The 121,896-nt window shown below is 40.7% G+C and overlaps 1 protein-coding gene and 1 long non-coding RNA gene across 3 annotated transcripts; one reads left to right on the top strand and one right to left on the bottom strand.

Annotated features, from left to right (window-relative positions):
* Positions 1-997: 997 nt before the first annotated feature.
* Positions 998-91,169, top strand: LOC307058218. Of its 2 annotated transcripts, XR_013811089.1 has the most exons (4): positions 998-1,279; positions 47,369-47,418; positions 70,022-70,159; positions 90,790-91,169. It is a non-coding gene; the product is annotated as an uncharacterized lncRNA (long non-coding RNA). The 2 variants fall into 2 exon arrangements; XR_013811088.1 differs by lacking the exon at positions 47,369-47,418.
* Positions 48,026-67,091, bottom strand: RALA (RAS like proto-oncogene A; the record flags this gene model as incomplete). Its single annotated transcript, XM_079711349.1, has 4 exons — positions 48,026-48,172; positions 60,204-60,378; positions 64,311-64,519; positions 66,978-67,091. 4 exons carry the CDS (start codon positions 67,089-67,091, stop codon positions 48,050-48,052), a joined length of 621 nt encoding a protein of 206 aa, XP_079567475.1. The 3' UTR covers positions 48,026-48,049.
* Positions 91,170-121,896: the final 30,727 nt, after the last annotated feature.

Genomic DNA, 121,896 nt, shown 5'->3' with positions numbered 1-121,896 from the left:
CACAGAGGCCAGGCTGGACATTCCTACAGTGCAGGCATCTACTCGCTGGTATTTGCATGTGTGGGTGGGGTGAGGGATGGTATCTTTTGGACCCAAAAGGCCAGGGGGCTATTCCTTACATGGCCATAGGACCTGGTTCAGCCCAGCTTGGGGAGTGTCCCTGGAAGGAGGTCAGTCCTCCTCCTTTCCTTTGTTCAGTGTGTATTAAGGGCCATCTTTGAGCGAAGCCCTGTTGCAAGGACTGGGGATACAGTAATGAATAAGACAAGGTTCCAGCCCTCCAGGAGTTTGGATTGTCAGATGCGTTAGAACCTCAGTTCTAGACTCTATACCTCAGCCTCTGCTCTGAAGGTGGTCATTTGTGCTGAACTCAGTGAATGTCCAGATGTAGCCCTATACCTCAGTTTTATTGGGGTCTAATTGACAAAGTTGTAAGCTTTTTAAAAGTGTACATCATGGTGATTTGCTACATGTGAAATTATGTTTGCATTGTGAAATGATTCCCCCCATTGGGTTAATTAAAACATCCATCACTTTAAACATGTCTTTTTTTGGTGAGAACATTTCAGTTCTATTCTCTTAGCAAATTTCAGTTATACAATAGTGTTTTCAACTATAGTAACCAAGTTTTAAGTTAGACCCTCAGACTGTAATAGGGAAGAACCTTTGTATTCTATATATTACAAGTTAATCACTAAAAGGATGTTGCCTATAAGCTTAAAGTATACATAATGGCCTACCTCTGGGACCCCTGCCTCCCAGGTAATGAGCATTAAGCTAAAATAACTTTGATTAGCTCGCAGTAAACATCCTGATCACGCCCACCTGAGAATGGCTGCAGGCTGGAAGAAATTAACACAGCCCCTACGGAGGCTGACGGGAACCAGGAAGTGTTCGACTTTACTCCCTCCCCCTTTACTATAAGAGAAGCCTGCATTCTGACTTGGAACGTGAGTTCACCATCTTCTCCAGCTGCTGGCTTTCCAAGTAAGGTTCCTGTTCTTTGTCCCAACAACTTGCCTCTCAATTTATTGGCCTGTTGTGCGGCAAGCAATATGAGCTTGAACTAGGTAACAAATTTTGGGGATCCAGCCAAGAGCCTTGATGCTCGTGGCTAGCTAGTCCAGTTGGGGAATTTTCAGTTAAGGCCCTAGCAGCTGCTGGGACCACTTGTTCTGAGGATCTTCCCTTCAAAATTCCCCGAAGTGGCACTTGCTGCCCCAGCGCTTGGCAGTTGGAGCAAGAAACGTTTGGAAGCTGGTGGGCTCCATGTAATAGGGTAAGTCACTTTGCTGTGTACAGCAAGTAACTTTATTTCCTCTCTGTTTGGGGCTTTTTCTCTGGAGTAAGCCAATTTGTTTGGGGTAGCCCTGTTGGAGAGGGGAAATAGTTGTTGATCTTTTATCCGATTTGGGAACCAGTTAGTTTGTTTCTTTGGATGCTAGCATTTGTGTGTGAAGTTTGTGTTTTGTTTGTCTTGAATTTCTGTCTTTAAAAGTGGGAAATGTTTCAACTATCCCTAAAGAAAATCCTCTGAGGTGCAGTTTGGATATGGGATCTGATTACAGCTATGAACCCATGGATGAGGGGAAGATGATATTTTATTGTAACAATGTGTGGCCACAGTACCTGTTAGGATCTCCACAAGGGCTTTTTTTTTTTTTTGTGGTACGCGGGCCTCACCGCTGTGGCCTCTCCCGTTGCGGAGCACAGGCTCCGGACGCGCAGGCTCAGCGGCCATGGCTCACGGGCCCAGCCGCTCCGCGGCATGTGGGATCTTCCCGGGCCGGGGCACGAACCCGCGTCCCCTGCATCAGCAGGCGGACTCTCAACCACTGCGCCACCAGGGAAGCCCCCCATTATGTTTCTTTTTTTGTTTTGTTTTTGCGGTACGCGGGCCTCTCACTGCTGTGGCCCCTCCCGCTGCGGAGCACAGGCTCCGGACGCGCAGGCTCAGCGGCCATGGCTCACGGGCCCAGGCGCTCCGCAGCGTGTGGGATCTTCCCGGAGCGGGTCACGAACCTGTGTGCCCTGCATCGGCAGGCGGACTCTCAACCAGTGCGCCACTAGGGAAGCCCTCCACAAGGGCTTTAGGCAGGGTTATCTTGGGACCCTGTGCACCACGGACTGCTACCCTTACTGTGTTAATTATGCAATTTATGGTCTCCTGTGTCGTTGGTATATGTAAAACCCCAAGACCAAACTTGAGCGTTTATTTAGGATTTTTTGTTTGTCCTTGGGGTTTTTCATTTCATTTTGTTTGGTACTGTTTGTCCATTTACAGCCAAAATCAGTTTTGTGATTTTAAAACTTTTACTTAAATCAAATGGAGGAGAGGAACAGGGAAACAAACAAAAACAAAAAATGCGTCTGTTCTTGTCTAAGAGCGGGATGTTCTCAGGAAGAAGAGGTTCCACTTTGTTCCTTAAAATCACCAAAAGCTACAAATAGAAGTGTCTTTTCCATACATGTTAGTAAAAAGTGTTTAGTCATCCAGACAGGTGATCTTGATTTGTCCCATCTGCCAGAAACCCAATTTGAATCCAATCTCTTTTGTAACTAATGGGTTTTACCTTGTTGCACCTGATTCATGGCTGAAATTTTGGAATGGGAACTGTGAGGTCCCTGTGTTTGTATCGGTATGTGTGTTATAGATGTGTGGCATTGCCAGAATGAATTTGTAGAAGAGCTCTATTTAACTGGCTTAAAAGAAATTAGGTGCTTATATAAATACTTAAATATAAAAAAAACTGGCCAGAATGGATTTTGGGTTCAGGAAATATTCAGTATTGAATTAATATCTGGTATTAAAGTTACATTAAGCTTGTTGCTTTGATTAATACTTTAAAGTGATCAACATTAAGTATAATACTTGTACCTAGGTTTACTAGAAATCAAATAAGACCTTATTATTCCTGTTAATAAAGTTTGTCAGCAAGAAAAATAACAATATGACAAAGCTTTTAATTAAATAAAATAGAGGCAAATGAGGTAACAGTTTTAGGTGAACTCTATAGGAATAATTATGTTTTGGGAACATCTGTCTAAAATAACCTCTAGGTTTTCGTAACTTGAAATGAAGCTAAGTTAAAGGAAGAGAATTCATTAACTATCTGAGTCATTTCAAATAGGATAAAATATTAGAATATTAATTGCTGAGCAGGTCTAAGTTTACTTACCTTTGCCTTCTTAGGAGAGGAAGACTAAAGCATAAGTTTGTCAATCAAAAAATGCTAGTATGCCAGTGAATTACTTGCTTCTTGGTTTTCACTAGAGATTAAGGTTTTTCTCTTCTTTTTTTTTTTTCCTTTTTCGGTAAGCGGGCCTCTCACTGTTGTGGCCTCTCCCGTTGCAGAGCGCAGGCTCAGCGGCCATGGCTCACGGGCCCAGGCGCTCCGCGGCATGTGGGATCTTCCCGGACCGGGGCACGAACCCGCGTCCCCTGCATCGGCAGGCAGACTCTCAACCACTGCGCCCCCAGGGAAGCCCGAGATTAAGGTTTTAAGTTTAAAAATTATAAGTGAAAGATTTCAGTATGCAAAGATGTAAGATGTGTGTTTTCAACAAAGAAGGTATGAGAAATGAAAATGCATTTTGTTAAAGGGAAAAAGGTGGTTTTGTCCTACAGCTGATTGTTTCTGAATGGAAAAGAAAGTGAGAGATTGATTAATATGGATACAAAAAGTTGTGGAAGGTTTGTGGAGGAGGAATGCTGAAAGAGTTTTGTGCATGGTCAGGATTGGCTAAGATAAGATCGAACTTAATTAAGTAAATGAATGTTAAAGGTAAAAGGGTACAAAACCTGAATTCGATTCTCTAAGAGGGCAAAGTTTTCTTCAGATATTGACCTGCTTTTGGTAATTGTGAGTTCCTTTGTTTAAGTGATCTGTATTTGCCATTGAGATCTTTTATTATCACTGATTAAAACTTTTGGATATGTTTGACAAAATTCCAAAGACCAAATTCTAAATGAATTCATTTCACCTCTAGCTAACTTTGAGGTTTTCTAAAGGGTCCCTGGAGCACCTCAAATTATTTGTTTTCTCTCCATCTCAGAGGAATATTAAACTAATTAGGTTTATTTGGTATGTTAAATTACATGGGAAACATTGTCAAATAAGTGGCGATAAAACTCCTTAGATTGTATCATATAAGAAAATGTTACTAATATACATGTTCTAGAAATTATATGGAACTCCTAAAATTCTGGTATATTCTGGTAAATGATATCAGTCATAATCTTAAATTGTATGTCACAGCAGTAACCAAGTTTCTTTTCAATTGCATTGTAATCCCGATTGGTTGACGCTAAAGCAAAAAGGCAACCTTAATGGTTAGAGATGATCAATTGCTATTTATGATTTTACAGTGGCTTTTTTTTTTTTTTTTTTTTTTTGCGGTACGCGGGACTCTCACTGCTGTGGCCTCTCCCGCTGAGGAGCACAGGCTCCGGACTCGCAGGCTCAACGGCCATGGCTCACGGGCCCAGCCGCTCCGCGGCATGTGGGATCTTCCTGGACCGGGGCCCGAACCCGTGTCTCCTGCATCGGCAGGGGGACCCTCAACCACTGCGCCACCAGGGAGGCCCTTACAGTGGCTTTTGAATGAGTCTAGCTATTTTGTGAAGAAGTGGGAAAGACTGATGAAATCCTTTATGTGCAAGCATTTGTGGTATTACATCAGGGAAAATAAAAGGAAGGGAATCAGAATGAGGATATGTTGCTTCAAACCTTAACTCCTCCAGCTGAGCTAGCTGTCCCAGCCACTCTGGCTGATAGGCCAATATATCCACCCCTTCCACCACCCTCCTTTCCTTTCCAACCCCAATTCCTGACACTGGGGCTCAGGACTTCCCCTCCTTCTAGGGATCAATTAGAAAATCCTGTGTTAGTTTCTGGGGCACAGGGACTTGGTCTGGTATCACCATCTAAGGTCCAACAGGGCAGCCAATTTGGGCCAAGAGCTGCTCCCAGGGCGGGGCAATTGCCACTGCTGTTATTGTGTATAGGGGGCTAAATGCAAATGACCAGCCAGCTGGGTTTCTCAGACTTGTTTAATTGCAACGATCGATCACAACCCTCCTTTATAGCAAGGATTGTCTACACCTGAAGCCCACTTGGCAGGACCCACAGCTGGACCAAACTGGGACCCCAGAGAGGGAGGAATGCCCTTGTTAGAGCAGAACTTATTAGTGCATCTTGGCAGGGCTTTGAAAAGGGGAACCAAAGTAGCAAAAACAAAACAAAACAAGAACAAATGAAGACCTCTCTGAATTTTGGGGATTTATCAGGCCTACAGACATCATCTTAATGCAGATCTTGAAGCCCCTGAGAATATGAGAATGGTAAATTTGACCTTTTTGAGGGGGCAAAGTGCCTCAGATATCAGGAGAAAGTTGCAAAAATTAGATGGTACATTTGGAATAAACCCTTCTTGATTGGTAGGTGTTGCTTTTAAAGTGTTCGACAGGGAACAACAACAGAAGAAAGAAGCTGCAAAAATGAAACGAAACGCCACTTGTTGGCAGTGGCATTGGATCCCCAGAAGGTGAATAAGCCAAAGAGAGGTAAGCCACCATTGGGGAAGAAAAATGTGCTTACTGTAATGGGGAAGAACGCTGGAAAACAGGTGGCCCTAGGCGAGAACAGAAGAAGAAAAACAAGATGAGAGCCTCTCATGTGGCAGAAAGAGAGGAACACTGATGAATGAGGAGGCCCAGGGGCTCCCTTGGACTTTGGGTGCTTAATTCCCCACAAGAGCCCCAGGTAAAATTGATAGTGGGGAATCAGCTGATTAACTTTCTGATAGAGCTCACCCCGAAGATTTTCACCAGGACAGCTTGACATCAGAGTTGCTCCAGAACATGCTTTCAGCCTACAGATGGTGCTCATGAAAAGCCCAGGAAAGGAAACAGAGCTCTTCCGCGTCCACACCCCTATCCCCCTCCCCACCCACACCAGGCCTATGAAAAGGTAAGACCAGAAGTGTGTGCCAGTGGCACCCCAGGGAAGGCCAAAAACACACGGCCAATACGAATCCCATTAAAAAGGGATGATGGAGGGCTTCCCTGGTGGCGCAGTGGTTGAGAGTCCGCCTGCGGATGCAGGGGACACGGGTTCGTGCCCCGGTCCGGGAGGATCCCACATGCCGCGGAGCGGCTGGGCCCGTGAGCCATGGCCGCTGAGCCTGCGCGTCCGGAGCCTGTGCTCTGCAACGGGAGAGGCCACAACAGTGAGAGGCCCCGTACCACAAAAAAAAAAAAAAAAAGGGATGATGGGACACCTAATCTAAAACAATATCCTCTGAGGCAAGAGCATCACATCTCCCACAGACAGACCTGTCAAAATACCAGCCAGTGTATTCAGAAAAGGACAAAAAGTGGGGTTTCACTTGGATCACACCTAACCTGGCTGGAAATGCAGTGCACAGTTGTTCTCGATCCCTGAAGTACTCTGGACCCTGTGCTGCAGCACATTCATGATAGTACCCATTACAGGAGATTTGCCACCTTACAAGGGATTCAAAAAAATATATAGGGGGGCCTAACCTACAAAAAGCCATCCAGCAAGTCACTCAGAATTGCATGATTTGTGCTAAAAATAACCCAAAGACTGCTGTCAGACCTCCCCAGATGGGGACTCAACACAGAGGAACCTACCCCACTGAGGACGGGAAAACAGACTTTACTCAAATGCCTTGAGCTGCAAGAAATTTCAGATAACCTGCTAGTGTCTGGACACTTTTTTAGGATGGGTGGAAGCATATCCCACCTGCACAGAAAGTCTCTGATGGTTAAAGCTCTCCTTAGGGAAATGATCCCCTGATTTAGATTAAGGCCTGGAGACCACAATCAACAGGGTAAACTAAAGAAAATGAGTCGTACATTAAAAAACATTGCTTATGTCAAGAGGTTAATTTAACTTGGGATAAGGCCTTGCCAGTTGCCCTGCTATTGATTGGTGGCTCCCAGAAGCAGGCTCAAATTTAGCCCCATTGAGATATTGTATGGTACGCCATTCCAGGTGTCTGCTCAGGCAAGAGAATCTGTAAATGCTCTAAAAGACCTAGCAGTTGCCAATGACGTTAAAACTTGGGGCTCTGTACTAACCTCTGTTCGTGATTTTGCCTCCAACAAGTTAGCCTATGCAACTGAAGGAGATGGGAATTTCGTTGCAGCTGGAGAAGGGTCAGCCAATCTGTTTCCAAGTAAATAGCAAAGGAATTGAGTATATGTATTGGGACCTGGAACCAAAACCCCAAGTTCAATTACAAATTGGACCACACAGTGCTAAGGGGTTCCATCAGGTTCAAGTAGCTGTAGATAAAACAGGACTGACTAAAGGTTTTGAGCATACTTGCCTCCAGAAGTAGCCAGAGCGGTCTTCCTCCCTTTTCCCATAAGACTGTGGAATGGACATTGACAGTGGGGAACTGTAATAGGGAAGAACCTTTGTGTTGTATTACAAGTTAGTCACTGAAAGGATGTTGCCTATAAGCTTAAATTACACATAATAGCCTGTCTCTGGGAACCTTGCCTCCCAGGTAATGAGCATTAAGCTAAACTACCTTCATTTAGCTCACAGAAAACATCCTAAGCAAGCCCACCTGTGAATGCCTGCAGGAAGGAAGAAATGAACAGTCCCCTCTGGGGACTAACTGGAACCAGGAAATGTCTGACTTTCCTCCCTCCCATTTTAGTATAAAAGAAGCCTGAGTTCTAAGTTGGGACATGAGTCCACCATCTTCTCTCTCTGCTGGCTTTCCAAATGAAGTAGCTACTCCTTGCCCCAACACCTCCTCTCTCGATTTATTGGCCTGTCATGCAGCGAGCAGTACAAGATTGGACTTGGTAACAAGACTTTATTCACCTTACAGCTGGAAGTTTGTTCTGTTTACCCACCCCGACCTATTTCCCCCACACCCCAGCCCCTAGCAACCACTTTTCTACTCTGTTTCTATGAGTTTGACTTTTTTAAAGATTCCACATAAAAGTGATTCCTTGATTCCATGTGGTATTAGTCTTTCTCTGTCTGGCTTATTTCACGAAGAAGGTATCCTTTCTTGATGCATCCTGACTGCATCCTGAAAACAGCCCCTCGGGGCTGTGCAGGGGCTGCCTCTCCAGGCTCCTGGGTGGTATCCATCCCCCACCCTCCCCTCAGTATGTTCTGTTCCCTCTGGTCTCAGACCAGAGGATTCACCCAGGAAGACTGGGTTCAAGGAGCCCTCCTGAGCTGCCGTCCCTGGAAGCAGTCAGTGGGGCAAGGCCCTGGGACACGATAATGAGATTCAAGGGGCTTGGGGGTGATCAGGGGAAAAAAATATGACCACGAGGGAAGCAGTTGTACTGGAACAAGTGTGCACATGCGGAGAAGTTCATCACAGACCATGAGAGGCTTTTGGTGAGTGGGCCACCCTCCAGAAGTGGAGGAGAACAAGGGGATTCCCAGGGACTTGGGACTGGGAGGGAGGGGTCGTACATGGCTCCGAGCGTGGTGAGGAGTGTCCGTGGTGAGGAGTGTCCGGTCAGAGACTCCAAAGGTCACTTGGGGGCTTCTAACTACCACGCTCTATCTTATCTACAGCTGGCAGACCGTGAAGGAGCCGCGTCTTGCAGGGTATGCAAAGTAGGCAGCCTCTAAATGGCTAGAAATCTGCTGGTTTGGGCTCTGTTTAAAATAACGAGATGTGTAAAATTTTGAGTTTCTGACTGGCAGGCTTTGGGCAGGTCTCAGTCCGCAGTGAAGAAATACACCTGGCGACCACGACACAGGCTGTCTTTGGCCCATTTATGTAACACATGTACTGAAGGAGGAGAGAAATGGTTTCCTGATGGCCTTGCCTTAGGCACAACCTTGACACAGGCTCCTCTCAGATAGGAAATGAGGGCATCTCATTATGGGTAATTTCCACCCTCGGAGGACTACCAAGCCTGCTGTTCAAGGTCCTTCATGGTCTGGTCTCTGCTGGCTCTTAAAGTGGCTGCTAAGTGTTTAATGGCTCACTGGGTCGATAGTCTCCTTAAAATACAAATTTCTTCCTGCTGCTATCCCACTTGAAAACCTTAATGCCCCCTATTGTCCCCTTTGTCCTACAAACTGGGTGGCTTAAAACAACAGAAATGTATTGTCTTACAGTTCTGGAGGCTAGAAGTCTAAAATCAAGGTGTCAGAAGACTGCTCTCTCTCTGCGGACTGGAACGGAGGAATCCTTCCTTGCCTCTTCTGCCTTCTGATTTTTGCCGACAATCCTTGGGTTCCTTGGCTTGTGCAGGCATCACTTCAGTCTCTGCCGCTCTCACCACATGGCTGACCTCTCCCTGTGTGTCTGTGTCTCTTCCCTTCGTATAGGGCACCGGTCATATCAGATCAGGGTCCACCCTTACCGACCTCATCTTAACCTGATTACATCCGCAAAGGAAGTCGCATTCACAGGTACGGGGGTTAGGACTTCAACCTATAGTTTTGAGGAACTCAACTCAACCCATAATACCAAGTGGCTAACTTCTGGTTAAACATATGTGGTGGAAATATACAGGAGCTTCCGTAGACCTTTCTTAGGAAAGAGCGTGTGGGTTCCTTTGCTCTTTCTCTGTCCCCTCCTCCATCCTGCTGCCCAGGACTTGGACTCGGATGTTGAGGCCACACAAGGCGATGCGACAACACAGAGGGGCTTGGGTTCTTCATCGTGTGGAGCAAGTTTCCAGTCCCGGACACTCAACCCGGACTTTAAGGACAAATCCGGGATTTCCCTGGTGGTCCAGTGGTTAGGACTCTGAGCTTCCACTGCTGGGGCCCGGGTTCGGTCCCTCGTTGGGGAACTAAGATCTGATAACCATGGAGCATGGCCAAACAAAAAGAGAGAGAGAGAGAAATCAATGCCTCAGTCTATTGAGGGTTTCTATCCCTTGTGGCGAACACAGTTCTGATCAACACACTTGGTGCTCTCCTGGACTTGTGGCTTCTCCATGAGGTTTGGTTTCCCCTTGGAGTTACCAAGGGGAAGTGAACACCGGTCCTTCTGCTTTTACATCTTCAAACTAACTTGGGGATTCTGTCACATGCTCCCTTTCTCAGGGACACTCACCTGCACCTGATCTCTTTTTTTTCTCCTTTCCTCAATCAGAGGGCCTTAATCTCTTCTAGGTCAGGAAAAAAGTATTGTCTTACATTCATCCAAAGCTATTCATCCAAAGCTACTTCCTGCTCTGAGTCCACTGGGGCTTTGACTTTTGAGATTCAAAACCGTTATTTCATTATGTTGTCTTAAAGATGTAGCTTAAAAATCAGAAACCTAAAAGACACTTTTGTGTTGCTGTAGCCCTCTGTTTCTGGGGCTGTGAGCCCAGAATGCTGTAGCTGAGGCCCCATTAGGGGAAGGATCACAAGGGACCAGGGATGTCCAGGAATGAAGACACGTGTTCGAATTTATTAGCTGTGACCCAGCCATGTGAGCATTTACCTAGATAAGGTGCCCGAAAATGCCAGTACTGGAAAAAGTCTTAAAGGAATCTCCCCCCAAAGAAGAGTTCTATGTTCAAAAAGTTTGAGAAACACTCACAACTTTTTTTTCAATTGAAGTATAGTTAATTTACAATGTTGTGTTAGTTTCAAGTGTACAGCAGTGATCCAGCTGTGTGTGTGTGTCTATATATATTCTTATACTTTCCATTATAGGTTATTACAAGAGATTGAGTATAGTTCCCTGTGCTGTACAGTAGGTCCTTGTTGTTTATCTATTTTACATATAGCAGTGTGTATATGTTAATCCCAAACTCCTAATTTGTCCCTCCTCCTTTCCCCTTTGGTAACCATAAGTTTGTTTTCTATGTCTGTGAGTCTGTTTCTGTTTTGCAAATAAGTTCATTTGTATTATTTTTTTAGATTCCACATATAAGTGATGTCATATGGTATTTGCCTTTCTCTGTTTGACTTCACTTAGGATGATAATCTCTAGGTCCATCCATGTTGCTGCAAATATCATTTTTCATTCTCTTTTATGGCTGAGTAATATGCCACTGTGTGTATTTACATAGCACATCTTCTTTATCCATCCATCTGTTGATGGACATTTAGGTTGCTTCCATGTCTTGGCTAATGTAGATAGTGCTGCTATGAACATTGGGGTACATATATCTTTTCAAATTAGGGTTTTCATCTTTTCTGGATATGTGTCTAGGAGTGGGATTGCTGGATCATATGACAACTCTAGTTTTAGTTTTTTAAGGAACCTCCATACTGTTCTCCATAGTGGCTGCACCAATTTACATTCCTACCAACAGTGTAGGAGGGTTCCCTTTTCTCCACACCCTCTCCATTTATTGTTTGTAGATTTTTTGATGATGGCCATCTTGACCAGTGTGGGGTGATACCTCATTGTTGTTTTGATTTCCATTTCTCTAATAATTAGTGGTGTTGAGCATCTTTTCATGTGCCTCTTGGCCATCTGTATGTCTTTGGAGAAATGTCTATTTAGATCTTCTGCCCATTTTTTTGAGTGGGTGGTTTGGTTTTTTGATATTGAGCTGCATGAGCTGTTTGTATACTTTGGAGATTAATCCCTTGTCGGTTGCTCCGTTTGCAAATATTTTCTCCCATTCTTAGAGTTGTCTTTTCATTTTGTGTATGGTTTCCTTTGCTGTGCAAAAGCTTTTAAGTGTCATTAGGTCCCATTTGTTTATTTTTGTTTTTATTTCCATTTCTCTAGGAGGTGGGTCAAAAAAGATCTTGCTGCGATTTATGCCAAAAAGTGTTCTATGTTTTCCTCTAAGTGTCCAGTCTTACATTTAGCTCTTTAATCCATTTTGAGTTTATTTTTGTGTATGGTGCTTTTACATGTAGCTGTCCAGTTTTCCCAGCACCACTTATTTTTATTTTTTACTTTTTTTGTGTGTGTGTGGTACACGGGCCTCTCACTGTTGTGGCCTCTCCCGTTGCGGAGCACAGGCTCCAGACACGCACGGTCAGCGGCCATGGCTCACGGGCCCAGCCGCTCCGCGGCATGTGGGATCCTCCCGGACCGGGGCACGAACCTGTGTCCCCTGCATCCGCAGGCGGACTCTCAACCACTGCGCCACCAGGGAAGCCCCCCAGCACCACTTATTGATGGCCATTCTGACCAGTGTGAGGTGGTACCTCATTGTAGTTTTGATTTGCGTTTGTCTAATAATTAGTGATATTGAGCATCTTTTCATGTGCCTATTGGCAATCTGTACGTCTTCTTTGGAGAAATGTCTATTTAGGTATTCTGCCCGTTTTTTGATTGGGTTATTTGGTTTTTTGATGTTGAGCTGTATGAGCTGTTTGTATATTTTGGACATTAATCCCATGTCAGTTGCTTCATTTGCAAATATTTTCTCCCATTCTGAGGGTTGGCTTTTCATTTTGTTTATGGTTTTCTTTTTTTTTTTCTTTTTTTACATCTTTATTGGAGTATAATTTCTTTACAATGGTGTGTTAGTTTCTGCTTTATAACAAAGTGAATCAGTTATACATATACATATGTTCCCATATCTCTTCCCTCTTGCGTCTCCCTCCCACCCTCCCTATCCCACCCCTCTAGGTGGCCACAAAGCACCGAGTTGATCTCCCTGTGCTATGTGGCTGCTTCCCACTAGCTATCTATTTTACGTTTGGTAGTGTATATATGTCCAGGCCACTCTCTCACTTTGTCCCAGCTTACCCTCCCCCCCCATATCCTCAAGTCCATTCTCTAGTAGGTCTGTGTCTTTATTTCTGTCTTACCCCTAGGTTCTTCATGACATTTTTTTTCTTAGATTCCATATATATGTGTTAGCATACAGTATTTGTCTTTCTCTTTCTGACTTACTTCACTCTGTATGACAGACTCTAGGTCCATCCACCTCACTACAAATAACTCAATTTCGTTTCGTTTTATGGCTGAGTAATATTCCATCGTACATATGGGCCAAATCTTCTTTATCCATTCATCCGACGATGGGCACTTAGGTTGTTTCCATCTCCTGGCTGTTGTAAACAGAGCTGCAATGAACATTTTGGTACATGACTCTTTTTGAATTATGGTTTTCTCAGGGTATATGCCTAGTAGTGGGATTGCTGGGTCATATGGTAGTTCTATTTTTAGTTTTTTAAGGAACCTCCATACTGTTCTCCATAGTGGCTGTGTCAATTTACATTCCCACCAACATTGCAAGAGTGTTCCCTTTTCTTCACACCCTCTCCAACATTTATGGTTTCTAGATTTTTTGATGATGGCCATTCTGACCGGTGTGAGATGATATCTCATTGTAGTTTTGATTTGCATTTTTCTAATGATTAATGATGTTGAGCATTCTTTCATGTGCTTGTTGGCACTCTATATCTTCTTTGGAGAAATGTCTATTTAGGTCTTCTGCCCATTTTTGGATTGGGTTGTTTTTTTGCTGTTGAGCTGAATGAGCTGCTTGTAAATTTTGGAGATTAATCCTTTGTCAGTTGCTTCATTTGCAAATATTTTCTCCCATTCTGAGGGTTGTCTTTTGGTCTTTTTTATGGTTTCCTTTGCTGTGCAAAAGCTTTGAAGTTTTATTAGGTCCCATTTGTTTATTTTTGTTTTTATTTCCATTTCTCTAGGAGGTGGGTCAAAAAGGATCTTGCTGTGATTTATGTCATAGATTGTTCTGCCTATGTTTTCCTCTAAGACTTTGATAGTCTCTGGCCTTACATTTAGGTCTTTAATCCATTTTGAGCTTATTTTTGTGTATGGTGTTAGGGAGTGATCTAATCTCATACTTTTACATGTCCCTGTCCAGTTTTCCCAGCACCACTTATTGAAGAGGCTGTCCTTTCTCCACTGTACATTCCTGCCTCCTTTATCAAAGATAAGTTGACCATATGCGCATGGGTTTATCTCTGGGCTTTCTATCCTGTTCCATTGATCTATATTTCTGTTTTTGTGCCATATTTCTTGATTACTGTAGCTTTGTAGTATAGTCTGAAGTCACAGAGTCTGATTCCTGCCGCTCCGTTTTTCATTCTCAAGATTGCTTTGGCTATTAGGGGTCTTTTGTGTTTCCATACAAATTGTGAAATTTTTTGTTCTGTGAAAAATGCCAGTGGTAGTTTGATAGGGATTGCATTGAATCTGTAGATTGCTTTGGGTAGTAGAGTCATTTTCACAATGTTGATTCTTTCAATCCAGGAAAATGGTATATCTCAGCATCTATTTGTATCATCTTTAATTTCTTTCCTCAGTGTCCTATAATTTTCTGCATGCAGGTCTTTTGTCTCCTTAGGTAGGTTTATTCCTAGATATTTTATTCTTTGTGTTGCAGTGGTAAATGGGAGTGTTTTCTTGATTTCACTTTCAGATTTTTCATCATTAGTGTACAGGAATGCCAGAGATTTCTGTGCATTAATTTTGTATCCTGCTACTTTGCCAGATTCGTTGATTAGCTCTAGTAGTTTTCTGGTAGCATCTTTAGGATTCTCTATGTATAGTATCATGTCATCTGCAAAAAGTGACAGCTTTACTTCTTCTTTTCTCATTTGGATTCCTTTTATTTCCTTTTCTTCTCTGATTGCTGTGGCTAAAACTTCCAAAACTATGTTGAATAAGAGTGGTGAGAGTGGGCAACCTTGTCTTGTTCCTGATCTTAGTGGAAATGGTTTCAGTTTTCCACCATTGTGGACGATGTTGGCTGTGGGTTTCTCATATATGGCCTTTATTATGTTGAGGAAAGTTCCCTCTATGCCTACTTTCTGCAGGGTTTTTATTATAAATGGGTGTTGAATTTTGTCGAAAGCTTTCTCTGCATCTATTGAGATGATCATATGGTTTTTCTCCTTCAATTTGTTAATATGGTGTATCACGTTGATTGATTTGCGTATATTGAAGAATCCTTGCATTCCTGGAATAAACCCCACTTGATCATGGTGTATGATCCTTTTAATGTGCTGTTGGATTCTGTTTGCTAGTATTTTGTTGAGGATTTTTGCATCTATGTTCATCAGTGATATTGGCCTGTAGTTTTCTTTCTTTGTGACATCCTTGTCTGGTTTTGGTATCAAGGTGATGGTGGCCTCGTAGAATGAGTTTGGGAGTGTTCCTCCCTCTGCTATATTTTGGAAGAGTTTGAGAAGGATAGGTGTTACTCTTCTCTAAATGTTTGATAGAATTCGCCTGTGAAGCCATCTGGTCCTGGGCTTTTGTTTGTTTGAAGATTTTTAATCACGGTTTGAATTTCAGTGCTTGTGATTGGTCTGTTCATATTTTCTATTTCTTCCTGAGTCAGTCTTGGCAGGTTGTGCATTTCTAAGAATTTGTCCATTTCTTCCAGGTTGTCCATTTTATTGGCATAGAGTTACTTGTAGTAATCTCTCATGATCTTTTGTATTTCTGCAGTGTCAGTTGTTACTTCTCCTTTTTCATTTCTAATTCTATTGATTTGAGTCTTCTCCGTTTTTTTCATGATGAGTCTGGCCAATGGTTTATCAATTTTGTTTATCTTCTTAAAGAACTAGCTTTTAGTTTTATTGATCTTTGCCATCATTTCCTTCATTTATTTCTGATCTGATCTTTATGATTTCTTTCCTTCTGCTAACTTTGGGGTTTTTTTGTTCTTCTTTCTCTAATTGCTTTAGGTGCAAGGCTATGTTGTTTATTTGAGATGTTTCCTGTTTCTTAAGGTAGGATTGTATGGCTATAAACTTCCCGCTTAGAACTGCTTTTGCTGCATCCCATAGGTTTTGGGTCATCGTGTCTCCATTGTCATTTGTTTCTAGGTATTTTTTTATTTCCTCTTTGATTTCTTCAGTGATCACTTCGTTATTGAGTAGTGTATTGTTTAGCCTCCATGTGTTTGTATTTTTTACAGATCATTTCCTGTAATTGATATCTAGTCTCATAGTGTTGTGGTCGGAAAAGATACTTGATACAGTTTCAATTTTCTTAAATTTACCAAGGCTTGATTTGTGACCCAAGATAAGATCTATCCTGGAGAATGTTCCATGAGCACTTGAGAAAAATGTGTATTCTGTTGTTTTTGGATGGAATGTCCTATAAATATCAGTTAAGTCCATCTTGTTTAATGTGTCATTTAAAGCTTTTGTTTCCTTATTTATTTTCATTTTGGCTGATCTGTCCATTGGTGAAAGTGGGGTGTTAAAGTCCCCTACTATGAATGTGTTACTGTCGATTTCCCCTTTTATGGCTGTTAGTATTTGCCTTATGTATTGAGGTGCTCCTATGTTGGGTGCATAAATATGTACAATTGTTATATCTTCTTCTTGGATCGATCCCTTGATCATTATGTAGTGTCCTTCTTTGTCTCTTGTAATAGCCTTTATTTTAAAGTCTATTTTGTCTGATATGAGAATTGCTACTCCAGCTTTCTTTTGGTTTCCATTTGCATGGAATATCTTTTTCCATCCCCTCACTTTCAGTCTGTATGTGTCTGTAGGTCTGAAGTGGGTCTCTTGTAGACAGCATATATATGGGTCTTGTTTTTGTATCCATTCAGCCAATCTGTGTCTTTTGGTGGGAGCAGTTAATCCATTTACATTTAAGGTAATTATTGATATGTATGTTCCTATTCCCATTTTCTTTATTGTTTTGGGTTTGTCATTGTAGTTCTTTTCCTTCTCTGTGTTTCTTGCCTAGAGAATTTCCTTTAGCATTTGTTGTAAAGCTGGTTTGGTGGTGCTGAACTCTCTCAGCTTTTGCTTGTCTGTAAACGTTTTAATTTCTCCATCAAATCTGAATGAGATCCTTGCTGGGTAGAGTAATCTTGGTTGCAGGTTTTTCTCCTTCATCACTTTAAATATGTCCTGCCAGTCTCTTCTGGCTTGCAGAGTTTCTGCTGAAAGATCAGCTGTTAACCTTATGGGGATTCCCTAGTTTGTTATTTGTTGTTTTTCCCTTGCTGCTTTTAATATGTTTTCTTTGTATTTAATTTTTGACAGTTTGATTAATATGTGTCTTGGCGTATTTCTCCTTGGATTTATCCTGTATGGGACTCTCTGTGCTTGCTGGACTTGATTAACTATTTCCTTTCCCATATTAGGGAAGTTTTCAAGTATAATCTCTTCAAATATTTTCTCAGTCCCTTTCTTTTTCTCTTCTTCTTCTGGAACCCCTATGATTCAAATGTTGCTGCATTTAATGTTGTCCCAGAGGTCTCTGAGACTGTCCTCAGTTCTTTTCATTCTTTTTTCTTTATTCGCTCTGCAGTAGTTACTTCCACTATTTTATCTTCCACGTCACTTATATGGTCTTCTGTCTCAGTTATTCTGCTGTTGATCCCTTCTAGAGTATTTTTAATTTCATTTATTGTGTTGTTCATCATTACTTGTTTCATCTTTAGTTCTTCTAGGTCCTTGTTAAATGTTTCTTGCATTTTGTCTATTCTATTTCCAAGATTTTGGATCATTTTTACTGTCATTATCCTGAATTCTTTTTCAGGTAGACTGCCTATTTCCTCTTCATTTGTTAGGTCTGGTGGGTTTTTATCTTGCTCCTTCATCTGCTGTGTATTTTTCTGTCTTCTCATTTTGCTTATCTTACTGTGTTTGGGGTCTCCTTTTCACAGGCTACAGGATCGTAATTCCCGTTGCTTTTGGTGTCTGTCCCCAGTGGTAAAGTTGGTTCAGTGGGTTGTGTAGGCTTCCTGGTGGAGGAGACTGGTGCCTGTGTTCTGGTGGATGAGGCTGGATCTTGTCTTTCTGGTGGGCAGGTCCCCGTCTGGTGGTGTGTTTTGGGGTGTCTGTGGACTTATTATGATTTTAGGCAGCCTCTCTGCTAATGGTTGGGGTTGTGTTCTTGTGTTGCTAGTTGTTTGGCATAGGGTGTCCAGCACTGTAGCTTGCTGGTCGTTGAGTGAAGCTGGGTGTTGGTGTTGAGACGGAGATCTCTGGGAGATTTTCGCCATTTGATATTACGTGGAGCTGGGAGGTCTCTTGTGGACCAGTGTCCTGAAGTTGGCTCTCCCACCTCAGAGGCACAGCACTGACTCCTGGCTGCAGCACCAAGAGCCTTTCATCCACACAGCTCAGAATAAAAGGGAGAAAAAGTAGAAAGAAAGAAAGAAAGAGGATAAAATATAATAATATAAAGTAAGATAAAATAAAGTTATTAAAATAAAAAATAATTATTATGAAAAAATTTTTTTAATTAAAAAAAAAAAGGATGGACAGAACCCTAGGAAAAATGGTGAAAGCAAAGCTGTACAGACAAAGTCTCACACAGAAGCATACACATACACACTCACAAAAAGAGGAAAAGGGGAAAAAATAATAAATCTTGCTCTCAAAGTCCACCTCCTTAATTTGGGATGATTCGTTGTCTATTCAGGTATTCCACAGATGCAGGGTACATCAAGTTGGTTGTGGAGATTTAATCTGCTGCTCCTGAGGCTGCTGGGAGAGACTTCCCTTTCTCTTCTTTGCACAGATTCCGGGGTTCAGCTTTGGATTTGGCCCCTCCTCTGCGTGTAGTTCGCTCAGACAGGATGGGGTTAAAGGAGCCACTGATTCGGGGGCTCTGGCTCACTCAGGCCGGGGTGAGGGAGGGGTACGGAGACGGGGCGCGCCTGCGGCGGCAGAAGCCAGCATGACGTTGCACCAGCCTGAGGCACGCAGTGCGTTCTCTTGGGGAAGTTGTCCCTGGGTCACGGGACCCGGGCTGTGGCGGGCTGCACAGGCTCCCCGGAAGGGGGGCGTGGACAGTGACCTGTGCTCGTACACAGGTTTCTTGGCGGCGGCAGCAGCAGCAGCCTTAGCGTCTCATGCCCGTCTCTGGGGACCACGCTGATAGCCGCAGCTCGCGCCCGTCTCTGGAGCTCCTTTAAGCAGCGGTGCTCTTAATCCCCTCTCCGTGCACACCAGGAAACAAAGAGGGAAGAAAAAGTCTCTTGCCTCTTCGGCAGGTCCAGACTTTTCCCCGGAATCCTATGGTTTTCTTTTCTGTGCAAAAGCTTTTATTTTTGTTTTTATTTCCATTCCTCTAGGAGACAGATACAAAAAATTATTGCTGTGTACACTCAGAACTTTTAATATGCACTGTGCAGTAGATAGGGTGCAGTATCTGCTAAATGAATCTTGTATCTTTCTCCCCAGAACCCTTTACAAACACATTGAAGCACACGAGGGTCTGTCTTCTAAAACGCATCTCTACATGAGTATATGCGTGTGTGTTGCTGCAGAGTGTTCAGGAGGAAACACCAGCTGATACAAATGGTGGCCTCTGGGGAGCCAGGGTGGGAATTAGACTTTCTTTTCACGGGACAGCTTTTGGTGTTTTAGGCTTATGTTTACTATGTGCATGTGTTAAGATAGATACAATAAATTTGTGGAAGCTTAGATGAGCCCAAAGCTGGATGTGCAATTGACATCATATTTAACTGAATCTTTCTTAGGAATGACAGCTGCCACCCTCCCCTTGAGAGCCAGAGTAAGAAATAGCCCTCAGAAACTCATCATCCAGCCTGACATAAGAGTAACATTGAGGACGCTATAAAATAGAAAAGCAAAAGCAAAAACGAACACCCAAAACTGATTCAACTGCTTTAGTGTGGAACTGGATCTGCCACATTTTTAAAAGCTCTGATGTGCAGCCAGAGTTGAGACCCACGGGGACTGAGTGATATTTAAGACGTGCTCCTTTGCGAACCATTCCCGTGTTGGGCAGGGCACTTGGCATGGGGAATCCAAAAGTGAGTAACACTCAGTCTCTAACTTCCAATGGCTCCTGGAGCTGTAAGTTGCTTTTGATCTTAGAAAAGAATTTTCCAGAAAGAACCTTCTCCCAATCCCCTTAGCTTCACTGCTTGTACTGGGGCTGGGTTTGCCCAGAGAGAGCTGAGCTGAGTGTATCAAGTCAGCCTCGGAAGATAAAGAGCTTTGGGTCACCTGGAACCCTAAGGGCAGCCTGGCCCGTCCAGGCACTTCTGAGAGCCTCTGCATTCTAGATCCCATTCTCAGGCCTAAGAACTAAAGAACTATACAAGCCCTGGCTTGTATAACAGCCAGATCCAGATTTGGCTGTAGAAAAAAGCTTTCCAGTTGCCAGCCCGCTACAATTTTTAGCATCCCAGACGCAGGTTCACCCAGTCCTTTTTAATTTTTTAAATTAATTTAATGTAATTTAATTTTTATTGAAGTATAGTTGATTTACAATGTTACGTTAGTTTCTGATGTACAGCAAAGAATCTATGTATTTTTTGTATTCTTTTTCATTATGGTTTATTACAGGGTATTGAATATAGTTCCCTCTGTTATACAGTAGGACCTTGTTTTTATCCATTTTATATGTAGTGGTCTGTATCTGTGAATCCCAAATTCCTAATTTATCCCTCCCCCAGCCCCTTTCCCATTTGGTAACCATAAGTTTCTTTTCTATGTCTATAAGTCTGTTTTTCTTTTGTAAATAACTTCATTTGTATCATATTTTAGATTCTGCATTATCAGTGGTATCACATGCTGTTTATTTTTCTCTGACTTACTTCACTTAGTATGATAATCTCTAGGTCCATCCATGTTGCTACAAATGGCATTATTTCATTCTTTTTTTTTTTTTTTACTTCTTTATTGGAGTATAATCGCCCCACAATGGTGTGTTAGTTTCTGCTCTACAACAAAGCCAATCAGCCATAAACATACACATGTTCCCACATCTCCTCCCTCCCGCGTCTCCCTCCCTCCCACCCTCTCCATCCCACCCCTCCAGGTGGCCACAAAGCACCGAGCCGACCTCCCTGCGCCACGCGGCCGCCTCCCACCAGCTATCCACTTCATGCCTGGTAGTGTATATATGTCCACGCCACCCTCCCACCCCGTCACAGCCTCCCCATCCCCCTCCCCACATCTCCAAGTCCATCCTCTAGTGGGTCTGCGTCCCTATTCTTGTCTTACCCCTAGGTTCTTCATGACATTTTTTCCCCTTAAATTCCATATATATGTGTTAGCATACGGTATTTGTCTTTCTCTTTCTGACTTCACTCTGTATGACAGACTCTAGGTCCATCCACCTCACTACAGATAGCTCAATTTCATTCTTTTTTATGGCAGAGTAGTATTCCATTGTAGCAATATACCACATCTTCTTTATCCACTCATCTGTCAATGGATAATTTAGGTTGTTTCCATGTCTTGGCTATTGTAAATAGTGCTTCTATGAACATTAGGGTGCATGTATCTTTTTGAATTATGGTTTTGTCCAGATATATGCCCAAGAGTGGGATTGCTAGATCATATGACAACTCTATTTTTTGTTTTTTAGGGAATCTTCATACTGTTCTCCATAGTGGCTGTACCAATTCTCATACCCACCAACAGTGTAGGAGGGTTCCCTTTTCTCCATACCCTCTCTAGCATATTTTAATTGTGAATTTTTAAATAATACCCAGTCTTTTTTTAAACTCTGGCAATGGAAAAATCATTTCATGGGTGAAAGCATTCCAGTTTTGGACAACTCTAATTCTATCTTAAAATGTTTATCTTGAAATAATTGCAGGCTTGTAGGAAACTGCAAAACTAGTCCAAAGAGCCTCCTGTACCCTTCACCTATCTTCCCCCAGTAGTGACATCTTACATGGGTGTAGTACAGTATCAAAGCCAGGTTACCATGCTGGACTACAGGTCTTAATCAGTTTTTATCACTTAAAAACAAAACCAAACCAAACACTGCATTCATTTTTGTGTGTGTATATTCTATGCAGCTTGATCACCTGTAGAAACTCCCATCACCATCACCACAATTAAGATACAAAACTGTTCCATTGCTGAAAAAAACTCCCTCCTCCTGCCTTTTTGTATTCACGCCCACCCCTTCCTGGAAACCACTAATCCATTCTCCATCTCTAGATGGAAAATGTTATATAAATGGAATCATACAGTATGCAATCTTTATTTTAAAGATAACACCTTTATTGACATATATTCACATACCATGCAACTCATCCATTTACAGTGTTCAGTTCAGTGGTTTTTAATACATTAAAAGAGTTGCACAGCCATCACCACAGTCAATTTTAGAAACTTTTCATCACACCCAAAAGAAACCTTATACCCATTAGCAGTTACTCCCTATTTTTCCCAAACCCCCAGCCCCCCAACCACTAATCGACTTTCTGTCTCTATAGATTTGCTTATTTGGGACATTTCATATAAATGGAATCATATAATGTGTGGCCTTTTGCAACTGACTTCTTAGCATAATAGTTTCAAGGTTCATCCATGTTGTAGCAACTGCAGGACAAGCTTAAACTGGTCCCACTCTGTCAGTAACAAGATACTGAGTTGTTTTTCAGACAACAGAGCAAAACCATAAATCATGCAAAGCATGCACAGAAGAGACAATTTTTACCTCAACACCTGGAACCAAAGTCCTCCCCCACCACCCCCCAGAACTAAACTGTGGGGACATGACTGGAACTTGAACACTGGAACCCTTTCGGAAATGAAGCATCCATTGCCCAAGAAGATCCAGTGCCAAAGTCTCCTACCATATCTTCCCATAAATGCCAAGTTCCAAAGCCCTCCAGTCGAAACCTGCCCTGCCAGCGCTTCTGCTTACCAATCCCTCCTCCCCTAACTTATAAAAGTTTGACTGAATCCCAGATTGAGGAGACAAATTTGAACCATGGCTCCTGTCTCCTTGCAGGTTGATGTTGCAATAAAGCCTTTTCTTTCCTCAAAAGCCACTGCCACACTATTGGCCTCTACGCACATAGACGGCAAGCCTTTTGCTCAGTAACATTGTAGCATGTACTTCATTCTTTTTAATTGCTGAATAATATTCCCTGTATGGATATAGCACTTCGTTTATCTAGCCATCACTTGATGGACATTGGGTTGTTTCCACTTTCTGGCTGTGATGAGTAATGCTGCTGTGAACATTTATGTACAAGTTTTTGCATGGATGTATGTTTCCAGTACTCTTAGGTATACACCTAAGAGTGAAATTGTTGGATCATAGGATCACTGTATGTTGGACCTTTTCAAGAACTGCCAAACTGTTTTCCAAAGCAGCTATACTATTTTACATTTTCACTAGCAGTGTGTGAAGATTCTAATTTTTCCACATCCTCACCAATACTTATTATCTGTCGTTTGGATTATAGCCATCCTAGTGGGTGTGAAGTAGAATCTCACTGTGGTTTTGATTTGAATTTCCCTAATGACTAAAGATATGGAGCATTGTTTTTTGGGTTTTTTGACTTTTATAAAGTCTTTAATTTTATTTCCATCAGAAGTATATGAGATTTCTAGATTCGATATAACCTTGCCAAGCCTGCATATTATATATGCATATATATGTATATATGTATATGTATATATATATTTTTTAGTATAGTTAACTTACAGTGTTGTGTTAGTTTCTGGTGTACAGCAAAGTGATCCAGTTATATAATTTTATTACAAGATATTGAATATAGTTCCCTGTGCTATACAATAGGACCCTGTTGTTCATCCATACTATATATGTAATAGTTTGCATCTGCTAATCCCAAACTCCCAATCCATCCCTCCCCCACCCAACCCCTTGGCAACCACAAGTCCATTCTCTACATCTGTGAGTCTGTTTCTGTTTCGTAGATGTTTATTTATTTATTTATTTATTTGCTTGCTTGCTTGCTGCACTGGTGGCTGGTAGGATCTTAGTTCCCTGACCAGGGATCGAACCTCAGCCCATGGCAGTGGAAGCGTAGAGTCTTAACCACTGGACCACCAGGGAGTTTTGTGTCATATTTTATTTTTTAATTTAGTTTTTAATGATTATTTATTTATTTTCTTATTAGTCATCCATTTTATGCACATCAGTGTATACATGTCAATCCCAATCTCCCAATTCATCCCACCACCACCACCACCCCCTGCCGCTTTCCCCCCTTGGTGTCCATACGTTTGTTCTCTACATCTGTGTCTCTATTTCTGCCTTGCAAACTTGTTCATTTGTACCATTTTCTAGGTTCCACATATATGCGTTAATATACGATATTTGTTTTTCTCTTTCTGACTTACTTCACTCTGTATGACTGTCTCTATATCCATCCATGTCTCTAGAAATGACCCAATTTCGTTCCTTTTTATGGCTGAGTAATATTCCATTGTATATTTGTACCACATCATCTTTATCCATTCATCTGTCGATGGGCATTTAGTTTGCTTCCATGACCAGGCTATTGTAAATACTGCTGCAATGAACATTGGGGTGCATGTGTCTTTTTGAATTATGGTTTTCTCTGGGTATATGCCCAGTAGTGGGATTGCTGGATCATATGGTAATTCTATTTTTAGTTCTTTAAGGAACCTCCATACTGTTCTCCATAGTAGCTGTATCAGTTTACATTCCCACCAACAGTGCAAGAGGGTTCCCTTTTCTCCACACCCTCTCCAGCATTTGTTGTTTGTAGATTTTCTGATGATGCCCATTCTAACTGGTGTGAGGTGATACCTCATTGTGGTTTTGATTTGCATTTCTCTAATAATTAGTGATGTTGAGCAGCTTTTTATATGCCTCTTGGCCATCTATATGTCTTCTTTGGAGAAGTGTCTATTTAGATCTTCTGCCAATTTTTGGATTGGGTTGTTTGTTTTTTGTTTTTTTTGCAGTACACGGGCCTCTCACTGTTGTAGCCTCTCCCGTAGCGGAGCACAGGCTCTGGACGTGCAGGCTCAGTGGCCATGGCTCCCGGGCCTAGCTGCTCCGCGGCATGTGGGATCTTCCTGGACCAGGGTATGAACCCATGTCCCCTGCATCGGCAGGCAGACTCTCAACCACTGCGCCACCAGGGAAGTCCTGTTTGTTTTTTTAATATTGAGCAGCATAAGCTGTTTGTATATTTTGGAGATTAATCCTTTGTCTGATGATACATTTGCAAATATTTTCTCCCATTCCGGGGGTTGTCTTTTTGTCTTGTTTATGGTTTCCTTTGCTGTGCAAAAGCTTTGAAGTTTCATTAGGTCCCATTTGTTTATTTTTGTTTTTTATTTCCATTACTCTAGGAGGTGGATCAAAAAATATCTTGCTGTGATTTATGTCAAAGAGTGTTCTTCCTACGTTTTCCTCTAAGAGTTTATAGTGCCTGGTCTTACATTTAGTTCTCTAATACATTTAGAGTTTATTTTTGTGTATGGTGTTAGGGAATGTTCTAATTTCATTCTTTTACATGTAGCTGTCCAGTTTTCCCAGCACCATTTATTGAAGAGACTGTCTTTTCTCCATTGTATATCCTTGCCTCCTTTGTCATAGATTAATTAACCATAGGTGTGTGGGTTTATCTCTGGGCTTTCTATCCTGTTACATTCATCTATATTTCTGTTTTTGTGCCAGTATCATATTGTCTTGATTACTGTAACTTTGTAGTATAGTCTGAAGTCAGGGAGTCTGATTCTTCCAGCTCCGTTTTTTTCCCTCAAGACTGCTTTGGCTATTTGGGGTCTTTTGTGTCTCCATACAAATTTTAAGATTTTTTGTTCTAGTTCTGTAAAAAATGCCATTGGTAATTTGATAGGGATTGCATTGAATCTGTAGATTGCTTTGGGTAGTATAGTCATTTTCACAATATTCATTCTTCCAATCCAAGAACATGGTATATCTCTCCATCTGTTGGTATCATCTTTAATTTCTTTCATCAGTGTCTTATAGTTTTCTGCATACAGGTCTTTCCTCTCCCTAGGTAGGTTTATTCCTAGATATTTTATTCTTTTTTTTGCAATGGTAAATGGGACTGTTTCCTTAATTTCTCTTTCAGATTTTTCATCATTAGTGTATAGGAATGCAAGAGATTTCTGTGCATTAATTTTGTATCCTGCAACTTTACCAAATACATTGATTAGCTCTAGTAGTTTTTTGGTGGCATCTTTAGGATTCTCTATGTCAAACAGTGACAGTTTTACTTCTTTTCCAATTCCTTTTATATCTTTTTCTTCTCTGATTGCCATGGCTAGGACTTCCAAAAGTATGTTGAATGATAGTGGTGAGAGTGGACATCCTTTTCTTGTTCCTGATCTTAGAGGAAATGCTTTCAGTTTTTCACCATTGAGAATGATGTTTGCTGTGGGTTTATATTATATGGCCTTTATTTTGTTGAAGTAGGTTCCCTCTATGCCCACTTTCTGGAGAGTTTTTATCATAAATTGGTATTGAATTTTGTCAGAAGCTTTTTCTGCATCTACTGAGATGATCATATGGTTTTTATTCTTCAGTTTGTTAATATGGTGTATCACATTGATTGATTTGCATATATTGAAGAATTCTTGCATCTCTGGGATAAATCCCACTTGATCATGGTGTATGATCCTTTTAATGTGTTGTTGGATTCTGTTTGCTAGTATTTTGTTGAGGATTTTTTCATCTATATTCATCAGTGATATTGGTCTGTAATTTTATTTTTTTGTAGTATCTTTGTCTGGTTTTGGTATTAGGGTGATGGTGGCCTCATAGAATGAGTTTGGGAGTGTTCCTTCCTCTGCAATTGTTTGGAAGAGTTTGAGAAGGATGGGTGTTAGCTTTTCTCTAAATGTTTGATAGAATTCACCTGTGAAGCCATCTGGTCCTGGACTTCTGTTTGTTGGAAGATTTTTAATCACAGTTTCAATTTCATTACTTGTCATTGGTCTGTTCACATTTTCTATTTCTTCCTGGTTCAGTCTTGGAAGGTTATACCTTTCTAAGAATTTGTCCATTTCTTCCAGGTTTTCCATTTTATTGGCATAGAGTTGCTTGTAGTAGTCTCTTAGGATGCTTTGTATTTCTGCGGTGTCTGTTGTAACTTCTCCTTTTTCGTTGCTAATTTTATTGATTTGAGTCCTCTCCCTCTTTCTCATGATGAGTCTGGCTAATGGTTTAAGAATTTTGTTTATCTTCTCAAAGAACCAGCTTTTAGTTTTATTGATCTTTGCTCTTGTTTTCCTTGTTTCTATTTCATTTATTTCTGCTCTGATCTTTGATTTCTTTCCTACTGCTAACTTTGGGTTTTGTTTGTTCTTCTTTCTCTGGTTCCTTTAGGTGTACGTTTAGACTGTTTATTTGAGATTTTTCTTGTTTCTTGAGGTAGGCTTGTATAGCAATAAACTTCCCTCTTAGAACTGCTTTTGCTGTATCCCATAGGTTTTAGATCATCGTGTTTTCATTGTCATTTGTCTCTAGATATTTTTTGATTTCCTCTTTGATTTCTTTAGTGATCTCTTGGTTATTTAGTAATGTACTGTTTAGCCTCCATGTGTTTGTGTTTTTTATGTTTCTTTCCCTGTAATTGATTTCTAATCTCATAGCATTGTGCTCAGAAAAGATGTTTGATATAACTTCAATTTTCTTAAATTTACTGAGGCTTGATTTGTGACCCAAGATGTGATCTATCCTGGAGAATGTTCCATGCACACTTGAGAAGAAAGTGTAATCTGCTTTTTTTTGGATGGAATGTCCTATAAATATAAGTTAAATCTATCTGGTCTATTGTGTCATTTAAAGCTTGTGTTTCCTTATTAATTTTCTGTTTGCATGATCTGTACACTGGTGTAAGTAAGGTGTTAATGTCCCCCACTATTATTTTGTTACTGTCGATTTCCTCTTTTAGCTCTGTTAGCAGTTGCCTTATGTATTGAGGTGCTCCTGTGTTGGATGCATATGTATTTATAATTGTTATATCTTCTTCTTGGATTGATCCCTTGATCTTTACTTAGTGTCCTTCCTTGTTTCTTGTAACATTCTTTATTTTAAAGTCTATTTTATCTAAGTATTGCTACTCCAGCTTTCTTTTGATTTCTAGTTGCATGGAATATCTTTTTCCATCCCCTCACTTTCAGTTTGTATGTGTCCCTAGGTCTGAAGTGGGTCTCTTGTCGACAGCGTATATATGGGTCTTGTTTTTGTATCCATTCAGCAAGCCTGTGTCTTTTGGTTGGAGCATTTAATCCATTAACATTTAAGGTAATTATTGATATGTATGTTCCTATTACTATTTTCTTAATTGTTTTGGGTTTGTTTTTGTAGGTTCTTTTCTTCTCTTGTGTTTCTTAGAGAAGTTCCTTTAGCATTTGTTGTAGAGCTGGTTTGGTGGTGCTGAATTCTCTTAGCTTTTGCATGTCTGTAAAGCTTTTGATTTCTCCATTGAATCTGAATGAGATCCTTGCCGGGTAGAGTAATCTTGGTTGTAGGTTCTTCCCTTTCATCACTTTAAGTATATCATGCCACTCCCTTCTGACCTGTAGAGTTTCTGCTGAGAAATCAGCTGTTAACCTTATGGGAGTTCCCTTGTATGTTATTTGTCATTTTTCCCTTGCTGCGTTCAATAATTTTTCTTTGTCTTTAATTTTTGCCAATTTTATTACTGTGTGTCTCGGTTTGTTTCTCCTTGCATTTATCCTGTATGGGACTTGCTGTGCTTCCTGGACTTGGGTGGCTATTCCCTTTCCCATGTTAGGGAAGTTTTCGAATATAATCTCTTCAAATATTTTCTCTGGTCCTTTCTCTCTTCTCCTTCTGGGACCCCTATAATGTGAATGTTGTTGCGTTTAACGTTGTCCCAGAGGTCTCTTAGGCTGTCTTCATTTCTTTTAATTCTTTTTTCTTTTTTCTGTTCTGTGGCAGTGAATTCCTCCATTCTGTCTTCCAGGTCACTTATCCGTTCTTCTGCCTCAGTTATTCTGCTATTGATTCCTTCTAGTTTATCTTTCATTTCAGTTATTGTATTGTTTATCTGTTTGTTTCTTCTTTAATTCTTCTAGGTCTTTGTTAAACATTTCTTGCATCTTCTCGATCTTTGCCTGCATTCTTTTTTCGAGGTCCTGGATTATCTTCACTATTATTATTCTGAATTCTTTTTCTGGAAGATTGCCTATCTCCATTTCATTTGGTTGTTTTTCTGGGGTTTTATCTTCTTTCATCTGGTATATAGTCCTCTGCCTTTTCATCTTGTCTATCTTTCTGTGAATGTGTGTTTTGTTCCACAGGCTGCAGGATTGTAATTCTTCTTGCTTCTGCTGTCTGCCCTCTGGTGGATGAGGCTATCTAAGAGGCTTGTGGAAGTTTCCTGATGGGAGGGACTGGTGGAGGGTAGAGCTGGCTGTTTCTCTGGTTGTCAGAGCTCAGTAAACTTTAATCCACTTGTCTGCTGATGGGTGGGGCTTGGTTCCCTCCCTGTTAGTTGTTTGGCCTGAGGCAACCCAACACTGGAGCCTACCTGGGCTCTTTGGTGGGGCTAATGGCAGACTCTGGGAAGGCTCACGACCAGGAGTACTTCCCAGAACTTCTGCTGCCAGTGTCCTTGTTCCTTGATGAGCCACAGCTTCCCCGTGCCTCTGCAGGAGACCCTCCAACACTAGCAGGTAGGTCTGGTTCAGTCTCCCGTGGGGTCACTGTGGCTTCCCCTGGGTCCCAATGCACACACTACTTTATGTGGGCCTCCAAGAATGGAGTCTCTGTTTCCCCAGTGCTACTGAAGTCCTGCAATCAAATCCCGCTAGATTTCAAAGTCTGATTCTCTAGGAAATCCTCCTCCCGTTGCCAGGCCCCGAGGTTGGGAAGCCTGACAGGTGGCTCGGAACCTTCACTCCAGTGGGAGGACTTCTGTGGTATAAGTGTTCTCCAGTTTGTGAGTCACCCACCCAGCAGTTATGGGATTTGATTTTATTGTGATGGCGCCCCATCTACCGTCTCATTGTGGCTTCTCCTTTGTCTTTGCATGTGGGGTATGTTTTTTGGTGAGTTCCAATGTCTTCCTGTCAATGATTGTTCAGCAGTTAGTTGTGATTCCGGTGTTCTTGAAAGAGGGAGTCAGAGCATGTCCTTCTCTGCTATCTTGAACCAATCTCTGTGTGTGTCATATTTTAGATTGCATATATGAGTGATATCATATGTATTTGTCTTTCTCTTTCTGACTTCACTTAGTATGACAATTTTCAGGTCCATCCATGTTGCTGCAAATGGCATTATTTCATTTTTTTTATGGCTGAGTAATACTCCATTGTATATACATATACCACATCTTGTTTACCATTCATCTGTCCAGGGACATTTAGGTTGTTTCCATGTCTTAGATATTGTAAATAGTGCTGCTATGAACGTTGGGGGGCATGTATCTTTTTGAATTATAGTTTTTTCTGGAGATATGCTCAGGAGTGGGATTGCTGGATCATATGGCAACTCTATTTTTAGTTTTCCCTGAGGCCCCTCTGTACTGTTTTCCACAGTGGCTGCACCAATTTACATTCCCACCAACAATGTAGGAGGGTTCCCTTTTTTCCACACCCTCTCCAGCATTAGATGTTTGTAGACTTTTTTTTTTTTACATCCTTATTGGAGTATAATTGCTTTACAATGGTGTGTTAGTTTCTGTTTTATAATAAAGTGAATCAGTTATACCTATACATATGTTCCCATATCTCTTCCCTCTTTCGTCTCCCTCCCTCCCACCCTCCCACCCTCCCTATCCCACCCCTCCAGGTGGTCACAAAGCACCAAGCTGATCTCCCTGTGCTATGCGGCTGCTTCCCACTAGCAATCTACCTTAAGTTTGGTAGTGTATATATGTCCATGCCTCTCTCTCACTTTGTCACAGCTTACCCTTCCCCCTCCCCATATCCTCAAATCCATTCTCTAGTAGGTCTGTGTCTTTATTCCTGTCTGACCCTGAGGTTCTTCATGACATTTTTTTTCTTAGATTCCGTATATATGTGTTAGCATACGGCATTTGTCTTTCTCTTTCTGACTTACTTCACTCTGTATGACAGACTCTAGGTCTATCCACCTTGTTACAAATAGCTCAATTTCGTTTCTTTTTATGGTTGAGTAATATTCCATTGTATATATATGCCACATCTTATTTATTCATTCATCCGATGATGGACAGTTAGGTTGTTTCCATCTCTGGGCTATTGTAAAGAGAGCTGCAGTGAACATTTTGGTACATGACTCTTTTTGAATTATGGTTTTCTCAGGGTATATGCCCAGTAGTGGGATTGCTGGGTCGTATGGTAGTTCTATTTGTAGTTTTTTAAGGAACTGCCATACTGTTCTCCATAGTGGCTGTACCAATTCACATTCCCACCAGCCGTGCAAGAGTGTTCCCTTTTCTCCACACCCTCTCCAGCATTTATTGTTTCTAGATTTTTTGATGATGGCCATTCTGACTGGTGTGAGATGACATCTCATTGTAGTTTTGATTTGCATTTCTCTAATGATTAATGATGTTGAGCATTCTTTCACGTGTTTGTTGCTACTCTGTATATCTTCTTTGGAGAAATGTCTATTTAGGTCTTCTGCCCATTTTTGGATTGGGTTGTTTGTTTTTTTGTTATTGAGCTGCATAAGCTGCTTGTAAATTTTGGAGATTAATCCTTTGTAAGTTGCTTCATTTGCAAATATTTTCTCCCATTCTGAGGGTCGTCTTTTGGTCTTCTTTATGGTATCCTTTGCTGTGCAAAAGCTTTGAACTTTCATAGGTCCCATTTGTTTATTTTTGTTTTTATTTCCATTTCTCTAGGAGGTGGGTCAAAAAGGATCTTGCTGCGATTTATGTCATAGAGTGTTCTGCCTATGTTTTACTCTAAGAGTTTGATACTTTCTGGCCTTACATTTAGGTCTTTAATCCATTTTAAGCTTATTTTTGTGAATAGTGTTAGGGAGTGATCTAATCTCATACTTTTACATGTACCTGTCCAGTTTTCCCTGCACCACTTATTGAAGAGGCTGTCCTTTATCCACTGTACATTCCTGCCTCCTTTATCAAAGATAAGGTGACCATATGTGCGTGGGTTTATCTCTGGGCTTTCTATCCTATTCCATCGATCTATATTCCTGTTTTTGTGCCAGTACCATACTGTCTTGATTACTGTAGCTTTGTAGTATAGTCTGAAGTCAGGGAGCCTGATTCCTCCAGCTCCGTTTTTCGTTCTCAATATTGCTTTGGCTATTCGGGGTCTTTTGTTTTTCCATACAAATTGTGAGATTTTTTGTTCTTGTTCTGTGAAAAATGCCAGTGGTAGTTTGATAGCAATTGCATTGAATCTGTAGATTGCTTTGGGTAGTAGAGTTATTTTCACAATATTGATTCTTCCAATCCAGGAACATGGTATATTTCTCCATCTATTTGTATCATCTTTAGTTTCTTTCATCAGTGTCTTATAATTTTCTGCATACAGGTCTTTTGTCTCCTTAGGTAGGTTTATTCCTAGATATTTTATTCTTTTTTTTCAGTGGTAAATGGGAGTGTTTTCTTGATTTCACTTTCAGATTTTTCATCATTAGTGTACAGGAGTGCCAGATATTTCTGTGCATTAATTTTGTATCCTGCTGCTTTACCAAATTGATTGATTAGCTCTAGTAGTTTTCTGGTAGCATCTTTAGGATTCTCTATGTATAGTATCATGTCATCTGCAAACAGTGACAGGTTTACTTCTTCTTTTCCGACTTGGATTCCTTTTATTTCCTTTTCTTCTCTGATTGCTGTGGCAAAACTTCCAATACTATGTTGAATAAGTGTGATAAGAGTGGGCAACCTTGTTTTATTCCTGATCTTAGTGGAAATGGTTTCAGTTTTTCACCATTGAGGACAGTGTTTGCTGTGGGTTTCTCATATATGGCCTTTATTATGTTGAGGAAAGTTCCCTCTATGACTGCTTTCTGGAGGGTTTTTATCATAAATGGGTGTTGAATTTTGTCAAAAGCTTTCTGTGCATCTATTGAGATGATCATATGGTTTTTCTCCTTCAATTTGTTAATATGGTGTATCACGTTGATTGATTTGTGTATATTGAAGAATCCTTGCATTCCTGGAATAAACCCCACTTGATCATGGTGTATGATCCTTTTAATGTGCTGTTGGATTCTGTTTGCTAGTATTCTTTTGAGGATTTTTGCATCTATGTTCATCAGTGATATTGGCTTGTAGTTTTCTTTCTTTGTGACATCCTTGTCTGGTTTTGGTATCAAGGTGATGGTGGCCTCGTAGAATGAGTTTGGGAGTGTTCCTCCCTCTGCTATATTTTGGAAGAGTTTCAGAAGGATAGGTGTTAGCTCTTCTCTAAATGTTTGATAGAATTGTTTAGCCTCCATGTGTTTGTATTTTTTACAGATCTTTTCCTGTAATTGATATCTAATAGTATAGCGTTGTGGTCGGAAAAGATACTTGATACAATTTCAATTTTCTTAAATTTACCAAGGCTTGATTTGTGACCCAAGATATGATCTATCCTGGAGAATGTTCCATGAGCACTTGAGAAAAATGTGTATTCTGTTGTTTTTGGATGGAATGTCCTATAAATATCAATTAAGTCCACCTTGTTTAATGTATCATTTAAAACTTGTGTTTCCTTATTTATTTTCATTTTGGCTGATCTGTTCATTGGTGAAAGTGGGGTGTTAAAGTCCCCTACTATGAATGTGTTACTGTTGATTTCCCCTTTTATGGCTGTTATTATTTGCCTTATGTATTGAGGTGCTCCTATGTTGGGTGCATAAATATTTACAATTGTTATATCTTCTTCTTGGATCAATCCCTTGATCATTATGTAGTGTCCTTCTTTGTCTCTTGTAATAGTCTTTACTTTAAAGTCTGTATTATCTGATACGAGAATTGCTACTCCAGCTTTCTTTTGGTTTCCATTTGCATGGAATATGTTTTTCCATCCCCTTACTTTCGGTCTGTGTGTGTCTCTAGGTCTGAAGTGGGTCTCTTGTAGACAGTATATATATGGGTCCTGTGTTTGTGTCCATTCAGCCAATCTGTGTCTTTTGGTGGGAGCATTTAATCCATTTACATTTAAGGCAGTTATCGATATGTATGTTCCTATTCCCATTTTCTTAATTGTTTTGGGTTCGTTATAGTAGGTCTTTTCCTTCTCTTGTGTTTCTTGCCTAGAAAAATTCCTTTACCATTTGTTGTAAAGCTGGTCTGGTGGTGCTGAACTCTCTCGGCTTTTGCTTGTCTGTAAATGTTTTAATTTCTCCATCAAATCTGAATGAGATCCTTGCTGGGTAGAGTAATATTGGTTGCGGGTTTTTCTCCTTCATCACTTTAATTATGTCCTGCCACTCCCTTCTGGCTTGTAGAGTTTCTGCTGAGAGATCAGCTGTTAACCTGATGGGGATTCCCTTGTGTGTTATTTGTTTCTTTTCCCTTGCTGCTTTTAATATGATTTCTTTGTGTTTAATTTTTGATAGTTTGATTAATATGTGTCTTGGCATATTTCTCCTTGGATTTATCCTGTATGGGACTCTCTGTGCTTCCTGGACTTGATTAACTATTTCCTTTCCCATATTAGGGAAGTTTTCAACTATAATCTCTTCAAATATTTTCTCAGCCCCTTTCTTTTTCTCCTCTTCTTCTGGAACCCCTATGATTCGAATGTTGGTGCGTTCAGGTCTCTGAGGATGTCCTCTGTTCTTTTCATTCTTTTTTCTTTATTCTGCTCTGCAGTATTACTTCCACTATTTTATCTTCCACCTCACTTATCCGTTCTTCTGCCTCAGTTATTCTGCTATTGATCCCATCTAGAGTATTTTTAATTTCATTTATTGTGTTCTTCACCGTTGCTTCTTTCATCTTTAGTTCTTCTAGGTCCTTGTTAAATGTTTCTTGCATTTTGTCTATTCTATTTCCAAGATTTTGGATCTTGGAAATAGAATCTTGGATCATCTTTACTATCATTATTCTGAATTCTTTTTCAGGTAGACTGCCTATTTCCTCTTCATTTGTTAGGTCTGGTGGGTTTTTATTTTGCTCCTTCACCTGCTGTGTGTTTTTCTGTCTTCTCATTTTGCTTATCTTACTGTGTTTGGGGTCTCCTTAATGCATGCTGCAGGTTCGTAGTTCCTGTTGTTTTTGGTGTCTGTCCCCACTGGCTAAGGTTGGTTCAGTGGGTTGTGTAGGCTTCCTGGTGGAGGGGACTAGTGCCTGTGTTGTGGTGGATGAGGCTGGATCTTGTCTTTCTGGTGGGCAGGTACACGTCTGGTGGTGTGTTTTGGGGTGTCTGTGGACTTATTATGATTTTAGGTAGCCTCTCTGCTAATGGATGGGGTTGTGTTCCTGTCTTGCTAGTTGTTTGGCATAGGGTGTCCAGCACTGTAGCTTGCCGGTCGTTGAGTGAAGCAGGGTGTTGGTGTTGAGATGGAGATCTCTGGGAGATTTTCGCTGTTTGATATTACGTGGAGCTGGGAGGTCTCCTGTGGACCCGTGTCCTGAAGTTGGTTCTCCCACCTCAGAGGCACAGCACTGACTCCTGGCTGCAGCACCAAGAGCCTTTCATCCACATGGCTCATAAAAAAAGAGGAAAAGGGGAAAAAATCATAAATCTTGCTCTCAGAGTCCACCTCCTCAATTTGGGATGATTCGTTTTCTATTCATGTATTCCACAGATGCAGGGTACATCAAGTTGATTGTGGAGATTTAATCCGCTGCTTCTGAGGCTGTTGGGAGAGATTTCCCTTTCCCTTCTTTGTTCTCTCAGCTCCCAGGGCTCAGCTTTGGATTTGGCCCCGCCTCTGCGTGTAGGTCGCCGGAGGGCGGAGGGCGTCTGTTCTTCGCTCAGACAGGATGGGGTTAAAGGAGCAGCCGCTTCGGGGACTCTGGCTCACTCAGGCCGGGGGGAGGGAGGGGTACGGATGCGGGGCGAGCCTGCGGCAGCAGAGGCCGGCGTGACGTTGCACCAGCCTGAGGCGCGCCGTGCGTTTTCTCGGGGATGTTGTCCCTGGATCCCGGGACCCTGGCAGTGGCGGGCTGCACAGGCTCCCGGAAGGGGGGTGTGGATAGTGACCTGCGCTCACACATAGGCTTATTGGGGGTGGTAGCAGCGGCCTTAGCGTCTCATGCCCGTCTCTGGGGTCCGCGCTTTTAGCAGCGGCTCGCGCCCGTCTCTGGAGCTCCTTTAAGCAGCGCTCTTAATCCCGGCTCCTTGCGCACCAGGAAACAAAGAGGGAAGAAAAAGTCTCTTGCCTCTTCGGCAGCTCCAGACTTTTTCCCGGACTCCCTCCTGGCTAGCCGTGGCGCACTAACCCCTTCAGGCTGTGTTCACGCCGCCAACCCCAGTCCTCTCCCTGTGCTCCGGCTCCGATCGACGCCCTGAGCCTCAGCTCCCAGCCCCGCCTGCCCCGGCGGCCGAGCAGACAAGCCTCTCGAGCTGCTGAGTGTTGGTCGGCCCCGATCCTCTGTGCGGGAATCTCTCCACTTTGCCCTCCGCACCCCTGTTGCTGTGCTCTCCTCCGCTACTCCGAAGCTCTCCCCCTCCGCCACCCGCAGTCTCCGCCCACGAAGGGGCTTCTAGTGTGTGGAAACCTTTCCTCCTTCACGGCTCCCTCCCACTGGTGCAGGTCCCGTCCCTATCCTTTTGTCTCTGTTTTTTGTTTTTTCTTTGGCCCTACCCAGGCACGTGGGGAGTTTCTTGCCTTTTGGGAGGTCTGAGATCTGCCAGCGTTCAGTAGGTGTTCTGTAGGAGTTGTTCCACGTGTAGATGTATTTCTGGTGTATCTGTGGGGAGGAAGGTGATCTCCGCGTCTTACTCTTCCGCCATCTTGCCCTCTGATCTGGAACTATGATTTAAACCTTGTGGAATTTGGCTGCCCTGCTGCCTTGCAAACTTCGTGTTGTGTGTGAAGACGGACGTTTGTAGACTTTCTAATGATGGCCATTCTGACTGTTGTGAAGCGGTACCTCATTGTAGTTTTGAGTTGCATTTCTCTGTTAATTTGTGATGTTGAGCATCTTTTCATGTGACTATTAGGCCATCTGTTGTCTTCTTTGGAGAAATGTCTGTTAGGTCTTATGCCCTTTTTTTTTTGATTGGGTTAATTGTTTTTTTGGTATTGAGCTACATGAGCTATTTGTATATTTTGGAGCTTAATTCCTTGTTGGTTGCTTCATTTGCAAATATTTTCTCCCTGTGTGTAGGTTGTCTTTTCACTTTCTTTATGGTTTCCTTTGCTGTGCAAAAGCTTATAAATTTGTCCCATTTGTTTATTTTTGCTTTTTAAAAAAATCTTTATTTTATATTGGAGTATATAGTTAACTGATTTATAATGTGTTAGTTTCAGATGCACAGCAAATTGATTCAGCCATACATATACATATGTATGCTTAAAGGACACATAGATTGAAAGAGAGGAGATGGAAAAAGGTATTTCATGCAGATGGAAATGACAAAGTGGGGGTAGCAATACTCATATCAGACAAAATAGACTTTAAAACAAAGACCACAAAGAAAGATAAGGAAGGACAATGAAACAGAGAAGGAGTCCCTTATAGGCAGCACACTGTAGGCTCTTGTTTTTCATCCCATCTGCCACTCTGCCTTTTGACCAGAGCATGTAGTCCATTGACATTTAAGGTAATTATTGATAGATACGTATTTATTGCCACTTTAAACCTGTTTTCCAGTTGATTTTGTATTTCTTCTTCCTTTCTTTTTCATTTTGTTTCTCCTGTTGTGGCTTGATAGTTTTCTTTTGTATTATGCTTGTGTTGTTTTTGATTTTTGTGAATCTACTGTATGTTTTTGATTGTGGTTACCATGTTTCTCAAGTATGTTAATCCCTTCCTATGGCTACTTGCTGTAGACTGATAGTCATGTAGGCTCAAACACATTCTAAAAAAACCAAAATCTACATTTTCTTACTCTCTTCCCCAAAGTTTTATGATTTTGATGTCCTCTTTAACATCTTCATGTTTATCCTTTTGCTGTTCATTGTGGTTATCGTTGCTTTCACAAAAATATTTTTATTTTTATTTTTTTAAATTTGTGTACTGTCTTATTTGAGTGATTTAGTTTCCAATTGTGATTTTCTCTTTCCCATAGATTCTTGCTTCTTTTCTATTTAGAGAAGACCTTTCAATATTTATTTTAGGGTAGGTTTAGTACTGCTGTATTTCTTTAGTTTTTGCTTGTCTGAGAAATTCTTTTTCTCTCTCCTATTCTAAATTATATTCTTGCTGTGTAGAGTATCCTAGATTGCATATTTTTCCCTTTTAGGACTTTGAATATGTCTTACCACTTCCTTCTGGCCTGCAACGTTTCTGTAAAGAAATCAACTTATGTCCTTATGAGGGCTCCCTTGTAATTAACTCTTCTTCTCTTGCTGCCTTTAGAATCCTCTCTTTAACTTTTACCATTTTAATTACAGTATGCCTTGGTGTAGGTCTGTTTGGGTCCATCTTGTTTGGGACCCTCTGTCCTTCCTGTGCTTGGACATCTGTTTCTTTCTTTCTTTTTTTTTTTTTTTGCGGTACGCGGGCCTCTCACTGTTGTGGCCTCTCCCGTTGCGGAGCACAGGCTCCAGATGCGCAGGCTCAGCGGCCATGGCTCACGGGCCCAGCCGCTCCGCGGCATGTGGGATCTTCCCGGACCGGGGCAAGAACCCGTGTCCCCTGCATCGGCAGGCGGACTCCCAACCACTGCGCCACCAGGGAAGCCCTGTTTCTTTCTTTAGGTTTGGGAAGTTTTCAGCCATAATTTCTTCAAATACATTTTTGATCCCCTTTTGTCTTTCTTCTCTTTCTGGGCCCCCTATTATACATAGATTGACATGCTTTATATTATCCCATAGGACTCTTATATTGCTTTCATTTTTATTCATTTGTCTTTCTTTCAGCTGTTCTGATTGGTTTATTTCCATTATTTTATCTTCCAGATCACTTATTTATTCTTCTGTATTATTCAATCTTCTATTCATTGCCTTTAGCATAGCTTTTGTCTTGGCAAATGAGTTTTCTAATTTTTCTTGGCTGTTCTTTATATTTTCTAGCTCCTACAGTAACCTGCATTTCTACTGGTAACCTTTCTTAATTACTTCAGTATTTTCATTATCTCCTTTTTGAACTCGGTATGTATTAGACTGAATAGTTCTGTTTCATTATTCTTTCAGGAGAATTCTCTTGATCTTTTAGTTGGGAGTGGTTTCTCTGCTTCTTCATTTTACTTATTTTTCTTACTCTATGAATTTAGGAGAAACAGTGATCTACTGTGGTCTTAAAGTGCTGCTTATATGTGGGAGTGTCCCTGTGTGGGCTCCATGAGTCTAATATTTTTGTTGTGAGGGCTGTTTTTAGTAGGGGTGTCTGCTGCATCTTTCCTCCGTGTGTGCTGGCCATTATCCCCTTGATAGGGGGTTTGACTGGTGTTGTGATGACCACAGCCTGCACTGGCTATTGAGCAAGGCCTCCTCTTTGCTCTGTGGTTGTCACAGCCCTGTCGGGGGCAGGATCTGCTTCCCAGCTGTTGGAGTAGAAGCCTCCACATCTGTTTCTGAGCTTCGGTTTGAGGCAGGAAGGATTGGAGTGCTCCTGCTGGGACAGGAGCCCCAAGGATTCCTCTGCTGGAGATTTCCACCCAGGAGTATTTTCTGTGCTGTCACCTGACACCTGTTGTGTGGACTTACACAGGACACTGTTGTTCGCACTGCCCTTGGCCTCACCTCTACTGTGGGGATACAGGCAGTTGGCCTGGGTGTCCCTCAGGTGCTGTGTTCCCAAAGCCACCAGCGCTGATCTGTAGGCACAGACCCACTGAAGTCAGGTATCAGGACCACAGGAGTCACGCACCTGGATTTGCTGTGGGAGCTGTGGAAACAGCCCAGCACCCAACCCAGCCTCCAAGTGTGTGTGCCCACAGTGCCCACAGCTGCTAAGGCCAGACCCGTCCCAGCCGAGGGAGCACCCATAGTCCACTTGAATGCCCCACAGGCACTGAGCTTACAAAGCTGCTGGTGGTGGCATAAATCCATGGATGGCATGCTGTGGGGAGAGGGCTCAGATTTCAGCCCCGCTTCCTAAGTCATGCGGCCCCTCAGCTCTGATTTCAGCCCCGCCTCCACGTGTGGGCCAGCCCCTGGTGCTTGAGTGATCCCAAAGCTCGTAGAGGTGGCACCATGCCAGCTGAGAGCACGCTGAGACATAGGCTGCTATGGAGGGCCCCGCCCCTCCCTTCGTGTGCCCCTTAACAACGGTGCTTTGCTTCTGTGGTGGGCCTGGTCTTCTTCCACCTAAGCCACCAGTTGTGGCCTGTGCCATGCTCTAGCCCCTTCAGGCCGTCTCCATGCAGTCAACCCTGTCCTCTCCCTGGGTCTGTCCTCTGAAGCCAGAGTTTCTGCCTCCCGCCCCTGTATGTACCAGCTGATGTGAGTCTCAGGCTGGGGAGTGCAGAGAGGTGGCCGGGCCCTCTGTGCAGGTCTCGCTTTCCTCTGCCTGCCCCAAACCGGCTGTTGCACTCTCCTCCCAGCCTCAGAAGCTCCCTTTCTGTCCTGGCTGATTTCCCTTCCAGTGAAGGGCCTTCCCAGGGTGCAGGAACATTTCCTCTTTCACACCTCCCTCCCAGGGGTGCAGATCCTGTTCTGATTCCTTTTCTTTTCTTTTTCTTTCATCCCACCCCTTATGTGGAGATTGCTTGCACTTTTGGGTGTCTGAGATATGTTGCCAGTGTTAAATAGCTATTCTGTGAGAATTGTTCCACGTGTAGATGTGTTGGTTTTTTTCTAATTTTTTTTTAATTTTTAAAAATATTTTTATTTATTTTTGGCTGCATTGGGTCTTCATTGCTGTGCACGGGCTTTTCTGTAGTTGCAGTGAGCAGGGGCTACTCTTTGTAGCCCTTCTCATTGCAGTGGCTTCTCTGGTTGTGGAGCACAGGCTGTAGGTGCACAGGCTTCAGTAGTTGTGGCTCATGGGCTCTAGAGGGCAGGCTCAGTAGTTGTGGTACATGGGCTTAGTTGCTCCACAACATGTGGGGTCATCCTGGACCAGGGCTCGAACCCGTGTCCCCTGCACTGGCAGCTGCATTCTTTTTTTTTTTTTTTTTTTGCGGTACGCGGGCCTCTCACTGTTGTGGCCTCTCCCGTTGCGGAGCACAGGCTCCGGATGCGCAGGCTCAGCGGCCATGGCTCACGGGCCCAGCCGCTCCGCGGCATATGGGATCCTCCCAGACCGGGGCACGAACCCGTATCCCCTGCATCGGCAGGCGGACTCTCAACCACTGCGCCACCAGGGAGGCCCCTGGCAGCTGCATTCTTAACCACTGCGCCATCTACAGGGAAGTCCCTGTAGATGTGTTTTTGATGTATTTGTGGGAGGAGGTGAGCTCCACGTCCTTCTAGTCCACCATATTGATTCTGTCTCTGAGCATCTTTTCATGTGCTTATTGGCTATTTGCATTTTTTTTTTTAAGGAAAAAATGTTTTTGGATCTTTTATCCATTTTAAATTGGGTTTTTTGTCTTTTATTGTTGAATTTTTAAAAATATAGCCTAGATGCAAGTTCCTTATCAGATATATTATTTGCAAATATTTTCTTCCATTCTGTGGGTTGTATTTATGTTTTCTTGATGGTATTCTTTGAAGCACAAAAGTTTAAAATTTTGATGAAGTTCAATTTTGTTTTCTTTTTTATTTTTGGTGTGTTATAGTGTAGAAGGCTTTGCCTAATCTAAGGTTATAAAGATTTACTTCTCTTTTCTTCTAAGAATTTTGTAGTTTAGTTCTCACATTTTAGGTCAGTGATCCATTTTGAGTTAATTTTTGTGTATGGTATGAAGAAGGAATACAATTTCATTCCCTTATTTGTGGCTATCCAGTTGTCCCAGGACCATTTTGTTGAAAAACTATTCTTTCCCATTGAATTGCCTTGGCACCCTTGTTCAAGAGGGACTGACTATAAATATGAGGATTTGTTTTTTGGACTGTCAATTCTATTCTGTTATCTATTTGTCTGTTCTTATGCCAGTACCACAGACTTGATTACTCTAGCTTTGTAGTAAGTTTTGAAATCAGGACTTTTTTTTTTCAAGACTGTTTTGGCTATTCTGAATCCCTTGAATTTGTATATAAATCTAAATTTTTTTCTTTATTTTCTTTATTTTTTTGGCTGTGTCAGGTCTTCGTTGCTGTGCACAACCTTCTCTCTATTGGTGGCGTGAGGGCTCTCTCTCTAGTTGTGGTGCACGGGCTCCAGGGCACGTGGGCTCTGTAGTTGCGGCACACGGGCTCCAGGGCACGTGGGCTCTGTAGTTGCGGCACACGGGCTCCAGGGCACGTGGGTTCTGTAGTTGTGGCGCATGGGCTCCAGGGCACATGGGCTCTGTAGTTTGCGGCACATGGGCTCTCTCATTGAGGCGTGCGAGTTCAGTAGTTGTGGCGTGCTGGCTTAGTTGACCCACGGCATGTGGGATCTTATTTCTCCGACCAGGGATCGAACCTGCGTCTCCTGCATTGGAAGGTGGATTCTTTACTACTGGACCACCAGGGAAGTCCCTGTCATCTGTTAATCTTCTTTGGTGAAGTGTCTGTTAGGGTCTTTGGCTCATTTTTAAAATTGGCTTATTTTCTTTTTGTTGAGATTGCAGAGTTCTTTGCATATTTTGGATAACAGTCCTCTAACAGGTGTGTCTTTTGCAAATATTTTCTCTTGGAGGACGATTTGTCTTCTAACTCTCTTGATAGTGTATTTAATTTGCATTTCCCTAATGGCTAATGATGATGAACATCTTTTCTTGTGTTTATTTGCCATTTAGTGAAATATCTGTTTATGTCTTTTGTCCATTTTCTAATTTTCTTTTTGTTTAATATTGAGTTTTGAGAGTTCTCTGTATATTCTAGTTATATGGCCTTTTCTGGCTACATGTAATCATATATTTAAGAAAATTAATTTCAATTATATGCATAATACATGATTGCATTCTTCATTTAAAAATGAAGATAAAGTTTAAACCCTCAAATCCTTTCCCTTTTCACCATCCTCTCATGGGTAACCATTATTACGTATTTCAGGTACATCCATCCAGATTAAAAATAGCTTTCTTAAGATAAACTCAGAGCATGTATATGGTGTTGTTTGTATATGGGTTTTGCCAAAAGTTGTAATGTTTGTATCGTGGTGCAAGATGCATTTTTGACCCAAGAATATTGTAGAGATCTCTCTGTGCTGATAAATATCTCTAGTCTATTCCTTTGAATTGCTGTATAGCATTGATTGTCTGACTATGTTAGGTTTATTCAGCCATTCCTCAGTTCCTAGACATTTAGGTAGTTCTCTCAGTGTTCCTTAGTAAATAATGCTACAGTGAACCACCTTGTGCATGACTCTGGGCACATGTGCAATTGTTTTCTCAGAGAGAGAGAGAAAAAGGGAATTTTGTGAATATTGAGGTATGTGCTTTTTGTATTTGAGTAGATCCTGCCATATTGCCCCCCCCAGAATGTGTTTTTCCCCCCACCTTGGCCAACAACCACTTATCTTTTGACTATAAGACCCACCCACTACTTTGTATCCCAACTGTCTACCAACTGCAAAGAGGAGGGATATCTGAGGTGGGCCTTGAACAGGAGTGGGATTTAGACATGTTGCTGGTGAGAGTCACACTTATTGAGTGCCTTCTATGTCACAGGGTGTGTACCCAACATGCTTTTGGTCCATCTCTACTTATTAGGAACTGTCATTGCCTGGAGGACACTAAGGAGGCATGGAGAGTAAGTTCAAAGTGAATTCTAAGGTCTGACTTCTAGCGTCCAAGAAAACCATCTAAGTAGCTTTCCACCGAATTGGCGTCCTTCACAAAGATCAGTCCATAAACAGCAAACAGATTTGGCATGTGATGGTGCAACACTCAGGGCGACAGCCTGCAATTCCTTGCGCTTCCTCCGTAGAGAAGCCCTCTCCCAGCAAAGGCCCAGAAGTTAGCTCTCATACCTGCTCCTTTCTCTTCCAATTCAATAAGGCTTGACTCCTACTTTTTTGGCTGTTGCGAACATTTTGCCCTTAGGAGCATTTCCTAACTGCTAGGAGCTTGTGAGCACCTAAATGCTTCAGCTGTTTGCTTTCCTTGGGGCTTTTGATAAAAGTGATCTTGTTTTTCTATCAGATTAGTTGTGCAAGTTATCACAGGTCTCAGGGCCTCTCTTCAACAGATTTTTTTTGGCCGCGTGGCTGGAGGGATCTTAGTTCCCCGACCAGGGATCGAACCCATGCCCTCAGCAGTGAAGCGTGGAGTCCTAACCACTGGACTGTCATGGCTTCTCTTAAACAGACGTTAGATGCTCTCTGGGCCCCTCTCTCTCCCCATAAATGGTGCTTCTGTAAGGACTGAGAATACAGACTGCTGAATGTCCCTCCCCGCCCACCTCCTGTCTATAGGCAGTTGTCCACAACAGCTGCACTCAGGGCTGCTTGAGCAAAGGACTGGGAAATTATTTTGCCGTTAAAGACATACGGGATGAAGGTTTCTGGCCTGCCAAAGAATGCTGCCTCTTTACTGATGTTATGGAAAAAGCACTGTAAGGCTGACTCCAGAGCTGAGCTCTGCACAGGGTTTTCCTTCCCACACTTGATCTTTCTCTTAGCAACCACGCTGTAAGTGCAAGAGGCCTCTTCTGTTCATAGCAACCTCTGCAAACTCTCTGAAGGCAATCATTGACTAGGTGGCTGCAGCCTTGGGGGAATCCTGGATGTTTCCCGCAATAGTACGGGCCACTGAAAAATTAATTCTAGTCTCCACCCTACTCCTCTGTGCAGTGATTCAGAGCATGGACTCGGGAGCCAGACTTCTTTGCTTCCAATCCCAGTTAATAATTTTACCAGTTTTGTGGCCCTGGGCAGGTTATTCAACAGCTCTATGCCTCAGTTTTTCCATCTGCAAAATGGGGGCTAAGGACAGCACCTACCTCACAGGGTTAATATCAGGTTAAAAAATACAGGGAATTCCCTGGCAGTCCAGTGGTTAGGGCTGTGTGCTTCCACTACAGGGGGCCCAGGTTTGATCCCTGGTCAGGGAACTAAGATCCTGCAGGCCGTGCACGGCGCATACAGAATACACTGTGTTTGCTGTTATATGAATTTACAAACTTAACAAATAGGGGGTCTAGCCCCATGGAAGGAGACCTAGACATCTCTTAATTCTTTAAAAACTTCTTTTCCTTTCCTTATGCATGGCACACACAGGTACTTTCTTCAGTGTGAATGTCTGTACTTGTCCCAAACTCATGTCTGTCCTTCCATCTGTTGCATTCCCAGCAGTGCCCACAGTAGGTGGTCCATAAAAACCTATCAAACACTAAGGGCATGAAGGAAGACCTTCACTGACCTGCCACTCTTCACTTCCAAAGTAATTTGCTAAAGGGGACTTTGGTTCTCCATTAGCTTCAGGTGCAATTCAGACTCCTTAGCCCATGCCAACCCTTAGGACTTCATGAGCTATCTTCCCCTCCTGTGTGGGCAGCCAGGTGAATCTACTCTAACACTGGATTAAATAAAAAGGATTACTCTGAAAACTTTAGAGGACGTTTTGGTAGATAGTTTTACTCTCAGGGCAGTTAGATGAGGTTGCCGAATTTTTTTACATCCTTGTCACAGAATTTTGAAAATGACATTACGATTCACTTTGAGACAACTTAATCTAAGCTTTGTTTGGTACCTAACATCTAACATCATGCCCATTATTGGTGTTAAAAATGGGTCCATGGGCTTCCCTGGTGGCGCAGTGGTTGAGAGTCTGCCTGCCGATGCAGGGGACACGGGTTCGTGCCCCGGTCCGGGAAGATCCCACATGCCGCAGAGCGGCTGGGCCCGTGAGCCATGGCCGCTGAGCCTGCGCATCCGGAGCCTGTGCTCCGCAGTGGGAGGGACCACAACAGTGAGAGGCCTGCGTACCGCAAAAAAAAAAAAAAAAAAAAAAAAAAGGTCCACACAGTGAGATTAAAATGATGCCATTTATAACTTAAATGTGTTCATTCTGGCACTGCTTATGAGTTAAGTAGGAACTTAAAATGAATTTTGAGGGGTTGTGTTCAGTATTGGGCCAGATCGTTTCTAACCCACAGGCTATGTGATGATTAATAGGCCACAATGGCCCAGCAGACATCAAATGAGAGAGAATGGCCTGAAGTGTGATGAAATGGTAAGGGGGTGGTTTCTCCTGCCACAATTTGGAAATTCAAGCATCCCTGGAGCTCATTCTGATTTAGAAAATGAATATAAAGCTGCCACCTACCCACTCCAGAGTGGAGTAGTATTCTAACAGTAGTGTATACATTTGTGACTTTTGTGACAGCAGAAGAGTGTCTTCCGTGCAATTCTGCACATGGGGCTCCTCCATTTCTGAGCCTCGATTAAACCTGAGTACTGATGATCCTGACTGAGGAAATCTGGCACAGAATTCTTCTCACACAGAAGTCCCTAAACTAATGGCTCAAAAGATTTAGTTGTAGTCGTCTCTGGTAAGGATGCCCAGGTTGGTAAATCTGAATTTTACCTGTTATATTGTAAACATCAAGTAACACCACAAACATTTAAAAAAAGAAAGTTTATTGGTCTTTAAATGGCTCAAATTGCAAATAAACCGATCGGGTAGTGGCATCAGCCTAAGACATGTGAGGCATCTTTGTCATTTGGCTTCATAGCACCTCAGTACCCAGGAGAGGAAAGGTCTCAAAGCAAAGTCACAATGTTAGTGGTTAGGACCCCTGGTTAAATGAGACTGCAACAAGTACACACGGAGATCGCTGGGCCCACGGGGCCGCGCTTACATTGGTAACTTTAATTCTGCACATGGCACAGCCTATGAAAAATATGAAAGATGTACATCTCAAACCCTTTAAGGACAAATATTTAATATGACAAGCCGGATGTAATATCTAAAGAGTTCAGTTCCTAAATAGCCTATTTTTGTTAACTTTACGTACACATCTGTCACCTGGAATGCCTGAACACATCTTTGACTTGCTGAAATGAGGACTGAGCAAAAAGAAACAAAAACTTTGTTGAATCAAACTGTCCTAGTCCCATTACAAAGAAAAGAAAAATCTGACAGTGGTAAATTTCCCGTTGAAATTATGGCCCTCCAGCGGGCACCCCATACAGTGGGGACACAGCCTACTGTTTGGTGCCAGACACGTTTTCTGCACTGTCCTCGGGTTTGGTTGTTCGATGTTAACTTTAGGAAAACGTAGAACCAGTGCTCTTCATTACGAACACAGCCTACAAATAATCCCAGTAACTCCCAGACAAGCTGTAACCTCGGGGAATACAAATTTAGAAGTTAACAGATGGCGAGCACGACTTTTCCAAAGTGTTCTAGTGCAAAACGCATTAGCACTGTCCACGCTTTTCCTGTGCCCCGCTCCAAGGAGATCAGAATCTTCACACGTGCTCACCACTTGCAGAAAGGGATTTCCAGGGACCAGCATCTTAAAGAAAGAGGGTTCACTGAGACATAACTGGTACTGAATGCTCATAGTCTAAACTTATTTTACAAGTAGACGCTGGCCCTTCACTTTAAACTACCTTACACTTAATTAAAAGCAATCAAGAAGCTCTGGAACCTTACTTTCAAGAACCAGAGTATGGCACACAGTTTAAATTTGGACAGACTCCTACCAGTAATTTCTCGAGAATCTTCTATACAAACGTTGTCCTCCATCCTGACATCTATTCTCTCACCAGGACACATGGGCAGTGGGCCCACAGCACAGTGAGGACACACCCAGAATGATGTAAGTGGGTATCTTTAGGTTTCTAAATTAAGGCATATTAAAAAATTTCCATGTACAAGTTTACACCACTTTTCTAAGTTAATCACCGGGTAATTAATGCAGGTTCACAGATGAATTACTCTCAATTGAACTATATGCAACAATCATGCCAGTAACTTTTTCTTCTATATTTTGCATAACAATGGTTAAAAAAAGTGGTACAGTGTAACTAGCATGTTCACAATTGTCATTTGTCAAGGCAGTAGAATACCAAGACAGTTTAAAATGATATAAACTTTCAGCTTTTATACTAAACCAGAGGAAGTAGCCTTTCCTCCCGTTGCCCACCCCCTCTCACCTCCTGAATGGTTCAAGAAAGACTGCCATCAAAACACAAGTGCCCACGCTACATTCAGGACTGTGATACATGTAGGCAATTATGAAATACGTTGAACTTTGCTTCTTGGTGAAGCCACACTAATTTCTTTTTTAAGTGAATTTGACTTTCAGTGCAGTTCCGATTCATGCTTTTAGAGATACATAACAATTTCCAAAATGTTAAAGTAATTTCAGTCAATTGAGCCTTCAGTGGCAAAGCTTATAAATTATATTTCTTAGTATGGTCAAGATAAGAAAGGAGTTTGGGCTTTGATTATAAAATGCAGCATCTTTCTCTTATTCTCTTGGCTAAACTTTTCCTCTTCTTTTTCCCATTCTTTTCTTTGCTGTCTTCCATCTTTCTGGCTCGAATTTCCCTCATTAAATCAAAAAATACCTGGAAAGAAAAAATAGGATAAATAAACCAAGTAGATCATATGTGCCTGGAATTTCTCTGAATCACAACAGTAAACCTTGGGAATATTATATGAATATTTAGGAGCTCTTGTTTGGGGAGTACTGAGAGAGGAAAGCACCCAACTAAAGGCTGCTTCTCCAAGTATATTGAGAAAATGGGAAAAATGAATTTGGTAAAATGTGTTTACATAATATAACCTAATCTTTCCGTCTGAATTTTCAAGGTAAAAATGAAAAAAGCACTACAAGTGAGGCTAGCTCCAAAGATATAAAACTCAATGGATTACATTTGAGTAATTTATAATTAGTAAATGTATTTTATCAATTAAATTTTAAAGTAATTTGTGTTTAATAAAATTTACATTTAATAACCTGGTTTTCTTCAGCCCTGTTTTAAAAAACAGCTGTGGGAAATGACTGCTTCCTTTATCGTTCTGATACCAGACACTAGAAAACAATTTTGTTTGTTGTACTATATTTGAGGATTTACCAATTCTTGTTTGATGTCTAGAAATTGGCAAATAATGGGAGATATTAGCATAATAATTTTAAAATTACTACTGTAACAATTCAAAAGTTCAATATCAATAACAAATGTCTGAGTACACACTGAAGGGCCTAGAAGGATGTGGACTCACACTGTACACAAGTAGTGATGAGTGGATGAATAACTTTTATATGTCACACTTTTGCATTCTGGATTTAAAAAATGATTACTTCTAGAATAAAACTTGATAAGACTAAAAACAAATTCAAGAAAACTGAAATCATATCAAGCATCTTTTCTGACCACAATGCTTAGAAATCAAGTACAAGAAAAAAACTTTAAAATAACAGAAACACGTGGAGGCTAAACAATATGCTACTAAAACAACCAATGGATCACTGAAGAAATCAAAGAGGAAAGCAAAAAATGCCTAAAGACAAAAAAAAGAAAAGCATGACAATCCAAAATATATGGGACACAGCAAAAGCAGTTCTAAGAGGGAAGTTTATAGCAATACAAAATATATCTTGTATACAAAATATAGAAAAATCTCAAACAACCTAATCTTACACTTAAAGCAACTAGAGAAAGAAAAACAAAACCCAGTTAGTAGAAGGAAAGAAAAAAAGATCAAATGAAATAGAAACAAAAAAAACAACAGAAAAGATCAATGAAACTAAAAGTTGGTTCTTTGAAAAGATAAACAAAATTGATAAACCTTTAGCCAGACTCATCAAGAAAAAGAGGGTTCAAATCAATAAAATTAGAGATGAAAAAGGAGAGGTTACAACTGATACCACAGAAATACAAAGGATTGTAAGAGACTACTACAAGCAACTATATGCCGGTAAAATGGACAACCTAGAAAAAATGGACAAATGCCTAGAAAGGTACAATCTCCCAAGACTGAACCAGGAAAAAGCAGAAAATATGAACAGACCAATCACAAGTACTGAAATGGAAACTGATGAAAAAACTCCCAACAAAAAAGTACAGGACCAGATGGCTTCACAGGCAAATTCTATCAAACATTTAGAGAAGAGTTAACTCCTATCCTTCTGAAAGCACTCCAAAAAATTGCAGAGGAAGGAACACTCCCAAACTCATTCTATGAGGCCACTATCACCCTGATATCAAAACCAGACAAAGATATCACCAAAAAAATTACAGGCCAATATCACTGATGAACATAGATGAAAAAAATCCTCAACAAAATACTCAGAAAACTAAATCCAACAATACCTTAAAAAGTATCATATACCATAATCAAGGGGGATTTATCCCAGGGATGCAACGATTCTACAGTATCTGAAAATCAAAACAGAAATACAAATGAATGGAACAGGATAGAAAGCCCAGAAATAAACCCACACACCTGTGGTCAATCTATGACAAAGGAGGCAAGACTATACAATAGAGAAGACAGTCTCTTCAATAAATGGTGAAACTGCACAGCTACATGTAAAAGAAAAATTAAAACATTCTTTATCACCATACACAAAAATAAACTCAAAATGGATTAAAGACCTAAATGCAAGACCGGATACTATACAACTCCTAGAGGAAAACCTAGACAGAACACTCTGACATAAATCACAGCATTATCTTTTTCCATCCATCTCCTAGAGTAATGGAAATAAAAACAAAAATAAACAAATGGGGCCAGATTAAACTTAAAAGCTTCTGCACAGCAAAAGAAACCATAAACAAAATGAAAAGACAACCCACAGAATGGGAGAGAATAATTGCAAACCATGTGACCAACAGGGGATTAATCTCTAAAATTTAAAAACAGCTCATGTGACTCAATATCAAAAAAAAAAAACCACCCCAATGAAAAAATGGGCAGAAGACCTAAATAGACATTTCTCCAAAGAAGACATACAGATGGCTAAAAAGCACATGAAAAGATGCTCAACACTGCTAATTATTAGAGAAATGGAAATCAAAACTACACTGAGGTATCACCTCACACCGGTCAGAATGGCCATCATCAAAAAATCTACAAACAACAAATACTAGAGAGGGTGTGGAGATAGGGAACTCTCCTACACTGTTGGTGGGAATGTAAATTGGTGCAGCTACTATGGAGAACAGTATGGTGGTTCCTTAAGAAACTACAAATAGAACTACCATATGACCCAGCAATCCCACTCCTGGGCATATATCCAGAGAAAAACATGGTTCGAAAGGATACATGCGCCCCAATGTTCATTGCAGCACTGTTTACAATACCCAAGACATGGAAGCAACCTAAATGTCCATCAACAGATGAATGGATAAAGATTTGGTACATATATACAATGGAATATTACTCAGCCATTAAGAAGAATGAAATAGTGCCATTTGCAGCAACATGCATGGACCTGGAGATTATTATACTAAGTCAGACAGAGAAAGACAAATATCACATGATATTGCTTAATGTGGAATCTAAAAAAATGATACAAATGAACTTATTTGCAAAAGAAACAGACTCACAGACTTAGAGGATGAACTTATGGTTTACCAGTGGGGGAGGGATAGATTGGGAGTTTGGGATTGACATGTACACACTGCTACATTTAAAACAGATAAACAACAAGGACCTCTTTATAGCACAGGGAACTCTGCTCAATACTCTATGATAAGCTAAATGGGAAAGGAATTGGAAAAATAGATGCATGCATATATATAACTAAAGCACTTTGCTGTACACCTGACACTAACACAACATAGTTAATCAACTATACTCCAATATAAAATAAAAGTTAAAAGAAAAAAAACAAGGACTATCAGACTAATGGGTTGAGTTAAAAGGATGCAGGACCAACAGAAAAGGACACGAATAATTAAAGAAGGGGAAGGCTGAGCATAAAAGCTCAGAAAGAAGGCGATGTGGGCTTCCCTGGTGGCGCAGTGGTTGAGAGTCCGCCTGCCGATGCAGGGGACGCGGGTTTGTGCCCTGGGAAGATCCCACATGCCGCGGAGCGGCTGGGCCTGTGAGCCATGGCCGCTGAGTCTGCGCGTCCGGAGCCTGTGCTCCGCAACGGGAGAGGCCACAACAGTGAGAGGCCCGCGTACCGCCAAAAAAAAAAAAAAGAAAAAGAAAAAGAATGCAATGTACTGAAACACGTGGGTGACAGTTCAAACCCCATGAATTCTTGCCCCACTTGCTGCAGCTTGACAGCCTGGAGGCTGGGGATTTTGGAACACCTCTGATTCAAGTCCACAGCTGACCAGCCGGGGCAGGAAGCCTCCAAACTAACTACGTGTGATTAGCAGAAAACTCCCAGTACTGCTTTCTGATGTGAATACATCACTGCAGAATGGATATTAGAAGATGTGATTTCTAATTTTAGATGAGTATCTGCAATAAACTGCAAACGAATCCCTATTGGAAACCACCAAGGTCATCTTAACTAGCAAACCCAATGGAAAACTTTTAAACTTTACATCAGCTAACTTAATGAATTAAGGTAAAGGAGACCTTGTTTCAACTGCCAAGTGGAAGGAAATAAGTAATTTGGAGTAAGAATGAAGAATTGGTTTTGATAAACTCAGACAAATGATAATCCCAAAAGTACAGAGCTTCTTCCAACTTTTTAAAAATACACTTTCAAAATTTCTTCTCGCCCTCACTTCCTCCCACCCTCTTTCCTCCTTTCCCCTTCTTTCTCTTCCCCCCATTTTCCCCCCTAGCACGTACAGAATTTGACTCTTCTAATTCCAGAGTAGAGATCACAGAAAATCCCTGTTCTCACGTAAATGAAAGTGAAACGAAACTAGACAGACACAGACTCAAAATGCTTAGCTCAGAATACTTACAGTTGAAAAAAATATAAAAATTATTAGAAATGACAAACATCTCTCTTAAAGCATCACAGGCCGTTAGCTTTAATTGTAAACCTTTGCCTTCACCAGTTTCTTCATTTTAAGTACTTAACAGCCCCTAGTTCACAACACAGACAATACTAAATTTTCAAAAGGATTAAAGATCTACTATAAAGGCCAACACAAAAAGGAAGCAAAAATTATACATTAAGTGTTTGTTTTAATTTAGTTATTTTTTACTTTTATTTTTGGCTGCGTTGGGTCTTCGTTGCTTGTGCGGGCTTTTCTCTAGTTGCAGCGAGCGGGGGCTACTCTTCATTGCAGTGCACGGGCTTCTCATTGCGGTGGCTTCTCGTTGTGGAGCATGGGCTCTAGGTGTGCGATCTTCAATAGTTGTGGCACACGGGCTCAGTAGTTGTGGCTCACAGTCCCTAGAGCACAGGCTCAGTAGCTGTGGCGCACAGGCTTAGCTGCTCTGCGGCATGTGGGATCTTCCCGGTCCAGGGCTTGAACCTGTGTCCCCTGCATTGGCAGGTGGATTCTTAACCACTGCATCACCAGGGAAGCCCTAGGTAAGTGTTTTTTAAGTTTAGGATGGGAGAGCTTTTCTAATGAAGCCACAGAACCCAGAAGTCTCAAAGGAAAAACACTGACAAATTCGACAACATAATCTTTAATGTTTTTTCCGTGGCAAAAGGTAAAAATCGGGCTTCCCTGGTGGCGCAGTGGTTGAGAGTCCGCCTGCCAATGCAGGGGACACAGGTTCGTGCCCTGGTCTGGGAAGATCCCACATGCCGCGGAGCGGCTGGGCCCGTGAGCCATGGCCGCCGAGCCTGCGCGTCCGGAGCCTGTGCTCCGCAGCGGGAGAGGCCACAGCAGTGAGAGGCCCGCGTACCGCAAAAATAAATAAATAAACTTCATCAAAAGGTAAAAATCAGCAAAGTTAAAGACATGGTATGGGGACTTGCCTGGTGGCACAGTGGTTAAGAATCTGCCTGACAATGCAGGGGACACGGGTTCGAGCCCTGGTCCAGGAAGATCCCACATGCCGCAGGGCAACTAAGCCTATGTGCCACAAATACTGAGCCTGCGCGCCACAACTACTGAGCCCACACTCTGCAACAAGAGAAGCCACCGCAGTGAGAAGCCTGCGTACCAAAACGAACAGTGGCCCCTGCTCGCTGCAACTAGAGAAAGCCCAGGTGCAGCAACAAAGACCCAACGCAGCCTAAAGAAATAAATAAGACATGGTATGGAGCAAATCAATCAGTGTGCTATACCACATCAACAAATGGAAGAATAAGAACCATATGACCAACTCAATAGATGCAGAAAAAACTTTTGATAAAATTCAGCACCCATTTATGATAAAAACTCTCCAGGAACTGGGCACAGAGGGAACATACCTCAACATAATAAAGGCTGTATATGACAAACCCACAGCTAACATCATACTCAACGGTGAAAAGCTGAAAGCATTTTCTCTAAGATCAGGAAAAAGACAAGGACGTCCCCTCACCACTTTTATTCAACATAGTTTTGGAAGACCTAGCCACGGCAATCAGACAAGAAAGAGAAAAGGGATCCAAATAGGAAAAGAAGAATTAAAACAACTGTCATTGTTTGCAGATGACATGATACTATACATAGAAGATCCTGAAGATGTTACCAGAAAACTGCAAGAGCTCATCAATGAATTCGGTAAAGTTGCAGGATACAAAATTAATACACAGAAATCTGTTGCATTTCTATACACTAACAACGAAAGATCAGAAAGAGAAAGAAACAATCCCATTTACCATCGCATCAAAAAGAATAAAATACCTAGGAATACAACTACCTAAGGAGGCAAAAGACCTGTACTCCAAAAACTATAAGATGCTGATAAAAGAAAACTGAAGACAACACAAACAGATGTAAAGATCTAACGTGTTTTGGGCTCAGAAGAATCAGTATTGTCAAAATGACTACACACTACCCAAGGCAATCTACAGATTCAGTGCAATCTCTATCAAATCACCAATGGCATTTTTCACAGAACTAGAACAAAAAATTTTTTAATTTGTATGGAAACACAAAAGACCCTGATAGTCAAAGCAATCTTGAGGAAGAAAAATGGAACTGGAGGAATCAGGCTTCCTGACTTCAGACTATACTACAAAACTTCAGTAATCAAAACAGAAATATAGATCAATGAAACAGGATAGAAAGCCCAGAGATAAATTGACCATAGGTGCGTGGGTTTATCCACAACAAAGGAGGCAAGACTATACAATGGAGAAAAGACAGTCTCTTCAATAAGTGGTGCTGGGAAAACTGGACAGCTACATGTAAAAGAATACAATTAGAACATTCTTTATCACCATACACAAAAATAAACTCAAAACTGATTAAAGATCTAAATGTAAGACTGGATACTATACAACTCCTAGAGGATAAACCTAGACAGAACACTCTTTGACATAAATTGCAGCAATATCTTTTTGGATCTGTCTCCTAGAGTAATGGAAATAAAAACAAAAATAAACAAATGGGACCTAATGAAACTCAAAAACTTTTGCACAGCAAAAGAAACCATAAGCAAGATGAAAAGACAACCCACAGAATGGGAGAAAATAACTGCAAACCATGTACCAACAGGGGATTAATCTCTAAAATTTACAAACAGTTCATGTGACTCAGTATCAAAAACAAACCCAATGAAAAAATGGGCGGAAGATCTAAATACACATTTCTCCAAAGAAGACATACAGATGGCCAATGGGCACATAAAAAGATGCTCAACACCACTAATTATTAGAGAAATGCAAATCAAAACTACAATGAGGTATCACCTCAAATGGCCATCATCAAAAAGTCTACAAACAATAAATGCTGGAGAGGGTGTGGAGAAAAGGGAACCCTCCTACATTGTTGGTGGGAATGTAAATTGGTGCAGCCACTATGGAGAACAGTATGGAGGTTCCTTAAACTAAAAACAGAGTTACCATATGATCCTGTAATCCTACTCCTGGGTATATATCTGGAGAAAACCATAATTCAAAAAGATCTGTGCACCCCAATGTTCATCACAGCACTATTTACAATAGCCAAGTCATGGAAGCAACCTAAATGTTCACTGACAGAGGAGTGGATAAAGAAGATGTGATATATATGTGTACACACACACACACGTTACTCAGCCATAAAAAGAATGAAGGAATGCCATGTGCAGCAACAGGGATGGAACTAGAGATTATCATACTAAGTGAAGTAATAAGCCAGACAGAGAAACATAAATATCATATAATATCGCTTATATGTGGAATCTAAAAAAAAAAAAAAAGATAGAAATGAACTTATTTCCAAAAAAGAAGGAGACTCACAGACATAGAAAACAAACTTATGGTTACCAAAGGGGAAGGGGTGAGAGACAGATAAATTAGGAGATTGGGATTAACATATACACATTACTATATATAAAATAGATAACCAGGAACAGTGCTTAGAGCTTTCTGAGATGCTCTACGCAGTTATAATCCTCAAATTTGGCTCGAATAAAAATTTCTATTTCTTTTGTAGGGGAAAAAAAAAAGACAACTAACGAGGACCTGCTGTATAGCACAGGGAACTATACTCAATATTTTGTAATAACCTTAAGGGAGAAGAATCTGGAAAAGAATATACATGTGTATAACTGAATCGTTCTGCTGTACATCTGAAACTAACATGATATTGTAAATCAACTATACATTCAAAAAAAAAAGATAAAAAACAGATATGGTATGCATTAGGAGACACTGTCCACAACGGATATAGTGGACAAAGGGTTAATGTCCTTAATATAAAGCAGGCTTATGAATCTAAAAGATAAACCCCCCATTAGATCAATGGGCAGAAGAAAGTAATTTCAGCGTTCACAGAAGATCTACAAACGGCCAGTGACTCAACTACAAGATGCCCAGCCTCAGTAGTAATCAGGAAACACAAAAGAAATGATTTCCCCGTCTCGTTGGCGACATTTAAAGGCTCCTTTAATTGGTACTGGCAAGTAGTGGGGAAAGGGTTTTCTCACACTCTTGGTGGGAGCGTAAGGCGGCCTCTCTGGAGGGTGACGTCATTAAAATTTAAAATGCACCCTTGCTTTTAGTCTTGTGTGGATGCACGTTCACACAGTTCACTGTATTATGTTTGTAATAGCCCTGCAGACGATCTAAATGTCACTGATAGGTTTTTTTCATAATTCAGCCATTTTCCTAACTATGGAACATTTTGTAGATTTTAAAAACAATGTGGTACGTCTATATGCAACGACATGGAAAGAACTACGAGATCTATTTACTGTGAAATTTAAAAAGCAAACCACAGACATACACTATACACACACACACACACACACAAATCCTATTTATACAGGTGGAAAACAAGCAAATACAACCTTTCCCTTAGGTTCTTTTTTTTTTCCCCCCCTTAGATTCTGTATGCCTGTCTTTAAATGCAGGTAAATGTCTGGAAAGATACACACATGTTAGCAGTGGTTACCTACAGGTAAAGTAGGTGAGTGGAATCTGGGTGGAGTGACAGACTCACTTTTCCTCCTTATACTTTTTCCTCTGCATCACGAATTTTTCTTTACACAATGAGCATACGTTCATGTATTACTTGTATAAAGAAAAAAATTAAAAACATTTTCAGAAACAAGACACTACATTTCTAACAAAATTCTTTCCCCAACATAAAATTGGCTCTCTTGACATTATAAATCATACTTTCATTTTGACATCTACTTACCTCATTTCTTTCCATTTCCCCCAAGTTGTTCCTTAAAATTAAGAGCAACCTTGGAGTTGCGATTTCAAGAGCCAGAGCATTTAGCTAGAAGGGTACTGCGAGGTCATCAGGTGACCTGGCACCCAGTGAGGACCCAAGCAGGTTTCCCAGATGGTCCTCTAGCCTCTGAGACAGGCCAGGCCTCAGCTCAACAGTTCTGATGGTCATGAAGCTTTTTCACATGGTAGTTTTAAAATCTGCTTCTTTGAAACTTCTACCCAGTGGTCTATTTGGAATCCTGATAAGGATAAGGCATGGGCGTTTAAAGTCCTGTGGGAGCTAGTATTTGTTTTCTGTGACAACACAAGATACCTAATAGAAGGAGACAGTGTTAACACTTAATCCTGGAAAGTCTGATCAGACTTCTGGTAGTGGATGGCACACAACATGGGAGATGCCACAGGTATTCCAACCATTGTTTTAAGTAAAATAGAGAGGGAAGAACACTGGCTCCAGAGCTGGCCACACCCAGAGCCAGCAGGTGCCACTACAGGGACATGGTGACCTTGAGCCAGGTATGTAATCTCTCCACACCTCAGTTTCCTCATCTAAAAAGGCGTCATGAGAGGAGTATCTATGCTTCATAGGGTTAAAGATGAAACAGTGAGCGCTCACCACAGCGCCTGGCTGTCGCAAGCACTCAAGAGTATTAGCTCTTATAACTATGTATTACATCATTGCCTCAGCAAACAAACCCAAAAAACAAAAAAATATAATCCAAACGTAACCAAATTTAAGAAACTGAAGAGTTGCTTGCAAGTTACTTTTCCTTAGCCACTGAGGTACTTTATCTGGTAGCCACTCTTCAGGACACAGCAGTGAAAAATGCATCTGTCTGTGACTTAGTTCTCTGGTGGCAACCACAGGTACTAGAAGCTTACATACTCCCCTGATATATACATACATGTGCGCTTGAGTGTGTTTCAAACACAGATGGCAGCAAACTACAGATGCTGTTCTGTACTTTGCTTTTTCATTTACTGATGTTGAAGATCATTCCATATCAGCACATTTAGCTCTACCTTCATTTCTTTCAGCAGTTGTACAGTATTCCATTATATGAACGCACCATAATTTAAAGCAGTCTGTTATTGGACACTTGGATATTTCCTGTCTTTTCCTTCTACAAATAATGCTTCAATGACTACTGCTGAACGTACACTTGTGCATGGATGTATAATTTTCTCTGTATAATAAATTTTTAGAACTTGAATTGTTGGGGTCCTAATTTTGATTGATAGATAATTGCCAAACTGCCCTCCGTGAACATATGAGAGTTCCTTTTTTTCCCATACTCCTGTCAACAGTATTATTATCAACCTTCTTGCCCTTTTCCAATTGACAGGTAAAAAAAATATGTCATTATATTTTAAAATTGCACTTCCCTTTTTATAAGTAAGACTCATAAGCCTCTTTGCAAGTTTAAACGCGATTTGCATTTCTTTTCTGTGACAGGGCTATCTGTTTTTCGACCATTTTCCCACTGGGTTGTTGGTCTTTTTCTTACTGTCCGGTGATATCTCTAATAATGCGCACTACCGTATTTTCCCAGGGCCTCTGATGCCCGCAGGTGACACTACAGGACTGCTTCAAGCCTCAGAGCTTGGACAGTTATTGCTCCCCACTCCCTAGATCACGAAGGTTTGTTCTATAACCTGCTCAAGACATCAAACAAAGTATACATATGCTATGACAATCTTCATTGGTGCCTTTCAAAACCCCAAACATGCTGAACCTTAAACTGTATTTCATCAGTACTTTAAAAAACATTTGCCATAACTTTAGAGGAAACTGGTCTACTCAGTAGAAATCTTACAGCAATTTGTACAGATGTCTTGGACTTACAGGAATCTGACCGTGTGACTAAAAAAAAAAAATTAATCAGTTTAAGACAGTAATAACACTGGCTTAAAACCTACAGTAAACAGGCAGAAAGAATCTCTAAATTTTTAACATCATGATTTCTGGACCAGGGCTGCAAATCTACAGGCACAGCAGACGAGCTCACAAGCACCTGCGGCCACCTAGGGCAGTTACTCCAAGTGTGCCGCAGCACTGCCCGTTTGCACATCCGGGAGCTCGCTAGAGAGGCAAATTCTCAGGTCCCACCCCAGACCAAGCGAATCAAAATCTCTGGGGAAGACCCAGGAATCTGTGTTTATCAGGCTCTACAGGCAATCCTCCTGCACGTTAGTTTTTGAGAGGCACTCAGTACAGCCTAGATACGTGGGGGCTGAAAAGGCCCGCCTGGAGGGCTCTCAGAGCCTGTGCTGCCCCAGCGCAACCGGCAGGCTTCCTAAATACTGAGGATGGCGTCCCGCAGCAGGATGAAAGGAACCTGGGAAGGCTTCTAGAAACGAGGTAAGGGTGTTCTTCACCTGGTCTCCAGGAAGGGCCAATCTGAACACAGTGTGAAGATGAGGGGAGAGGGTACAGGAGGGGGAGAACAGAGGCTGAGGGTAGGGAAGGCAGCTGTGGTGACAGAGATTTCAAAATCCTCTCCCCCGGGTCTGGGAGAACTTAAGTGAGGCTGGGCAGGTATCAGCTCAGAGGACTTACATAGTTCCTTCTAGATTCTCCAGCCAATCAGGATAAGGAGAGGAAAAAAAAAAAAAAAAAGCAGGGATTCAGGTCAGGAATCTGTCAGTGCTTTAAAAAAAAAAAAAAAAAAAAAGTACATCTAGCTGCAGTGTCTCATGTTTTAGTGCCTCTCGGGAACCTATAAAGACAAAGTGAAGTAAGAAATTCCTAACACGTTGTACTTGAGCATTCAGGGCCGATAAAAAATCAACACGTATTAAACCTCAATTTGAAAGTCTCACAGAATCTCTAGACTAACAGAGCCAAGTTAAAGCACATCAACCTGTTTTTAACATGACGTAGCAGCAGAGCCACCTCTTACCTTGTCAACATTAGCGCGCGTCTTAGCAGATGTTTCCACGTAGTTAACATTCCACTGATCAGCTCTGGTTTTTGCCTCTTCTACAGAAACCTGCCTTTTATCTTCCAAATCTGATTTGTTTCCAACAAGCAGAAATGGAACATTCTCATCTTCTTTTACTCTTAAAATCTGCTCCCTGGATAAGAGAAAATGAGCAAGAAATATTAATGTTATCTCTACATGTTAAAATAACAAAACATGCAATTAGCAGTTATTTATGTTTCTATACAATAACAATTAGCTCACTTATTACACAGTAGGAAACAAGCAGCACTTCTTCCTTTTTCTACCATCAATGAGTTGAGCTCCACATTCACTTCATTCGGAAAAATACACCAAAGAAGAGTATAAGTATGGCAGTAGACGTACGAAGTGAATATCAAATGCAACTTCCTCCGAAATGCTTTTTTTAAAATAAACTTTTTATATTAGAATGATTTCAGATTTACAGAGAAGTTGTGAAGATAGGACAGAGAGTTCCCATATACCCCACATCCAGTTTCCCCTACTGTTAACATTAACATGGTACATTTATCACAATGTATAAACCACTGTTGATACAAGTATACCTTGTTTACTGCAATCTGCTTTACTGTGCTTTGTAGATACTACTTTTTTTTTTTTTTTTAAACAGACTGAAGGTTTGTAGTCACCCTGCATCAAGCAAGTCTATCAGCGCTATTTTTCCAACAGCATTTGCTCGCTTTATGTCACATTCTGGCAATTCTTGCAACATTTCAAACTTTTCCTTTATTATTATATTTGTTATGGTGATCAGTGGTTTCTGATGTGACGATTGTAATCATTATTGGCATTTTTGCTTAAAGTGATGCTCCCTTTAAATAGAGTTTGAGAGGCTACTACAGAATTTTAGAATAGGAAAGCACCTTTACAAACTGGTCCAACTTCATTCTTATCAGAAGGAAAGTGAGAATGAAAAAACATAACAGAGCTTTCTAATATTTCTATCAAACACTTACTAAGCACTACAAGTTATATGCCAGCAACTGTGCCAAATAGGGGTACTAGGGACACTGAAATGGATAAGAAGAGTTTTTACCATATCAGGAAAAACACATATAAATCAATCTCATGTAAGAGTGGGGCGAGTGTGCTGTTGCAGCTGTGGTAAGCATACTGCACACACACATGAGGAAACAACGGATCCTGCCTGGGTGACAGGAGGCCCAGGAAGGCTAAAGGGAGGAGCTGACAATCGCAGAAATGCAAATCAAAACTGCAATGAGGTACCACCTCTCACTGCTTAGAATGGCCATCATTAAAAAAGTCTATAACAAACGCTGGAGAAGGCACCAACTTACACTCCCACTGTTGGTGGGAGTGTAAGTTGGTGCAGCCACTGTGGAGAACAGTATGGAGGCTCCTTAGAAAACTAAAAAGAGAACTACCCTATGATCCAGCAATCCCACTCCTGGGCATGTATCTGGACAAAACTCTAATTCAAAAAGTTACATGCACTCCTACGTTCACAGCAGCACTATTCACAATAGCCAAGACACGGAAGCAACCTAAGTGTCCATCGACAGATGAATGGATGAAGATGTGGTATATAGAGAGACATATATAGATATATATACACACAACAGAATACTACTCAGCCATAAAAAAGAATGAAAACTAAAAAGAGAACTACCCTATGATCCAGCAATCCCACTCCTGGGCATGTATCTGGACAAAACTCTAATTCAAAAAGTTACATGCACTCCTACGTTCACAGCAGCACTATTCACAATAGCCAAGACACGGAAGCAACCTAAGTGTCCATCGACAGATGAATGGATGAAGATGTGGTATATAGAGAGACATATATAGATATATATACACACAACAGAATACTACTCAGCCATAAAAAAGAATGAAATAATGCCATTTGCAGCAACATGGATGCAACCAGAGATTATCATACTAAGTGAAGTCAGAAACAGATAAATACCATATGATATCGCTTATATGTGGAATCTAAAATGTGACACAAATGAACTTATCTACGAAACAGACCCACAGACATAGAGAACAGACTTGTGGTTGCCAAGGGGGAGGGGGTTGGGATTGGCAGATGTAAGCTTTTATATATAGAACAGATAAACAACAAGGTCCCACTGAATAGCACAGAGATCTATACTCAATATCCTATACTCAATAAACCATAATGGAAAAGAATATGAAAAAATAATGTATATATATGTATAACTGAATCACTTCACTGTACAGCAGAAATTAACATTGTAAATCAACTATACTTCAATAAAAAAAATTAAAAAGAGGAGCTGACATTGTGCTATACTTTGCAGGTCAGACCGTGGGGAGGGCCTACTGTAACCATTCAGACGATCTCAAAAATGGCTTTCCTATTGCTGGTCAGTTAGTAGGAACACTTTTTATTTATGGTAGGGGTGACACACTGGAGGTACAACAGATGAGTAATGAATGATTCACTTATTTTCTGTAACAGCAACAGCCCAAGATTCTTTCTCTTGGCATAAAAATACCTCACTCCCTTGAGATACCACTTTGGCTTTGGTGACTATGGTGACAAAATGTATTCCATTACTTAGTACAGAACCTGCTACATAATAAGCACTCAAAATATTTTTTGAATGAATGAATAATCACTGACATTTACGTAACTTTCAACACGTCTCCCAGGATTACAAAACTCCCTTTGCACTTTACCACATACAAAACTCCTTCCTTACAGAAGCCAACAAACTTAATGTTACAAATAAATTTATATTTTAAGTTTCTCAATGACATACGTTTTTTTGCAAAGGAGGTGCTTTTAGAATCTTTTAAGTTCTTGAGAGTTTCACGTATACATAAAAAGGAATGCTTTGTGTAACCCTTGCTTCGGTTTCTTGCTCAACCACCAGCAATGACCTCTTTCCTCATCTGTGGAAATCCTTCTTATCCTTCAGGGTTATCTGTCTCTTGAAGGCCTCCCAGCTCCTCTCCTCTGCTGGATCCTCTGTAACCATCACTGGCCACATCTCCTACTTTGTCGCTAACTTGCACTTGGTTTCATGACTTACGCAACTCAGCTGCATGAATCTTGAGAACAGAGGATATATCACATGCTGCCTTGGTGTGCCCCACGCCAAAGCAGAGAACGCAGAAATAAAAATATATAAGTAAAGAATGCTTGTGATTAAGCATGCCGTCTTTTTTTTTTTTTTTTTTTTTTTTTTTTTAGCGGTACGTGGGCCTCTCACTGTTGTGGCCTCTCCCGTTGCGGAGCACAGGCTCCGGACGCGCAGGCTCAGCAGCCATGGCTCACGGGCCCAGCTGCTCCACGGCATGTGGGATCTTCCCGGACCGGGGCACGAACCCGTGTCCCCTGCATCGGCAGGCGGACTGTCAACCACTGCGCCACCAGGGAAGCCCTAAGCATGCCATCTTTACGAGACGACTCAAGAACTTACTTATGCTGTATTTCTCTCAAGTATGGAGAGAACCCCTCTCCCCTTTACCAGCCCCCCGACCCCCCTGCCCAAAGCCAAATGGAGGACAGATTTTGATTACACAAAAAGTAAATAAGATGTAAAAAAAATACTGTATAACAAAACCTAGTGTGCCAGTCTATGGTGGTATTATTTCTACTAAAAGTTCACTCCGTGCTGTCAGTGAGGTGGATGGCAATGTGCCTCCTGGGCATGACACAGGTGCTGAGACACCAGTGACTAACACAGAGTGTTACAATCTGGGCCAGAGATCCATTACGCAATACAAGCGTCTACTCTTATGGCAGCAGTAGTACTGTACTTCAAAGGGAACTACTTCAGAAATGCATGAGGAGAGTCTGGGTGCGGATGCTGCCACAAACTCAGGCTCCAGTGCAGCTGGCACTGGCAGAGCTGGCCGTGAGATTACGCAGGGCACGCCGAGGATGTGAGCACAAGCACGCAGCGGACAGCGTCACACTGATGTCAGAGAGGGAATAAACACGACTAGACGCCGAGGGAAAGGCGATCGGGTAAGAGCCTCTAGGCGTCTGTTCGTTTCTGGGGAGCAAGCTGTTCCACGGTGTAACGGCACGACTAACTGACATACCTGAAGTCGGCTGTGGCCGCGAAGGACTCCATTTCCGTAATGGAGAAGACACAGAGAAAGCCCTCGCCACTCCGGAAGTAGTTGTCCCTGATGGCGGCGTAGTCCTCCTGCCCGGCTGTGTCCAAGATGTCGATCTGCACTTCCTCCCCGTCCAGCACCACCTTCTTCCGGTAGCTGTCGGCCTTGGTAGGCTCGTAGTCCTCCACGAACTGCAAGAGGTGAAAAGCACATCCCCTTGAGGATTATCCTTCCTTTTCAGAGCTTCTTATTGTGAAATATAGATCCACGTGAAGTTGCCAAAATAGTGCTGAGAGGTCACATGTAGCCGTCATTCAGTTTTCCCCAATGGTAAACACTACATTCATTGAAATTTCCATTTCAGGCAATTCGGTGGCTTCCTCTTTTCCAAAAAGTGGGGACTGAACGGGTCTAGGCCGCTGACGGCTCGAAAACCGTTCCTTTTTTCTTACTTAGAACACTACACCTGCAAAAACTACTACACAGATATTTTATCAAATGTTTAAGAACCCTTTCTGACTCTAAATATAAATTTTCATGTCAGAATTGTAGAAATAACTTGAAAGTAAGTTAATATTTAGGTAAGCATTGAAAGCACAGTTAAATCTTTTTTCTCCAAAATGAATCGTGTCAAGAAAGTGGCTTATACTACCCTGTAAAATGCCAAATCTTGAACTTTGAAATTTCTCCCCCAAACTTCCAATTTCTTAAAATAGTACAATTAAACAACTTTACAGTTGTACTTCTATCTTTTACCCCCTAAATCTCACCTCAATATTTTTGATCAGTGTATCATTGTTGGCATATGGGTATGTATACACACATACTTCAGTGGGTTTTTTATTAGTTCCTATAAATATTTTCATTATCTGATATTTTCTTATTTATATGCTCAATGTCTAAATCCCCCTATTAGAATTTAACCCCTGGGGGCAGGGACCTTGATTAGTCTACTCATCACTATATCTCCAAAGCCTGGAATATGCCTGGTACATGGAAGACACTCAACAAATAATTATTTAAAAATCAAGCACAGTGTATTTGTAACTGTAAAAGCTATAGAACATTCTATGGCAATTACATGCTAATATTTTACAAATATTAAATATTTATAAATATTTATGAATATTAATAGAAATATTCAGATAGCATATCTGATAATATTATGAATATTAAATATTTATAAATATTAAATGAAAGCATAACCATTCCTCAAATGTCAGACATGAACATTCTTACTTTTGACCTCCTATTGTCAAGAAGGGGACTGATTTAAGGATCAGTTTAAAGAAAAGCAGCTATTAAGGTGAATAGCATGAAAAACAGAACTGAACAGATAAATTAGCAATTTCATTTAAAGTACCATTTCAATTTCCCCCTCTCTAAATTGTTTATCATAAGCAACACAACTGATGGATTTAAGAGTTGTGTGTGTGTGAAAGAAATGCTGATGAGCAGGCAATGGAAAGAGACCTTAGGTGGTAAAAGTCTGCAGGATTTTTTTCTTAGAAGACTAGGTTTAATACTTAGTTACTCATCAGAGATCACTCTTCTTGGGCAGGTTGGGAAACCTCTCTGAGGTTCTGTTTCCTCATCTGTAAGATGGGGAAACCACTGCCTACCACACAGGATTTTTTTGAGGATTAAGAAAGAGTAACCATAAATCTTCTATTTGGGAGGAAGAAGAATTGAGGATCAATGCTTAAATTTGATTACCAACTCTTAAATCATTTAGCCTTATTAATAGTCCTCTAGGGAAAGAATGTATTGCTGTATATAGGCTGAGACCTTACCTCTGGGACAATAAAGTCTGATACAAATACATGCACAGAAATCTGTAACCTGTCTAGTAATTTTACTTTAGGGACAAAGCCTTTTCCTGCTTAGTGCTGAGTGTGGTGCCATGCCAGTACACAATAACTGACTTTTTCACCAAAGTTATTAAAGGACAACTTATGTATATCAACGTCAAGTTTCAATTAGGTACTATATCCACCAGTTCTATTAATTCAAGGTGGGACTCACCATTAAAACACTAAAAATAAAAAAGCCAGTTAGATTGCTCAAAAATAGGTACTGTTTCCAGGTTTTTTTTAAAAAAATTAATTAAATTTTGGCTGCACTGGGTCTTTGCTGCTGCACGCGGACTTTCTCTAGTTGCGGTGAGTGAGGGCTACTCTTCATTGTGATGCACGGGCTTCTCACTGCGGTGGCTTCTCTTGTTGCAAAGCACGGGCTCTGGGTGCATGGGCTTCAGTACTTGTGGCACGTGGGTCAGTAGTTGTTGCTCGCGGGCTCTAGAGCGCAGGCTCAGTAGTTGTGGCACGCGGGCCCAGTTGCTCCGCGGCATGTGGGATCTTCCTGGACCAGGGCTCAAACCTGCGTCCCCTGCACTGGCGGGCAGATTCTTAACCACTGCGCCACCAGGGAAGTCCCTGTTTTGTTTTTTAAAAGCATAAAGATTTTAAGGACCTTGAGTTCGTGACTTGTTAAATCAAGTTGTATACAAATGTTGACTCTGAACAGAAAAAAAATGATCAGTAGCTTTCAAGAATTCAAGGAATCCATCTAAAACAGCACCAAAACTAAGCTAGAGAAATATTCTCTGAAAGCCCAAACTTTGATATCCACGATAAGATCAGCACTTACCTCATCATACATGAACTGCAGGGTCAGAGCAGACTTGCCCACACCACCACTGCCCACCATGATGACTTTGTGTAAGGCCAAAGAATTCTGACCCTTTGGCTTATTTGCAGCCATGTTGTGTCCCAGAGTTTTCACCAAAGGATTAAGAAGAATCTGAAAAGAATGAAAGAACAAGTAATGCTCAATACATTCTTCTGCAGAATTCCAGTGTAGGAAAGAGAGATGATGTCCTTAGGCATCAAGGCATTAATTTTCATTCTGCAGTGATTTTAAACAGATGGCAAATGAAGTATGCTTATTTGGGGGAAGAGCCACTTATCAGAGAACACCGTGGCAATAAGACAAGTATATGACTCAAGGGCATTTCTCTTATAGTAGTTTTCAGTAATGAGCTTGCTGACCGAAAGTGAAAATTTCCCAGTGCAACCACACGCTGACAATAATGGAGTATTAGTTGTATTAAAATATGGTCACACAGATTACAAAGCAGGCTGAACGATCACTTTGTTTTCATATTAACCTCTATTGGCAATAATTAAAGAGATGTTTCTTCTAATTTCAGTAAGAAACAACTGATGAAAGAAAGAAAGAAAGGGGGGGGAGAGGAAGGAAGAGAAGAGAAGAGAAGAGACAAGACGAGAAGAGAGGAGGGAGGGAAGAAGAAAAGGAAGGATGGAAGGAAGAAAGGAAAAACCCATCCCGACTACTTGCTGGTAGAAATATAAACAGAACCGAATACCGTATACCCCATCTCCCAAGTATCGCAGTACTGGAGCATCTGTATATTTTGGGGTGGAAGGCTAATCTAACGTAAACACTTGAATCTACTGTGCCCTCACTTTCGTTCACTACATTTATGTGCTCAGCGTGGAAAGACCAGGTTCCCCCAGAGTTCGTAGGGGTGATGCGTGCTAATGGCACCCGGTTACCTTTGGCCGTGGTACCAGGCCTCAGAAAAAGAGGCGGGAGGTCACAGCAAACACTGTGTCTGTGTGGAGGCCCAGGAGAGGAGACTTGTTTTTCGAGGCTCAAGGGGGCTGCACCTTCCTTCTCAGCATCTCTGACCTGTCTCAGTCACTGCACACCTTTCTCAAGCTGCAACTTACAGAACACCCCCGCCCTGCCTACTTCTGTATCTCAGGCCATCTCTCCCAGCCTGCCGCATCAGCCCACGCTGGGCTCCCTTGATTTTTCATACGCTCTTCTCTGCCTCTTGGCCTTGACCATGCAGTTTCCTCCATTTGGCATGTTCTTAATTTGGCTAACTCCTCTCAGTGTTGGGGTTTCAGCCTTACCTGAAACACTCAACCTAAATTAGGCTCTCCCCTGCCCTGTGCTCACACAGTACGGGATACTTTTCTTTCATAACCATTATCACAAGTCGGAATTGCCTGAGAGTGTTAGTTGTTTAATACAGGTCTTCTTCCTAATATACCAGAAGCAACTTGAGTACAGGCGCCATGTCTATTGGTTTAATTCATGCTTAATGTAACTAATACGCCTTGGCAAAAATCAGCCATTCAGTACGTGTGTGTGGAATGAACAAATAAACGTTCGAGTCTGACTTAACCTTGGGAATGCTTTAGAGTGTACTGGTGTAAGGCAGCTATTGCTACTAGAGGCTCCATCACAAGCTTATTAGGCAAGGACAGTCTGCTGCACTGGCTGTGCAGGGCACCCAAGAGCTGGGCACTGCTCAGGCCGCCCCAGAAGTCATGCCCATAAGCCTATTTGCCCAATACAAAAAAGTCGTAAGAAAAAAAAAAATCCCATAGTCTTGCTATCCATTTAACAACACGAATACATTATACTTTGTTTGAGACAGCGTCAATCTGCATGGAGCATAACTGAGATCACACCATATATGTGACTTTTGATCCTGTTATTCTTACATTATATCAAACATTGCAGTAGAGGCAGCTTAAACTGTGCAGCATATGGTAAAGAATCCACATTTGGAGGCTAGATGTTCAATTTAATTCAATAAACAAGGATTGAGCCCCTCTTTTTCCTGGATACCAAGGAGATGATCATTGGATTCTGATGATTACCACTGCTGAGAAACAGCGAAAAGTAATAGTGTACTTCAGACAAGTAACTAAAAGTCAAAAAGATACCTCGTCTACGCGTTTACGGAGCATGCTGTTGCTGGCGTCCCTAAGTAAGGCAGGAAATGACTTCTTTCTCACCATTATGACCCTTACTTGTTGGCAGCTGTAATCACTTCACGGCTACGCAACTACTGTTATATTTTTAAAACAGTTAATACCATATCAATTAATACTCTAAGAGTTCAGTGTGTGCGTTTTTAAAGCAAAACATTTAGCAGTTACACCAACTGGGTTAAAACACTTTCCCTTCCAGAACAATTTACAATATAGTCTGTGACTTAGAAAAGGCAGAGATTCCCAGAGACGTTTTTCCAAAGTGCAGCCTTTCTTCAGTAACCATTAGCTGCACATCCCATACTTTCAAGAGGCTATCCAGGAAAAGAAGCCCCCGCCAAGGAGACACCCTCTGCCCCATTGCAAAAACTTGGCTTTCCATAACTTAGGTCCCAATTCCTAGTCTAGATGTTGGAACTTAAGACAACATACATGTAAATAAGAAAATTCCATTAGTGCTAAGTGCAATGAAGAAACTAAGGGGCACTGGGATAAAAAGGGGGGAGGGGCTACTTCAACCAGATGGTCAAGGGCGACTCCTTTGAAGAGGCAGCATTTGAGCTGAGACCTGAATTTTATAAAGGAACCAGCCAGCTCTGAGGGAAGAACGTTCTAGACACAGGGAAGAGCAAGTGCAGAGGCCTAAGATGGGAAACGGTTTGCCACGTTCTAGGGGCCAGAGGAAGGCCAGAGTGGACGGAGCCTACGATTATCAGGGAGCATTAACAGGAGGTGAGGTTGAGAAGCAGGAGACGCCAAATCAGAAAAAGCCTTGAAGGCCGTGGAAAGGTGTTCGAGTTTTATTATCATTGTAATGGGAAGCCTCTGGAGAGTGTGTAAGCAGGACTGTGACATAATTTCATTTATGTTTTTAAAAAGATTACCATGGCCAGTGTGTGCAGAATGAATGGCAGAGGTGCAAGAGCTGAAAGCAAAGGAGTCCATCCCATAGTCCGTGACTAGGTTTGGCAGATGGAGGCTGCCAGTGACCTTGGGAAGAGTCACCTCACCAACGAGGTAGGAACCATAGCCTGAATGGGGTGGGCTGAGGAGAAAACAGAAGGTGTAGAAATGGACTTGACTCTGAAGACGAACGGAGAAATGGGGTCATAGATGGACACGGTTTTTTGTTTGGGTTGCTTTTTAATTATTCTTAAGGGATGTTTATATGATAATCATCTAAAAGAGGCAGAAATTAATGATGAAGAAGAGAAGGTGCCTCTAGGAGTAGACCAGGGAAGTAGAGACCCAGGGCACACAGGAGCAGGGACAGCTCTTTCTTTGTAAAGCAAAGAACAAGGTACAGGCGCAGGCTGCAGACAGATCTAGCTACTTCTTTATTTAACTGCATCTATTATTTCCTCCATGAAATATGATTCACACAGCAGTTTAGTGAGGAGTTGGAATTCAAAAGCACGCCTGTCTAGATAGATCAGTGGAACAGGATATACAGAAATAGATCCAAATACATACTATAGTTTAGTGTGTAATAAACGTGGCATTTCAAATGGAGGGTCGAGGAGGGAAGCATAGAGGATAATTCAGTAAATGGTTCTGGGACAACTGGTGAGCTATCTGGGAAAAAATTAAGTTGGACCCATTCTCCTCACGCCAATACAAATTGTAAATTTATAAAATAAATTTATATAAATCTTTGAAAGTGGTTCAAAGATTTAAATGATAAAATGAAATCACAAAAGCACCAGAAAAAAAAAACCCGACAAAATTTTTGTTTTATAATCTTAGAATGGGAAAGGCATAAAGTACTATCTAAAACTCAAGTCATAAAATAACTTTGATAAATTTTACTACTCAAAACAATTTCTACATGGCAAAATCTTCTACAAGCAAAATAAAAAGATAAACTGAGGAAAAATATTTGTGATTTATTTCAAAGAGAAGAGGTAATTTCCCTATATAAAAAGTTACTATAAATAAAATCAACAACTCTAAGAAAATGGGCAAAAAATACCAACAGTCACAGAAAAGGAAATACAAAGGGCTCTAATATGCTCAACCTTGCTGATAAGAGAAATACAAATAATATTAGATTGGATCTCAACTGTTTTACCCATCAGATTGTTATCAGTATGTTTGCAAGGACCAGCAAACTATAGCCCCCTTGGCCTGCTTTTTGTATGGCCTGTGGCTAGGAACCGTTTTGTGTTTTTGAAGGGTTGTAAACAAAACAAAACAAAAGGTTTACCAAGAATAATATGAAACAGAGAATGTACGCGGCCCACAAGTCTAAATAATGTTTTCTTTCCACCCTCTACAGAAAAAGCTTGTCCCTCCCTGGTAGACAAACAGGCACATTCCTTCACTGCAGTGGAAGTGTAAATTGGAAACATGGACTAATTAGCGACCATAAAAAAACAGATGCTCTTTTACCCATTGATACGGAAGGAACTAAAACATACTGTTTTTTAAAATTAATTAATTAATTGGCTGCATTGGGTCTTCGTTGCTGCATGCGGGCTTTGTCTACTTGTGGTGAGCGGGGGCTACTCTTCGTTGAGGTGCAAGAGCTTCTCATTGCGGTGGCTTCTCTTGTTGCAGAGCACGGGCTCTAGGTGCGCAGGCTTCAGTAGTTGTGGCTCACGGGCTCTAGAGCACAGGCTCAGTAGTTGTGGCGCAGGGGCTTAGTTGCTCCGTGGCATGTGGGATCTTCCCAGACCAGGGCTCGAACCCGTGTCCCCTGCACTGGCAGACGGATTCCTAACCACTGCGCCACCACATATTGTTAAAGTGGAAAAAGTAAGATATAGAGCAATGTAACTTGTATGTTATGAACTGCATAAAAAGATGAGAAAAAAGGGATTTAGAGGTTTATTTGTTTATATACCAGAAACGATATAAAAAATGGTAACACAGGGTTGCCTGTGAGGATGGAAACTAAGTCACTGGTGGACAGAAGTGGGATAATGGCTTTTTGCTAACTACCAGTTTGATTTTTGTATAATGTGGACATATAACTTGTTTTTAAAATTAAAATTAGTCATAAAATAAATAACATTACCCTGTTTATTTCCTGCACTCACTTGGTAAAAATACAATTAACTACTTTCCTGGCACCTTATACAAACTAGGAATTGGAGGACTGAACCTGAATTTTAACTGAAATACTTCTCCATGTATGTGTATGCAATTGTGTTCTCCTCCTTCAAGTAACGAGATAGGGATCCTTGAACTTCCAATTGTTTGGTTTGTAGGGTTCCTCAATTATTTTCTATCTTCTGCTGTTCAAACAAATATTTTTAAATTACACAATGGCCTCCTCCCCACTCCCCCCACCTTTTGGGTAACATGACATCCCTGTGACTGACTCATTTTATAGCTGGAAGTGTGTGTGCACCTTCTGACCCCTTCACCCATTCTGCTGCCTCACCCCCATCCTGGCAACCACCAGTCTGTTCTCTGTATCTATAAGCTTGGTTTTCTTTCCTTGTTTTTTTAGACTCCACATATAAGTGAAATCGTATGGTATTTATCTTTCTCTGTCTGACTTATTTCTCTTAGGATAATGCCCTCAAGGTCCATCCATGTCACAAAGGGCAAGATGTCATTTTTTTAGTGGCTGAATAATATTCCATTGTACATATATGCCATTATCATGCTGATGGACACTTAGGTTGTCTCCATGTCTTGGCCACTATAAATAATGCTACAGTGACATGGGGGTACATATATCTTTTTGAGTTAGTGTGGATCATATGGGAGTTCTATTTTTAAAAAGCGATGTCCTAGAACAATACTATAAAATCTATTTGGTTATGGGTGGGCTTCAAGTTTTCAACCTTACTGCTTTCCTCTGCTTCACCCAGAAGCTAGACACCTACACCATGCTCACCATGTTGATTTAAGTTATGAATTACCTGATTTTTCCTCCCTCTCCCCCTCCCATCCTCCATTAACAAATATACTATGCCTTATTATGTAAGGCACAGTTCTAGGCACTGGGGATATGGAGTTGAATTCCATAGGCCTAGGTCCCTGCTCTCATGTTTAGTTAACAGGTACCCATACTGTATTGTTTCCTGTTGCCGCTATAACAAACACTATAAATTTATAGGGGCTTGAAACAACACAAAATTTATCATGCTGTTGTCAGAAGTCCAAAATGAATCTTAAGAGGCTAAAATCAAGGTGTCAGCAGGGTGGGTTCCTTCTGGACACTCCAGAGGGGAATCTGTTCCCTACTTCTCCCACTTCTAGAGACTGGCTTTCCTTGGCCCCTGGCTGCATCACTACCATCTCTGCTTCCGTAGTCAAACCTCTCTCTGCCTCCCTCTTATAAGGAGACTTGTGATGAGGAGACTTGTGATTACATTTAAGGCCCACAAGGATAATCCTGAAAATCATCCTCACACCTGCAAAGCCCCTTTTGCCATAGGAAGTAACATTCAAACATGCAGGGGACATGGGTTCATGCCCCGGTCTGGGAGGACCCCCCTTGCCGGGGAGTGGCTGGGCCCGTGAGCCACGGCCGCTGAGCCTGCGCGTCCAGAGCCTGTGCTCCGCAACGGGAGAGGCCGCAACAGTGAGAGGCCCGCGTACCGCAAAAAAAAAAAAAAAAAAAAAAGATTATGGGGATGAGGACATGGATATCTTGTCGTCGGGTCATTAATCAGCCTACCACGCACAGGAGGAAGTGGGTCAAGGAGCTTCAGACCACAAATTTCCAACCCAAACTCTAGGCTCTCTATTTTAAATTTTATGAAAATTTCTAAGAAGTGCTCAATCTAGTTCTCCAATACTTAATAAGGAAAACTCTACCAAGTAAGATCTCAAACACTCCCTGTCCACTAAAAACAATAAACCCAATGATCTTTGTACTTCCAAAGTTCATTATTACCTTTTTTAGACTTTCATAATAAAGACACTTACTATTAGGCTTTAGTTTAATAAAACTATTAGCTGGCAGAAGTTCCTACTGAGAGATTCCTTGTTAATAAAGAGATTAAATGGAGCATGCCTCTCCCCTCCAATCTGAATAGCGCATTAAAGGCTATCATCACTAAAGTTCAGTTCCTATCAAAGCATTATAAACCACTACTAAGCACAAGCAGGTAGAGGCCACAGTAGTGACTCATCCTTCAAAATGAAAAATAGTTCATATGAGGCCTCCCTGGTGGCGCAGTGGTTGAGAGTCCGCCTGCTGATGCAGGGGATACGGGTTCGTGCCCCGGTCTGGGAGGATCCCATATGCCGCGGAGCGGCTGGGCCCGTGAGCCATGGCCGCTGAGCCTGCGCATCCAGAGCCTGTGCTCCGCAACGGGAGAGGCCACAACAGTGAGAGGCCCGCGTACCGCAAAAAAAAAAAAAAAAAAAAAAAAAATAGTTCATATGGACAACTCACAAATGACACTCCCTTATCTGCATTAAGAATACCTGCTCAATAAAGGAATTTAGTATAAAATGAACAATTTTAGAAGAGTTAGAATATACCTGACCAAGAAAGATACACAATTCTATTCTGAAAGGGATTTGAGACTATTTCAGTTTATTACTAGGCACAGATACAGATAATATCACTGGCGTATTTTTCCAACCATTTAAAGAACAGGTATTATTAATACTATTTAATGTTTTGCAACATAGAGAAAGCCTCCAAATTCCTTTTTGAGAGCTAGCTTAACATTGATGCAAAGTTCCTAACAAAGAGAGACTAAAGGAAAAACAGACTGACTGACCTATCATATAAATATGGTACAAAAATTCTAAATAAAAAATGTTAGAATCCAGCACATTAAAAGAATAAACCAAAGTGACCAGGTGGGATTCAACCAGATATGCAAGAATGTCTTTATATTTTAGGAAGTCAATGTAATTCTTCATATTAATAGAAGAGAAAAATCATAGATTATCTCTACATGATCTGGAATGATATTTGATAAAATTCAAAGTCCACTGCTTATACCAATAATGATTTCATACTTAGGCCAAAGGAATCAACTGAAAAATTACTATAAACAAGAGATTTCAAAGATAATGGTTATATAATTAATATATTATATAAAAAATAAATTTCTTTTCAAATAACCAGTTAGAATATATAATGGAAGGAAGGACTCAATTTACAACGAGACTCACAAAGAATACATAATTAAGAATAAAATTAACACAAACTGTAATATATTCATGAAGACAATTCAATCATGATATTTAGGTAACAGAAAGGGTGACTTTATGAAGATACATGAAGGTAGATCCTGTTCTTGGGACAAGAAGATTGTATACTGGTAAAGGCACAAAACTCTGATAATAAGAAAGACTATTAATTTCTAATATATGAAAATCTCTTCACATAAAAAAATTTTTGACCACTGAGTCAAAAGACAAAGGACTTGACCTTGGAGTCATCTGATCTATCGCCTAGTTTTCTTTACCCTTAAATTTGTGAAGATAATTTCTGATGTTGAAAACTGGCTTTAACTTTTTCTTTAAAGGCAGGTTGAGTTATATACAATAAAATCACCCTTTTCATGAGTTTTGATAAATGTACACAGTCATAACACCACCACAATCAAGACACAGAATAGTTCCATCACCTCCAAAGGCTTCCCCGCACCTCTTTGCAGTCTCCTCCCATCACCACATCCCATGGCAGCCACTGATCTGATTTCAGTTCCTATTGTTTTGCCTTTTCCAGGAGGTTATATAAATGGATCATATTGTACATAGCCTTTGTGCCTGTTTCTTTTCACCTAGCTAAGGCTTTTGAGATATATTCATATAGTTACATGTATCAGTGGCATGTGCTTTTTTTTTTTTTTTCCCACTGTTTGATAGTATTCTGTTGTCTGGAAGTAGCATAATATGTTTATCCATTCACATTTATTTGGGGTGTTTCCATTTTTACAATTTTATAAATAAAGAAGCTATAAAGAGTCGTGTACCGGTCTTTGTATATACATATATACATATATATATATATATATGTTTTCATTTCTCTTGGATAAATACCTAGGGTGAGACTGCTAAACTGTATGATAAGTGTGTGTTGAAATGTTTTTCGAAGTGGCTATACCTTTCTGTATTTCCACAATGAATGAGATTACCAGTCGCTCCACATCCTGGTACAGTCACAGCCAGTCTTTTCATGCTAAGTGGTCTATTGGATGTGTAGTGGTATTATGCTGTGGTTTTAATTTGCATTTTCCTAATGACTAATCATGTTGGGCATCTTTTAGTGTGGTTATTTACCATCTATGTGTCTTGGAGTTCAAATCTTTTACCCATTTTTAAAAATTGGGTTTTTAAAAGTGAGTTTTAAGAGTTCTTTAGGTATTCTGGAATCAAATCCTTTATCAGAGACATACCTTGAAAATATTCTCCCCCAGTCCGTGGCTTATCTGTTCATTTTCTTAACAAGGTTTTTGAAGAGTAGAAGCTTTTGATTTTGATGAAGTGCAATTTATCAATTTTTTCTTTATGTTTCAATGCTTTTGGGGTCCTAATCTTTGACAAATTTTAAATGATGAAGAAGCTACTGTAATTTGAATATTTATAAACAAAACCTTACTATTTAGTTATTAATTATTAAAAATAGAAAATGGAAGGAAGCCCAGGTGAAACATAACTTGTAACTGACACCCTGAACTCTTAGAAGGTCCTCCTTTATTTCAAGATATGCAATCAGCTCAAAAGGAGCAACAGTCAAAGCCAGAAGGTCCCTGAGGCAATGTTTTACTTCTAAAATGTAATAACTTAATATTTTCCAATTACCGAGACTTCACTGAATAAGGACAACATAAAATTATAACAAAGACTGAGCTAAAGAAAATAATGTTCTGTTTTAAGGGTACAATAGTTGAAAGCTGCTTAAAGATGGCTTAACAATTTGCCTGGTCTGCATAATAAAATTTATTTATATGACTTGCCAGACATGTTGTCAGACATCAAAGCACAGACTCTTAAAATCATGGGAAGGCTCAAATTACTTTACCTCTTTGGGTCTCGACTTGTTTGTAAAACTAAGTTTAAGACGAATAATTTAGCACATGGAAGATGTCTAAATACACATAGTAAGTACGGGTAATGTAAACATTCAGGCATCTTTTTAGAAGACCCTACCTTTATATGCAGCGTATATGCAGTCCCCAGTCAGTACAAAATTATTGATATTACCAGCAGCACAAAAGTAAAGCCCTCACCACAGTTAAAACTAACAAAACATTTCTAGAACTCAGGAGGAAGTCATGACTAAGCTGAGACTTGAAAGACAAAGCATTTTAGCAGACCAGGTGAACCTGGGGGTGTTGGTGAGAGATGAAGGTGTAAGAAGTAAAAAGGGCCAGAAACAGACGTTTACATGACAGCAATTGAGGTTTTTTTTTTTTTTTTTATCCTTAGAGCAAAGAGAATTACCAGGAGTTTTTAAGTGAGAGATTATGACTCAGAAGGCAGGAAGAGCAGCCGCAGGCTACAGGGCAGTGGTGACTAGGGAGAAGATGGGGATGGATTTGAGACATTAAGAAAAAAGCATCAACCAAAGCTGGGGACAGATTAGATATGAGGGGTGAAGGGACAATTCAAGCCAAAGCACCCAACTTCCTGGCTTGAGTGGATATGGGTTAGGAAAGGAAGAGGAACAAGCAGCATTTTTAGGAGGGGTGGTGGTGAAAAGAGTTGGTGCAAGGAAATGATGGAAATCTACACCGATTTTTTAATGGATCAAAATATTTTAAAAGAAGAATCTAAGTATAAGCAGTTTTCTTACCCCAGTCACAGAGGTTCTGCTACCACACTATGACTTGATTTCAGCAATGTTGAGAAATAAGCAACAGGGCGGAACCTAAAAGGTGGAAGATAAAAAGACCGATAAACTACTATTTATAGCTATTTTAACATTTTTCTTTGAACCACTAAATGTGCTTTTAAAATAAGATTACCAATAGAAAAATATTTAAGTTATTAATTATAAAGAATATACATTTTGCTTCTGTATTCCTGTGCTAACTATGGCAAGACACATAACAATAATCTTTTGAATTTTGAAACATGTCTTTTACCTATTTGAAAATTCAATACATGTTATTTACTGAACATACCAGCTACAAAATTGGATGAAGAAGTAATATTCAAGCCTGAATTTAACAGAACTACTAAAAAAGTGTGATTTATATAATTTATACCTGCTTTAGAGTCTACTGCATCCAAGCTATAAATTGGGTGTTTAAATACTGTTATTTTGAGTTTCTCTTATTGATATATTATAAATCTGATATTGCCTGTGAAAACTCTGCTGATTTAAGAAGCAGAACCAGAAAAACATAATTGAATTAACCATGCCTGGGGCTTCCTTGGTGGCTCAGTGGTTAAGAATCCACCTGCCAATGCAGGGGACACGGGTTCGGGCCCTGGTCCGGGAAGATCCCACATGCCACGGAGCAACTAAGCCCGTGCGCCACAACTGCTGATCCTGCGCTCTAGAGCCCACGAGCCACAACTACTGAGCCTGCGCTCTAGAGCCCATGAGCCACAACTACTGAGCCCACGTGCCTAGAGCCCATGCTCTGCAACAAGAGAAGCCACTGCAACGAAAAGCCCGCGCACCGCAAAGACGACCCAACACAGCCAAAAATAAATAAATAAAATAAATAAAAATTTAAAAAAAACCCATGCCTGAATGATCCAACTTAAAAATGAACAGGGCATTTGATTAACTGAATAAGACATATCAAACTAATATTAGAAGAAATACTGACAAAAAGTTTAACAGAAAGTCATTAGCAAATGAAATATTGTAAAAGAATCTAAGTATGGCCTCTGGTTTACATGAAGACATCTGTTAAATCCCACTTTGGGAGGGACTTCCGGGAAAGATGGCAGGAAGAGTAAGACGCAGAGATCACCTTCCTCCCCAAAGATACATCAGAAATACATCTACACGTGGAACAACTCCTACTGAACGCTGGCAGAAGACCTCAGATCCCCCAAAAGGCAAGAAACTCCCCACATACCTGGGTAGGGCAAAAGAAAAAAGAATAAACAGAGACAAAAGAATAGGGGCGGGACCTGCACCAGTGAGAGGGAGCCGTGAAGGAGGAACAGTTTCCACACACGAGGAGCCCCTTTGCGGGCGGAGACTGTGGGTGGCCGAGGGCGGGAGCTTCAGAGCCAAGGAGGAGAGCACAGCAACAGGGGTGCGGAGGGCAAAGCGGAGAGATTCCCGCACGGAGGACCGGTGCCGACCAGCACTCACCAGCCCGAGAGGCTTGTCTGCTCGGCCGCCGAGGCGGGCGGGGCTGGGAGCTGAGGCTCGGGCTTCGGTCGGAGCGCAGGGAGAGGACTGGGGTTGGCGGCGTGAACACAGCCTAAAGGGGGCCAGTGCGTCACGGCTAGCCGGGAGGGAGTCCAGGAAAAAGTCTGGGCCTGCCGAAGAGGCAAGAGACTTTTTCTTCCCTCTTTGTTTCCTGGTGCGCGAGGAGAGGGGATTCAGAGCGCTGCTTAAAGGAGCTCCACAGACGGGCGCGAGCCGCGGTGAAAAGCACGGACCCCAGAGACAGGCGTAGTACGCTGGGGCTGCTGCTGCCGCCGCCAAGAGGCCTCTGTGCGAGCGCAGGTCACTGTCCACACCCCCCTTCCGGGGAGCCTGTGCAGCCCGCCACTGCCAGGGTCCCGGGATCCAGGGACGGCTTCCCTAGGAGAGCACACGACATGCCTCGGGCTGGTGCAACGTCATGTTGGCCTCTGCCGCCACAGGCTCGCCCCGCACTCCGTACCCCTCCCTCCCCCCGGCCTGAGTGAGCCAGAGCCCCCAAAGCGGCTGCTCCTTTAACTCCATCCCGACTGAGCGAAGAACAGACGCCCTCAGGCAACCTACACGCAGAGGCGGGGCCAAATCCAAAGCTGAACCCCGGGAGCAGTGAGAACGAAGAAGTGAAAGGGAAATCTCTCCCAGCAGCCTCGGGAGCAGCAGATTAAATCTCCACAATCAACTTGATGTACCCTGCATCTGTGGAATACATGAATAGACAAGGAATCATCCCAAGTTGAGAAGGTGGACTTTGAGAGCAAGATTTGATTTTTTCCCCTTTTCCTCTTTTTGTGAGTGTGTATGTGTATGCTTCTGTGTGAGATTCTGTCTGTACAACTTTGCTTCCACCATTTGTCCTAGGGTTCTATCTGTCCGTTTTTAAAATTTATTTTCTTACTAATTATTTATTTTAATAACTTTATTTTATTTTATCTTACTTTATTTTACTTTACTTTATCTTCTTTCCTCCCTCCCTTCCTTCCCTCCCTCCCTCCTTTAGACAACGAATCATCCCAAATTGAGGTGGACTTTGAGAGCAAGATTTATGATTTTTTCCCCTTTCCCTCTTTTTGTGAGTGTGTATGTGTATGCTTCTGTGTGACATTTTGTCTGTATAGCTTTGCTTCCACCATATGTCCCAGGGTTCTACCCATCCGTTTTTTTTCTTAATAATTATTTTTTATTTTAATAACTTCATTATATTTTATCATACCTTACTTTATTGTACTTTATCATCTTTCTTTTTTCTTCCTTCCCTCCTCCCTCCTTTCTTTTCTTTCTTTCTTTCATTCATTCTTTCTTTCTTTTCTTCTACTAATTCTTTCTTTCTACATTTTCTCCTTTTTATTCTGAGCCGTGTGGATGAAAGGCTATTGGTGTTGCAGCCAGGAGTCAGTGCTGTGCCTCTGAGGTGGGAGAGCCAACTTCAGGACGCTGGTCCACAAGAGACCTCCCAGCTCCACGTAATATCAAACAGCAAATATCTCCCAGAGATCTCCATCTCAACACCAACACCCAGCTTCACTCAATGACCAGCAAGTTACAGTGCTGGACACCCAATGCCAAACAACGAGCAAGACAGATACACAACCCCACCCATTTGCAGAGAGGCTGCCTAAAATCATAATAAGTCCACAGACACCCAAAACACACCACCAGACGTGGACCTGACCACCAGAAAGACAAGATCCAGCCTCATCCAGCAGAACACAGGCCCCTCCATCAGGAAGCCTACACAACCCACTGAACCAATTTTAGCCAATGGGGACAGACACCAAAAACAATGGGAACTACAAACCTGCAGCCTGCAAAAAGGAGACCCCAAACACAGTAAGATAAGCAAAATGAGAAGACAGAAAAACACACAGCAGTTGAAGGAGCAAGATAAAAACCCACCAGACCTAACAAATGAAGAGGAAATAGGCAGTCTACCTGAAAAAGAATTCAGAATAATGATAGTAAAGATGATCCAAAATCTTGGAAATAGAATAGACAAAATGCAAGAAACATTTAACAAGGACCTAGAAGAACTAAAGATGAAACAATCAACGATGAACAACACAATAAATGAAATTAAAAATACTCTAGATGGGATCAATAGCAGAATAACTGAGGCAGAAGAATGGATAAGTGACGTGGAAGATAAAATAGTGGAAATAACTATTGCAGAGAAGAAAGAAAAAAGAATGAAAAGAACTGAGGACAGTCTCAGAGACCTCTGGGACAACATTAAACGCACCAACATTCGAATCATAGGGGTTCCAGAAGAAAGAGAGAAAAAGAAAGGGACTGAGAAAATATTTGAAGAGATTATAAGAGAAAGCTTCCCTAAATTGGGAAAGGAAATAGTTAATCAAGTCCAGGAGGCACAGAGAGTCCCATACAGAATAAATCCAAGGAGAAATACGCCAAGACACATACTAATCAAACTGTCAAAAATTAAATACAAAGATGACATATTAAAAGCAGCAAGGGAAAAACAACAAATAACACACAAGGGAATCCCCATAAGGTTAACAGCTGATCTTGCAGCAGAAACTCTGCAAGCCAGAAGGGACTGGCAAGACATATTTAAAGTGATGAAGGAGAAAAACCTGAAACCAAGATTACTCTACCCAGCAAGGATCTCATTCAGATTTGATGGAGAAATTAAAACCTTTACAGACAAGCAAAAGCTGAGAGAGTTCAGCACCACCAAACCAGCTTTACAACAAATGCTAAAGGAACTTTTCTAGGCAAGAAACACAAGAGAAGGAAAAGACCTATAATAACAAACCCAAAACAATTAAGAAAATGGGAATAGGAACATACATATTGATAATTACCTTAAATGTAAAGGGACTAAATGCTCCCACCAAAAGACACAGATTGGCTGAATGGATACAAAAACAAGACCCAGATATATGCTGTCTACAAGAGACCCACTTCAGACCTAGAGACACATACAGACTCAAAGTGAGGGGACGGAAATAGATATTCCATGCAAATGGAAATCAAAAGAAAGCTGGAGTAGCATTTCTCATATCAGACAAAATAGACTTTAAAATAAAGACTATTACAAGAGACAAAGAAGGACACTACATAATGATCAAGGGATCGATCCAAGAAGGAGATATAACAATTGTAAATATTTATGCACCCAACATAGGAGCACCTCAATACACAAGGCAAATACTAACAGCCATAAAAGGGGAAATCGACAGTAACACATTCATAGTAGGGGACTTTAACACCCCACTTTCACCAATGGACAGATCAGCCAAAATGAAAATAAATAAGGAAACACAAGCTTTAAATGATACATTAAACAAGATGGACTTAATTGATATTTATAGGACATTCCATCCAAAAAAGACAGAATACATATTTTTCTCAAGTGCTCATGGAACATTCTCCAGGATAGATCATATCTTGGGTCACAAATCAAGCCTTGGTAAATTTAAGAAAATTGAAATTGTATCAAGTATCTTTTCCGATCACAACGCTATGAGACTAGATATCAATTACAGGAAAAGATCTGTAAAAAATACAAACACATGGAGGCTAAACAATACACTACTAAATAACGAAGTGATCACTGAAGAAATCAAAGAGGAAATAAAAAAATACCTAGAAACAAATGACAATGGAGACACGACGACCCAAAACCTATGGGATGCAGCAAAAGCAGTTCTAAGAGGGAAGTTTATAGCAATACAATCCTACCTTAAGAAACAGGAAACATCTCGAATAAACAACCTGACCTTGCACCTAAAGCAATTTGAGAAAGAAGAACAAAAAAATCCCAAAGTTAGCAGAAGGAAAGAAATCATAAAAACCAGATCAGAAATAAATGAAAAAGAAATGAAGGAAACAATAGCAAAGATCAATAAAACTAAAAGCTGGTTCTTTGAGAAGATAAACAAAATTGATAAACCATTAGCCAGACTCATCCAGAAAAAAAGGGAGAAGACTCAAATCAATAGAATTAGAAATGAAAAAGGAGAAGTAACAACTGACACTGCAGAAATACAAAAGAGCATGAGAGATTACTACAAACAACTCTATGCCAATAAAATGGACAACCTGGAAGAAATGGACAAATTCTTAGAAATGCACAACCTGCCAAGACTGAATCAGGAAGAAACAGAAAACATGAACAGACCAATCAGAAGCACTGAAATTGAAACTGTGATTAAAAATCTTCCAACAAACAAAAGCCCAGGATCAGATGGCTTCACAGGCGAATTCTATCAAACATTTAGAGAAGAGCTAACACCTATCCTTCTCAAACTCTTCCAAAATATAGCAGAGGGAGGAACACTCCCAAACTCATTCTACGAGGCCACCATCACCTTGATACCAAAACCAGATAAGGATGTCACAAAGAAAGCTACAGGCCAATATCACTGATGAACATAGATGCAAAAATCCTCAACAAAATACTAGCAAACAGAATCCAACAGCACATTAAAAGGATCATACACCATGATCAAGTGGGGTTTATTCCAGGAATGCAAGGATTCTTCAATATACGCAAATCAATCAACGTGATACACCATATTAACAAATTGAAGGAGAAAAACCATATGATCATCTCAATAGATGCAGAGAAAGCTTTCGACAAAATTCAACACCCATTTATGATAAAAACCCTGCAGAAAGTAGGCACAGAGGGAACTTTCCTCAACATAATAAAGGCTATATATGAGAAACCCACAGCCAACATCATCCTCAATGGTGAAAAACTGAAACCATTTCCACTAGGATCAGGAACAAGACAAGGTTGCCCACTCTCACCACTCTTTTTTTTTTTTTTTTTTTTTGCGGTACGCGGGCCTCTCACTGTTGTGGCCTCTCCCGTTGAGGAGCACAGGCTCCGGACGCGCAGGCTCAGCGGCCATGGCTCACGGGCCCAGCCGCTCCGCGGCATGTGGGATCTTCCCGGACCGGGGCACGAACCCATGTCCCCTGCATCGGCAGGCGGACTCCCAACCACTGCGCCACCAGGGAAGCCCCTCACCACTCTTATTCAACATAGTTTTGGAAGTTTTAGCCACAGCAATCAGAGAAGAAAAGGAAATAAAAGGAATCCGAATCGGAAAAGAAGTAAAGCTGTCACTGTTTGCAGATGACATGATACTATACATAGAGAATCCTAAAGATGCTACCAGAAAACTACTAGAGCTAATCAATGAATTTGGTAAAGTAGCAGGATACAAAATTAATGCACAGAAATCTCTGGCATTCCTATACAGTAATGATGAAAAATCTGAAAGTGAAATCAAGAAAACACTCCCATTTACCACTGCAACAAAAAGAATAAAATATCTAGGAATAAACCTACCTAAGGAGACAAAAGACCAGTATGCAGAAAATTATAAGACACTGATGAAAGAAATTAAAGATGATACAAACAGATGGAGAGATATATCATGTTCTTGGATTGGAAGAATCAACATTGTGAAAATGACTCTACTACCCAAAGCAATCTACAGATTCAATGCAATCCCTATCAAACTACCACTGGCATTTTTCACAGAGCTAGAACAAAAAAATTTCACAATCTGTATGGAAACACAAAAGGCCCCGAATAGCCAAAGCAATCTTGAGAACGAAAAACGGAGCTGGAGGAATCAGGCTCCCTGGCTTCAGAATATACTACAAAGCTACAGTAATCAAGACAGTATGGCACTGGCACAAAAACAGAAATACAGATCAGTGGAACAGGATACAAAACCCAGAGATAAACCCATGCACATATGGTCACCTTATCTTTGATAAAGGAGGCAGGAATGTACAGTGGAGAAAGGACAGCCTCTTCAATAAGTGGTGCTGGGAAAACTGGACAGGGACATGTAAAAGTATGAGATTAGATCACTCCCTAACACCATACACGAAAATAAGCTCAAAATGGATTAAAGACCTAAATGTAAGGCCAGAAACTATCAAAGTCTTAGAGGAAAACATAGGCAGAACTCTCTATGACATAAATCACAGCAAGATCCTTTTTGACCCACCTCCTAGAGAAATGGAAATAAAAACAAAAATAAACAAATGGGACCTGATGAAACTTCAAAGCTTTTGCACAGCAAAGGAAACCATAAACAAGACCAAAAGACAACCCTCAGAATGGGAGAAAATATTTGCAAATGAAGCAAGTGACAAAGGATTAATCTCCTAAATTTACAAGCAGCTCATGCAGCTGAATAACAAAAAAAACAACCCAATCCAAAAATGGGCAGAAGACCTAAATAGACATTTCTCCAAAGAAGATATACAGAGTGCCAACAAACACATGAAAGAATGCTCAACATCATTAATCATTAGAGAAATGCAAATCAAAACTACAATGAGATATCATCTCACACCAGTCAGAATGGCCATCATCAAAAAACCTAGAAACCATAAATGCTGGAGAGGGTGTGGAGAAAAGGGAACACTCTTCCACGGCTGGTGGGAATGGGAATTGGTACAGCCACTATGGAGAACAGTATGGAGGTTCCTTAAAAAACTACAAGTAGAACTACTATATGACCCAGCAATCCCACTACTGGGTATATACCCTGAGAAAACCATAATTCAAAAAGAGTCATGTACCAAAATGTTCTTTGCGGCTCTATTTACAATAGCCCGGAGATGGAAACAACCTAAGTGTCCATCATCGGATGAATGGATAAAGAAGATGTGGCACATATATACAATGGAATATTACTCAGCCATAAAAAGAAACAAAATTGCGTTATTTGTAGTGAGGTGGATGGACCTAGAGTCTGTCATACAGAGTGAAGTAAGTGAGAAAGAGAAAGGCAAATACCATATGCTAACACATATATATGGAATTTAAGAAAAAAAATGTCATGAAGAACCTAGGGGTAAAACAGGAATAAAGACACAGACCTACTAGAGAATGGACTTGAGGATATGGGGAGGGGGAAGGGTAAGCTGGGACAAAGCGAGAGAGAGGCATGGACATACATACACTACCAAACGTAAGGTAGATAGCTAGCGGGAAGCAGCCGCATAGCACAGGGAGATCAGCTGGGTGTTTTGTGACCGCCTGGAGGGGTGGGATAGGGAGGGTGGGAGGGAGGGAGAGGCAAGAGGAAAGGGATATGGAAACAGATGTATATGTATAACTGATTCACTTTGTTATAAAGCAGAAACTAACACACCATTGTGAAGCAATTATACTCCAATAGAGTTGTAAAAAAAAAAAAAAAATCCCACTTTGGGATGCACGTTTCATTTAACTTAGCTCTCTCTTTGTATAGTGGCTTCCCCGATCTTTTGGTTTGCTTTTGGATTTCCTTTCTGTTTCTGTTTCTTACGCCCATATTCTGAGTCAACATATATTTATTAAGAGTCAGATACTCTGGTAGGCATTGGGGGGGAGGGGGGAGGGGTAGGGGAAGGGGGTTCAGAGATGAGCAAGTCAAAATCCCTGACTTTGAGATCTTACAACAAAGTAACAGATGTGGGGGAGGACAGTATTAAGTGGTTAACAGGCAAGTCTGCCTCCTGCATCCCTTTCCACTTAAGTCACACTTGCTTTTTCTATGTTGCTTTTTGACGTCATAGCTTCAATTTTTATTTTTTAATTTAATTTTAATTGAATCATCCTGTAGATGTAGTGCAGTCTATTTACCAGCTCTTGTCATAGAAGACATCATAGCTGTTTGGAGTTCTTCTAAATTCTAAATGGATAACCATCTGTTTCTATATCTAAAATGCTTTTCATGAGGTAGGTTTTAAGGAATTGTAATGAATGAACGGATTGTTTAAGGTTTATTAGACATATTGTCCAATGCTTTTCAAAAGTGCTATACAACTGTTCACGACATTCCTATTAGTAATGGGCATTCTTTTAAAAAATCTGCTAATTATATATTGGGGAAAAGATCTCATTTTTTCTAATTACGTCTTTGATTACATGATGAGGGTGACCATTTTTTCCATGTATTTATTTATTTCGTGAATTGTTAATTCGCATCCTTTACTAATCTGGCAATAGTATCTCATATTATACTTTTTATACTTTCATGTCACCATTGGCTAGGCTTTCTTTCCTCTTGCTTTCCCAGTCCACTGTAGCAAGTTTCTTCTGTTGCTGGGTAGATCTACTTCCCATGACAGATCAGGAGAGGTAACAGACTATGTTCACTGGCATTTTAGTGGATGGGCTTTACTTCAGGGTTCATGGGCAAGGAACGGGTTGACCAAGGTACGATCTTTCTCCAAATATCAAAATAAGGAGAGTATTCCCTGGAACACTAACTCTTGCACTAGAACGCCTAGTCCTCCTCAGGCTGAGAGTCTAAAAACAAGGTTTTTTTGAAAGTAGATTTCCAACATTAGCAATGGTAACCACTGTTGTGTAATCTCTGTATGGGCTGAGTGAGTGGGGAGCATATCCAATTAGCTCTTGATATCCCCTCCTTTAATTACTACCATGTCCTATCATCTCTTCTGCTCCCTGTTGCTACTGACTCAAGCTTAGAGTCTCTTCAGGACTCTAAGGGGAAAAATAGATTCTACGTGCAGTTTCCCTCATGGGTATGCTGGGCTGGGGCTTCCTCCACCCTGGTCCAGCCATCAACGCCATCTGTTTTCTGTCTTCTGGAACCTGGAAGTGTCTGCTTTGCTGATGGTCACTCCATCTGTTCCCATTCTCAGTTATGGATTTACAAATTTCCGCCTCTAACTTTTTTTCCTCTCTGTCGTTTCACAGGGAGTCGGGGCTACAGAGGAGTAGGGGACATTAATTTAGTCTATTGGCTTTCCCTGCAGATGAGTTAAAATCCAGAGCTGACTTGATTTGGAATGCCAGAATATTTCAGATTTAGAAACTATGAAAATCTCTATTAAAGAGATCTAATTTTAAAATTAGCCTCAGCTTTTTTGCACAGCAAAGGAAACCACTGACAAAATTAAAAGACAACCTACTGAATAGGAGAAAATATTTGTAAATGATATGACCGATAAGGGATTAATATCCAATATATATAAATAGCTCATACAAGTCAACATAAACAGCTCATACAACTCAACATCAAAAAAAGCAAACAACCCAATTTAAAAAATGAGAAGAACTGAATAGACATTTTCCCAAAGACGAAATGCATATGGCCAACAGGCACATGAAAAGATGCTTGACATTGCTAATCATCAAGGAAATGCAAATCAAAACCATAATGACATCACCTCACACCTGTTAGAATGGCCATCATCAAAAAGACAACAAATAAATGTTAGTGAGGATGTGGAGAAAAGGAAACCCTTGTACCTTGTTGGTGAGGATGTAAACTGGTGCAGCTACTATGGAAAACAGTACAAAGGTTTCTCAAAATACTAAAAATAGAACTACCATATGACCAAACAATTCCACTCCTGGGTATATATCCAAATAAAAACAAAAACACTAATTTGAAAAGATACATGCACCCCAAGGTTCATAGCAACATTATTTACAATCGCCAAGATACAGAAGCAACCTACATACACACTGGAATATTACTCAGCCATAAAAAAGAACGAAACCTTGCCATTGCAGCAACATGGATGGACGTGGGGAGCATTATGCTAAGCGAAGTCAGACAGAGAAACATAAATACTGTAAAAACAACAACAACAACAAACTAGTGAATATAACAAAAAGAAGCAGACTCACAGATATAGAGAACAAACTAGTGGTTACCAGTGGGGAGAGGAAGGGGGAGGGGTAATATACGGGTAGGGGATTAAGAGATAAAACTATTAGGTATAAAGTAAGCCACAAGGATATATTGTACAACATGGGGAATATAGTCAGTATTTTAGAATAACTATAAATGGAGTATGACCTTTAAAAATTGTGAATCACTACATTGTATACCTGTAACTTATTTAATACTGTACAGCAACTATACTTCAATTAAAAAAAACAGCCTGAGTTTTAAACAACACAATTTATTCAGTACCAGTTATGAGAATAAATCCGTTTCCTGATGTCAACCGAAGGAAAATGCACAACCTTAAAGTTGCATGTTATGTTTTATTTGGGGACCTTCCCGAGGATGACAGCCCAGGAGACAGCCTCTTAGATAGCTCTGACGAACTGTTCCAAAGAGGCAAGGGAGGATATCTAGGAGTTTTTGCTGGGGGGGAAAAAAACAGCAACAACTGCTAATCACAAAAACCAGACATCTCAAGTTAATGATTTTAGTGCTTTTCTATGTATGAAAAGATGCAAGAGTCTGGGCTCACTGAAATTATTCCTTAGATATGCACCTTAGCTATCTAGGGCCAGTATCGTGTTTTTCTCCGCCCTGAATTCCTCTCAGGGTGCACCGTCGGTCGGGGTGGCCGCAGCGGCTGACAGCTTGATGGCGGGCAACAGTCACTGTCTACCAGGATGGCAATCTTTGTTTACTGAAATGACAGGCAACTTTTTTTCTGTCCCCACCAATACGGGTGACCAAAGAATCACAAATAAGGAAGCAGCTAGGACTAGGCAATATCTGGCATAAAAAGGAGTTAAGAGTGAGACACAAGTGGGAGAGAAGAGAAAGGAGAGCCAGTAGTGTTTGTTGCTGTAGAGAAGGGTTGAAATGATTTATCTTTAATGTTTTCTTTACAGCATTGGGACTGGTTAGCTAAAACTCAGTTTATAAGGGAACATATTGATCAGTCATGGCCCTGCAAATTAAGCACTGAAACCATTTTAACAAACCAGGAATTTAAGGCTAAAGTTTAACTCCACAGCAACAAAGAGAAATTCCCTTTGTACCAATTAAGCTTTACTACAGCTCTTTCATAGACAACCTGCTGAGTTTCTACTTTGTGGAATTGTGGCTGAACAGCCAATTCTTTTTAAAGGAATAACAAGGAGCCGCTAAAAAACCAGAAAGAAAGAAAATATAAACTAGTAACCTTTGAAATTCTGACTTGCTATGCATGGCACCCCGTACCACTCCAGTCAGGTTAACCTCTTGTTATGTACTGTAAGATGCTCACTGTTAAATAATATGGCATAGCAAATATACAGAAAATATCATTTTAAACTAAAAACCTCCTCTGACAATGAATATATTATCTGAACTTATATTTAATGACAACTTGAATATTATCAATTAAATTCTCCATTGCAAACCTGTTTACCACGGGTTCACTTCCAAGGGCTACGCTGAGTGCTGTTGAATAGTCCTAATCTTACAGTTAGTATTGATCACCACGCCATGCACGCATGCAGCATACATGCATCCATGCATGGGACTTGAGCTCCCTCCCCACTCAACAATTTTTCATGATCCTAAAAGTAACATGTGCTCATTGTATATAATGTGGAGAGTAAAGAGAAGAGGGGAAAAGTCACCTGTGTCGTCCTATCATCCACTGTTAATATTTTTGAATTTTTATCTTCTTCCAGGATTATCTTATACAAAGCATTCAACCAGTCATATGGTTCAAGAAACTGGAGAAAAATTCTGAGGAGAGCAGAAAAGAAGAGAAAAAAGGAGATTTAAAAAATCACAGGGCTTCCCTGGTGGCGCAGTGGTTGAGAGTCCGCCTGCCGATGCAGGGGACGCGAGTTCGTGCCCCGGTCCGGGAAGATCCCACATGCCGCGAAGCGGCTGGGCCCGTGAGCCATGGCCGCTGGGCCTGCGCGTCCGGAGCCTGTGCTCCGCAACAGGAGAGGCCACAACAGTGAGAGGCCCGCGTACCGCAAAAAAAAAAATAAAAAAAATCATAATACCTGGAGATGGGACAACAACATTGGAGGAAAATAAATATTTTCATTTATTGAGATACTTTTTCAACTACTGATTATCTCATGAAACTCTCAAGGCTTCTTTATAACTATTATCCACATTTTACAGGTGAAAAAATTGAGCCACACAGAGCTTTTTAAAAGGTGCCCCAAGGGCTTCCCTGGTGGCGCAGTGGTTGAGAGTCCGCCTGCCGATGCAGGGGACACGGGTTCGTGCCCCGGTCCCCAAAGATCCCACATGCCGCGGAGCTGCTGGGCTCGTGAGCCATGGCTGCTGAGCCTGAGCGTCCGGAGCCTGTGCTCCGCAACGGGAGAGGCCACAACAGTGAGAGGCCCGCCTACTGCCAAAAACAAACAAACAAACAAAAAAGGTGCCCCAAATCACACTGCTGATGTGGAGCCAGGGTTTTTAAAAATCCAGATCCTAAGTGTTTACCACCTAAACTTTACTACCACTATGGAAGAAAATAGTTAAGAATGAGCTTTTTTACAAGGCTTAGGGCACAGATGGCTTTAGACACAATTTCTTTTAAACATAAAAAGATAATTCTCAAGGGTGGCACAGAAAGGCTACACAAATCATTTTATTTGGGTAATAACAACCTAAATGGGAAAAGAATTTGAAAAAAGAATAGATACATGTATATGTATAACTGAATCACTTTGCTGGACACCTGAAACTCACACAACAGTGTTAATCAACAATACTCTAATATAAAATAAAAGTTAAAAAAACAGTCAGTGGTACTGAAAGAGCAATAGTCATACCAAAAGAAGCCATATTATAACTGCATTTATGAAGACAGAAATTTCATAAAATACAAACACCTGAATTTTACTTTTTAATAAAAGAATAATTCATTAGAGTTACATGTGTTTTATCCCAGGAATACAGTAATAACTTAATATTAAGAATGCTATAAAATAATATAATCACATGACTAGGCCCAATGAGAAAAGCCATATAATCAACAAAAGAGAAAAGAAAAAGGCATCAGAAAAATTCAATACTCCCTCCTGATAAAAATCTTTCTAAGTTAGACACCAGAGGCTGCCCGCTGTTCGTGTATATACGTACTTCTAATGAAATGCTTCACACACAGATTTGAGAGCCATTCTTGTACAGGAGCCACACTAAACTTCTCTGTGTTTTAAAAAAGTATATATGCGGGCTTCCCTGGTGGGGCAGTGGTTGAGAGTCCGCCTGCCGATGCAGGGGACACGGGTTCATGCCCCGGTCCAGGAGGATCCCACATGCCGCGGAGCGGCTGGGCCCGTGAGCCATGGCCGCTGAGCCTGCGCGTCCGGAGCCTGTGCTCCGCAACGGGAGAGGCCAGAACAGTGAGAGCCGCGTACCAAAAAAAAAAAAAGAAAAGAAAAAAGTATATATGCCACTAAAGCAAGCACATTTCATGTGTAGGGAATGCAATTTAGAGAGAGTGATAGCGGGAGGAAGAAAAATAGCTCTGAATTCTCTTTTCTGGGTTTTAATATTCTTGTCTATGGCTGCCGATGAATGAAGCAAAAAATTCTGCTCATAATTTTGGGCTTATCTAGCACCTACTTACCCAGAGATTTCAAAACACTGGTTAATAATAAAAGCACAACACACCAGTTAACAACAGCAAAGGGAGATAGCTAGTGTTCAAAGAAACTCCTCCCATTTTCTCTCGGCTACATTAAAATCATGAATCATGTAGGTAAGCTGCATTGTGAGTCATGTGAGTCAGGTAAGTTAATACTGAACTGTAGCCAGCTTACTACTGTTCATTCTCTTCTTCATGAAAAGGCAAAAGTGTATTTAAAAAGTACAGAATTCTAAGTTTAAGTTATGTGAAAGATAATGTGAAGTTACAAACTAGGAGAGGAAAAAAAAAAGACTTTGGAATTCCCTAAAAATCATGAAAACATCTTGTAGCACCTAGATTTTTCTTCCCAAGATTGAGTACTGATAAATCTTAATTTGAGATTTGATCATATCTTAAAGTTAAAAATGACAGTAATTTGTAGAGTCATAAAACTAAAGTTTCAGTTCATGACCAGACAACGGACTATATAGAAAACATAAAACTTCTACAGTAAAAGAAAAATGACCTGAAGGGAAGATCCTCTCCACAGGTAGTTTTAAGCAGGAATTCCAATTCACTGGTCTAAGACAGAGACAGTGTCTATGTATTTTGTAAAAAGCTGCCTAGATAATCCTAATTGCATCCTGGTTAGGAATCATCACTCTGTATGCATATCTATAAAGTTGAACCATATCGAACTGCCAACATGAGATTTCCTTTCTTACATACAAAAAAAAAAGCAATTGCATATGATTCACCTAATAGAAAGTGGCCAAGGATTAAAAACAGCGAACACTTACTGAATGCTGTATGACTTTGTACCAGGCACTAAGTTCTTTATACCTGTTGTTGAAAGTCTGACAACACCAGGCAACAGGTGGGCAGAAATTAACCTAGACCCTGTGTGGGGAGGTGAGGGGGCAGAGAGGCAGCTGAGAAAGAGGAGGAGCTGAATCAGGGGTGATGCCATAGGGCAAATTATTGTTATGCTTGGGATAAAGACCACTGGGGGTTACAGATGGATTGATGGTGTCAGGAGAAGAGACTGGAGAACGGTAACTTAAAACAAGTTCCGCATTTAGCAATTTATGTGGTCAAGGAAGGGACCACCCTTCTGAGTAATTTCCAACAAGTCTTTAACTGCAGGAAAATGGACTAGAACGCAAGTCCTGTTCCTCTGAAGTGGGGAGGTGTTGGGGGTGGGGGTGGAGAGAAAGGGAGTGCGCTCTCTCTTTCAGGAGTTTTTTGAGTACAGTCATGGCTCATCAGGAATGGTCAGGAATCGTAGGCTGGGCAGCAGCCCCATGCACAAGGAAACCCCCAATCTTTTCAAACTGTATCACTAAACACCCAATCATACATTTAAAATTAAAACATTAAACATGCGCACCTAAATTCAAACCAGTGGTTATAAGCACCGTTGTAATATCTCAATATCATTTAAGGTTACAGGCTTCAGCTAATACAGAGGACAACTTCATGATCAAAGAGAGAACATTTGGAAGGTCCAGGCCCCAGAGAAAGTGAGATTTTCCTGGAGACCTCATCCGAAACAATATCCTTTGGTATACTAGTCTATTTCTTCCAATTTTACATGTGATATGATTTTAACAAGTTACTTTCATTTTTACCTAAAAGTTTTACTGCAAGATGTTTTTTAAAGTCAGGTAAATATAATGCAACTTAAGAACCACAGAAGAAGTCTTAATAATAACCCAGCCCTCTTATTTTTCAGATGAGGAAACAAGGGCTTGAGAAGAGTTAAGTCATTTGCCAGAAATTCAGCGGAAACTTGTGGTAGAGTTAAAACTGGAACTGACCCAGGACGGTATGATCCAGCAGATTCTACGTATCTGTGCCAGTGTAGTTAGACCAGATGTGAAATCACCGTGTACTCGCAAATGACTTTTGAAGCAAATACCCCTAACCCGCTCTCACTGTTTTGCTCTATCCCCAAATCCGGGGTTCAGTTCAAGGGATGGGCTGAGCATGTTTGCTCTCCTTAGTAACCCGTACCCACTTGTCGGTCTCCACACCCACCAACCCACCATACTGGAGGGCCATTCAACTAATGGGGTCAGTTTAACTAACCTCCTGAGGGACTGGCTTCAATGTGATCTAGTAGTTTTATGTTACGCCAGGTGTTCAAAAATGTGGTCTTGGTTACGCAGTGACAGGTGCTGAATGAAGACAACGAGACCTGTTACAACAGGCTCTCTGTAACAACAAAGCATTCATAAATCACCTTTTTTCCTGTTTGGGTTCTTGCTGTCATCAAGAATCAGTAGTGGCCTCACACAGGTTATACAGTTATGGTTATAACTAACCAAATTAGTGAACCTTAACTCTAAAGGTTTGAAAGGAAAAAAAAAAATTAAAGCTCTTACATGCTATTTTATAAGATTTCTTATTGAGAAGCAGCCAGCATGAAGAGATGAGGCCTGTATTTGTTTAATTCCAGCAGACTAAATTCTCAGGCCTAAATACAGTTGTCATTCTCATAAAGCCAAGAAATAGAGGCAAGAAAATTCAAGTAGTTCTGAACTATGAATTGCTAGTTATACTTTGGTTGACAGGATGCAACTATAATGTACAAAGCATGAGAACAAATTTAAGATATCAGAATAGAGGTTTTGATCTTGCCATGCCCCCCAAAAGCTATATACATACGAACTAAAATACCAAAGGGACCGACACAAATCCCCTTATTATTAACACTGCCTGCCTTTTATATAAGCACCACCTATCACAATAAAAAGGAAAATCAGTTTGACATGGCTTACTTAAAATTCTTCAGACTCCATATTGCTCTTGGGTTAAAATGTAAATTCCTTAATACTGTCTACCTGTGTTATTTACCCCTTTACTACGCTTGTCCCTTAAACCTTTATATAGAGCAATCCTGATGCATTTTTCAAATTCTACTAACGAAATATGTGTAGACAATTTGGGGAAGTTTGGATTAAATGATAACAGGTAAAGTGGATTTGTAGGTAGCTGAACAACGTGGTACCAAGGAAGGTTAATAGACTCTATAGGGACTGGCATGACATATTAATGACTTGAATATAGAAATAAAAGGTATGGTTGAAATGAGTTTACAGTCATCACAACATTTTCTGGATGCTACGTTCAGACCCACACATCTTTTTTCAAATAGGAATAATAAACTGCAATTACAGCATGAAGAAAAGATTAAGGAATGGGAAAAGAAAAACTCTGGCTATCAAAAGTTTATCTAACTACTGTGTTAGTCTATATACTTTTTAGAACTTTATTTGTAACAGCTTTGAGGTATAACATAATAAACCGCACGTATTCAAGTTTGCCCCATTATAATCCACTCCCCCGCCAATACATCAATCTGCTTTCTGTAACTATAAATAAGTTAGCATTTACTAGAGTTTCTAGAATTATGTAATATGTACTCTATCTGGCTTCTTTCTCAGCATAATTTTGAGATGCATCCCTGTTGCTGCTGTATCAATAGCTCATTTCTTGCATTGTTGCACAGTATTCCATTGTATGGATACACTACACTCTGTTTATCCATTCACCTGCTGATGGACGCGAATTTAGTTTTTGACACCTGTTGACAAAGGTGCAAAAGGCAATGCAGAAAAGAAAGAATAGTCTGTCAACAATGATACTGGGACAACTAGATATCCATACGCCAAAAAAAATGAAGTTAGATCCATATCTTCCACCATATACAAAAATTAAGTCAAAATGGACCATTCCTATATATAAGACCTAAAACTTCAAGAAGAAAAGCATAGAGTTAGGCATATGATCTTGAGTTAGACAATTTTCTTAGATATAATACCAGAAGTAAAATCCAGAAGAACTGGTACTAAATTGAACTACATCAAGTACTAGTTTTTTTTGTTTTTTTTCTGTCTGGGTAATTTGGATCAGTACCAGTTTAGTTCTGTTGTTTAAATTTTTTTTCTTGTGTGTTTAAAAGCAAGGCATGCTTGTGATGACTGTAACAGACTAACTTGGATTGCTGAAGCTGGTTCTACTCTGGAGAGTAGTGGGGTTTCTCCTCCTTTTCTTGTTTTTGGGGGGAGGGAGGAGTATGGGGTTTGTTTTTAGTCTTTTTTTTTTTTTTTAACGATTGGACAGCCTTTAAGGGGAGGACAGATGGATTCCACATTCCACATCCTAGATCTAGTTTAGAAAATGTGTTCTCCACCTGGTGCTCTTAGGAAGAAGTATAGGAAACGTTGTATGTAACACTGTCCTTTTTGAAAGTTGCCTCTTCTCTCCACCCTCGAGTAGGTCCAATATTTGATGAAACTCATGAAAATTGGTGGAACTTGACTAGCCTCTTTTCTAGGATGCATTCTCTATGTGACTTTCAAGAAAATCTGTCTGCCATTTGATGACTTTTTTAAAGTTAATTTCTAACTTCTTCCACCGGTAAATGAAGAAAAGTATTGCCCCTTTTGAAATACATCAAACGGATTAAGTTAATTATTTTAAAAATTTTCCCTGTCAAAAAGAAAGTGGAAGGTAAGCCACAGACTGGGAGAAAATTTTTAGAATTTAAGACTAAAATTACTGAGGAAAAGAGAAAGAAAGACGATTTTAGCTCACTGGCAGGATCTCAAAAATGAACTGAACTGTCTGCAAGCTCCCATCAAAGAACTGAAACAGAGAAAGAAAGGGAGGTGGTAGAGACTGCGCTGATTAAATTTAAATTCCTTCTTAATCTATAAATACACATTTTAGCTACTTCTAGGATGACCGATTTAATCATATTTGATATCATATTAAATCAAAGGTGAAAGAAGTTCTTGATCCATACAACTCAATAAAAACGTCTTCCGTTAAAACATTTTGGCTTAATAGGGTGATGTAAATGTGTAAGGAAAGAACGCTACCTAAACAGAACCTTTCTTTGTTTTTTTTTTTGGGGGGGGCCACGCCACTCTGCATGTTCCACTGGCCAGGGATCAAACCCGCGTCCCCTGCATTGGAAGCACAGAGTCTTAACCACTGGACCGCCAGGGAAGTCCCTAAACAGAACCTCTTCTGTGTAGCATTCCCAGCCTTCCGACTGCTATCCAGGCCTGGGTGGGTAACTCCTCGTTGGTTCCAGAGCATTTTGGACAAAACTTCTTCCGGGGCTTCCCTGGTGGCACAGTGGTTGAGAGTCCGCCTGCTGATGCAGCAGACGCAGGTTCGTGCCCCGGTCCGGGAGGATCCCACATGCCGCGGAGCGGCTGGGCCTGTGAGCCATGGCCGCTGAGCCTGAGCATCCGGAGCCTGTGCTCCTCAACGGGAGAGGCCACAGCAGTGAGAGGCCCGCGTACCGCAAAAAAAAAAAAAAAAAAAAAAAAAAAAAAAACTTCTTCCAGTGCTTCTCATCACATTAATTACCGGGAGCTTTTCAGTAGCGAAGAGCTTCGCCCCTCCCCCAATTCTATAATGCCACCATTTAGCACAGGATCTAGCAGATAACTAGTATATACATACACATTTGAAAAAGAAATTAAACTCTTGACTTTGGAGAACAGGTAATCAGTACTGATAAAATTCTGAGGCATTCCTGGAGGAAGAACAGGAACCCCAGTTAAGAACTGTTGATTGAGGGGATGGGCAGGGAAAGGAGAGACAGCAAAGGAGACAGGCAGACTGCTCCCATATCTGATAACGCTTTGTTGTATTACCTGGAATTACAATGTATTATGCATTATGGACAAATTGAACACTGGTCTCAGAGGCTAAGTTAACTTTTACGAGACTAATGTTGAAAAAGAAACCCTGAAAAAAAATAAAATGGAGTTGTCAGAGATAGTTCTGCTGAGCTGAGCTGATACTTCATGCAATTTTCTTTATAAATTAATACGACCATGTCAATGTTATATAACATTTGACTACAAAGAAATTTAATCTTCTGATAATAAGGTCATTTACTAAAATCACTATAGCAAGTTGCAAATCTCTACAAAACTTTTTGCTTCTTACCGTATGTATGTATTAAAAGGTTATATATGTATTAGACGTGCTCTGTTCTTATACCCAGCCCAGTAGGTTTATTTATGTAAGCTATGTTTATAGTGACTGAATTATTTTCACAAATTAACCAAGGACATAAATATCCCAGTCCACTTTGAGAACCCGATAAAGTCCATGGACCCTCAGTACAGAAGCCCCACCATGGTTCTAGTTAAAAACTAATATAAATGCTAAAAAGCTATACCTACAGTTATTGCTTTTGCTGGGGTTTTTTTTTGTGAATTATTAGTAAAAACCGATATTTGTTTTAAAAAATGGTTAACATAACCATGGTTGTCACAGAGAATTAATGACAAGGATATTTACTGTCACATCCATAATAATAAAAAATGAAGGATTAAATTATGAATAACCATATAATGGAATTACAAAGCAATCATTAAAAAGTGACACTGAGTACTGAATGACACTGAAAAATGTTCACAAAATATGCGAAGTAGCTTACACACAATATTTATGTATGAACTTTTTAAACAGATATGTATGTATTAGTACAATCAGGAAAAACATTAGATAGCAAAATAATTGAATAAGAGTAATCTAAAGAGGGGAACATGAAAAATTAATTTCCAGGGCTTTTCATTTATCTCTATTCATAGTATTTTACTATGAAGATTACTCTTGTAATCAGAAATGAAAAGCTTAGTAAAAAAGAAAAAATATTTAAAACAGTGTGGATGGGCTTTAATAGAATCAAACTGTTGAAAATTGCTGTGGGCAATCGTGAAGACATTGGTCACACACAGCCAAGTTGGAAGTACACAGCGTAATGCACAGGATTCTGTAGACACTCAAGTGGGTCTGCGGTAGTCAGCCTCCAGGCTGAGTCCCAACAGCCCCCTCCCCCCATATTCACACCCCTGTGTTGTCCTCCTGTATTGTACCAGCCTTGATCTGTGTCATCACTGTAGTCAGCAGAAATGAAGGCCTGTCCCTTCCTAGAAAAGGTAAGAAAAGACTGAGAACTGCATCCTGGACAGACGCTCTCATTACTGTCTAAATGGGAAACCATGCCGTGAGCAGTCCTATGTGAGAAGCCCACGTGGCAAGGAACTGAAGCCGCCTACCAACAACCATGTAAGCAGGATAGGAAGCTGACCCTCTAGACCTAGACAAGCCTCAGGTGCCCGCAGTCCTGGCTGACACCTTGATGACAGCCTCATGACTACTCTGAGTCAGAACCATACAGCTAAGCTTCTTCTGATTCCTGTCCCACAGAAACTGTGAGATAATAAATGTTTGTTGTTTTAAGGTTGCAGTCATTTGTAACGCAGCAATAGCTGACTAGATACAGCTTACAGCTTTGGAGACTAGAGCCCTTTTAAGAACCTACCTTAGAGAAAAAGCACCTAGGCTATAACTCATTTTGCTCAAATTCAAGATTCTGATTTCCTTCTTGGTCTGACCCAAATGAGAAAAGATATTTGAATACCTTTGCAAGATGTTCAGTTCCTTAGATGTGCCTTCTACTTCTTTCCCCCTCCCACTCATATTTCATCCCATCTTCTCTTTCAGTTATTGTAAAGCTAGGGTCAGCAAACTCCTGTAAAGAGCCAGATAGTAAATATTCTAGGCTTCTCTGGAGCAACTACTCAACCCTGCTGCTGTAGTTTGAAAGCAGCCATAGACAATATCTAAATAATTGGGCGTGGCTGTGTTCCAATAAAACTTTATTTCAAAAACAGGCAGTAGACTGAATTTGGCTCCAGAACTGTGGCTTGCCAACCCCTGCTATAAATGAAACTGATCAAGACCCTAGGAAGCTCGTGCAGTATATCCCCTTCCCTCTAGCTGACTCAACAGATAACTGTTCCAGAAATCCCCCACCCTTCCGTGCATCAATTTGTCCCTCTCTACTGGATGCAAACATGTTATTCTCCTGTCTTAAAAAACAAAACAAAAATTCTCAACCCTGCTTCCATTTCTTGAGCTCTCTGTATCGAATTCTGCTTCTTTCCTCTCCTAAGCCTGCTCTTATCAGGCTTTTGTTAAGGTCACCAATGATCTTCAAATCACTAAATGCAACCATCAATTCTCAATCTTCATTATACTTCACTTAGCAGCAGCAGTTGACCCAGATGATCACTCCCTCTTTCTTAAAATAAATTTTTTTTTTGACTTCCAAGATACCTTGATCACTTTTGGTTTTTTTTTTTTTTCTCTTTTTCAGTAAATGGCAACCCATTCTTTGAGTTGCTCAGCCCAAAACCATTGGAATCATTCGACTCCTCTTTCACAGGCCACATCTGATCTGCTGGCAAATTTGTAGGCTCTACCCTCAAAATATATCCACTCCTGAGAATACTCCCCATGTTACTCGGAATAAAATTCTTACAATGGTCGATAAGGTCCTAAATTATCTTGCCATTCCTTCTACTAGAAGATAAACACATGGTCACTCCCTCATATCCATTAGGACTCCCCTCTGTAGAATATAAGATCCATGAGGACAGGGAATTTTTCTTTGTTTACTGTTACATCTCCATTAACTTAGTACCTGATACATAGTAAGTCCTTAGGAAATATTTGTTGAATGAATGAGTTAACTGTGAAAAGAGACCAAAACCAAAAACCCCCCAAAACAAACAAACAAAACCCCCCAAACCAAGAAACAAACCATTTTCAAAGCTGATGGGAAACTTATTAGCAAAACAAATTGTGTATATTAACTTTTTTCTCAATTTCCATTTTCATAGTGTTTGTAAAGCATAATCAAAGCCCCCGATAACTTACAGCAGAAAGACTGGAATACGAGTCAATGCACCTGGATTTTGCCGCATACTAGCCTCTAAGGACTTTAGTTTTTCTGACACTTACTAACCTCTGACGACCATGGTTTTCAGATCTGTAAAATGACGACTGAACCGGGAGTCTTGGACCCCTTTAAAATCTACAAACTTCCAAAATTTTACATATAACTTCAGAGGCTTATGAGATGACAGATGCTCCCCAAACCCACAGGGATCTGACCACAGCTTCCATAAAGGTGTGTTGATAGGGAAGTACAAGTTTGACTTCCTGGAAAAAATCACGCTTTATAGAAGTGTCATACCAGCTGATAAGTTGGTGACACAGAAGTGAAACAAACACTTATTTAAGGGCTTAAAATGTCCAAGGTGTTAAGTTAGATGTGGAAAAAGTTATCTTCTGGTCTCCAACAATAACAATGGAAAGTAAGTAGGAATTTTCATCTATTTAGATTTTTGTAGAAGACCATGTAAATGAGTCCCTAAAAGTTATGTAACATGTATAAGGTCACACAGCTAATAAATGGCTGAGCACGAATTCAAATATAGGTCTATGAAACCCCAAACCTACACTATTTCCAATGTACCATATACCACAAATTTTAGTTCAAGGACACAACATCTGAGATTGCCACAGAAACTGAAGGAATCTTGATTAGACAGACAACTAGCTGTACTCTACCTCTAGTATAGTTATAAAAAATCATCTTTATAGCTGAGTCATAGGTCATTATGAAGGATATTTCCAGAATTCACAGGTAAGTCCCATAAGGGCAGAGGCTATGTAGATTTCCTACTAGAAAGAATCTGCACATAAGCTAATAGGAATACTCAGTTATATTTCTGAATATAAACTAATAGCTATTCCTGCATATTTTTAAAGGAAAAGATGCTCAAATTTGTGGATGAATGCCTACTGTATTCTAATATTTTATGGTATTTATCAAAATGAGTCTATAAGGCAGGCATCAGATAGATTAAAAAAAACAAGACTCAAGACTGAGCAAGGCATTATGCATCCTGAATATTAACCAGCTGGGTAGAGATGTGAATAGAGCCCATCTGCTTCCAACTGCTGCTGCTCATATCCACTTGGATATTCAAAGAGAACCCAAACTCAAAATGATTAAAATAACCTGTTCTTTCTCCTATGTTCCTCATTTCAGTGAATGGCATCATCATCCACTTGGGCTCAAGAATAACTGAATAAATTCATACTTATTAGGATAGCTGCTACTACAATCCCCCCTCCCCCAAAACAAAAACAGAAAATAACAAGTGTTGGTGAGGATGTGGAGAGATTGAAACCCTGTGCACTCTTCTTGGGAATGTAAAATGGCACAGCTACTATGGAAAACAGTACGGTGGTTCCTAAAAGAATTAAAAATAGAATTAGCATATGATCCAGCAATTCTACTTGTGGGTATATATACCCCAAAGAATTGAAAGCAGGGCCTCACTCCCTGCCATCTCTGCCAAACAAGAGAAAAAAAGAAAAAAAGAAAGCAGGGTCTCAAAGAGGTATCTGTACACCCATGTTCATAGCAGCATTGTTCGTAATAGCTAAAGCATGGAAGGAACCCAAGTGTTCATCAACGGATGAACGGATAAGCAAAATGTGGTATATACATACAATGGAATAATATTCAACATGAAAAGCAAGGAAATTCTGCAGTTTGTTACAACATGGATGAACCTTGAGGACACTGGGCTAAGCTAGTGAAATAAGCTAGTCACAAAAGACAATACTGTATGATTCCATTTGTATGAGATACTTAGAATAGTCAAAATCATGAAGACAGAAGGTAGAATGGTGGTTACCAGGGGCTAGGGGGAGGGGAGAATGGAGAGTTATTGTTTAAGGAATACACACTTTCAGTTTTACAAGATGAAAAGAGTTATGAGGATGGATGGTTCGTGGTGATGGCTGCACAACAATGTGAATGTATTTAATACCACTGAACTGGGCTTCCCTGGTGGCGCAGTGGTTGGGAGTCCGCCTGCTGATGCAGGGGACACGGGTTCGTGCCCCGGTGCGGGAGGGTCCCACATGCCGCGGAGCGGCTGGGCCCGTGAGCCATGGCCGCTGAGCCTGCGCGTCCGGAGCCTGTGCTCCGCAACGGGAGAGGCCACAACAGTGAGAGGCCCGCGTACCGCAAAAAAAAAAAAAAAAAAAAAAAAAAAAAAAAAAAAAAACCACTGAACTGTACACTTAAAAATGGTCAAGGGCTTCCCTGGTGGCGCAGTGGTTGAGAGTCCGCCTGCCGACGCAGGGAACACGGGTTCGTGCCCCGGTCCGGGAAGATCCCACATGCCGCGGAGCGGCTGGGCCCGTGCGCCATGGCCGCTGAGCCTGCGTGTCCGGAGCCTGTGCTCCGCAACGGGAGAGGCCGCAACAGTGAGAGGCCCGCGTACCGAAAAAAAGAAAAAAAAAATGGTCAAGATGGTAAATGTTATGTTAGTGTATTTTACCTCAAAACTAGTGGAAACAAACAAAACAATCATTACATAGAATTTAAAAATTAAAAAACAATGTACATATCTATACTAGTTATCTATTGCTCCATAAAAATTACTCTCAAACTTAGTGGCTTAAAATAACAAACCTTCATTACCTTAGAGTTTGAGCAGCTTAGCTTAGCTAGGTGGTGCTAGCTCAGGGACTCTCATGAGGTTGCAGTCAGGATGCTGGCAGACTGCAGTTATCCGAAGGCTTAAACAGAGCTGGAGGTTCTGCTCCCAGGGGGGCTCACTCACGAGGCTGTTGGCGGGAGGCCTCAGAGCTCCTCACCAGCTGGGCCTCTTCACTGGGCTGCTTGAATGTCCTCATAATATGATAGCTGGCTTCCTCCAGATGGATGATCCCAAGACAGCAAGGCTGAAGCTGCAGTGTCTTTTATGATCTAGTCTTGGAAGTCACGCACTGTCATTTGGTCAGCCTTATTCAATGTGAAAGAGAACCATATACAAAAGGGTGTGTGTGAATACCAAGGGGCAAAAACCTCTGGTGGGCATTTTAGAGGATGGCAACCACAAAGAACTTTACATAGAAAACTACAAAACATTGCTAAGAAAATTTAAAGAAGACCTAAATACTGCTTTAGGTCATGTTTATGCACTGGAACTCTCATTACTGCAAAAATGTCAATCCTCCCCAAATTTATCTATAGAGTCAATGCAATTCCAATAAAAATCCAAGCAGGGATTTTTGTGGAAATTGATAAACTGATTTTAAAATTTGTATGGAAACAGGAACACCAAGAACATCCAAAACAGCATCAAAGTATGTAGGAGGTTGTCAAACTGACTGCCTGTTTTTTTTTTTTTTTTTTCTGGAACAAATCTATTTTATTTACTTTTAATGATATATATGTATATATATATTTTAAAATGTTGAAACAGTCTCAAATTTATAGAAAAGTTGCAAGTTCAATACAAAAACATTTTTTCCCTGAGCCATTTGAGAGTAAGCTGCTGAGAGTGATACTCAATCTCACCTGAACACCTTTGCATTTATTTCCAACAAACAAGGACAATCTCCTACAAACCATAATATAGCCATCAACATTGGGAAATAAGCATTAACACATTTCTACCATAGAATCCTCAGACCCCATCCAAGATTCTGCATTGGGTTAAAATCACATGTTGCATTTAGTTGTCACATCTCTTTGGTCACCTTCAGTTTAGAACAATTCCTCAGACTTTCTTTGACTTTCATGAACTTGACAGTTTTGAAGATTACTGGCCAATTATTTCGTAGTACGTCCCTTAATTGAGTTGTCTGATGATTAGATTCAGGTTACACATCTTCAGCAGGAAGAACAAAAAAGTGATGTTGTTTCTTCTGCCTTTGTTTCTTTTTAATAGACTTTATTTTTTTAGAGCAGTTTAGGTTCACAGCAAAATGCCTCTTTTTGTAAATAAAGTTTTACTGGGACATAGTCACTCCAAATTATTTATGTATTGTCTATAGCTGCTTTCTATTTATAATAGCTAAGGTGCGTAGTTGTAACAGACCATTTGGCCTGCAAAGCCTGTAACATTTAATGTTTGGCCCTTTAAGAAAATGTTTGCTGACTCCTACTCAACTGACTAGGAAGACTTATTAGAGAGCTACAGTAATTAAGACAGTGTGGTATTAGTGAATGGATACACGAGGAGTTGGCAAGCTTTTACTGTTATAAATGTAAATGTACCCACTTTAAAAAAATAATCTCACCTGAACACCATTTTGAAAATTAATTCCTAACCTGTTTAAAACTGCAGTTTCACTGGATTTTGAAAACATTTATTAAAAATACACATACAAGGGCTTCCCTGGTGGCGCAGTGGTTGAGAATCTGCCTGCTAATGCAGGGGACACGGGATCGAGCCCCAGTCTGGGAGGATACCACATGCCGCGGAGCAACTAGGCCCGTGAGCCACAACTACTGAGCCTGCGCATCTGGAGCTTGTGCTCCGCAACAAGAGAGGCCACACTAGTGATAGGCCTGAGCACCGCGATGAAGAGTGGCCCCCGCTTGCCACAACTAGAGAAAGCCCTCACACAAAAACGAAGACCCAACACAGCAAAAATAAATAAATTAATTAATAAAACTCCTATCCACAACATCTTCTAAAAAAAAAAAATACACACCCAAAAAAGGGAAGACATTTTGATGAGTTTCAAGAACTGACTGACATCAGGGAAAAAGAAAATTAGCAAGACATATTTCATTAAAAATCTGTTTTAATTAACTGTTGGATAAAACTGAAAACTGAGGACAATTATTAAGAAAACACAACCAACAACATAACTCTCCCATTTTGATCTATATACTTTATAAGGCATTTATTTAAACTATGACAGCCATTATAACAAATATAAAACAGGGCTTCCCTGGTGGCGCAGTGGTTGAGAGTCCGCCTGCCGATGCAGGGGACACAGGTTCGTGCCCCGGTCTGGGAAGATCCCACATGCCGCGGAGCGGCTGGGCCCCCAGGGCCGCTGAGCCTGCCCGTCCGGAGCCTGTGCTCCGCAACGGGAGAGGCCACAACAGTGAGAAGGCCCAAGTACCGCAAAAAAAACAAAAACAAACAAATATAAAACAAACTCAACCCTAAAACGAGGCCTTTGAATCCGCATATCACAAAGTGTTGTTGACCTTCGCTAGAAAGAAGACTCCATGTGTGCAGGGATTTTTGTATATATTATGGTCTGGCAGCATCTGGAAGAGGGCCTAGATAATTTATTCTTTATTTATTTTTTCCAGCTTTATTGAAGTATAATTGACAAATAGAAATTGTATGTATTTAAAATATTATATATATGATGATTTAATATACTAATTATTTGTTTTATTGAATGAACCAAGAAAAGCTGTAACGAAGCATATTCAACTACACTGCTCTCACTAAACAATATTTTGGTGCAAAGTATATTTTTACTAGTAAAAATAAAAATTTTTAATTTAAAATAGCTTATACAATCTCTTTGTATCTTTGTATTTATTTACAGTGTACAGTGCATATAATATAACTGCACAGTAGTACATTATATGATTTAAAAGTAAATACACACACGGGAGTTTGTAGAATTCTGTACTGATGGGGTACATGATCAAACATAGATTACTCCTCTGCAGGAGAGGCGCTCAAAGCGTAACTAGTTCATGAATAGGAAAGAAAAAATTTGAGAGTATACATTTAGAAACTTATAGAGGAACTTGACAGAGTAATTTTATGTTTGTTCAATTTAGTTTTTAAAATGGGCTTGTTTTCTGTCTTTTTTAAATTTCATTTTTCTAGTAATTTATTTATTTATTTATTTTTGCAGTACGCGGGCCTCCCACTGTTGTGGCCTCTCCCATTGTGGAGCACAGGCTCTGGACGCACAGGCTCAGCGGCCATGGCTCACGGGCCCAGCTGCTCCGCGGCATGTGAGATCTTCCCAAACCAGGGCACGAACCCGTGTCCCCTGCATCGGCAGGCGGACTCTCAACCACTGCGCCACCAGGGAAGCCCTAGTAATTTATTTTTTATTTTAATTTATAAAAGTATCAGTCTGCTATGTATAGAAAATTTTAAAAATGGTCCTTCATCAGAGATAATCTCAGAAGCACTGCTGCAGAGAACAGTCAAAAGGCAAATCTCATCATGATGCATCTTATATGTTTTCAATGGCTCCCCAGGGGCCTGAGATGAGGGGCTTTAACCTTCTCCCCTCGGGCCCTTTTTGCTTCCCTTCCTCACCCCTCAGGAATACCTCACTCACTCTAAAGGCACAGGATGAATTTTATTCCCTGGTCTGAACACTCAATGTCCAACTCAACCTGACATATCTCTTTTACCAAACTCCTACTCATCCTCTTTGCGGTCACTTCTGGAAAGCGCTCCCCGTTCCTTAAGCCTAGGTTAAGTGCCTGTCCTTGTACGTGTCTAGCACAGTGCCTGGTTATTCATTCAATAAACATTTTTTTAAACTTGATTGTGGCAATCTTTCTTTAAAAAATAAATTTATTTATTTTTGGCTACACCTAGTTGCGGCAAGCAGGGCCTACTCTTCATTGTGGTGCGTAGGCTTCTCATCGTGGTGGCTTCTCTTGTTGCAGAGCACAGGCTCTAGGCACAAGGGCTCAGTAGCTGTGGCTCACGGACTCGAGAGCGCAGGCTCAGCAGTTGTGGCTCAGGGGCTTAGTTGCTCTGCGGCATGTGGGATCTTCCTGGACCAGGGCTCAAACCCGTGTCCCCTGCATTGGCAGGCAGATTCTTAACCACTGAGCCACCAGGGAAGTCCCCATTCAATAAACATTTTATCAAACAAAATCTATGTTCCTATCACTATACCTACTGTCTTCCCCAAAATGTTCTATACTTTTATTCAAAACTTTAAACTCTACTGAGAATAAATGGATGTCTATTAGCTTCAAATATTAAAGAAAAAACAAGCAAAACAAACGATAATTTCTAAAGGAAAAAAACCTCTCAATTACTATCTTTCCTCCCTTTCTCACTTCATTTATGAGACCATTATTGCCATCATGTCCCAATTTTGGAATGAAGAAAACACGTACTAGTAACAACTTTCATCTCAAAATACTTTCATATGACTGCCTTAAAAGGGAATGCTTCTTTCTGAACCCATCTGCCCGACCTCCCACACTGTGACACAGATTTAAAACATAGGTTTATTGACTGATATAACAAAAATAAGCTACAAAAAGGAAATCTGCTGCTGTTTATCCTTGGCCCAAGCATTTTATTGTAACTGATAACATTTTATACTGACATTAAGTTAAAAAAAGAGTTCTGAACCCAAATGATGTTAAAATTATAATCAGTATTTTAAACCAAAGAGCACTTCACATTTTTAAGATTTAAGGAAGCCTGGTAATATCACACTTCTTGATTTATCAATAAAGAAACAGCAAAAAGTAATTTATAAGCAGAAATTGGGTTTCCTACATTTTGCACAAATTTGTCAGGTGATGATATACGTTCTATACTGCACGACAAAACTGTTCTTCAGGGGGACGACACTGGTGGCGCAGTGGTTAAGAATCCGCCTGCCAATGCAGGGGACAAGGGTTCGGGTCCTGCTCCAGGAAGATCCCACATGCCGCAGAGCAGCTAAGCCTATGCGCCACAACTACTGAACCTCTGCTCTAGAGCCCACGAGCCACAACGAAGACCGCGCGCCACAACTACTGAAGCTCGCACGCCTAGAGCCTGTGCTCTGCAACAAGAGAAGCCACCGCAATGAGAAGCCCACGCACCGCAACGAAGTGTAGCCCCCGCTCGCCGCAACTAGAGAAAGCCCGTGTGCAGCAACAAAGACCCAACGCGGCCAAAACATTAATAAATAAATAAAAATAAATTTATAAAAAAAACTGTTCTTCATATGAAGTTACTAAAATTTCACTAAGATAAGCTTACTGTCTTACAGTTCTCTGTGGTAGTAATGCTCTGACAAGGATTACTACTAGGTTTTAAACAACCAAAAAAAGACCCCATAAATATTCTGGACTGTGCATTTTAACTAATCTTTTTGGATTGAAGAACAAATTGTCAATATTTGTATCAAAGCTTTAAAGATGTAATAGAATTAGATACAGTTTAAACTCATGAGAATAACGGACTGTAGTTATGTCACTACTTATACCCAAAGAGCAACCAAGTGAACAGCTGGGATTTGGAGGAAAATCAGATGAAGGCTGAAACCTAAACTACTTCTGGAGTAATACAATCTTCTTCTTTTACTTCCTAATTTAAGAGGAAGCAAGCAACTGTTAACTAGATAATCTTAACAGTATTCACATACATTTTTATATGAAAATTTAAACTATGTTTCACTTAGCCTAATAACAACATTCTTTAAATACTTAACAACTGGTGGCAGGGGAAGTGAACCAGAATGTGCTAGTCAAGTTGTGATAAAACAACACATCCGAGATAGGAAAACCCTGGTAATTCAGCTAAAGTTATAAGAGATAAGTTCTAACTGCATAGATTACCTCTCAAGATCATCAGTGAGTGATACCTACTACTTACCAAGTAAGTACCTTATTATACTTACCGCTCAATATACACACATCAAAAAAAACTAATAACCATGGGAATTTCTCAACAAGACAATAATCAATGAGAAATAAGCAACTCAGCCACCAGAAGCAGTATTAGAATAGGATGGTATTTTAATTTTTGAGTTGCATGCGACAAAGTTTTTTTTTTTAATTTTATCAGCAGAATGAGTTTGTCGACGAAGATTTTGAGTTCAGAATTTTATGTCTCCCCAAAAATTGTTTTTTCTTGATAACGCAGCATCATAATGATCAACTCTTATCCTGTCCTCAGAGGCTATTATGAATTCAGGGCAGTTTTCCCTGGATTCAACAGCCCTAGAAGGTGGCACTCTGAACTCTCCTACTATCATTTGATAGTCTTTCTGCCTCTTCCCTTCCTTTCATAGTTGTCCCTCACTGATCACTACAGCCTGTGTGCCTTCAGAGCACCCCTTCAGCCCCAAAAACTGTTTGGAAGCAAACTACCAGGCTTATTGTAATTAGATAAAAAGTAAGAATTAAGTAGGTTCTGAAAGATTTATTACTCTCTTGAGCACTGGATGGATAGTAGTCTTTAGTGCTAAGACCTTACATATCTACTTTGGATGTTCAAAGGTATGCTGTTGTTGTTGGGGTTTTTTTCGATTTGTTTGTTTTTAAACTTTACTTCCTTATTCTTAATGGGTAGCCTTAAGGTTCCTCATCTTCTTCCTCATAGGGTTGTGTTTGGATGATTAAATGGAAATAATGAATCAAATTGCTTGGGTCAGGGCCTGGCCATGGAAGGAAATCTACAGATTCTAGTCGTTTCCTCCTCCCTCTTTCAGTGCATTTCATATTTCAAGCTGTAAAATTTGACCTCCAAATAAGTGAATGTTACTGTATTATTTTTAGAAGCTTGTGACCAAGATGGTTAGGGAACTAACTAAAGACATGAAGGATGTGTCTGAACAGGCAGACACTGGGGAAGCTGGCAAGGGAGCTGTCTGACTGCCACCTTCAATTATTTGAAGAAAGGTATATGTAAAAATGACTATTCTTAATTCTGTCAGCAGATGCACTGCTTAACAAGGGCTCAAAAGCATATTTGTGCTTGCATAAGTGCTTCTCCAGAGAAAACAGGAATAAAGAGAAGTCACAGGATAATAGACTTCAGTTCAAAAGAAGGATGGAATTTTAATTTAAAACATCCAAAAATAACACAGATTTCCACACTATCACTACAAGTTTTTAAGCAACGGCTAGTGGCCAGGTAGTTTTGAGGGGATTTTTGTGAAAGATGGAAGAATATATCAGGTGCCCTTTGAAGGCCCGTTCTAATTCTATAAGAGACGATACATTTTATACAGATAGTCCAAAACCAGACGTTCTTGTTTCTGCATTTAATTTTCACACTAAAAAATAAATCCTGAAGAATACTGGAAGAGTATGGAAGCAACCCAAGAGCCACGCAGTATCCAAAGTTCTTTGTTCAACTTAATTATACAATAGTACTTACGTATCAGTTGTATCTGTCTACAAAGAGTTTAGATTAGAAACACTCCAGGTGATTAAAAGTAGTTTCTTTTTTGAGCAGGAAAATCACAACTACATCAACAGCATCGTCACCATCGCCATACACACTCGATGTCATGAAAAGGAACTGGGAACCAGCCTTACTTTTTAAAAAATCACTTCAAAGATGAATCATATAACATATGGACACTGACAGTGCTTGAGAATCCAAGTAAATGAACGAAGAGAGGAAGGAAACTCATTATAAACGTGGGTCTCAGCAATCTGCAGGGATGCAGGAACTCCAAGACAGTTGGCTATAACCCCAAGACAGTTGGCTATAACCCCAAGTCACAGAGCTAAAGAAAGCTACATAAAAGCAAGCTCAAGAGGAGTACAGAAAAATCGGCCAAATTACCGAGTGGTTATCATTGTTAATGTAGGTCCTCCCCTCACTTGCATGGGAGGTATGTGGAATGTTTTAGCTTAAACCAAATATCACCTGAGTTTGTTTAGGTAAGAAAAGTGCTACTAGTAAAGACTAGAGTTAAAATTAATCATAAAACGAATGTGATTCCCCCCCCAAAACTCCAGATATTAATCTCCTATTACTTTTGGTTTAATTTCATAAAAGTGGGCAAAAAATGACCCAGTGCCCCTAAAGAGGCATACATATGATTTGTCTGCCAAACTTCTTCTTCTAGTGGGAACCACCCTCTCCCACTGCATTACAACAGGACTGTAAATCAGGGCCCGACTAGAAAGCAGGACAAGAGACCCAGGCTGGCCAGAGTCTCTATTCCTTAAACTAGTGAGGAAGGTTGGCTCTTTGATGAATCTGGAGATGAAAGTGGCCACCACACAAACAGTCTGCCAGTTTAAAAAAAGCAGCAGAGCTGGGGAAGGAGAGAAAGCCAGCATGTTTCTGTTTCACTTAAGGTAGCCTCAACTGGATTTCTGGCTCTTACAATTGAAAGAACCCTAATACCTATAGGTTCTCTATTTGCTTGCTGTGGTTCAGAAAGGAAGAGGTTCTCACTGCTTAACTGCAGAATGAAGATGAAGGTGACTACACGGTCTTTAATTAATTAGTCTTTAATTAATCTAGTACTTCAGTACTAGACATGCAAAAGAATTATGAACAGAAGATTTAGCGTTTATTCCAACCCTCCAAAAAAGCCCCACATGACAAATGAGAGAAATTAAGCAAAGCTCATGGTTAACATCACTACAAAAAAATAGCACTGAGAGAAAATCTCCGCAAATCACACATCTCATTGACTTGTATCCAGAGCACACAAAGAACTCTTAGGACTCAATGAGAAGAAAAATAACCCAATTTTTAAAAGATGGGCAAAAGATTTCAGTAGACATTTCACCAGAGAAAACAAGTCAAAGACTTATTAATAAGCACATGAAAAGGTGCTCAACACTATTATTCATTAGAGAAATACAAATTAAAACCACGAGATACTTATTTATATCCACCAGAATGGATATAAATTTTATTTAAAAAGACTCTAACAACTGCTAGTAAAGATGCAGAGAAATGAGAATCTCCAAACATCGCCATTGGGAATGCAAAATAATGTATAGCCACTCTGGAAAACAGTTTGGCAGTTTCTTAAAAGATTACCCATAAATCTACCATATAACCTGGAGATTTCACTCCATGATACTCATGAGAAATGAAAACATACATCCATGCAAAGACTTGCACATGAATGTTCATAACAGGATTATTCATAATAACCAAAAAGGGGAAGCAATCCAAATGTCCATCAATTGTAAAAGGAGAAGCAAAATGTGGTATATCCACAGAATGGAATACGGGGCTACTACTGACACATGCCACAACGTGATAACCAAAAAATATGCTAAGTAAAAGAAACTCAAAAGGAATACATATTGTATATTTCTATTTATACATAATGTCCAGAAAAGGGAAATCTATAGAGACAGAATATAAACTAACGGCTGCCTGGGAATGGGAATGGGAATTAACTAAAAAGGGGAATAAGAGATTTTATACTGAAGTGATGAAAATGTTTTAAAACTGGATTATGGTAATGATTTACACAAGTCAGTAAAGTTACTAAAAATCATTGTAAACCTAAAATGGGTGAATTTTATGATATGCAAATTATGCCTCAAAAAAGTTACTTAGAAAAAGTGAAATAAAAGAGACTAGAGAAGACATAATAAGCAAGCAGAAATTATGAACCTTGATTGGATCCTGGATTGGGGGAAATAACAGCTATTAAAGACAATAGGCGACAACTAACGAAATCTGAATTTGGACTAGATATTAAATGATATTATGAAACTATTGCTGATTTTCTTAGGCGTTACAATACTATTATGGTTATACAGGAGAATGTCTTCATTCTCAGAAGATGTCAGCTCAAGTACACAGAGGTGAAGTTTCATGTCTCCAACCTTCTTTCAAATAACTCAGAGAAATAAAAGCATCTGTACTTAGAAAGTTAAAGCAGGGACTTCCCTGGTGGTCCAGTGGTTAAGAATCCACCTTCCAATGCTGGGGAGGTGGGTTTCATCCCTGGTCTGGGAACTAAGATCCCACATGCTGCGGTGAGCCCCGCGCGCTGCAACTGGAGAGCCCGCACGCCGCAACGAAGACCTGACACAGCCAAAAATAAGTAATAAACAATTAAAAAAAATAAGATAAAGCAAACGTGGCAAAACAATAATTGGTAATTGGTGAATTTAGGGTGATTAGTAACTACCGGCATTCAATATAATACTTTTTTTTTGGTAGGTTTGAAACATTTCAAGGCAACAAGGACCTACTGTATAGCACAGGAAACTATAGTCAATGTCCTGGGATAAACCATAATGGAAAAATGTATATATAAAAGAATATAGAGAGGGGGAAGATGGCGGGAGAGTAAGACGCGGAGATCACCTTCCTCCCAACAAATACATCAGAAATTCATCTACACGTGGAACAACTCCTACAGAACACCTACTGAACGCTGACAGAAGACCTCAGACTTCCCCAAAGACAAGAAATTCCCCACGTACCTGCGTAGGGCAAAAGAAAAAAGGAAAAACAGAGATAAAAGAATAGGGACGGGACCTGCACCAGTGGGAGGGAGCCGTGAAGGAGGAAAGGTTTCCACACACTAGAAGCCCCTTCGCGGGCGGAGACTGCGGGTGGCGGAGCGGGGAAGCTTCGGAGCCACGGAGGAGTGCGCAGCCACAGGGGTGCGGAGGGCAAAGCGGAGAGATTCCCACACAGAGGATCGGTGCCGACCAGCACTCACCAGCCCCAGAGGCTTGTCTGCTCACCCGCAGGGGCGGGCGGGGCTGGGAGCTGAGGCTGGGGTTGGCGGCGTGAACACAGCCTGAAGAGGTTACTGCACCACGCTAGCGGGAGGGAGTCGGGGAAAAGGCTAGTGCTGCCGAAGAGGCAAGAGACTTTTTCTTCCCTCTTTGTTTCCTGGTGCTCGAGGAGAGGGGATTAAAGGAGCTCCAGAGACAGGCGTGAGCCGCGGCTAGGCTATAAGCACGGATCCCAGAGATGGGCGTGGGACGCTGGGGCTGCTGCTGCTGCCGCCACCAAGAGGCCTGTGTGCCAGCACAGGTCACTCTCCACACCTCCCTTCCGGGGAGCCTGTGCAGCCCGCCACTGCCAGGGTCCCGGGATCCAGGGACAACTTTCCCGGGAGAACACACGGCGCACCTCAGGCTCATGCAACGTCACGCCGGCCTCTGCTGCCGCAGGCTCGCCCTGCATCCGTACCCCTCCCTCCCCCCGGCCTGAGTGAGCCCGAGCCCACGAAGCAGCTGCTCCTTTAACCCCGTCCTGTCTGAGCGAAGAACAGACGCCCTCAGGTGACCTACACGCAGAGGCGGGGCCAAATCCAAAGCTGAACCCCGGGAGCTGTGCGAACAAAGAAGAGAAAGGGAAATCTCTCCCAGCAGCCTCACGAGCACTGGATTAAATCTCCACAATCAACTCGATATACTCTGCATCTGTGGAATACTTGAATAGACAACGAATCATCCCAAATTGAGGCAGTGGACTTTGGGAGGAAGATTTATTATTTTTTTCCCTTTTCCTCTTTTTGTGAGTGTGTATGTGTATGCTTCTGTGTGAGGTTTTGTCTGTATAGCTTTGCTTTCACATTTGTCCTAGGGTTCTATCCGTCCGTTTTTTAAAAATTTTTTTCTTAATAATTATTTTTTTATTTTAATAACTTTATTTTATTTTACCTTACTTTATTTTATTTTCTTTTATCTTTCTTTCTTCCTCCCTCCCTCCCTCTCTCTCTCTCTCTTTCTTTCTTTTCTCCTTTTTCTCCCTTTTATTCTGAGCCATGTGGATGAAAGGCTCTTGGTGCTGCAGCCAAGACTCAGTGCTGTGCCTCTGAGGTGGGAGAGCCAACTTCAGGACACTGGTCCACAAGAGACCTCTCAGCGCCACATAATATCAAACGGCGAAAATCTCCCAGAGATCTCCATCTCAACACCAGCACCCAGCTTCACTCAACGACCAGGAAGCTACAGTGCTAGACACCCTATGCCAAACAACTAGCAAGACAGGAACACAACCCCACCCATTAGCAGAGAGGCTACCTAAAATCATAATAAGTCCACAGACACCCCAAAACACACCACCAGACGTGGACCTGCCCACCAGAAAGACAAGATCCAGCCTCATCCAGCAGAACACAGGCACTAGTCCCCTCCACCAGGAAGCCTACACAACCCACTGAACCAATTTTAGCCAATGGGGACAGACACCAAAAACAATGGGAACTACGAACCTGCAGCCTGCAAAAAGGAGACCCCAAACACAGTAAGATAAGCAAAATGAGAAGACAGAAAAACACACAGCAGATGAAGGAGAAAGATAAAAACCCACCAGACCTAACAAATGAAGAGGAAATAGGCAGTCTACCTGAAAAAGAATTCAGGATAATGATAGTAAAGATGATCCAAAATCTTGGAAATAGAATAGACAAAATGCAAGAAACATTTAACAAGGACCTAGAAGAACTAAAGATGAAACAAGCAACGATGAAGAACACAATAAATGGAATTAAAAATACTCTAGATGGCATCAAAAGCAGAATAACTGAGGCAGAAGAACAGATAAGTGACATGGAAGATAAAATAGTGGAAGTAATACTGCAGAGCAGAATAATGAAAAAAGAATGAAAAGAACTGAGGACAGTCTCAGAGACCTCTGGGACAACATTAAACGCACCAACATTTGAATCATAGGGGTTCCAGAGGAAGAAGAGAAAAAGAAAGGGACTGAGAAAATATTTGAAGAGATTATAGTTGAAAACTTCCCTAATATGGGAAAGGAAATAGTTAATCAAGTCCAGGAAGTACAGAGAGTGCCATACAGGATAAATCCTAGGAGAAACATGCCAAGACACATATTAATCAAACTGTCAAAAATTAAATACAAAGAAAACATTAAAAGCAGCAAGGGAAAAACAACAAATAACACACAAGGGAATCCCCATAAGGTTAACAGCTGATCTTTCAGCAGAAACTCTGCAAGCCAGAAGGGACTGGCAGGACATATTTAAAGTGATGAAGGAGAAAAACCTGCAACCAAGATTACTCTACCCAGCAAGGATCTCATGCAGATTTGATGGAGAAATTAAAACCTTTACAGACAAGCAAAAGCTGAGAGAGTTCAGCACCACCAGACCAGCTTTACAACAAATGCTAAAGGAACTTCTCTAGGCAAGAAACACAAGAGAAGGAAAAGACCTATAATAACAAACCCAAAACAATTAAGAAAATGGGAATAGGAACATACATATTGATAATTACCTTAAATGTAAATGGACTAAATGCTCCCACCAAAAGACACAGATTGGCTGAATGGATACAAAAACAAGACCCAGATATATGCTGTCTACAAGAGACCCACTTCAGACCTAGAGACACATACAGACTCAAAGTGAGGGGACGGAAAAAGATATTCCATGCAAATGGAAATCAAAAGAAAGCTGGAGTAGCAATTCTCATATCAGACAAAATAGACTTTAAAATAAAGACTATCAGAAGAGACAAAGAAGGCCACTACATAATGATCAAGGGATCGATCCAAGAAGAAGATATAACAATTGTAAATATTCATGCACCCAACATAGAAGCACCTCAATACACAGGCAAATACTAACAGCCATAAAAGGGGAAATCGACAGTAACACATTCATAGTAGGCGACTTTAACACCCCACTTTCACCAATGGACAGATCAGCGAAAATGAAAATAAATAAGGAAACACAAGCTTTAAATGATACATTAAACAAGATGGACTTAATTGGTATTTATAGGACATTCCATCCAAAAAAGACAGAATACACATTTTTCTCAAGTGCTCATGGAACATTCTCCAGGATAGATCGTATCTTGGGTCACAAATCAAGCCTTGGTAAATTTAAGAAAATTGAGGGCTTCCCTGGTGGTGCAGTGGTTGAGAGTCCGCCTGCCAATGCGGGGGACGCGGGTTCGTGCCCCGGTCTGGGAGGATCCCACATTCCGCGGCGCGGCTGGGCCCATGAGCCATGGCCGCTGGGCCTGTGCGTCCGGAGCCTGTGCTCCTCAACGGGAGAGGCCACAACAGTGAGAGGCCCGCGTACCGCGAAAAAAAAAAAAAAAAAGAAAATTGAAATTGTATCAAGTATCTTTTCCGATCACAACGGTATATGATTAGATATCAATTACGGGAAAAGATCTGTAAAAAATACAAACACATGGAGGCTAAACAATACATTACTAAATAATGAAGTGATCACTGAAGAAATCAAAGAGGAAATAAAAAAGTACCTAGAAACAAATGACAATGGAGACACGATGACCCAAAACCTATGGGATGCAGAAAAAACAGTTCTAAGAAGGAAGTTTATAGCAATACAATCCTACCTTAAGAAACAGGAAACATCTCGAATAAACAACATAACCTTGCACCTAAAGCAATTAGAGAAAGAAGAACAAAAAAACCCCAAAGTTAGCAGAAGGAAAGAAATCATAAAGATCAGATCAGAAATAAATGAAAAAGAAATGAAGGAAACGATAGCAAAGATCAATAAAACTAAAAGCTGGTTCTTTGAGAAGATAAACAAAATTGATAAACTATTAGCCAGACTCATCAAGAAAAAAAGGGAGAAGACTCAAATCAATAGAATTAGAAATGAAAAAGGAGAAGTAACAACTGACACTGCAGAAATACAAAAGAGCATGAGAGATTACTATAAGCAACTCTATGCCAATAAAATGGACAACCTGGAAGAAATGGACAAATTCTTAGAAATGCACAACCTGCCAAGACTGAATCAGGGAGAAATAGAAAATATGAACAGACCAATCACAAGCACTGATATTGAAACTGTGATTAAAAATCTTCCAACAAACAAGCCCAGGATCAGATGGCTTCACAGGCGAATTCTATCAAACATTTAGAGAAGAGCTAACACCTATCCTTCTCAAACTCTTCTAAAATATAGCAGAGGGAGGAACACTCCCAAACTCATTCTACGAGGCCACCATCACCCTGATAACAAAACCAGACAAGGAGGTCACAAAAAAGAAAACTACAGGCCAATATCACTGATGAACATAGATGCAAAAATCCTCAACAAAATACTAGCAAACAGAATCCAACAGCACATTAAGAGGATCATACACCATGTTCAAGTGGGGTTTATTCCAGGAATGCAAGGATTCTTCAATATATGCAAATCAATCAATGTCATACACCATATTAAAAAATTGAAGGAGAAAAACCATATGATCATCTCAATAGATGCAGAGAAAGCTTTCGACAAAATTCAACACCCATCTATGATAAAAACCCTGCAGAAAGTAGGCATAGAGGGAACTTTCCTCAACATAATAAAGGCCATATATGACAAACCCACAGCCAACATCGTCCTCAATGGTGAAAAACTGAAACCATTTCCACTAAGATCAGGAACAAGACAAGGTTGCCCACTCTCACCACTCTTATTCAACATAGTCTTGGAAATTTTAGCCACAGCAATCAGAGAAGAAAAGGAAATAAAAAGAATCCAAATTGGAAAAGAAGAAGTAAAGCTGTCACTGTCTGCAGATGACATGATACTATACATAGAGAATCCTAAAGAGGCTACCAGAAAACTACTAGAGCTAATCAATGAATTTGGTAAAGTAGCAGGATACAAAATTAATGCACAGAAGTCTCTGGAATTCCTATAAACTAATGATGAAAAATCTGAAAGTGAAATCAAGAAAACACTCCCATTTACCACTGCAACAAAAAGAATAAAATATCTAGGAATAAACCTACCTAAGGAGACAAAAGACCTGTATGCAGAAAATTATAAGACACTGATGAAAGAAATTAAAGATGATACAAACAGATGGAGAGATATACCATGTTCCTGGATTGGAAGAATCCATATTGTGAAAATGACTCTACTACTCAAAGCAATCTACAGATTCAATGCAATCCCTATCAAACTACCACTGGCATTCTTCACAGAACTAGAACAAAAAATTTCACAATCTGTATGGAAACACAAAAGACCCCGAATAGCCAAAGCAATCTTGAGAACGAAAAACGGAGCTGGAGGAATCAGGCTCCCTGACTTCAGAATATACTACAAAGCTACAGTAATCAAGACAGTGTGGTACTGGCACAAAAACAGAAAGATAGATCAATGGAACAGGACAGAAAGCCCAGAGATAAACCCACGCACATATGGTCAACTTATCTTTGATAAAGGAGGCAGGAATGTACAGTGGAGAAAGGACAGCCTCTTCAATAAGTGGTGCTGGGAAAACTGGACAGGGACATGTAAAAGTATGAGATTAGATCACTCCCTAACACCATACACAAAAATAAGCTCAAACTGTATTAAAGACCTAAATGTAAGGCCATAAACTATCAAAGTCTTAGAGGAAAACATAGGCAGAACTCTCTATGACATAAATCACAGCAAGATCCTTTTTGACCCACCTCCTAGAGAAATGGAAATAAAAACAAAAATAAACAAATGGGACCTGATGAAACTTCAAAGCTTCTGCACAGCAAAGGAAACCATAAACAAGACCAAAAGACAGCCCTCAGAATGGGAGAAAATATTTGCAAATGAAGCAACTGACAAAGGATTAATTTCCTAAATTTACAAGCAGCTCATGCAGCTCAATAACAAAAAAACAAACAACCCCATCCCAAAATGGGCAGAAGACCTAAATAGACATTTCTCCAAAGAAGATATACAGACTGCCAACAAATACATGAAAGAATGCTCAACATCATTAATCATTAGAGAAAGGCAAATCAAAACTACAATGAGATATTATCTCACACCACTCAGAATGGCCATCATCAAAAAATCTAGAAACAATAAATGCTGGAGAGGGTGTGGAGAAAAGGGAACCCTCTTGCACTGCTGGTGGGAATGGGAATTGGTACAGCCACTATGGAGAACAGTATGGTTCCTTAAAAAACTACAAATAGAACTACCATATGATCCTGCAATCCCACTACTAGGCATATACCCTGAGAAAACCATAATTCAAAGAGTCATGTACCAAAATGTTCATTGCAGCTCTATTTACAATAGCCAGGACATGGAAGCAACCTAAGTGTTCATCATTGGATGAATGGATAAAGAAGATGTGTCACATATATACAATGGAATATTACTCAGCCATAAAAAGAAATGAAATTGAGCTATTTGTAATGAGGTGGATGGACCTAGAGTCTGTCATACAGAGTGAAGTAAGTCAGAAAGAGAAAGACAAATACCGTATGCTAACACATATATATGGAATTTAAGAAAAAAAATGTCATGAAGAACATAGGGGTAAGACAGGAATAAAGACACAGACCTACTAGAGAATGGACTTGAGGATATGGGGAGGGGGAAGGGTAAGCTGTGACAAAGTGAGAGAGTGGCATATATACACTACCAAACGTAAAAGAGATAGCTAGTGGGAAGCAGCCTCATAGCACAGGGAGATCAGCTCGGTGCTTTGTGACCACCTAGAGGGGTGGGATAGGGAGGGTGGGAGGGACGGAGGGAGACGCAAGAGGGAAGAGATATGGGAACATATGTATATGTACAGCTGATTCACTTTGTTATAGAGCAGAAACTAACACACCACTGTAAAGCAATTATACTCCAATAAAGATGGAAAAAAAATTTAAATTACAGTTATAGAAGAGAAAAAAAAGAATATATATATGTATAACTGAGTCCCTTTGCTGTACAGCAGAAATTAAAACAACATTGTAAATCAAGTATACTTCAACTTTTTAAAAAATGTTTCAAAACACAAAGTTAGGGGGAAAAGAGCACTCCTTGTATTTTCTCAAAAACTTTTAAATTGAGGTAAATGTTGGTT

The sequence above is a fragment of the Hyperoodon ampullatus genome, assembly GCF_949752795.1.
Source record: "Hyperoodon ampullatus genome assembly, chromosome: 9".
Classification (NCBI taxonomy): domain Eukaryota; kingdom Metazoa; phylum Chordata; class Mammalia; order Artiodactyla; family Ziphiidae; genus Hyperoodon; species Hyperoodon ampullatus.
This window is presented reverse-complemented; position numbering and strand designations above follow the sequence as displayed.